General features: G+C 47.5%; 1 protein-coding gene across 2 annotated transcripts; it reads left to right on the forward strand.

The window, feature by feature from the left end:
* Positions 1-23,350: 23,350 nt before the first annotated feature.
* Positions 23,351-99,849, forward strand: LOC147097612 (adhesion G protein-coupled receptor E3-like). 2 transcript variants are annotated; one of them, XM_085971582.1, is made up of 16 exons: positions 23,353-23,603; positions 50,850-50,933; positions 61,032-61,175; positions 61,894-62,019; positions 65,214-65,284; positions 67,151-67,325; positions 68,834-68,938; positions 70,478-70,680; positions 73,381-73,542; positions 76,756-76,959; positions 79,260-79,480; positions 81,223-81,289; positions 84,400-84,491; positions 90,377-90,545; positions 93,373-93,468; positions 97,092-99,849. In XM_085971582.1, the coding sequence occupies exons 1-16, from the start codon at positions 23,450-23,452 to the stop codon at positions 97,143-97,145; spliced, it is 2,127 nt and encodes a 708-aa protein (XP_085827708.1). In that variant the 5' UTR covers positions 23,353-23,449; the 3' UTR covers positions 97,146-99,849. The 2 variants fall into 2 exon arrangements, with proteins under 2 accessions (XP_085827709.1, XP_085827708.1); XM_085971583.1 differs by lacking the exons at positions 90,377-90,545; positions 93,373-93,468; positions 97,092-99,849 and adding an exon at positions 83,399-83,483 and having other exon boundaries at positions 23,351-23,603.
* The last annotated feature ends 44,330 nt before the right edge of the window (positions 99,850-144,179 follow it).

A 144,179-nucleotide genomic window follows, 5' to 3' on the forward strand; every position in this document is an offset into this window, starting at 1 on the left:
GCAAGAGGGCCCAGGCACATCCTAACAGGGAGAAACAGAACGGCCCACAAGTGATGCAGTTACTGGGGTCTGAGACATGTTAACTCCCGAGAGTTTGGGTACATGTCTGCCAGAGAGAAAAAAAGAAAGACTTGCATTTATATAGCACCTTTCACAACATCCCACAGCACTTTACAGCCAATGAAGTACATTATGAGGAGTAGTCACTGTTGTAATGTAGGGAAGTGTGGCAGCCAATTTGCACACAGCAAGCTCCCACAAACAGCAAATCCAATAATGGCCAGAAATTCTGTTTTTTAGTGCTAAGCATTGGCCAGGACACTGCTCTTCTTCGAAATAGTGCCAGGGGATCCTTTACATCCGCCCAAGAGGGTAGACGGAGGCCTCAGTTTCACGTCTCATCCGAAAGACGGCACCTCTGACAGTGCGGCGCTCCCTCAGCACTGCGCTGGAGTGTCAGCCTAGATTCTGTGCTCAAGTCCCTGGAGTGGGGGCTTTTGAACCCACAACCTTCTGACTCAGAGGCGAGGGTGCTACCCACTGAGCCATGAGAAGATGATCTACTGTAGGCTTCCCCGCTATTCCTCTGATTGTGAGTTCTTCATGGGTACTTTCCAGTTGCACCATTTAGGACACGCCTAACTGCTGTGGGTGCCCACATTAGTTCCTTTGTTAGTTAAGCAGGTGGTAATTCCCGCCACCCATGATGAAACAATGCCTGAGCCTCGCTGTCTGCCTCCTGCCATTGATCTGACTAGCAAACCGCCTGGTTCTTTTTTTTACTTGAAGCACTTCCCTTCTCACAAGCCTAGACTGCTGTTATAGCATTTTTCAGAGCCGAGATCTTTCGACAGCGCTGTGGGCTCATGGCTCTGATCCCCTGTGACTCTTTGAAGTGCCCGGGACAGGACACCACACAAAGCATTTATTGTTTTACAGTAAACCTCTCGAGGCCCACACATACCACACCAGGGTTCACAAGCCTTGGAAGACTGATCTTGCTTCATGTCACCCATGTTTGGTTCCTCTGGTCAGCTACACTCTGTGGGGTTTGTCCTTTAGCTGAGGCACAGATGGAATTCTTTTTCTGCAGGACAGAATTTACTTCATTTCTGCTAAACCACCTGTGTTGGTAAAGACATTTGATTCCATTCCCCACTTTTGTGACTCTTGTTGAGTGACAGTGGTCACTGCCCAATAATCATCCTTCAAGTGGAAGGTTAGACGTGTGCTACTTTGAACCTATGGACAGGACTGCACTACTTGTTGGGCGTAGTGATACGCAGTACCACTCCTGGCCATAGGGGTATAAATAGTACTGTGGGTACTGATCTCCCCTCAGTTCCCGCCTGTGGGCATGAAGTAAAGACCTACGTATAGTCCCTACCTCCAACCAGTAAAGACCTGTTTTATTGTTACTGATTAAGTCTGAGTATTAATTACTTGAACAACTCACAGACTTAACACTGGCGACAAGTCAGGTTCTTACCCTGCGGCAGTTGAAGAGAGGTTTCAAACATCACCACCCCACTAGAAGCGACAGGCTTTAGGACTCTGAAGCCTCCATCAGCGACTGACAGCTTCCAGCGACTGACAGAAGTCTTTCTGCAGTTTCCTTGTTCAACCTAGGTGGTGGGGTAAGCCGTGCAGTGTTGGCTGCAAAGACAGGGCTGGGGAAGTTGGAGAAGATAAGGGCGATCGCAATCCCTGATAAGAGCCGCGGTGAAACGCGCGAGCGGGTAAGCCAGAGCCCGGGAGGGAGCGAGCAAGAGCCGCTTTGGTCGGGAGCCACTTCGCGATCCAGCGATCGCATCCGCTGATAAGGGCAGCACTCGGGCGATCGCGGCGAAGATAAGGGCCGCACTCGAGGGCTGAAGGGAGACGGCGTCGGGGGACGGGTGAAGACCGCCAAGCGCGGGAAAACCGCCATTTTGTGGGCGGAGGACGGCGGCAAGAGCGGGAAGCCGCCATCTTTGATAACAAGTAAAGAAAATAAAATCTGAGAAATTGCAAATCTACAATGCCTAAACACGGGAATATTAGCACCTTTGATAGTGACCGCGAAGATTGGGCCATATATGTTGAAAGAGTAAAAAATTATTGTAAGGCCAATAAAATTCGTGACCAAGATAAAGCTCTAACATTATTAAATTTAATGGGTGCGAAGACATACGGGCAATTGAAACACCTGTTATCACCAGATGAACCGGCGGATAAGACGTTCGATGAGATTGTTACTGTCCTGAAAGATCATCTAAACCCCACGCCGCTGATGCTAGCGGAACGATTTAAATTTTACGACAGAAGGCAGCTACAGCATGAAAGCAATGCTGAATATTTGCTGGAATTGCGTAAATTAGCGAAATATTGCCAGTTTGGAACGGGACTGACAGAGGCACTTCGAGACAAATTTGTGTGTGGTTTATTTAAACAGGATACACAAAAGCGACTGCTCGAGGAGAATGAGCTGACGCTTGAGAAGGCGGTCACTATGGCAGCAGCACACGAAGCCGCAGCGAGAGGCACGGCAGTAATGCAGCTACGGTCACCGGAGCTCAGTGCACACAAATTGGGTGTGAGTTCTGGCAAATGTTATCATTGTGGAAAGACAACGCATGATCAGAACCAGTGTTGGTTTAAAAACCAAGAATGTAGAACTTGTGGTAGGCTTGGACATATAGCTAGAGTATGCAGGTCAGCGAAGAAGACCAGCAACAAGAAGTCACCGCAAGGGAAATACGCAAAGGTACACAAGGTGACCGAACAGGAGTCCGATTCAGATGCTAGCAGTAATGAACTGGCTAGCTTAAGCTGTAATGAACTGGCTAGCTTAAGAGTACTCAATGCTGGTAAGGGTGCAGACCTCCAGACAATTTGGGTCACTCTTCAGATAGAAGGAGTCCAAGTAAAACTGGAATTGGACACTGGATCGGCATTGACGGTCATAAATAAGAAAGATTACGGAAAGTTATTCCAACATATTCCCCTACAGGATACGGGGATTATATTGAAAACATACACGGGGCAAAGAGTGTACCCCATCGGGAAAATAGAGGTTGCAGTGGTCCACAAGGGCGAAGACAGTCAAATAATGGACTTATATGTGATATCTGAAGGAGGTTCTCCACTACTAGGACGGGAGTGGATTAGGAAAATGAATATGGACTGGCATTTCCTACAAACAATAACGAGTGAGAACTCGGTGAAGATAGTCGGCCCAGACTCTGGAACGGATGATGGTAAGCCCAACTCAGGTGCAAAAGACAAAGTTTCAGCACAGAATTCCACTGAGCAACAACAACATAGTTTAACTGTGGATTCTGAGTCTGGCAAGTCTACTGATGTGCCCATTTCTGAGGGACACCGGGCTCGAACTCAACTCCATTTCAAACTACAACAGCAATTAGAACAAATGCTTCGCCGTTTTGAGCAAGAGTTGAATGCAACGAAAGAGTTCTTTGATATAGAGTTGGAGAATCTGGAAAGACAACAGAAGCAGCTGATGGAGAAAATGGAGCAGGAGCACACAAAACGTCTGATGTCAGAGGAGTTAACGGTCAGCCAACTCCTGCATATGCTGAAGGACAGGACTCTGAAATGGGAAAAACTTGAACACGAACTTCAATATTCAAACGAAAGGGGTTCGGAGCTCTCAAAGGTTATTGGAAGAGCTGAGGTGGCAACACAGACTGAGATGACTGCAACAGAGCAGCCCTTGGATGCCAAAAGTACGCTGACTCCCGTCAACGTAGAACAACAGACCGCTGAAACAGCTGCTCCGGTAGAGGGATTGAATAGTCCGATCAATCAATCTCCAAAAGAAGTTGAAGTAGTAAAATCTCAAATGAGGTCATTAGTAAACGACTTGCTGAAAGCCCAGAAAAAGCTGGATGAAGAGGTACGCATGAAGAAGTCTCTTCAGGAAAGATGTCTGGACTTGGAACAAAAGCTGGCTAACGCCCAGCTGGGTATGGAGGAAATAGAAGACCCTCTCGCTGGCCTAGATCAGGACGACACCGAATATTACTATGTCCTGTCCTGCCCAACTTGTAACTTCGACTCCCACCATACAGAAATCATGGAGGAGCACCGAAAGTCTACGGAACATCGGGAGAAGGTGGCTCTACTACGGAAAAAGGAGGGAGAGAAGGAGGAACTGCGCATGCAGCTGGCAGCTGACAGTGGAGCCCAGAGAGTCTCCAAGAAGCAGAAAAGGAAAAGTCGAAACAGAAGATGACCCATCTGAACCATTATTACCTCTACCAGATCACACACGTGGTCCCTCCGAACGGAGCCAATTCAGTTCGGAAGTTCAAACTGTTAAATCCATGGAAGGACTATTGAATGAGTCACTCCAGCAACGTGAACCGACTCCACCACAGAGATTGAATCTGTGAACTGTTTTCCGCAGAGACTGAATCTGTGATCTGTTTTGACATGAAGTTATCTATGTATCTATGTTATTCTGTTATGTAAACCTGAAGTTATATATGTATATATGTTATTACGTTATGTTAAATGGGGAGATGACTGTAAAGCTAGGAAGGGAGGAATGTTGTGTATGTAATATGTGTGCTACTTTGAACCTATGGACAGGACTGCACTACTTGTTGGGCGTAGTGATACGCAGTACCACTCCTGGCCATAGGGGTATAAATAGTACTGTGGGTACTGATCTCCCCTCAGTTCCCGCCTGTGGGCATGAAGTAAAGACCTACGTATAGTCCCTACCTCCAACCAGTAAAGACCTGTTTTATTGTTACTGATTAAGTCTGAGTATTAATTACTTGAACAACTCACAGACTTAACAACAGTGGTCACTGCCCAATAATCATCCTTCAAGTGGAAGGTTAGACATTGCACATTGGCCAGCTATTCAACCAGGGGGATAATCCTTATCTAGTATCTACACACTCACCCACTCACACACACTCACTCGCTCACACACGCACACACACACTCACACACACACTCTCACACTCACTCTCACACTCACTCACACACACACTCTCACACACTCACACACACACTCTCACACACACTCACACACACACACTTTCACACACACACAAACTCACACACACACACCACACACACACTCACACACAAACACACTCACGCACACACAAACACACACACTCTCACACACACACACAAACAGTTTCACACACACAGACATATACAGAGACAAACACACACACACACTTTCACACACACTCTCACACACACACACACTCACTCACACACACAAACACAGACACAGACACACCCACACACTCACACACAGAGCGGCTGGTGGTTTACAGAATATAAAATTGTTTGATGGCTTCATGCGTTACACACATTTTGACTCCCTCTGCCTGGCGTCAATGAGATGGTGAAGGCCTCAAAGTGGCGTCAGCAGCCTTCCCATCATGTTACCGCTGACGATGCGGCCGCCGCCCTTTTGAAAGGGGCCTGACGCCAGCTTGTCCAAAGCGCCCGCCTGATTCAGGCCATAAGCCTGTTGTGTATTTTGAATGTTGTATTAGAATTGTCCCACATAGCTTACCGTAGTTGTGATGTGCAATGCACTATGGGAAATAGAATGCATGAAGTGGAGAAGATTCTGGAAAGTCATGACGGAAGATAGTCAGGTTTTACGTGTTTAAAACTGTTATTTTTGCCGTGGACAGTTAATTAAAGTGAGGCTGGCTCGAGGATACAGGAGCTTGCAATAGTGGGAAGACGAGACGGCGTATAAGGTACTAACGACTTGAGGAAGGGGAGGAAAAACAGTGAGTAAATCGGGAAGGACATTTATTCAACTGTGAAACGATCTGTGAATTGAAGCACTTAACTGATAGTGATTTTAGTTGAGTTCAACATTGGAAGGTGTAAAGTCTGTGGGTTGTGCAGTTAATAAATACACAGACTTCAGAAGTAACAAACAAAACAGGTCTTTACTATTCGAAGGTCTGGGCGAATCTGCCCCAGCAATCCTGCCACAACACTTATATACTGGTGTGGTCACTATCAGTATTACAGTATACAGAAGCCAAACAAATAGTGCCACACCTAAAGTAGTTCTCTTAAAGGTGAACGGTTACATTCAATAGTTCCCTTAAAGGTAGACGGGTACATACACTACAATCCTCCCTTTTTAGCTTATTACTTACAGAGTCTCCGTTAAACATACATATCTTCAACTTCCTATAAACAATTACAGATATAATCTCGGTGGAGTCAATGTCATATAAAACAATTTACAGATATAATCTCGGTGGGAACAGTTCACAGGTTCAGTCTCTGCGGAAACAGTTCATAGATTCAGTCTCTGATCTTGACTCGTTCCGAACAACATTTCTTTGGTGTAGCCGGTTCACCTGGCTAGCGTGACTCCTCCATAGCCTTTTTCTTGACGTAACAGCTTGAACTTTCGTCCTGTTGAACCAGCAGTGCGGACTTTTACAACCAACTGGCTGTCTTGACATTTTCCAGTTTTTCAACGAATTTAGCTCCTTTCGTAGTGTTCCGCCTGAGATGGTAGAAGTGCTAATATTTTAGACAGTTATTATCTTCTGCTTCTTCTTTTTCTTTTCTGCCTTTTTGAAACTCTCGGAGCTCCTTTCTCAGCTGCCAGCTGTAGCGCCACCAACTCTCTATGTTCCTTAGACCTTAAGTGCTTCCTCCGGATTTCAGCACTTTGGGAGTTTTCATCACAAGCTGGGCAGACCACATCCTCGTAATATTCAGCGCCACTCAACAGGTCATGGTAATATTCGGGTTCGTCCTGAGTTAGGCCAGCGAGAGAGCCTTCTTCTTCCTCCTCACCCGTCTGGACGTTAGCTGACGGTGGTTCCTTCCCTAGACATCTTTCTTGAAAAGACTTCTTCATGCATTCATATTCATCCCGCTCTTCCTGGGTTGTCTGCCATTCCTTCACTACTGACCTCATTTGTGAGTTCAATACCTTCCCTTCCACCGGGGATTGCGGTATCAGGCTATTTAATCCTTCTACTGAAGCAGCTGTTTCAACATTCTTCTGTTCACATTGACGTGATTCAACGAACTCTTCATAGAGTAAACTGTAACACAAAATCTGTGTTGCCACCTCAGTTATTTCTGTAACTTTTGGGAGCTCCGAATTCCTTCCCTTTGCAGATTGAAGCTCGTGTTCCCATTGTGGAGTCTTGTCTCTCAGCATGTGAAGGAGTTGGCTGACCGTTAACTCTTCCGCGGGGACTCTGTGGATCAGAGTCTTCACCATTTCATCCACCTTTCCCTCCAATGCTTTCACCTTCCTTTCCTCTTGTACTTTGGTTTCAAGCGCTCGAAGAAGTTGCGCCTTGATGCTCCCAAGCTCATGTTCAGAGCCCATTCTTACAGTCTCTGTGTTGCTTACAGTTTCCTTCCCTTCCACTGAAAGGATTCCCAGTTGACTCTGCTCTTCAAGTCGTTGAACCTCGGTCATTGCCGCCTCATATTTGTCTTGGGTTTCCTCCAATATTTTTATGAGTTCTTGGGCATCTTGTCTTTCATGTTCTGCCATGTCTTTCACCGCTAAATTCTCATCATCAAGAATTTCCTGCAGCCTTTGGACTTCTTGCTCATGTTCAACCTTTAGTTGTTCATATGCTTCTACTGAAACTAGCTTTTCGGAGGTTGCCGAGTTAATCCCCTCCAGAACTGTAGCCTGGGCCTGTTCATACTGTTCTTTCCACTTCTCACACTCTGCTTGTAAGGAGTCGTAGAGAAGAACTGGAATAAAATCCCGGCTTCCTGAAGATTCCTCTTCATTTGCTTCTTTCGCAATTTCCTGTTGGAGTTCAGCCAAGGCTGCTATGCTATCTGCCTCTTGAAGTCTCACTGCCATCAAATCTTCTTTATTCTTGCAGTCTATCTCAGTCATTTTCCCTTTATTTTCATTTAACTGAGTGATAAGCTCCTCTTGCAACATGGCCACATTATTCACATCAGGTAAAGAAGCGTTTCTCTTTTCCATGTCCAAGATTTTTTTCTGCATCTCTTTAAGTGCACACTGCGATTCAGCTTCTCTTAACCTTGTCTGCACTAGCTCCGTCTCCAATTGCAGAACAAAATCCTCAGTGTAGCGTGGTTTGCCTTTATGCTGTATCTCTAGATCATGCAAATATTCTAACTCCTGAACATCATAAGGGAGGTGTGATCGGTAATTGGTCACGATGGCTCTATGGTCGCTCTCTGCTTGAGCCAGCAGGTTCTGTTGTCTTTCCAGACTCTCCCATTCGGTGTCATAGAACTTTTTCATTGTTTTCATCTCCTGTACGAGACGGTAACTTAATTGTTTGAATTGTTGTCGTACTTTGAAATAACGTTGAGTTCGAGCTCGGTGTTCCTCCGTAATGCATATGTCTGTGACTTGAACAGACTCAGAATTCTCTGTCTTTATGCACGCCATCGTTTTTCCAACTTTAGTCAGTGAGTTCATGTTAACCTTGTTTTTCATACGTGGGCTGGACTTATTGTCTTCCGGCTCAGAGTCTGAGCTGCTTGTCTGCACCGAGTCCTCACTTGTCATTGCTTGTAGGTAGTGCCATTCCGTGTCTATTTTCTTGATCCACTCCCATCCTAGAAGTGGTGGTCCTCCCTCATGTAGTACATACAAGTTCATTCTTGGGTGTTCTTTACCCCTATCTCTCACCTTGACTCTTATTTTTCCCATGGGGTATACTTTATGCCCCGTGTATGTCTGCAATATGAACTTGGTATCTCTTAAGGGTATGTGTGAGAATAGCCGGTGGTAATCCCCTCGATTTATGACTGATACAGCTGATCCAGTGTCCAACTCCATTTTCACTTGGACTCCAGCTATTTTTAGCATGACCCAGATAGTTTGTAGGTCAGCTTCCTTACTCACATGGTGGATACTCAGACTACCCAGCTCCTGGCCGTTTGGATCTGAGTCTGGGTTCTGTTCGTCTGAACTCTTCTCAGCCCCCTTGTATACCTTGTTGTACTTTTCTTGTGATGGCTTCCTTTGGTTGTTGGTCTTCTTCCCTGACCGGCATACCTTAGCGATGTGACCCAGTTTGCCACATTTCCTACATTCTTGGTTCTTAAACCAGCATTGATTCTGGTCGTGTGTTGTCTTCCCACAACGATAGCATTTTGTTGTACTCGAGGTAATTTGGTCCACCCCGAGCGCCGCCGCCTTTAGTTGCATTTCCGCCGTTCCTTTCGCTGCGGCTTCGTGTGATGCGGCTATAAGGACAGCCCTGTCAAGTGTAAGGTCGTTCTCTTCTAGTAGGCGCTTTTGCGTCCCTTCCTTGGACAATCCGCCTACGAACTTGTCTCGCAGTGCCTCTGTCAGATTCCCTCCGAACTGGCAGTATTTCGCTAGCCTACGCAGTTCGACCAAGTATTCTGCGTTGTTTTCGTCTTTCCGTTGCGTTCTTGCATAGAATTTGAATCGTTCAGCCAACATCAACGGTGTGGGGTTCAAGTGGTCCTTCAGAACAACCACAATCTCTTCGAAAGACTGATCCGCCGGTTTAGCTGGTGCTAGTAAATCCTTCAAGAGCCCGTATGTCTTTGCGCCCATCGAGTTTAACAATGTTATCGCCTTGTCGTCTTCCTCTATTTTGTTGGCTTCACAATAGATCTCGATGCGTTCCACGTACGTGGCCCAGTCTTCTATTTCAGAATTAAAGTTGTTAATATTCCCTCGCTTAGGCATTTTTCTTCCCTTGGGAGCAGCACCAGTATTTCTTTAAGTATTCTTATTTATTTGTTTGTTTCTAAGATGGCGGTTTTCCCGCGAAATCGGCGGTTTCCCGCTCTTTCCTTCTCTCCCCGCCCACTTCAATGGCGGTATGTCAATCAAGATGGCGATTTTCCCGCGAAAATGGCGGTTTCCCGCTCTTCCTTTCTCGCCCCGCCCACTTCAATGGCGGTTTCCCGCTTCTGGCGCCTTCTCCACCTAATGGCGGCTTCCCGCGTTTCTTCCCGGTGGAAGGGGTACGCTTCCCCCACAGCGGACAGGTTCAGCCGCTGGCTGGCTTCCGCACAGCTCCCCTTACTCGGCTATGTCTTTTCCTCCCGCCCGCACGGCTCTACCGGCGCTGGGTACACCCCGTTAACGGAGGACAGTTCAGCCGCTGGACTGGCTCTCGCGCAGTCTCTCTCTCCGTCCCCGGCTCTGTCGCTCTCTCACCCGCACGTTCGGTGCTACCGGCCCTGGGTACCCCGTTGGTGGAGAACAGTTCAGCCGCTGGACTGGCTCTCGCACAGTCTCTCACCCCATTTTCGGCTGTGTCTCTCACCCACTCCCGCACGTTCGGTTTTGCCGGCTCTGAGTACCCCGTTGGTGGAGAACAGCTCAGCCGCTGGACTGGCTCCTCACAGTCTCTCTCTCCGCACCCGGCTCTCACCCGCATGGTTCCCGTTCGCCTCCCCAGCCCTCTCGCAGACCGGTGTTTCCCTCCCCGGCTGCGGCTGGGTTTCTCTTCCCGCGCCTACTCGCAGGCTCAGCGCTTCGTGGCTGCGGTCGCTACCCGGATTTTTCCCGCCGATCGCGGTCCGGCTGTCACCCGACGCCGTTGGACCCGACTTTTGGCCGGCACAGCTCCCCCTCGACCGAGGTCGAGTGCTCTGCCCTTATCCTCCGGATACTTCTACACCTTCCCCTACTCACAGTCTCTTCGGCCGCCTTGTTCCCTGCTGATCGGCTCACTCCGCACTGTGGTAGAAGGGTAGTCAGTGCCTGTTGCTAATGGAAGCTTTTGTTGCTAAAGTCTTCCACCTTTCTCCTGCTGCAGCCTCGTGTTTTCTTCCAGCAGCACGACGAGGGCGGTTGCCTCTCTTCGACGCTCTTCTTGCTTTGGTAATCTTGCCGCAGGGTACGATCGGACTCGTCACCACTGTAAAGTCTGTGGGTTGTGCAGTTAATAAATACACAGACTTCAGAAGTAACAAACAAAACAGGTCTTTACTATTCGAAGGTCCGGGTGAATCTGCCCCAGCAATCCTGCCACAACACTTATATACTGGTGTGGTCACTATCGGTATTACAGTATACAGAAGCCAAACAAATAGTGCCACACCTAAAGTAGTTCTCTTAAAGGTGAACGGTTACATTCAATAGTTCCCTTAAAGGTAGACGGGTACATCCACTACAGAAGGGTCCTTAGTGAATGATAATTAGGAGTCTGAGAGAAGGAAAATGGCTGGAATTACCGGTAACATTGGACCGTTTGATGAGAAGGTCGAACAATGGAGCTCATACACAGAACGATTTGAATACTTCACACAAGCAAATGACATCGGAGGGAACAAAGTAGTACTTACATTGTTAAGTGTGATGGGACCAAAGACTTTCAATCTTTTGCGTACTTTAGTGCATCCAGATAAACCAGGGACTAAACAATATAGCGAAATTGTGGAGATACTAAAAGGGCATTTTTCACCCAAACCCCTAGTCATAGCTGAGAGGTTTCGGTTCCACAGGCGTAACCAGGAAGAAGGAGAAATAGTGACCATGTTTGTAGCTGCACTAAAAGGACTATCAGAGCACTGTGAGTTTAATGACGTGCTAAATGATACTATAAGAGACAGGCTAGTGTGTGGTATGAGAACTGAAGCCATACAGAAGAGACTATTAACGGAGAGTAATCTGACTCTACAAAAGGCCATTGAAATCAGTATTTCCATGGAATTGGCAGCTAAGGAAGCTCAACAGTTGGGTGCAACAGAAAAAGTGCACAAAGTAAGAACAGAGAGCCAAGGGCCATGCTTCCGGTGTGGCAAAACGGGGCATCTTGCGTCTGCATGCTGGTGTGTGGACATGGATTGCCACAGCTGTGGTAAAAAGGAACATATTCAGCGCGCATGCAGAAATAAAAAGGACACAGAGAAAATGTCAAAGACGGAAGGAAGAAAAAAATCATTCAGACAAAAAAGCATGTCCGCTCTGTAGAACAGGACAAAACAGAGGCAAGTGACACTTCAGAGGAGGAACTATTACTGAATGTGCTGACTGTAGCTGGGGATTCGCATGGCTACTGGGTCTCACCCTTGCTAGAAGGGGCAGCCTGTGCGAATGCAGATCGATACCGGGGCAGCAGTATCTCTTATGTCAGAGACAGTCTACAAAAAGACATTAAAGCACCTTCCACTTCAGCCAGCTAACATAGTGTTAAAGACATATACCGGTGAAAGAGTAGCCGTGAGAGGTATCACTGAGGTCACAGTTCAATTGAATGGACAAACTAGGAAGTTACTACTCTACGTAGTTAAAGGAGACTACCCCCTCCCTGCTGGGACGTTCGTGGATGGAGGGAATAAAATTAGACTGGTCATCAGTCTACATGATGTCACACAATGATCCAGGCTTACCCGCCATCTTAAAGAAACATGCAGAAGTCTTTAATGGAGAACTGGGTAGCATGAAAGATATTACTGTGAAGCTTCGTATTAAGCAGGGTAGCAAACCCAAGTTCATGAAGGCACGACCCGTGCCTTATGCCATCAGACCAAAAGTCGAGGCTGACTTAGAAGCCCTAGTTGAAAGCGGAGTACTAGAACCAGTCAGCGTGAGTGAATGGGCAACGCCCATCGTACCAGTGCTCAAGAAAGGGGGTGGAGTTAGGATATGTGGAGATTTTAAAGTAACTGTTAACCCTGTATTGTCAGTGGAGCAATATCCGCTTCCCCATATTGATGATTTGTTTGCGGGACTTGCTGGGGGCCAGAAGTTTAGCACAATCGACCTCTGTCAAGCCTACCTGCAAATGCATGTGGACGAACAGTCATGAGAAATGCTGACTATTGTGACGCACAAGGGCCTATTTAGGTATCGTTGACTTCCTTTCGGAATTACATCAGCTTCAGCGCTTTTCCAACGTGCTATGGACCAGATTCTTAGTGGATTGCCTGGAGTCCAGTGCTACTTAGATGATAGCTTAGTTACTGGGTGTGATGACCAAGACCATCTGCGTAACTTGGACGCAACGCTACAGAGACTGAGGGATTACGGACTCAGAGTTCGCAGGGATAAATGCGATTTTTTTCAAGCATCAGTTGAGTACCTCGGTCATGTGATCGACGCCACAGGCCTTCACAAGGCACTGTCCAAGACCAAGGCAATCGTGGATGCCCCAGCACCTGAAAATATCAGCCAGCTGCGTTCTTTTTTAGGGTTACTGAACTGCTATGGACGCTTCATACCGAACCTAGCCTCGATGCTGAGGCCGCTGCATTGGTTGTTATGTAAAGACAAGAAGTGGGAATGGACTATCAAGTGCCAGGAGGCGTTCATGACAGCAAAGGACACGCTACTGAAGTCAGCGGCTTTGACGCATTTTAACCCTTCATTACCAATACAGTTAGCTTGCGATGCATCGTCATATGGTGTGGGAGTGGTCATTTCTCATATCATGCCAAACGGAGAAGAGAAGCCGATAGCATTCGCATCTAGGACTTTGAACAGAGTTGAAACCAACTACGCCCAAATAGAATGAGAAGCACTGAGCATCGTTTTTTGCGTTCGCAAGTTTCACCAATATTTGTACAGGAGGTAGTTCACCCTACTAACAGATCACCGCCCTCTCACGACCATCTTCGGGCCACATACAGGGATTCTGTCACTTGCTGCGAGCAGAATGCAAAGGTGGGCGCTGCTGTTGTCTGCACACACATTTGACATTAGATATCATAAGTCTGACCTGCACAGCAACGCCGACGGTCTTTCCAGGGTGCTGCTGACTGTCACCAAGCCTATGACGCGTAGCATGTGTAATGATCAATAACATGTCATTCTATAGTGGACACTAGGTGGAGCCGTAGAGCTGTGTAGAGCTGTATATATATAAGACTACACTACCCAGCTGTATGTATATTAAGACTACATTACCCATGAGGCACTAGGCTACCCACAAGGCAGCAGTCAAGATGGATGCCTCTACAAATACTGTACCTAGTCCACATGTGCTCAATAAAAGTGTCTAGCAAAAGCTAGCTGTGTTCATAATAAGAATGTCTATTTATTAATGAACATAAGATGGTACCAGGATACCAAGAGTTGTAAATATCTGCTAAAGAATTGTGAAAAGCGACATGGAGAATTTGAAGCCACCAGAGCGTTTGAATCTCGAGGGAAATGTCGACTACAATTGGTGGATTTTTAAACAACAATTCAAACTCTACATTGCTGCCATCAGATTCGGTACGAAGCCAGACGCAAGAAAAATAGCGTTGCTGCTTACGGTTGCAGGCCCACAGGCGATAGAGGTATTCAATACATTTGTATTTAATCCAGAGGAGAACAGGGAAAAATTGGTAGATGTGCTAAAAAAATTTGATGCACATTGCTCTCCCAAAAAGAATGAGACCTATGAAAGATATATCTTCCGTTCTCGGACACAGCAACAAAATGAGACTTTTGATAGCTTTATAACTGATCTGAAACTGAAAGCACAGACATGTAATTTCTCTGAGCTGAAATCATCCATGATTCGTGACCAGATTGTGTTTGGTATTCATGATAAAAAAAGTCAGGGAACGTCTGTTGAGAGAAACCAAACTAAATTTGGAAAATGCAGTGAAAATGTGCCAAGCCAGCGAGCTAGCTCGAAAGCACGCGAAGACTTTCAGTGAAATCAATAATGATGCGATTGTAATGAGTGATAATGCTGCTGTCGGTGCTGCTGTCCTACAAGGGGAAGAAACGTGGGCAGAACAGAAATGAAAAGCAATCGGAGGATGAAATTTTTAATTGTAAACACTGTGGTTACAAACACCAGTTAAGACAATGCCCAGCGTTTGGAAAAATGTGCACAAAGTGTAATGGAAAGAATCACTTTGCCAAACAATGCTTTTCAAAAGTAAAAACAACGAAAGGGCAACAAGTTAATGTGATTGAGGACACTGATTTAAGTGAGACATTTTTTGTAGGAATGGTGTCATGTGACGATATCAAAAAAGATACAGAAAATGTGCAGCCCTCAGAAATGGACAATGCTGAACATAAAGTCAATGCAGTAAAAGTGGACAAATGGATGATCCCACTGCAGATACATGGAGCATTAGTTACATTGAAACTGGACACTGGGGCAAAAGCAAACTTAATCAGTATGAGTGACATAAAAAATATGAAAGAAAAGCCCAAAATACAGAAAAAGTCAGTACTACTGAAGAGCTATAATGGACAGAAAATAGATAGCTTAGGTGTATGCAGACTTAAAGTGACAGTCAAAGACAAAGTGCATCATCTCATGTTTTCTGTTGTGGCTGAAAGACTTGATTCGATACTAGGTGACAAAGCTTGTGAAGACTTAGAACTGGTCAAGAGAGTCTAGCGTATAAACTGTGCCATAAGCAGACCAGATGACTCAGGTGATGAAGCAGAGAGCCCATCAAGGATGAAAAGGCCAAAGGGTATCCATGTCTTCAAAAAGCCTAGTTTCTCCAAGAAGAAAGAAAAAGACTTTAAGGTCAAAGAGAAGCCAAAGGAAGAAAAGCACAAAGAGGAAAAACACAAGGAGAAAAAGTCCAAAGATATAACCGCAGCAGATGTTGTTAAGCAGTGGAAAGAGAAAAAGAAAAAGAAGAAGCCTGCACCAGAGCAGGAAGCAATTCCGGTGGATACTCCTTCTTCCCTCAGGCCAATCTTTGGTGTTCCATTAGCCGAGGCTGCTGAGAGGACTATGCTGTATGATGGGATCCAGCTGCCAGCAGTTTTTCGAGAGTGCATTGACTACATTGAGAGTTATGGCATGAAGAGTGAAGGAAACACTGAAACCCTCTCCAAGCAAAGATCGCAAGGAGACCTCGATCTATACAAGAGCAGATTGATGACAATGCCGCAACTGCATCTTGTCATTCACCGCCAGAACAATCTCATGAAGACACATCAGACTTACCCATGTTGAGAAGATCCACACGTGAAGTTAAAAAGCCTGATAGACTTAATCTTTGAGTACAATGTAAAGCTTTGAAAATGTGTTGACTGTTTTGAAAATGTTTATGTTTATAGAGCACTAACAAAAGTGTTACTGATACTATCTTTATTGTTTTCTTGAAAGTTGATTGATATTGATTTTGTTAAACCTCAAAGAAAGGGGGATGTAATGATCAATAACATGTCATTCTATAGTGGACACTAGGTGGAGCCGTAGAGCTGTGTAGAGCTGTATATATATAAGACTACACTACCCAGCTGTATGTATATTAAGACTACATTACCCATGAGGCACTAGACTACCCACAAGGCAGCAGTCAAGACTAAATTTCAGAAGTGCTTCATTGGCTTTGGGACATTCTGAGGTCAGGAAAGGCGCTGTAGAAATGCAAGTTCTTTCTTTTTCGTCAACTACCCAGGTTGAGATCAATTAACCCCACACAGAACAGAGAACAAACCTGGGTCCCTCCACTCAGTGTGGCTGAGCACCACACCAATCCGTGGTACCAACATGGCAGAGTCACATCTTTATGCTTATGTAAACTGATATTTTTTTTAGCAGTTTTAATGATTTTTCTTAACATTCTCCTTTGTCAATTTTGGCACGATTCATTGCTGTAAGGGATTTTCTCTTCCGAGATCGCAGAGGTTTCTCTCGCCAGAGGCCTCTCTCTCTCTTTTGCACAGTAAAACCTTGAGTGGTTCGACCCACTTGCCCCTTAGGTTCTAGACACTGGACTTAGGTGCAGGAACTACAATGTAGAGAATACTCTGATAGACCAAGTTTAATGAAACGAAATGAAATTTTATTGGATAAGGAAAAACAAATCAAATGCAAGCAAATAAGAGGGTACATGGGAGGGAAAAACAAATCATAACAATACAGTACTAACTAAAATAGATACAGGCATATTATACTTTACAAAAGTCATCATGAAATGGGGAAACACACGGAACATCGAGGGACAACAACTCATGTTAATTATACCCAAAATGACCACCCCATTAAACCTATCTAGATCCGATTATGAAGGGCCAGAAACATGTTCACCAATCCAACTAGGAATTACAAGGTTTTTAAACAGGTCTGCGTTTTGATCCTTTCAGGCGTCCTGTCTCCTTGTGGTCAGCACTGCGGGCTGTGAGCTGCGACACGCCTTCTCTTCCTCGAGGTGAAGGTCACGGACAGGCTGGATCTCAGCGGGCCTGGATGTCGATATGGAGGAAGAGACCATCTGCTTGACCATGGTTGGAAGCCCCTAGCCGGCTTTCATATAGGTTTCTTCTGTAGTTTTCTACCCTTTTGGTCTCATCAAACGGCCCGGGGTTTGTCGATGATCTCCCGATGGTTACCCCGGGGCGGGATGCGGACTCGAATCCCCTTCTTCTTCTTCTTCGAGATGATGCCACCACTACAATGGTAGCACCACGATGACTGTTTTTTTCTACCCCCGGGTTCCCCCAGATATACTTCTCAGGAGAAGCCTCTTTCTCCCGCCCAAATCAAGGTTAGTCTTTGTTTAACTTTTGGCGGGCTTATAGCACAGCGGGGTAGTTATTATATTTAAACTGCTTTCGGGATGGCCGGTGACGGGCATCTCTGGTCTGGAATGACCTGGTAATGTTTTAATGTCTTCTTGGTGTCTTTGATGCTCTTCTCATGAATATGAAATTGTTCCCCTTTGTCCGGGTAAACATTTTGATGGCCTTTATCTACAGGCCGATCTGACTGGATCTGCATCCAATCTATATGTATATGGCTGTGTCTGGTTTCGTTTTCTCAGAAACGGCTTCCAGAACTTACTGTGGGTTGAATCCACAAAGGCTGTCTGGGGACTGCAGGAACGATTTTAAAGTGTTCAAAAGCTAGTCACGGGGTCTGGCGGCCATTTTATGTGTCCCTTTTCCAGGGCTTCTTTTAAAACAGTCTTTAAATCCAGGGCCTCTTCTGCCAAAGGACTCCAATAATACAATATTAATTTTGCGAATTCTACAGTGCACATGTTACTTTGCTGTTATCAGGTTCCCCAAATTTGATTGTCAAATCTGGAACAGAGATGATTTTAAAGATTACATTTCCCATTTCATTGGAACACACAGAGTGGCTGGTGGTTTGCAGAATATAAAATTGTTTGATGGCTTCATGTGTTACACACATTTTGACTCCCTCTGCCTGGCGTCAATGAGGCGGTGAAGGCCTCAAAATGGCGTCAGCAGCCTTCCCATCCCGTTACCGCTGGCGATGCGGCCGCCGCCATTTTGAAAGGAGCCTGCCACCAGCTTATCCAAAGCGCCCACCTGATTCAGGCCATAAGCCGCCTTTTAACATGGAAATCATGCTCCTGTGACTCCGATTGCCATTTTAGGTAGAAACTGCTTGGGGCCTGCACCCTGCTCACTCCGATCAGTTCCGCGGGTGACGGAAGAGGAGAGGCCCAGCAAAGGGAAGTCTTGAGTTATTTTTTTTTGCTGGTGCTGGAGATCTGGGCTGCCGGCACCCCTGGATTCCACTCTCCGCGATCGCGACCCCTCCCCCCCCTCTCTGCTTACCTCAATGGTGGCAGCTCTGAGCCACGTTTCTGTACTGAATCTGGCAAGCTGTGTGGGGAGGCCTGTCTGGCTCCCTGCAGCTCGCCTGGTGAATATGAATAAGGCCAGAGCCTCAGAATGACGAGGGTCCCTTCACCGCCGGAATGGGAGGCTGACCAAAAGTCAAACTCTACCACAGCGATTTGTTTTTTTTAATTTCAATATTATTTCTGCCGGTTCCAGTGGCTCCGTGGGCAGCGCTTGTGCCTTCTGAGTCAGAAGGTTGTGGGTTCAAGGCCTACTTCAGCGAGACTTGACCGCAAAAATCCAGGCTGACGCTCCCAGTGCAGTGCTGAGGGAGTGCTGCACTGTCCAAGGTGCCGTCTTTCGGATGCGACGATAAACCGAGGCCCCGTCTGCTCTCTCAGGTGGATGTAAAAGATCCCACTGCACTGTGTCGAAGAAGAGCAGTGGGATGGGGTGTTCTCCCCGGTGTCCTGTGACCAACATTTATCCCTCAATCAACATCACTAAAAAAATGATCTGGTCATTATCGCATTGCTGTTTGTGGGATCTTGCTGTGCGCAATCTGACTGCTATGTTTCCTGCGTTTCATAGAACGAAAGAAAGACATTTATAAAGCGCCTGTCACAATCTCAGGATGTCCGAAATCACAACAATGACTGCACTTCAAAAGGACTTGATTGGCTGTAAGGCGCTTTGGGACGTCCTGAGGTCGTGAAAGGCGCTATAGAAATGCAAGCCTATCTTTCCTTCAAAGCGCTTTACAGCCAATTGGCGCACAGCAAGCTCCCACAAACATTTGATCTGTTTTTCAGACGTTTGAGCAGGAAGGGTAGGGGGCAATGGGGAGGGGGCCAGCGAAGGTCTCTGTGGGACTACTTCGAGTACTCATGCTCCTCTTGGCTCTACCTTCAGCTGTGCGTTCTTTAAAAACTTACTTTTTTGGTGGCGGCCTCCAGTGGTCCCTGTCTGTTCATTAGTTTTTGTGACGAGGCTTACCTTAAGCCTCCACGAATTCTCACTCCAGTCTTCAAAAGCAGTAGAACATCACATTAGATCTTGTTTTAAAATAGCCAGTATATTTAATTTACTACAAGCAAATAAGCAGGCGTTAGGCCGCCTGTTGACCCGGTTACCCTGAACATAGCAGGCCTAGCACCAGCGATCAGAACAGCCCAATTTCGGGAAGGGGGCTTGAAACAAGAATTAGGCCCCATATTTGCAAATACGGAGTCCCTGGGCCTGTTTCAGGGCTGGGCCCTGGACATCTTTACGACCAATACACAGGTGGCTGTTCGCACTTCAGCACGGGACGTGCGAGCAGCCACCAAATTGGACGTTCAGTCGCCTGCTTTGCCCCCTAAAACGGGCGCGGCGCCAATAAATTTCCAGGCCTCAGGATCTACATTATGCTTCAGGATCTTTTCTAACCTATTTCTGGATTATTTCAGCCATCTTACAGCACTCTCATGGGCAAGTCCGAACTCGCCATCCTTGCGAGAGAGTCGATCCTCGGGAGTCAGATAAGCAACGTGCTCTGAACACAAATAACAAACGCTGTCTGTTCATTATTTTTTGTGATTGGCTTACCTTAAGCCTCCATGAATTCTCACTCCAGTCTTCAAAAGCAATAGGGCATCACATTAGCTCTTGTTCTAAAATAGCCAGTATATTTATTTTACTATCGGCAAATAAGCAGCAGTTAAATAATATAGTTAACTATTTACAGGAGACAGCCTTGCACCTAATGCCACGACAGCACAAAATAATCACTACTCAAACAATTAAGCTCATTGTTAAGAGCTTCTAGCCACTCCTCAGTGGGTCTCCGTCTCGCCTATGAGTCAGAAGGTTGTAGGTTCAAGGCCATCTCCAATGACACTTGAGCACAAAATCTTCACAAAACGCTCCAGTGTAGTGCTGAGGGAGTGCTGCACTGTCGGAGGTGCCGTTTTTCAGATGAGACGTTAAAGAGAGGCCCCGTCTGCTCTCTCAGGTGGATGTAAAAGACCCCACGGCCACTATTTCGAAGAAGAGCAGGAGAGTTAGCCCCGATATCCTGGCCAAATCTTTTCCCTCAATCAACATCAGTAAAAAAAAAGATGCTCTGGTCATCATCACATTGCTGTTTGTGGGAGCTTGCTGTGCACAAATTGGCTGCCGCATTTCCCACATTACAACAGTGACCGTGCTTCAAAAGTACTTAATTGGCTGTAAAGCGTTTGGGACGTCCTGAGTTTGTGAAAGGCGCTACAGAAATGCAAGTCTGTTTTCATTACAGGGGATTCTTGGGAATTTTTTATGGTGTTTGGGGGGTCGACGTCCATCCATGAAATTGGTAATAACAACAGAAAATGCTGGAAAAACATCCATGGGGAGAGAAACAGCGTCAGCGTTTTCGGGTCGAAACCCTTCTACAGTACGTGAATTGGTAAGTTTACTGACGAGCCATTTCAAACTTATCGCACACGCTTTCCAGTCAAGCTATGCTTCGTAATCCTATTACCACCGGCTGATATATTCCTGGACCCTCTATTAATATCTAGGTGTACTAGTTTATTTATATTGCAGAGTCACTGCCAATGCAGTTGGCTCTAATCTGTGGTCTGGCTCCTCATGCTCTGAGTTCTTGTACCACCAACGCTGCCTCCACAAGATCCTGCAAATCCATTGGCAGGATAGGCGCACCAACGTCAGTGTTCTCGCTCAGGCCAACATCCCCAGCATCGAAGCTTTGACCACGCTCGATCAGCTCCGATGGACGGGTCACATCGTCCACATGCCCGATACGAGACTCCCAAAAGAAGCGCTCTACTCGGAGCTCCGGCACGGCAAGAGAGCCTCAGTTGGGCAGAGGAAATGCTTCAAGGACACCCTCAAAGCCTCCTTGGAAAAAGTGTAACATCCCCACCGACACCTGGGAATCCCTGGCCCAAGACCGCACAAAGTGGAGGAGAAGCATCCAGGAAGGCGCCAAACACCTCGAGTCTCTTCGCCGGGAGCAAGCGGAAGCCAAGCGCAGGCAGCGCAAGGAGCGCACGTCAACCCAAGCACCCCACCCACCCGCCCCTTCAACCACCGTCTGCCCCACCTGTGACAGAGACTGTAAGTCCTTCATTGGGCTCATCAGTCACCTGCGAACTAATTTTTAATGTGGAAGCAAGTCATCCTCGGTTCCCAGGGACTGCCTAAGAAGAAGAGATCATGTGACTTCGGCCGTGAGCACGTTTGGAAACCAGCAGCGGAAACGGAACGGCTGCACGTGTGCGACGCTGGTGTTTGTGGATTCACCCTTCTGGTTACAAAGATTCCTGGTGTCGGAGGGGTGAGGGGGGAATGGTGAGCCTAGGACGGCGAAGCAAAAAATCCTTCTGATGATCCACCTGGGTGGGCTGCACGTGTCTGCTTTCAAAGGTAGGGGATGAAACCAGCCAGCGCAGGCAGGTACTCCGCTACTTTCTGTATTCCAGGGTTGTCTCCGAAGGCTGGGTCCAGCTCAAGAACCTCTGCCGTGATAGAAATAAGATAGAAATCTCATGGGGGCGCCATTTTAACCTTGGGCAATTGTGTAAAATGGGCGCTAGCTGAACTGCTGTTCAAGTCAACGGACATGAAAATTGGGAGAGATGGTTAAGAACAGTAGAACATAATTAGCAGCAGGAGTCGGCCATTCGGCCCTTCGAGCCTGCTCCACCATTCAGTAAGATCATGGCTGATCTTCAACCTCAACTCCACTTTCCCGTCCAATCTCCATATCCCTTGATTCCCTTCGAGTCAAAAAATCTATCGATCTCAGCCTTGAATATACTCAACGACTGAGCCTCCACAGCCCTCTGGGGTAGAGAATTCCAATGATTCACCAGCCTCTGAGTGAAGAAATTTCTCCTCATCTCAGTTCTACAAAAATCCGTTCAATTTAAATGACACCAGCTTTTTATTTCAGATTTATTTTAAACTGAATTCAAATTCACAAACTGCCCCGGTGGGATTTGAACTCATGTCTCTGGCTCATTGGCAGCGTTGGCTGTGACTCAGTGGGTAGCACACTCGCCTCTGAGTCAGAAGGTTGTGGGTTCAAGTCCCACTCCAGAGACTGAAGCACATCAAGCTAGGCTGACACTCCAGTGCAGTGCTGAGGGAGTGCAGCACTGTCAGAAGTGCCGTCTTTTGGATGAGACGTTAAACCGAGGCCCCGCCTGCTCTCTCAGGTGGATGTAAAAGATCCCATGGCGCTATTTCGAAGAAGAGCAGGGTGAGTTATCCCTGGTGTCCTGGCTAATATTTAGCACATTGGCTGTTGCATTTCCCACATTACAACAGTGACTCCACTGAGGCCGACCCCTTATCCTGTGACTGTGACCCCCCTGGTTCTAGACTCTCCAGCCAGGGGAAAGCAGCCTCTCAGCATCTCCCCTGTCAAGCCCTCTCAGAATCTTATATGATTCAATGAGATCACCTTTCATTCTTCTAAACTGCAGCAAGCATAGGCCCATTCTATTCAATAACGAGCGCCCTCCCGTATTACATCATCCCCCAAATTCAAACTTACCCCCCACGCTGTGTGAGTGTGCCCCAATGCAATGTGCATTTACCGGGGACCCTTCAAGCACTGAGCCAAGGATCTGAAGGGACAACAGAGGAGTTGTAGGAACGATCGCCGTGTAGGTGGGAACTGGGTAAGGTGGGTGAATTTACATGAATTTATTACAAGCGCCTAAACGCTTCCCTTTTTAATTTGCTGAGGAAACCCCACTGCAGTATTGAAAAATTACAGCTTCCACCAAAATAAACGGTGACTCATTAATGATAATTAATGACTGCAAATGTCATCAAGGCACCCTCCCCTTTAGCTTAGTCATTGGCTGACATCGCCGAGATAGAGGGAGCTAGAGTCGGTCGGATTGGTAAGGCAACAAACCTGAAAGCATGATCTGTGCCCTTTCAGATAAGAGGGAAAGCAGTCAGTGACAGGAGAACTGCATGCAAGGGCAGGGAAGGACAGTTCAGGAGCAGTGTGTGACCATACAGTGTGAGAGGGCTGTGTTGCTGCTGTCTACCGGAGTTCTGCTGTTTAATATGAAGAGCAGGCAACAATCTGCATTCACGGAATCCAGTCCATTCTCTTTCTTGCTGGGTGAGTTTGACAAGCCCACTGTATACTCGATACAGAGTCAAAGATTGTGATAACCACTGCTTAGCCTCTCTGTCCTCTCTCTTCCTTTCTGCTTCTGTCTCTCTAATCCTATTTCCTTTAGGAATTATCCATTTCTAATAATTCTCAGCGTTATCCTAAGCTCTGGAATTCTCTCCCTAAACCTCTCTGCCTTTCTTTCCTCCTTTAAGATGCTCCTTAAAACCTACCTCTTTGACCAAGCTTTTGGTCACCTGCCCTAATATCTCCCTATGTGGCTCGGTGTCAAATTTTGTTTGATAATCGCTCCTGTGAAGCGTCCTGGGGGGCGTTTTACTATGTTAAAGGTGCTGCATAAATGCAAGTTGTTTTAACTATTTCGGTTGGTGTGACTATGAGACTCGGGAAAGAAAGTGTCTCCTTGTGTTAAATACACTGAGGGGGCCATGTCTGCTGTTTCGTTGTCAGTGCTAATACCTCTGTGTAGAGACACCCATCACCTCTGTTTGGGTAGAGCTGCTAGCGGGGATTTCCCCAGCGAATGGCAACACAGGGCATTAGAGAGGATGTTTGCGGGATTTCCAGCTAGTTTGGTAGAAGTTGGGTGGCACAGACATCAGGATTGCACATTTTTCTTGGGTGATCTCTGAAGCCTCGGCAATTATTTCGTTGCAGCGTGCGGGGGGCCAATGGATCTGGGAGTAAGAGACAGGAATGAAAATAATGAATGAAAACAAGGACGCAGCATTAAGGAAAATAAAGAATGAGGGAAAGAGCCGGGAGGAAAAGGAGGGAGTGAGGGGGGGAAAGCATATTAAAATGAAGCATTGCGGGAAATAGCAGAGGGAGAGGAAGGAACGAGGGGAAGAGCGGACAATGAGGAAGAGCAGAAGGAAAGGAAGGGAAAGAGAAGAAAGGAGGGAGAGAGCAAAAAAAGAAAGGAGAGAAAGGAGGGAAGCAGAGAGAGAGAAAAGAAAATCAGGATACACATAAAGACTTGCATTTCTATAGCGCCTTTCACGACCACCGCGCGTCTCAAAGCGCTTTACAGCCAATGAAGTACTTTTGGAGTGAAGTCACTGTTGTAATGTGGGAAACACGGCAGCCAATTTGCGCTCAGCAATGTGATAATGACCAGATAATCTGTTTTTGTTATGTTGGTTGAGGGATAAATATTGACCAGGACACCGGGGAGAACTCCCCCTGCTCTTCTTCGAAATAGAGGCCCTGGGATCTTTTACGTCCACCTGAGAGAGCAGAAAGGGCCTCGGTTTAACGTCTCATCTGAAAGACTGCACCTCCGACAGTGCGGCACTCCCTCAGCACTGCACTGGGAGTGTCAGCCTAGCTTGATGTGCTCAAGTCCCTGGAGTGAGACCTGAGCCCACAACCATTGAGGCTTGGAGACAAGTGCTACTTAATGAGCCACAGCTGACAATGATGAAAAACTGACTGAAAAAAGGTTAAATAAACAGCAGCAAGAAGATGTAAACAAATTAGGAGAAGCACTGTTACAGGGTTAACTATTAAAGCATAATTCTGGACCACGAAAGTGTAAGCATTCTTTTCTTGACATGAATTAGAGAAACTATTCCGGGAAATGATCAGGAAACACATGAATCGCACAGGAAGGGGAGTGTGGCAGGTCTGATATGGGAGCGCGGGGAAGGAGCAAGCTTTGCAGAATGCCATGATAAGCAAGAATATCATATTTGTGTTTCTTTTTGTTTGTTAATGATGCCTGGTTTAATCCACCCATACAACTATCGCTCTAACTCACCCGATAGACACACATGGGTACCTGAGTCACAACGTGAGGCACCAAACAATTTACTGAATGTGACCACATCAGAGTCTCACACTGCTTTTCCTTTATTTGATTTCTACTGTAAGTGCATGTTGTGTGAAAGCAGCCCCACACCGATAACCATCGGTGCAGCAGCAGTAGTTTTGACACCCTGTTACATACAGCATTACCTCTCCCCTTGAACACGTGTAGCATTCGGCCAGTTCCTTGCAATGGTATTTCACTCCATTCCACCAATTTAGAATTCTCTCCCCTCTTGCCCTGAAGCGGTTGGCTCCTTCCTTTGTAGTCACCCACCTCCACCTGGACCAACTGGGCATTTTTCATGTGTTGGCCCAGAGAGTGAGGTTTTTATTTTATTGGGATGTGGGCATCGCGGGCAAGTCCAGCATTTATTGCCCATCCCTAATTGCCCTTGAGAAGGTGGTGGTGAGCCGCCTTCTTGAACCGCTGCAGTCCGTGTGGTGAAGGTACTCCCACAGTGCTGTTAGGGAGGGAGTTCCAGGATTTTGACCCAGCGACGATGAAGGAACGGCGATATACTTCTAAGTCAGGATGGCTTGTTGGCGTGCAACTTGGAGGGAACTTAGTGGTAATGGTACTCCCATGCACCTGGGAGGTGCTGTCAAAGAAGCCTTGGCGAGTTGCTGCGGTGCAGCCTGTAGATGGTATGCACTGCTGCCACGATGCGCCGGTGGTGAAGGGAGTGGATGTGTAAGGTTGTGGATGGGCTGCTGATCAAGCGGGCTGCTTTGTCCTGGATGATGTCGAGCTTCTTGAGTGTTGTTGCAGCTGCACTCATCCAGGCAAATGGAGCGTATTCCATCACACTCTTGACTTGACGCATTGTGTATGGTGCAGATGCTTTGGGGAGTCAGGAGGTGAGCCACTCATCACAGAATACCCAGCCTCTGACCTGCTCTAGTAGCCATGGTATTTATGTGGACGGTGCTGTTGAGGTGCTGGTCAATGGTGACCCCCCAGGATGTTGATGGTGAAGGATTCAGTCTGGGTAAAATAAGATGGATAGAGGATTCAGTCTGGGTAAAATAAGATGGATAGAGGATTCAGTCTGGGTAAAATAAGATGGATAGAGGATTCAGTCAGAGTAAAATAAGATGGATAGAGGATTCAGTCAGTGTAAAATAAGATGGATAGAGGATTCAGTCAGAGTAAAATAAGATGGATAGAGGATTCAGTCAGGGTAAAGTAGGCTGGATAGAGGATTCAGTCAGAGTAAAATAAGATGGATAGAGGGTTCAGTCAGGGTAAAATAAGATGGATAGAGGATTCAGTCAGGGTGAAGTAGGCTGGATAGAGGATTCAGTCAGGGTAAAATAAGATGGATAGAGGATTCAGTCAGGGTAAAATAAGATGGATAGAGGATTCAGTCAGAGTAAAGTAGGCTGGATAAAGGATTCAGTCAGAGTAAAGTAGGCTGGTTAGAGGATTCAGTCAGGGTAAAATAAGATGGATAGAGGATTCAGTCAGGGTAAAATAAGATGGATAGAGGATTCAGTCAGAGTAAAGTAGGCTGGATAGAGGATTCAGTCAGTGTAAAATAAGATGGATAAAGGATTCAGTCCGTGAAAAATAGGATGGATAGAGGATTCAGTCAGAGTAAAGTAGGCTGGATAGAGGATTCAGTCAGAGTAAAGTAGGCTGGATAGAGGATTCAGTCAGAGTAAAGTAGGCTGGATAGAGGATTCAGTCGGGTTGCTGCAGGCCAAATTTAGGATTCCTTGGGAATGTAATGACAATTATTTCTCAAGAAGCCGGCAGTAATGAGATCATGACCATTGATCTGCTCTCATTTTGTGGTGGCGACAATCATTGATAGCCAGACTCGCAGAAAGAACTTTAGCACAGGACAAGGGGGCAGAATAATATGCCGAGTTTATAATCAAACAGTGAGCAGGGGCGGGTAGAGGCGGCCAGACTACAATATACTCTCTGTGACTGCGACATCATCCAACTCCCTTGATTGACTCGCTGCCAGGAATTCTATTGTCCTATTCGTCTCTCTGTAAAATTTTAATTGAGCTGTGTCACAGCTCGAGAAGTCACGCTTGAATTTGTCAGAGCTATTTGAAGCAAGGGAAAGAAGGCCAGTCTTTTCATGTTGCTCCTGTGTCCTCAGCTGAAACTGAAAAATTTACCGGCACCTCCGACTGCGATTTTCCTAACCAAACAAACAATTAATCCCTGATTGACCTCCGAATCTACCTAGGGCGCTCGGAGGGAGCAGCGGTTAGCAATAAAATATCGCAAGTGTTCCCTGCATCTCAGATTCCACATGAGCAGCACAGACCAGCTAGTCATACACACAAGAAAGAAAGACTTTCATTTCTATAGCGCCTTTCACGACCACCAGACATCTCAATGCGCTTTGCAGCCAATGAAGTGCTTTTGGAGTGTAGTCACTGTTGTAATGTGGGAAACACAGCAGCCAATTTGCACACAGCAAGCTCCCACAAACAGCAATGTGATAATGACCAGATAATCTGTGTTTTTGTTATGTTGATTGAGGGATGAATATTGGCCAGGACACCAGCCCCTGACTCTTCTTCGAAATAGTGGCCATGGGATCTTTTACATCCACCTGAGATCGCAGACGGGGCCTCAGTTTAACGTCTCATCTGAAAGAAGGCAACTCCGACAGTGCGACACTCTCTCAGCACTGCACCGGGAGTGTCAGCCTGGATTTATGTATGACAAGTCTTTGGCGAGGGACCTGAACCCACAAACCTTCTGACTCAGACGCAAGTGTGCTACCCACTGAGCCACAGCTGACAGACATCAAAAGGCAAGAAAAACAATCACTAGGGAGCGGAAATTAGAACAGAAAATGCTGGTAATTCACCGCAGGCCAGTCAGCATCTGAAAGAGAAAAGAAAGTTTAGTGTCAGCCGTGCCTCAGTGGGTAGCGCGCTCTCGCCTCTGAGTCGGAAAGTTGTGGGCTTTGAGTCCCACTCCAGCACAAAAGCTAGGCCGACACTCCCAGTGCTGTTCTGAGGGAGTGCTGCACTGTCGGAGGTGCCGTCTTTCACATGAGATGTTAAGCCGAGGCCCCGTCTGCTCTCTGTAAATGATCCCGTGGCACTATTTAGAAGAAAAGCAGGGGAGCCCTGGACAATGTTTATCCCTCAACCACGATCACTAAAACAGATGATGCCGTCGTTATCACATTGCTGTGTGTGGGGTCTTGCTGTGCGCAAATTGGATCCCCTTGCCATTGGACCAAGGCCTTGCTCTGTCAAGCCCGTGTGGTAGCTGGTGTGCAACGGCCACCCCACGTTAAAATAATTCACACACAGGCATCTTCCACCCTTTAAAATGAAATTCGGGACCTGGAACATCAGGACCCTCATGGACAACCTCAACAGCGACAGAGACTGTAGGTCCCGCATTGGACTCATCAGTCACCTGAGAACTCATTGTTAGTGTGGCATCAAGTCATCCTCGGTTCCGAGGGGCTGCCTAAGAAGAAGAGAAGAAGAAGAGGGTGCTGTCACTCTTGCAATGCCATTGGCGGTGAAGGGCTTTGGGACATCCTGAGGTCGTGGAAGGCGCTATAGAAATGCAAGTCCTTTCTTTAATGTTTCAGGTGGGATCCTGTCCTTGGGGTAAGCTGTGTTGCGGGTAGCAACTTTGTTTGCGTGCTCCTGCCGTTTGCTTCTGTTCCATATTTCGAGCCAAACTGGAAACAGGTAAGGAAGGTTATGCTGAGCGAAGGCAAAGCGCATACAGGTTGAGCAAGTCTTCCCCCTGAAACAGCGTCCCACCCAAAACCTTAACCAATCCTTTCACTTTCAGGCTGCGCACTTGCCCCTCCGGAGAAAGTTGCTGACTGGGATATTAAGCAAGACTGGGCGAGTTTAGCAAAGACCCGTTGAGCTAATTGTCACCTACAGCTGGCCTGAGATGTACAGTCGGCACGATGTCAGTTTCACTTTTACTGGCCCCGTCGGTTTCGTTCGCAGCGTTACACCATGACATCACCTCGGTCACGGTGGCGATACGGCCACGTACCGAAGGTGCCTGTAATCTGGTTGCTATGTAATGCAAGCTTGGATAGATAAACCAGTCAGCCATTAAATTGGGAATGGCAGGCGATGTTAGGGTCAAAGGTTTACAACGACTATTCCTTTATGTAGAATCATTGAATCGTAGATGGAGGCTGTGGTAAACCACTGTTTGTATTCCACTGTGTACATGCCTGGACTTGCCTCGGCTGACTCCTCCCACAAGTCCTAGTATAAAGGTGACTGCTCCCCAGCCCTTTGTATTCTGGACCGGTCGACCACTCGAGGCAGACCTTCATTCTTTTGTTAATAAAAGCCTTTAGTTACTCTCTTAACTCTCAGTCTTTTATGAGTAATTGATAGCGCATCAGAGGCCATTTGGCCCATCGTGCCTGTGCCGGCTCTTTGAAAGAGCCAATTAGTCCCACTCCCCTGCTCCTTCCCCACATCCCGGCAAATTTTTCTTTTTCAAGTATTTATCCAATTTCCTTTTGAAAGTTACTATTGAATCTGCTTCCACCACCCTTTCAGGCAGTGCATTCCAGATCCCAACAACTCACTGCATCAACAAATTTCTCATCTCCTCCCTTGCTGCTTTTGTTAATTATCTTAAATCTGCCGTCCTCTGGATCTGGCGTCCTCTGGTGTCCTCTGGATCTGGCGTCCTCTGGATCTGCCGCCCTCTGGATCTGGCGTCCTCTGGATCTGGCGTCCCCTGGATCTGGCGTCCTCTGGATCTGCCGTCCCCTGGATCTGGCGTCCTCTGGATCTGGCGTCCTCTGGATCTGGCGTCCCCTGGATCTGCCGTCCTCTGGATCTGCCGTCCTCTGGATCTGGCATCCTCTGGATCTGCCGTCCTCTGGATCTGCCGTCCTCTGGTTCTGCCGTCCTCTGGGTACCAACCCTCCTGTCAGTGAAAACAGCTTCTTCCAATCTGCCCTCTCAAATCTATATATACTCTATAAATCTATAAAAGTAGTTACTTATTTGCGATCTGTTCCATTCTCCATTGCGCTGTTGCTTTTTAAGGCTTCCCTCCCCCAGGCTGGAGCCCCAGAGTGATGGACTAACTACTATCAGCAGGGTTCAGAACATACCCCAGGGAGCTCCGAACCCCAGCCACCTCCACCCTTCCCCCACTGCTATGCTGTGCTGGACCCTATCAGGTCCAAAACTGACCCAGCATGAAGCACTGCGCTCCGCTGATAGAAGCCTGACATTCATGCCCCAGGCCCGCAGTGTCTCCGGGCTGATAAGAGAGGCAGTCTTCTGTTGCTCAATCACCTGCGCCTATCAGAAACTGGCAGCCCATTGCAAGGGCTCTCTCAACCCACAGCTGCTTCACTGTAGATGAGCATGGGCTGTCAAACACACGTCAAGCTCGACTCCTATCGGTACTGAACAAATGTGGCAATTCTAGGAAAAGGAAGGATTCTTAGTAAGAGTATCGCTCTGGGCTGTTTAATAGTTGAGTGGGCTGAGATCACAACTTGAGTTCTAGGGGGTCCATTTTAAACTAACGTGCCTACCGGGAAACTGACCTGATCGGGTGCAACGCTGTTTTTACACTTTGCCCGATTTTACTCACCATTGTAACTTAGAATCATAGAATGAAGGCACAAGTAAAGAGTGTGGTGGAATACTCTCCACTTGCCTGGATGAGTGCAGCTCCAACAACACTCAAGAAGCTCGACACCATCCAGGACAAAGCAGCCCGCTTGATTGGCACCCCATCCACCACCTTAAACATTCACTCCCTCCACCACCGGCGCACCGTGGCTGCAGTGTGTACCATCTACAAGATGCACTGCAGCAACTCGCCAAGGCTTCTTTGGCAGCACCTCCCAAACCCGCGACCTCTTCCACCTGGGAACACCACCACCTCCAAGTTCCCCTCCAAGGCACACATCATCCTGACTTAGAAGTATATTGGCATTCCTTCATCGTCGTTGGGTCAAAATCCTGGAACTCCCTCCCTAACAGCGCTGTGGGAGCACCTTCACCACATGGACTACAGCGGTTCAAGAAGGCGGCTCACCACCACCTTCTCAAGGGGCAATTAGGGGTGGGCAATAAATGCTGGCCTTGCCAGCGATGCCCACATCCCATAAAAACGAATACTTTTTTTTTAATCATACAGCACAGAGGGAGGCCATTCGGTTCTCCAATTAATCTCACTGCCCCCTGCTCTTTCCCCATAACATAGCATTTTGTTTTCCTTTTCAAGTACTTATCCAATTCCCTTTTGAAAGATTGTAGCCCTGAAATTAGGATCGGGAGCTCGCCGCGCGTGCAAGCCCCCGATCTGCACTCACCCTGCGCGCTGACATCTGAAGCCCGGGCCTGCTTGCATTTCCTGTCACTGGCCCGGCTCAGATGTCGGCGCGATGTGCTTACCTGATCCAGCGGCGTAGTTAGTGCGATGTGCCGGCTGGGATCAGGTGAGCACTCTGCAGCCAATCAGGGGAGGGGGAACTCATTCATGAGTTTGACAGAAAGAGCTGTCAAACTCATGAAAACTCCTGGCCCCAAAACACTACTTAAACCTGAAAGAAAATTTAAAAAAACATTGCACTACTTAAATGAACAATAAAGAACTCTGAAAAACTATTTTAAACAATAATTTTAAAATTTGAAAAACATTTTTTTTTTTTAAATCGGGCCTAAAACTAAACTTACCTTACTGTAAATTCTTTAAAAATAACAAATCTGTGGGAAAAAAATTCTCAATTGTACTAAAAGCCCACTTACCTGAAAAACTAAGTACTTACGTGTGGTTTTTCTATGCGTAAAGACCGGAGGCCTTTACACACGCGCAACTCTGAGGAAAAAAAAAGGAATTTCACTGCACACGCGCTGCCTGTGCAGTCGCACGCGTTCTGCCTCTTAACCCCTTGGGTCAGAGGACAGGAAATGCCGGTTTTCAGCGCATGCGCTGTGCATGCTGAAAACCGGCAATTCCTCCGGGCACACGCGTGAGTACCCCGTCCTTACTCACGCGTTGTGCCCGGAATTACTGGGCCATTATTGAATCTGCTTCCACCGCCCATTCCAGGTCATAACAACTCGCTGTGTTAAAAAAATGTTTCCTCATGTCGGCCCTGGTTGTTTTGCCAATCACCTTAAATCTGTGTCCTCTGGTCACTGACCCTTCTGCCACTGGAAACAGTCTCTCCTTCCTTACTCTATCAAAACCCTTTAGGATTTTGAACAGCTCAATCAAATCTTCCCTTAACCTTCTCTGCTCTCAGGAGAACAATCCCAGTTTCTCTAGTATCTCCACGTAACTGAAGTCTTTCACCCCTGGTACCATTCCGGTAGCACCCTCTCCCAGGCCTTGACAGCCTTTCCAAAGCGTGGTGCCCAGAATTGGCCATATTGGGCGGGGTGTAAACCCGCCGTTCCACCCAGTCCCACGGGATCCCCGCCCAGAGAGTTAGGTTATAATTAACCCCCCCAATGTTTGCTTTACTGCTGCGGAAAGTTTGCTGGAAACCGTAAAAGGGGAAGGCCAGACTGAAGGGGAAGTACTTATTCGAAGTACTTCTCTATTTTATACTGAAAACGCATGTGACCACAAAACTAGCCTGCAGCATTAAAAAATGTAAAGTATTGAAATAAGAAAGAAAGGACTTGCATTTATATAGCGCCTTTCACGACCACCAATGAGAAACAGGGTTAACGTTTCAGGTCGATGACCCTTCGTCAGAACTGGAAAAAGTTGGAGGTGGATCATCGACCTGAAACGTTAACTCTGTTTCTCTCTCCACAGATGCTGCCTGACCTGCTGAGTATTTCCAGCATTTTCGTTTTTTATTTAAAATTGGCCGTCGCTTATGTCGGACATAAAAACGATAAGCATTGACCATTAATGGCAATTTTAAAGCTACCGGTTATAGCGTCTTAAGAGCTCCTTTTATTCCAGGCAGAAACAGCTCACTAATTTGCTCACTAATTTGCTCACTAATTTGCTCATCAATTTGCAGCTCATTAAGGTGCACTGAATGCAAGAGCAAACATAAGTAAATAGCCTCTTGCATTGTTCCACGGAAGCTCAGCGTAAGCTCGAGGAACAGCACCTCATCTTCCGATTAGGCACTTTACAGCCTTCCGGACTCAATATCGAGTTCAACAACTTCAGATCATAACCTCGGCCCCTATTATATTTTTATATCTTTTATCCACACTTTTGGTTTGTGCCTTTTCCTTTTTTTCCTCTCTCTCCGACATGGCAGCTGTCTCTCACTCTGCCGGCGCATTTCACACTTCATTTAGAGCCATTGTTTGTTTCTTTACCTGTCCTATTACCATCTCGTCTCACCTTGAATATCTCTTAATGTCTCTTCTTTCAGCCCCTCCCCCATTTCCCAGCCTCCAAACTGCCTTTTGTTTCATTTCCTGCCTTTTCTCTCAGTTCTGACGAAGGGTTTCGACCCGAAACGTTGACTCTGTTTCCCTCTCCACGGATGTTGTCTGGCCTGCTGAGTGTTTCCAGCGTTTTCTGTTGTTGTTTCGGATTTGCAGCATCCGCAGTATTTTGCTATCGTATAAGTAAATAGCACCTCGTTAATGTCCCTTACAGCACTGAAGGAGGCCATTCAGCCCATCGTGCCACTGCCGGCCTCTTTGAACGAGCTATCCATTTTTTCCAACTCACCTGCTCTTTCCCCGTCGCCCTGCCAAACCTTTCATTATTAAATAGATAGTCAAGTCCCTTTTGAAAGTTACTGCCAAACAACCTCTGGCACTGAAAATTCACTTTTACAAGTGTGGAGTCTCATTCTTTCGGCTTCCAGGAGGCAGCCACTCAATCGGCCTTCTGGAAGGACGTTCCGTGACCGCCTCATCAGACTGCGGTTCGAATGAATTAAACCCCAGATCCCGTTGCTCACCACATCCCCATCATTTCATCCCTGTTACAGGCCACATCACAGCGCAAAGTGGAAATGAGACACACCACAAAAGAATCCAAACTGAATGAATAAATTTATAACTAATCAGTGAACACATATTTACAACTAAAATATTAACTATTCCCCCTTGTGCAATCCCTCAGTGCCTCTCGTTACGGTGCCTTTGCCTACTCTAGTGCTCCTAAGAAGTGTTGGCCCAGTGGCCGCAGCAGGGCTGGTGGAAGGCTGCTGAGTGTCCGTACGGGAGACTTCAGATGGCCTTGCAGGACGCCCTCGACCAGCTCTGGGACTGGAAGGCCTGGCTGTAGACTGCACCACCTCAGCATGGGTGGCAGCAGTCTGGGCTGGCTGGGTGACAGGCAGCGACAAGGGCAATGGCGGAGTGGCAGTGGTGGGAGCAGGAATGCTGTCATCCTGAGAGAGAAGAGCAGGTTCCTGCTCCACTGACCCACTGCCACTCCCCCAGGGCAGCACTTCAACATCCCTAGCACCCTGTTGGAGCACAGATTGCTGGCCTGCTGCGACACCGTGAAAGCCCCAGTCGACGGTGGTAGACCCAGCCATGATGGCAGCTGTCAGAGCTTGCATGACATCAAGCTGAGACTGCATGAGAGCAGTCCGAGATTGGATGCCACCAAGCATAGACTGCATTACAGCACTAAGATGTTGTGTTGCTTCTGCCTGTGCTGCAATGGAAGCTGCCAGATCGCCCATCACGCGCGGCATCAGGTTTGGGTCCCCATGGTCTCTCTGGGAGTCCACCATCCTTTGCAGATTGGAAATGATGGGCTCCATGGTATGCGCAGAGCTCTGTGCAATGTTGGAGGCGAACTCCTCCACACTCCTTATCATTGCCAAGAGGCTCTTGGGCACCCTTGCCATTGCACCTATCATCTCCACGTGCATGCCCATCACCCTTCTTCTAAATGCCTCCCCATCGAGGTCCTCATCTGAGTCCTGTGAAGCAGAACTCGCCCTCCGGGGAGCTACCCTTTCCCCCTGGCCTTGCTGTAGCCCACTCGTCCCCGGTGCCTCAGCCTATGCAGATCCCGCTACTATACTAGCCTCTAAGGAACGCGTAGTGCCAGTATCTGAGCTGGTGCCTGCGGGTGAGACAAGCAGTGACGTGGTATCTTCTTCCTCCTCCTCTTCTTCCTCCTCACTCTCTATGGGTGCCCTCAGGGACAGGCTGCTCAGGTGCTTGCTCATTATCTGAAAGCATAAAGGCACAAGAGATGGGTTAAGGTGAGGGGAGGGGGGCAGGAGGGGAGAAATGCATGCATATGATTAGCTGGGAAGTGCAAAATGCTTGTGGTGTGAGGGGGAAGTGGGATGTGAGAAGAAGGACTAGGGAAGAACATACCGTTGTTGTCCCCATGGGGGTCAATGTGGCCGGTTGACACGGCACCCAGCACCTGGCACCCAATAATCTGCAGCACTCTATTTTCCAGCGCAGACAGTGGTTGGATGTCAGCTTGTCCCCCGTCTGTGCGCTCCTACTCCCTCCTGCTGTGAGCCACCTTGGCCTGCAAGAGAAAGGAAAGTGTGTGAGTGAGTGCGGAGCAATGTGTTTGGGTGATATGCCTAACATAGTTGAATAGCTGTCATTGTGTGCAAGGTGAGATGTGGGTGTGAGTGTTCATAGGTAGAGATTGTTGGTGGGTGAGTGCTGGGGGGTGTGGTGCTTTGGGCAGTGTGTGGTTCAGACAGTGGTATGTAGCATTTGTTGAAGCATTCACTCACACTGACCACCCGAGTGAGGTTGTTAAATTGCTTCCTGTACTGTGTGTGGATCCTGGGGACCACAGTGCTGCCCGAGGCGTGCTGCCCTACCTCCCTCCACATGGTGCAGAAGACTTGCGGCGAGGGCCTCCTGCCACTTGCCGAGTAGAGCACCGCCCTCCGCCTCTCCACAGCGAACACCAAAGCCTCCAATGCTTGATCACAGAATCTGCGGGCTCTCTCCCTGGGACGTGGATCTGCCATGAGTACAGCTGCTTCAGTCCTCCAGCTCCTTCTCCTTGACCTGCTGCTGCTTGCTGAGGCAGCTGCACAGCCAGCAATGCTGAGAATGGGGTGCTGCAGCATCAATGAACCTCCCCTTTAAGAACTGGAAAAAGCCTGTGGCAATCATGATTTGCGATTAGACTGCACCTGATATTGGTCCACCCTTTAAGTGTAACGCCAATGAGCTTGGGCTTTAAGACTTGAATTAGCACTCCATTCATTTCTTTGAGCAGTGAGCATGAATTTTGCGTGCAGTCTAAAGCATTAGCGCCTGGCGCTAATTCTCCAACTTTGCTAATTATACTGCCCTATTCCTGGGCTATAATGAATTTCTTGCCGCATTTTTTAGTTTTTACTTTATCTTTCTGTCTCTTTTGTCTCTCTCTCTTAATCCAGTCTCTTTCCCTCTCTTTATTTGGCTTCCTACACCTGATTTGTCATTGAGTTCACTATTCTGACACTTCCTGCTTCAGACTCTGCGCTGCCCATTGACGATTGTTCGATCTGATTGGTTAAGGAGATACACAGTTGCTTGCCCTGTTCACTAAGGTCCCGGATGCCCTGTAAAGGGCGCTGTGCTGTTTGGATGTCTGGCTGACAGCAACTTGGTGTGCAGAAGCCCATCTATCTGATCATGCACATGGAAACATGCTTATGTCGTCAGTATGCAAAAGCTATATTCTGGTATTCACAGAAGAAGTGGTGACTTTATTTTTGGGAATTTGCTTTATCAGCACCTCCCAAGGTTATTTTAAGTTTCCATTCTTGTGAAGCTGATGCTGATATGAACCATATTGCTCAGATTATGTACAACATGTATTGTGCTGCTGGCAGATCTTGCAACAGTGCAGATCCATTATTATCCAACCGACAGACCCCTGAAAGGTCTCAGCCCATTGCTGAGCGACTGACTAATCCAACAGAATTGCAAACCCACTGTTGTACATCCCACTAAGCCCATGACAGTCACAATCCATTGCTGAGCAACTGACTGACTGAACAAGAAAGAAAGAGCGAGCCTTTAATCTCCATTTATCTCTCGCCTTGTTGCATGGTCCCAGAACATCCGAAACAATTCACAGCCAATCAAGTACTTTTTGACGTGTTGCCACCATTGTAATGTAGGAAACATTGCAATTTACGCACAGCAAGGTCCCACAAACAATAATGAGATCATCAAATTTTATTGATATCGGTCGAAGAAATAAATGTTCAAAAGAATGTTGGACACGACTCCCCTGCTCTTCTTCAAATAGAGCCATGGGGTCTTTTACATGCACCTGGGAGAGCAAACAGGGCCTCGGCTTAACGTCTCATCCAAAGGACGGCACCTCCGACAGTGCAGCGCTCCCTCAGCACTAAGGAATGCTGCACTGTCTGAGGTGTCTCCAACAATGCAGGCCCGTTGCTGAGATGCTGACTAACCTGTCAACAGTGGGACTTCATTGCTATGAGTCTTACTAACCCCATGGCTGTCTGAATCCACTGCCGAGTGAGTGATGAACCCAATAACCATGGAAACCTATTACTGTGGGACTGAGCACGCTACCAACAATGCCGATCCCATCACTAACTAACCCACCGGCAGAGTGGACTCCATACATCAAAGTTCAAACAGGGCACTGACAGAAACAGTGGTGGATTTAGGGGTGTCACCACGACCCCTTATTAACCCAACTCCTGCTGGTAGACCCATACATAGAAACATAGAAACATAGAAGATAGGAGCAGGAGTAGGCCATTCGGCCCCTCGAGCCTGCTCCGCCATTCAATGCGATCATGGCTGATCATCCAAATTCAGTACCCGGTCCCTGCTTTCTCCCCATACCCCTTGATCCCTTTAGCCTTACGAAATATATCCAACTCCTTCTTGAATATATTTAATGAATTGGCCTCTACTGCCTTCTGTGGTAGAGAATTCCACAGGTTCACCACTCTCTGGGTGAAGAAATTCCATCTCATTTCTGCCCTAAATGGCTTACCCCTTATCCTTAGACTGTGACCCCTGGTTCTGGACTCCCCGACCATCGGGAACATCCTTCCTGCATCTAGTCTGTCCAGTCCTGTCAGAATTTTATAAGTTTCAATGAGACCCCCTCTCATTCTTCTAAACTCCAGCGAGTATAAGCCCAATCGACCCAATCTCTCCTCATACGTCAACCCAATCCAACTCAATCTGGCACTATACGAACTCAAATAAATGGACTTACAGCTGACAAGGTAGCCACAAGCTGATTCATCTCGGTGTGTAAATATTTGAGTCATATCTTCAAAGAATTTATAGTTATGACCGCCTAACCAGACATGTTCGTCATTTTCTTATTTAGACTGGCTGTCTCGTGAGCTGTAAGTCATTTACTGTTGATGCCTACCAATTAACACCTTATAAACATTATAAACACTATGACCACACATTGTGCCCTTCATAGCTGTATGGGAGGTAAGTACTCCCGCCTCTGTCAGAGGGTTGTGGGTTCAAGCCCCTCTCCAGGGGCTTGAGCACAAAAATCTAGGCTGACGCTCCCGGCTGAGGGAGTGCCGCACTGTCGGAGGTGCCGTCTTTCAGATGAGACGTTAAACCCAGGCCCCGTCTGCAAGAAAAGCTTGCATTTCTATGGCGCCTTTCACAACCTCAGGATGCCCCAAAGCGCTTTCGAGAAAATTAAGCACTTTTGAAGTGTAGTCACTGTTGTAATGTAGGAAATGCGGCAGCCAATTTATGCACAGCAAGCTCCCACAAACAGCAATGTGATAATGACCAGATAATCTGTCTTTAGGTGTTGGTTGAAGGATAAATATTGGCCAGGACACCGGGGATAACTCCCCTACTCTTCTTCGAAATAGCGACAAGGCATCTTTTACGTCCACCTGAGAGAGTAGATGGGGCCTCGGTTTAACAGTTCATCTAAAAAACGGCACCTTCAACAGTGCAGCACTCCCTCAACACTGCACTGGCGTGTCAGCCTAGATTTTGTACTCAAGTCTCTGGAGTGGAACTTGAACTTATAACCTTCTGACAGACTACATGGCAAATGCAGTATAATGTGGATAAATGCGAGGTTATCCACTTTGGTGGCAAAAACAGGAAGGCAGATTATTATCTGAACGGCAATAGATTGGGAAAAGGGGAAGTGCAACAAGACCTGGGTGCCCTTGTGCACCAGTCGCTGAAGGTAAGCATGCAGGTGCAGCAGGCAGTTAAGAAGGCAAATGGTATGTTGGCCTTCATAGCGAGAGGACTCGAGTACAGGAGTAAGGATGTCTTGCTGCAGTTGTACAAGGCCTTGGTGAGGCCACACCTTGAGTATTGTGTGCAGTTTTGGTCGCCTTATCTGAGGAAGGATGCACTTGCCATGGAGGAAGTACAGCGAAGATTCACCAGACTGATACCTGGGATGGCAGGAATGACGTATGAAGAGAGATTGGGTCGATTGGGCTTGTATTCGCTAGAGTTTAGAAGAATGAGAGGGGATCTCATTAAAACTTATAAAATTCTAACAGGACTGGACAGACTAGATGCAGGAAGAATGTTTCTGATGGTAGGGGAGCCCAGAACCAGGGGTCACAGTCTAAGGATAAGGGGTAAGCCATTTAGGACAGAAATGAGGAGGAATTTCTTCACCCAGAGAGTGGTGAACCTGTGGAATTCTCTACCACAGAAGGCAGTTGAGGCCAATTCATTAAATATATTCAAGAAGGAGTTGGATATATTTCTTAAGGTTAAAGGGATCAAGGGATATGGGGAGAAGGCAGGGACAGGGTACTGAATTTGGATGATCAGCCATGATCTCATTAAATGGCGGAACAGGCTCGAGGGGCTGAATGGCCTACTCCTGCTCCTATCGTCTATGTTTCTATGACAGAGGTGAGAGTGCTTCTTCTTCTTCTTATCGTGTCCACGGACAGTCTATACATAGCCCAGCCAGAACTGGACACATTTTTGCGCCTTGTTGTTGGATTCAGCAAGATCTGCAACAGTGCAGGGTTCCTCTAATGATGGGCATTGCAGGAGATGTTGCATAGTCTGTGCCTCAGTTCCACATTCACAAGTTGTCGTGCTGGTTGAATATCCCCATTTGCTTAGTGACACCTTTGAGCAACCTACACCGGTCCTAAGTCTGTTAAGGCACTTCCAGATTGCTCAGTTGCAATTAGCTCCTGGGGGAAGGCTTTCATCAAGTAAAATTTCCATCACTGGGGGTTGTTCAAGACTGGCGAGCCGGTCTTTCCACAAGGTGATGTGGGCTTCAGATGAGGTTGATTGTAATGGAACAACACTGTTCATGAAGCTCTTCCTTGACTTTAGGTGGCTGGGTGTAGGTGTATGACAATGCAGAGGGTGCCTCTCATCTGATATTTGGCGGAGTCGCTCTTTCTTGCTGGCTACCGTTCTTCTTATATCAGGGGGAGCGATACCCGCCAGGATATATAGGCTGTTGGTGTTTGTTGGTTTTAAGCAACCTGTGATAAATCGACAGCTTGCATTCAGAACGGCATCCATCTTCTTGGCATGAGTAGACCTTTCCCATGCAGGGCAGGCGTATTCGGCAGTGGAATAGCAAAGAGCAAGTGCACTGGTTCGCAATGTTTTCGGGCTTGCTCCCCATCTTGTGTTAGTGAGCTTATTCAGGATGTTGTTTCGTGCGCTCACTTTTGCCTTTGTCTTCTCGATGTGGTTCTTGAAGGTGAGGCATCGGTCAAGGGTGACTCCTAAGTAGATAGGGTGCTCGCAATGTGTCAGTGTTGCTCCACACCAGGTTACTTTCAACTGGCGTTTGGTTTCACGGTTTCTGAGGTGGAATGCACAAACTTGCGTCTTTGTTGGGTTTGTGCGAAGGTGGTTTTCTTCATCGTAGGATTTTAGTCCCTCCAAGGCCTCAGAAAGCGTTTTCTCCACGGTGTTAAAATCAGTGCTTTGGGCAGTGGCACATAAGTCATCAGCATATATAAAACGGCGTGTGACACCGTCTATAGATTGGTCATTCATGTAGATGTTGTACAGCAGCGGTGCAAGCATGCTTCCCTGAGGAAGACCATTCTTCTGAATAAGCCACCTGCTGCGCTTCCCACCTAGTTCAACATAGAACCGGCGATTCTGAAGCATGCTTTCTAACAGCTCTGTTAAGTGAATGTCTTTTGTCATCTCTAGAACCTTGCAGAGGAGACGTCTATGGTTCACTGTATGGTATGCTGCTGACAGGTCTACAAAAACAGCACCTGTTACCATCTCTTGCTCAAAACCATCTTCGATGTGTTGTGTGAGGTTGAGCAGTTGGCTTGTTGTTGATTTGCCGGGGCGGAAACCTGCTTGCTCTGGAATGATCTTCTCATCTACAGTTGGTGCTATCCTATTGAGTATCAGGCGTTCAAACAGCTTATAGGTGTGGCAAAGCAGTGAAATTGGCCGAAAACTCTTAGGATCTGAGGGATCTTTTCCAGGCTTTAATAGTGCTATTACATGTGCCTTCTGCCAGATATTAGGTAGCATGTGTGTTGCCAGACAGTGGTTGAACAATTGTAGGAGCCACTTCTTTGCTTGCTGTCCAAAATGCTTTATCTGCTCCATTGCTATGTTGTCAAGACCAATTGCTTTCCCGTGTTTTAGACTAGATGTGCCAGTTTCCAGCTTTTCCATGGTGAATGGTCTAGTGAAGCCAGGATCATCGCTGTACTTCTTCCTATCTAGTTGTGCTCTTGGTTGTTTCTTGTTGATTTTTCCATTTAGGAGCAACTGGTGTGCAACTTGGTTAGCAGACACATTTGGATGTTGGGCAGCTTTCTTGGGATCACCTCCAAGTTTGCGTATGAGAGACCATGCCTTCTTGTTGTTTTTTGTAAGATCTGTTGTCTCTATCAAGGTGTTCCAGGTGTTTTGACGTTCTTGAGAGATACTTAACATCACCCTCTCACCGGTAGATATTGTTTCCTCTGAGAAGGGGTCAGATTCAAACATTGAGACATGCTCCCAGTAGAGTTCAGCATTCTCCTTGGTGAGACCAGGGACGTAGTGTACTCTGCAACCTCGGGGGATCGTCCTTCTAGCTGTTTTTTGGACAGCTTTTGCAAAGAGGTTGTAGTGCTCAGGTAGTGGTTTAATGCGTTTAACCTTGCGGTCAAGTGCTCGTGTGAAATCGTTCCAATCGGCCTTCTTGAAGTTGAAGCGCCTTTTGAATGGTACGACGGTTGGTAACACTGCTGCATTTACCTGGATGCCAATAGGACGGTGTTGTGTCTGTGGTATTGGGTCTGTGACAAGCTTCTTGCAGAGGCCAGCGATGTTGTTGCTGGCAATGGCAAGATCTGGATTATATCTACACTTCCAGTGGGCACTGTGGAAGGAGGCTGGCAGTTTAGGATCATGGATGAGACTAAGCTGGTTAGCATCCATCCATTCTTCGACTGCTTCTCCATCGTTGTTAGTCTCCTTGTACCCCCATTGGGTACTGTGGCTATTAAAGTCTCCAATGATGATCTGTGGTTTATTGTGCAGGTTGGGTACAGGGTTAGAGAAGCTGAAATCTGTGCCAGGTGGCTTGTACACTGAGGTCACTACTACTTTGCTCAGCTCTACGGTTAGAATTTCGATGTTGCCCTCCTCTGTTTTAGAAGTGGCTTCTACAACTGAACCAGCTCAAACAAATACAGCACTGCCATATTGTCGATGAGGTCTTTCAATAGCCAGGACCATTCCTGGTATTTTTGGGTGGTTGTTCTCACTTCCTCTATGTGTCTCCTGCAGGCAGAGGACATCACACTCCAACTCATTGCATAATGTAGCAAGGATGTTTTGTTTAGCTATAGAGAACCCTTCAACGTTAGCAGATATAACAGTCAATGCCGGTCTTGAAAAAGACCCGTGTTTCTGACATCGACGACCACTTCTGTCTTCAGGCATGATGTTGGTGCTTGATCAAATTAGCGGTACGAAATCGATGTATACACTACTTGCTGTGCGTGGTGGTGGTAGAATTGGTTGAAACAGGGCCGCGACGTGAACGTTTCTACCTTGACCCGAGAGTGCTGAATTAACTATATAGTTTTTATGTCCATTAAGTGCCGACCCAACTCTGAGAAGTGTGATAACTGATTCATCTGGTACACTTTTGTCGACACCAACAGATTCAGATTGAATGGGACCTTCCGAAGCTAAATATTTGAGCACCGTAGGAGTCTCCAGATTTGATTGAAGCCTGTGTCGAACTGGTTGATCTCAGTAGGGGAGTCCTACTCAAGGTCTTGTGAGCTTGTTGGAAAGTAGGTATGTGTCGATAATGGGTGAGGGCAGGACTGGCTTTGTTTGTGAGTCCCTACCCCCACTGCCGAGGTCAAGTGTCGCTCACCATCTATCACCAAATGGCAATCTAGGTGAGGGAGCAAGCACTTGTGGAACTGTTCTCCAACAAGAGTGACCACCTTCAGGAGAGGAAGGGAGGAGGCTGGAAAAAAGTGCATGTAAGCAAAGCGCTTTTAGCACGCCTTTTAGAATAAAGCTTCCTATTGTCTGATTAACAATCACACAGCTAAAGATTGAAACCGCGTCTAGCCGATCTGTCCTTTGGAACATTCCGCGTAAGGAGGTATCCATTCGTCCTTTTTATCTTATGTTTATTGGATGGTTTTAGGGTGGCTTGGAGGGTCAGAGGTCAGGCACTGTGTGTTATGAGGCAGCAAAAAACAGATGGGTGACTAGGCCAGAGACAAAGAACACGATGGATGCGAGGCCTCTAGAGACACAGGGACTGCTAATGAACGATTAATTTATTATTATTTATTACTGTTGTTTTATTTATTATTACTGTCTTTCTATTAGTATTTCTATTAGTATTTTTATCATTGTTATGCCATATTTATTCCAATGTTGGGAGGACTCGTAAAAATCAACATTTCATTGTGCAGTACACGCGTCTGCTGCACATATGACAAATAAAATTGAATTGAATTGAATTGAATTGCTAGGAGTAAGGGTGCATTTTTTAATGTGTATAAAGGGGGGGCGTGAAGCCTAGATTTTTAGAGTGTTCTCGGAGTGGAACTGGGCTCGCTCAAGTAAAGGCAAGTCAATCGGAGTCTGATCACCTCGGAACCTTGTAGATGTGAGCAGGTCATATCTCAATATCTTATTCACTGCGGTAACCTTTGTATTTTAACCTCATTACTTCTTGTATTACAGCTTCTTTTACAACTGTAATAAACATATATACTTTGGAACATATATACTCTCGTCTCTGAGTATGAAAGACCGAACCTAATATAACTTACTTACAGTAGCTGAATTATTCTTTAACGTTCCTTCTGAGCTTTAGTTGTTCATATTTAAAGGTTACATTTCTCACCATTAAAAATAAACCTGCCACTTTTTAAACTCTTGCCATTTTTGATCTGTCCGATACTGCACCTACAGCAGGACCTGATAAGATCTCAGCCAATTGCTTATCATTGCATTCACAGCTGGGTTCTGGTGCGATGACAGATAACCATTTACGATGCACCAACCGTATGATCTGAAGATCGGAGCTACATTGCTTACACTAAATAAACGCACAGCTGGGTTTTGTAAGGTCACAGGGAACCCTTCATTGCACATCGAAACAAAGACAAGTCTCAGAAATGCTCACATGTACAGTCGCGTTCTTTGACTAATACAAACGGCAGCACAGAAGAAGGCCCATCTGAATATACTTTGGAACAAGGCTCTCTCTAATAAGACATTAAGATACAACCTGAGCTGGTGCTAGGTCTTCAACTGAAGCTATCCATTCTAAATGTATTTGCCCCATCTTTTCCCGATTTCTTTCACATTTTTCCTTTACAAATATTTATCCGGTTCCCTTTTAAATGATTTACAGTCCGTACCTCAATGCTCACCAAGGCTTCTTTGACAGAACCTCCCAAACCCATAACCTCGACCATCGAGAAGGACAAAGGCAGTGGGTACATGGGAACCTCCAAGTTTCCCTCCAAGTTATTGCATGAGGCTCCATCTAGTGGCTTCAATTAGCCAAGACAAAGCAACCCACTTGATTGGCACCCCATCCACCACCTTAAACATTCACTCCCTCCACCACCGGCGCACCCTGGCTGCAGTGTGTACCATTTACAAGATGCACTGCAGCAACTCGCCAAGGCTTCTTCGGCAGCACCTCCCAAACCCGCGAGCTCTCCCACCTAGAAGGACAAGGGCAGCAGGTGCATGGGAGCACCACCACCTCCAAGTTCCCCTCCAAGTCACACATCATCCTGACTTGGAAGTATATCGCCGATCCTTCATCGTGGCTGGGTCAAAATCCTGGAACTCCCTCCCTAACAGCACTGTGGGAGTACCCTCACCACACGGACTGCAGCGGTTTAAGAAGGCGGCGGCTCACCACCACCTTCTCAAGGGCAATGGGGGATGGGCAATAAATGCCGGCCTTGCCAGGGATGCCCCTAACCCGAGAATAATTTTCTTTTAAACTCACTTGTTCAAGAATTCAACATTCCTATAACCCCTTGTGTGAAAAGAAATCTCTCAATATTCCCCTTTCTTCTAGTGGTAATTCTGAATCTATTGGTTATTACTGATTCAGTAATCAGTAAAAAAAATCCTTCACTATTTACCTTCTCAAAAACTTTCATTGTTTTGAAAACTTTTATTTGATCCTCACTCACCCTTCTCTATTCCAATGAGAAAGCTTCAATTTTATAAGCCATTCCTCAAAAATTGAAGTTTTTTTTTAGATGTACCAGCAGGTAATGTGATTTGGACTATGAGCACCAAACTAAAGGAAATAGGTTCACAGTTAACTAGCCTCAATGAGACTCGAACTTAGAAGAAACTCCCCCCTCCCCCCTCCCCCCAACATCCCCCCCTCCCCCCCACAACCTCAACACAATGGTGGATGCTAAGATGATTAACCTCTCTAAAAAAAGAGCTGTTTGGCAATGAGATTGGAGGCTACAATGATAGACATAGACTGAGATGGTCAGATACCTCACAGTTGCTATGCCACATTGCTGCTTGTGGGAGCTTGCTGTGCGCAAATTGGCTGGTGTATTTCCTACATTTCAACAGTGACTACACTTCAAAGGTATTTAATTGGCTGTAAAGCACTTTGGGACGTCCTGAGGTGGGGAAAGGCGCTATAGAAATGCAAGTTCTTTTTTCCTTTAACCGAGATTCATTAGGATTTCAAAATACATGGATTGAAATCATGCAGGGTGATAGTAGTTCAAATCCAAAACTCTGCTGCCCGTAACCTAACCTGCACCTAGTCCCGTTCACCCAGCACCCCTGTGTTAGCCGACCTACATTGACTCCCGGTCCAGCAATGCCTCAATTTTAAAATTCTCATCCTTGTGTTCAAATCCCTCCACGGCCTCGCCCCTCCCTATCTCTGTAACCACCTCCAGCCCTACCACCTATCCGAGACCTCTGTACTCCTCCAATTCTGGCCTCTTGTGCCATCCCTGATGTCCATTGTTCCACCATTGGCGGCCGTGCCAAGGCCCTAAGCTCTGGAATTCCCTCTCTAGACCTCTCCTCTCTCCTCCTTTAAGACGCTCCTTAAAACCTACCCCTTTGACCAAGCTTTTGCTCACCTGTCCTAATATCTCCTTATGTGGCTCGGTGTCATATTTTGTTTGGTAACGCTCCTGTGAAGCACCTTGGGTCGTTTTACTATGTTAAAGGCACTAGATCAATTCAAGTTGTTGTTGTTGTTCATTCAACACGGGGGATTTCACCTAGGACCTTCCTATAGTGCAGTCCCACACTGGGCAGTAAATTTAATAGCCGAACCATTAGGAGAGCTTGCTAAATAACAACAGAAAATGCTGGAAACACTCAGCAGGCCAGGCAACATCCGTGGAGAGAGAAATAGAGTCAACGTTTCAGGTCGAAACCTTTCGTCAGAACTGAAAAAGCAGGAAATGAAACAGATTAAAAGGCCAGTTTGGGGGCTGGGAAATGGGGATGAAAGAACAAAAGAGAAGTGAAGAGACATTAAGAGGTATTCAAAACCAGACGAGATGGTGATAGGACTAGTGGAGACAAAAGACGGCTCTAGATTAGATGTGAAATGCGCTGGCAGAATGGGAGACAGCTGCCATGTGGGAGAGAAAAAAAAGGGGGGGGGGAGGCCAAAACAAAGGTGTGGATAAAAAATATAAGTAAAAATGTAATGGGGGCCGAGGTTATGATCTGAAATTGTTGAACTCGATATGAGAGCTTGCTAGTTTCTTTTCATTGAGTTTATCGCTAGAGATTATGTGCAACAACAGCTGTTCAACACTGAGTCACAGACTGTCATTTAATCTTGGATACCCACCGGCTTTCCTGAAATGCTACCATACGGTGATATTGAAATGTAGATTATGACAGAGAATGTGGCGGTCAGATGAAGACAGCTCCTCGCCAATGCACCAGCTGATGGGTTTACATCATTCAGCTCAGGTGCTGCAAATTCTCAAAAGCCTTTTGCACTTTAACCTACCACAAAAACACACAGCGACAAAGAGCGGTCAATGGTACTCACCAAACATAGGCCTTCTGCAGCATAGGCATGTATTTCAGAGCCACAGACAGCGAGAGCACAATCTGAGAGACACAAACAGGAAATCGAACACAAACCCTCAACCTCCATCACCCAGAAGGACAAGGTCAAAAGGCACATGGGAACATCATCAGTTCCGAGTTCCCCTCCAAGTCACACACCATCCCGACTTGGACATATGTCAGCTGTTCCTTCAGTGTCACTGGGTCAAAATCCTGGAACTCTCTATCTAACAGCTTTGTGGACTGCAGCGGTTCAAGAAGGCGGCTCACCACCTTCTCACGGACAATGTAGAAAGGGAGTGGGGTGGGGTATTTGGTTTTGGGGTTATTGTCTGGCCAGTCAGGCGTATCTGAGCTGCTCCAGGCCCCATATGGTTTCGAATTGCTTCCCTTTCTGGTTCTGATCACCGGACTTATTTCAGTAGCGATATAGGTAAAACGAGACTCGTGGTTGGGTGCAAAGAAGACCAACGTTTATTAAAAATAAAGAATAAATTGCTATACAGTGAAAATAATTATGAATACAGCACACTTGCACACTTTACTTAACGGGGAGGAGCGAAAACAGACACATTGAGGGAAAATTGACTAAAAATGACAATTTAACAAAATTCCCCCTTAATTCCCACCCCTTATACCAATCTAGGTTGCCTTGTAATGGGCCAGAAAGTTTATGCTCATGAGTAAACGCCTGCTCCATGCCCCTGCGACCTGCCTTGAATTCTTCACCGCCCCGAAGTAGAGATACCCCAGTAATTCAAAAGTAACTGCTGGTATTCCACTTCTTTGGGTGGGCTGCTGAGCTGTTCCTCTGGTAAGCAGGGCACTGGAGGTGAGGTGGCAGAGAGAGAGAGAATGGCTTCCTGAGGGGCTATCTTTATACCCCATTTGGGAGCCCTTATCTTCGCGCCCAAATCTGGATGTATCCGGGGTACACAAAAGGGACCAATCTGTCCCCATTGACCGTAATGGGTTTGAATGCGTTTCCCATTCGTTTAATTGGTTTAAAATGTCCCACTGATTTCTCAAGTGCTGGACAAACAAATCCTTAAGTGTTCGGTAAACAGTACTCAAGTGTTTTGTAAACAATCCATTGTCCTGTGGCTGCAGTCCCACCGCAATTAATTGACAGCTTCAAGTGCTTAATCCCTTGAGTCAAAACTGCTGAGAGCTTGTAAACAAACAATCCTTTGTTCGATGTTGAACTTCCTAAACCGCAGTTGGTTGACAGTTTAAGTACCTCAAGTACTTCAGAAGCTGGTATTTTTTCAAAATCCTGTGTCAGCCAGTGATGGGAGATATTCAGACAGGCTGTCTTTCTCTTTTGCCATGAGGCCTGGCAGCCATCTTTGATGCCCTGGGTTTTTAAGGTACATTCCAACCAGGTTTTCTTTAATCAAATAACCTTCGGGGGCTGTCGAAATTTTCCGAAATTTTGCGAACCTTACAACGACAAGGGATGGGCAATAAATGCCAGCCTTGCCAGCGATGCCCACATCCCAAGATGAACATTAAAAAAAATAATGGGGCAGAAATTCCTCCCCAAACGCGTGAGTACGGAAGGGGTACTCACGCGTCTGGCCGGAGGAAATGCCAGTTTTCAGCATGCACAGCGCATGCGCTGAAAACCGGCATTTCCTCTCCTCTCACCCAAGAGTTGAAGAGGCTAGCACGTGCGCTGTAGGGGGCAGCGCGTGCGTCTTGGATTTCCTCTGTTTTGGGGGATTTGCACATGTGTAAAGGCCTCCGGTCTTTACGCTTGTAAAAAGCACACGTAAGTATTTATTTTTACAGGTAAGTGGTGTTTTAGTGCAATTTAGAAATTTTTTTTCCACAGGTTTATTATTTTAAAGAATCTACAATAAGGTTAAGTTTACTTTTAGACCCTTTTTACTAAAAATTTATTTTTTTCAAAAAAAAAATTATTGTTTAAATTATTTTTTAAAACTTATTTATACTTAATTTAATGATTGGGATGTTTTTTAAAATTTTATTTAAAGTTTAAGTAGTGTTTTGGGGTGCAGTACTTCTCATGAGTTTGACAGTTCTTACTCTCAAACTTATGAATGAAGTTTCCCCTCCCCTGATTGGCTGAACAGTGCTCACCTGATCCCAGCCGGCACATCGCACTAACTACGCCGCTGGGTCAGGTTAGCACAGCGCGCCGACATCAGAACCTGGCCACTGAAAGGAAATCCACTGCGGGCCAGGTTTCAGATGTCGGCGCGCAGGGTGAGCGCACATCGGGGGCTTGCACGCGCGGCAAGCCCCCGACACCAAGTTCTGGGCCAATATTACGAGTGAAACCAGGTTTGCCACTCTATTTACTTCATCGCACCTAATCAACATATCCTTCTATTCCTTTCTCCCTCATATGTTTATTTAGCTTCCCCTTAAATGCATCTCTGCTATTCACCTCAACCACTCCCTGTGGTAGCGAGTTCCACATTCTAACCACTCTCTGGGTAAAGAAGTTTCTCCTGAATTCCCTACTGGATTTATTGCTGACGATCTTCTGTTTAAGGGCCCTAGTTTTGGTCTCCCCCCGACGTTGGACCACCTTCTCTGTGTCTACCCTATTGAAACCCTTCATAATTTTAAAGCCCTCTATTAGGTCACCTCTCAGTCTTCTCTTTGCTCGAGGACAGAGCCCGGGGCCAATGCAGTTTGGCAATCTCACTCATTAGGGATACAGGAATGTTGATGCGGAGATTGGAAAGAAACATCACAATGGTACAACATTACATGCTTTTGGTGGGTGAGGGGGGTTGGTGCAGGGGGACAGAAGGAGCTTCCAATGCGGAGAAATACTCGGGAGCACTGACATGGCTTATCTTGATGAGCAGATACAATGTACAGTCAGCGGTGCAATTTGCCTCTCGGTGTCCTCAATGCAAAGTGAACTCTCCGATGTTGGATTACTCAGGTGGCGGATTCTAACTGAGCCTCTTCCTTTGCCTCCAGTGTTGTTGCTCTGCACACTTGTGGATCGGTGTTTGGCTGCCTCGATTCCCTGCTCACCTGGGGACAAAAATGGACACTGTGTAGGTAAGGTAACAATCATTGGTGCGCAATAGACTTTGGCAGATAAAACGTTTCAGTATGCCTTCCTTCCCTGTTTAACAGTGACTGGGGGAAGTGTAAGCGGTCAAATCATTCTGGAAGGGAAACGGGAAGCTTCCTCTGAGGGTCAGTTCCAAATATATAGCACACCTCTCATTTGGGTACAGTCCAGGGTGGCACTGTTGGACAATCCCGATTCTTTTAATAACAGATTTGTGGAAACTCGAGACAGTAATATGTCTGGCAATTAACTCCATTTTTATTGGTTCAAGGCATTCAGCTTAAGACCACACATAGAGCAGTGCACGCAGCCCAACGTTCACAAACTCACGCGTAAAGAACTCCCCGGGAGTCGCGAGCGTTTGCCTGTCCAGGTTCCTGGGGCTTCGCCTTGCAGGTAGCTTAAGTTCCTACCTGAGTGTTGCTTTGCAGCCCTCAGCTGTACTGTCTTAGCATAGAAACATAGAAACTAGGAGCAGGAGTAGGCCATTCGGCCCTTCGAGCCTGCTCCGCCATTCAACGAGATCATGGCTGATCATCCAAACCCTAGCACCCAGTCCCTACACCGACAGCCATCCCACCCAAGCCCTATCCCCGTAACCCCACATATTTAATCCCTCCTAACACTAAGGGCCAATTTTTATCATGGCCAATCAACCTAACCCGCACATCTTTGGACTGTGGGAGGAAACCGGAGCACCCGGAGGAAACCCACGCAAACACGGGGAGAATGTGCAAACTCCACACAGACAGTCACCCGAGGCAAACAAGCATCCTCATCATTAACTAGCATGTTAGCTTCTTCTTGCTGAGTAGTAATGCTACCTTCCAGCTCTAATGTTATCGCCCAATTCCAATGTAATCTCAGCAGCCTTTGTGGCTGATCTTCGCTCTTCCTGAACTATGGCTTTACTCATGAGAGTCATTGTGATCAGAGATAGGATCTGCAAGCGCACAGCTTAAATCAACTCTGATCTACTCATATTATTTAACCATAGAGAACTGCGTTCAGTTCTGGGCCCCGCACCTCGGGAAGGGTATATGGGCCTTGGGTGGAGTACAGCGTAGATTCACCAGAATGATACCGGGGCTAAAAAGGTTAGATTATGAGGGCAGGTTGCATAGACTAGCCTTGTATTCCCTTGAGTAAAAATGTTTACGGGGTGATCTAATTGAGGTGTTTAAGATGATTAAAGGATTTGATCAGGTAGAGAGAGAGAAACTATTTCCTCTGGTGGGGGGAGTCCAGAACAAGGGGGCATCACCTTAAAATTAGAGCCAGACCATTCAGGGGTGATGTCAGGAAGCACTTCTTCACACAAAGGGTAGTGGAAATCGGGAACTCTCTCCTCCAGAAAGCTGGGTATCAATTGAAACTTTCAAAATTGAGATTGATAGACTTTTGTTAGGTGGGGGTATCAAGGGTTATGGAGCCAAGACGGGTAAATGGAGTTAAGATACAGACCAGCCGTGATCTAATTGAATGGTGGAACAGGCTTGATGGGCTGAATGGCCTCCTCCTGTTCCTATAATTCCTCCATTTAGATGTTCTGTCTTTGCCCCGTATTAAAGGCAAAGTAAAAACATATCGATATTCTTGCACCCGTGGCTGAGGGAGTCTGAGTCGATAGCACAGTTCTGGTTCTGATGCCTTTGAACCACTGTTCGGGCCTCATTAATCAATAATGAGCTGGTAGACCCTGGCTACCACAATGGCGTCTCCACGGTCACAGGCTATCGGAAGAGACGTGCACTGTGGTAAATAGGGAATGCTGAAATGATGGTTTTATTTGCATATCAAATACACGTGTGGTGCAGGATATACACCACGATCTAAGTAGACTAGACTTTAGCTGAGAGTCAGGTTGAGTATCATATCTAGCCTACATTATGAGGTTGAACCGATACGTATTTATGATTTACAGGACAGATTGAAGCATCTGGTCTCGCAATGGAGTTCCAGGAAACTCTTGTTTAAACGGCACCTAAATATCCGGAATTCTCTATTAACTGGCAAAATTCATACTCCGAAAACACCTCAATAACCGGCAATGTTGCCGAGTCCGAGTCTCCCGCGGTGGCCGAGTTAGTCAGTGGGGGCAGTTCTCCAAACTGCCACTACTCGGCTTCTTGGCACTGTCAGAAGTCCGAACACCTCAATAACAGGAGTCTGACTTTTTGTTTGTTAAAAATAGCCTCGGTAGATAACCCTCTCCGTCATCCGGAATTTTTAATCAACCAGCAACACGCCGGTCCCGTCGGTGCCGGATACCAGAGAGTTTCCTGTATATATTTCCCCCCAAATTGTTTTCTTTTCCGATACTAAAGAGGTTGATTCTCGCTGGGGGGGCAACTCCAGAAACACTGGCAGCCTCCTGTTACCTGGTCAAGTGCCAACTCCTCATGTGCGAGTCCTGACTCCCATCACACACACACACACACATACACACACACACACACACACACACACACTCAACCAGGGGGTCACTGGGCAATAATCCAGAGCATGACTCCTGAAGGATGCTCTGTTGTCCTACTCCCGAGCTCAGTGGCACTGGCACCAGTCATAGCATGCCACTGCTAGCCACCTGTGATCAGATAACTTGGTGAAACAGACCAGATGTCATACTGTGTACTTACTGTGCGGTGCAGCTACCCAAATGAATCATTGGGGAATGTAGGAGGCATAAGTATGTTTTTATAAAGAATTCATCATGTACCCTCATCTATGTAAAGTAAATAGAACGCGTGAGATTAAATCTGCTGATGGAGCGTGCACTTCAAGCCTTGTTAAAAACTTTAGAGCTCTGAAATAAACTGGAGGTTCAACACTGAAACTAGCTCAGCTGTGGCTCAGTGGGCGGCACTCTCACCCTCGAAGGTTGTGGGTTCAAATCTCACTCCAGACACCTAAGCACAAAATCTATGCTGATGCTCCAGTGTAGTACTGAGGGAGTGCTGCACTGTTGGAAGTGCCAATTTTTGGAGGAGATGTTAAACCAAGGTCCTGTCTGCCCTCTTGGGTGGATGTAATCTATCCCATGGCACTATGTTGAAGAAGAGCAGGTGAGTTCTCCCCAGTGTCCTGGGCCAATATTTATCCCTCAACTAACATCACTATAACAGATGATCTGGTCATTATCACATTGCTGTTTATGAAACTTATAAAATTCTGACAGGACTGGACAGACTAGATGCAGGAAGAATGTTTCCGATGGTCGGGGAGTCCAGAACCAGGGGTCACAGTCTAAGGATAAGGGGTAAGCCATTTAGGGCAGAAATGAGGAGGAATTTCTTCACCCAGAGAGTGGTGAACCTGTGGAATTCTCTACCACAGAAGGCAGTAGAGGCCAATTCATTAAATATATTCAAGAAGGAGTTGGATATATTTCTCAAGGCTAGCGGGATCAAGAGGTATGGGGAGAAAGCAGGGACAGGGTACTGAATTTGGATGATCAGCCAGAGAGTTTCCTGTATATGTTTCCCCCCAAAATGTTTTCTTTTCTGATACTAAAGAGGCTGATTCTCTCTGGGGGGCAACTCCAGAAACACTGGCAGCCTCCTGTTACCTGGTCAAGTGCCAACTCCTCATGTGCGAGTCCTGACTCCCATCACACACACACACACACACATACACACACACACACACACACACACACACTCAACCAGGGGGCCACTGGGCAATAATCCAGAACATGACTCCTGAAGGATGCTCTGTTGTCCCACTCCCGAGCTCAGTGGCACTGGCACCAGTCATAGCATGCCACTGCTAGCCACCTGTGATCAGATAACTTGGTGAAACAGACCAGATGTCATACTGTGTACTTACTGTGCGGTGCAGCTACCCAAATGAATCATTGGGGAATGTAGGAGGCATAAGTATGTTTTTATAAAGAATTCATCATGTACCCTCATCTATGTAAAGTAAATAGAACGCGTGAGATTAAATCTGCTGATGGAGCGTGCACTTCAAGCCTTGTTAAAAACTTTAGAGCTCTGAAATAAACTGGAGGTTCAACACTGAAACTAGCTCAGCTGTGGCTCAGTGGGCGGCACTCTCACCCTCGAAGGTTGTGGGTTCAAATCCCACTCCAGACACCTAAGCACAAAATCTATGCTGATGCTCCAGTGTAGTACTGAGGGAGTGCTGCACTGTTGGAAGTGCCAATTTTTGGAGGAGATGTTAAACCAAGGTCCTGTCTGCCCTCTTGGGTGGATGTAATCTATCCCATGGCACTATGTTGAAGAAGAGCAGGTGAGTTCTCCCCAGTGTCCTGGGCCAATATTTATCCCTCAACTAACATCACTATAACAGATGATCTGGTCATTATCACATTGCTGTTTATGAAACTTATAAAATTCTGACAGGACTGGACAGACTAGATGCAGGAAGAATGTTTCCGATGGTCGGGGAGTCCAGAACCAGGGGTCACAGTCTAAGGATAAGGGGTAAGCCATTTAGGACAGAAATGAGGAGGAATTTCTTCACCCAGAGAGTGGTGAACCTGTGGAATTCTCTACCACAGAAGGCAGTAGAGGCCAATTCATTAAATATATTCAAGAAGGAGTTGGATATATTTCTCAAGGCTAGCGGGATCAAGAGGTATGGGGAGAAAGCAGGGACAGGGTACTGAATTTGGATGATCAGCCATGATCGTATTGAATGGCGGAGCAGGCTCGAGGGGCCGAATGGCCTACTCCTGCTCCTATCTTCTATGTTTCTATGCTGTGCGCAAATTGGCTGCCGTGTTGCCGACATTGCAACAGTGACTACACGTCAAAAAGTACTTCATTGGATCTAAATTGCTTTGGGACGTACTGAAGTTGTGAAAGGCGCTATATAAATGTCTTTCATTCCCAGATAGGGTGCCCTTTCGGCATTTAAGTTACAACTCAGACTGGTCCGAATCACAATAAACCAGATCGGAAAAAGTACTGGAAACATGTGGTGAGAGGCGTCTTCAGATCGTAGTGAAGTGCCGCCTTCTCCCTTCAAACATGCACATTACTGAGAGAGTGAATGAGAGCGCATGAGGCAGAGAGAGGAGAGGGACAAAGGGAATGTGCGAGACAGAGAATTTGAGAGCGTGTGTGTGAGAGACAGAGAGGCCAGGGTTTCCTACTGCTGTGACCTCAGCCCCCAATTTCCTGCCCATTCACTATAATGGTTGTGAAATTATGGGCTGGCAAGCACAAAAGTGGAAAACCCCTGCCAGTGTGCAAGAGAGACACAGAGAGTGTGCAGACACACATGTAGCAATGCTGCAGAACTGAATGTGCAAATAGAAATGTCCAAAATGTGATATTAATCAGTGTGGTTGGATAATTATATTAAACAGCGTGTAAGAATGAGCGCACATATGTACATGTTCATATTACAAAGACGGGGTAAGCGTGGAGATATACTCTTAAGATTACAGTAAGTAAAAATATATTAGGCGGTGTGCATGCAGGGTATTTGTATTACGTTGTGTGTGTGTTGGAGACAAAAAGAAAGACCTGCATTTATATAGCGCCTTTCACAACCACCAAAACACTTTACAGCCAATGAAGTATAGTCACTGTTCTAATGTAGGAAACGTGGCAGCCAATTTGCGCACAGCAAGCTCCCACAAACAGCAATGTCATAATGACCAGATAATGTGTTTTAGTGATGTTGATTGAAGGATAAATATTGGCCAGGACACTGGGGATAACTCTCCTCTTCTTTGAAATAGTGGCCGCGGGATCTTTTACATCCACCTGAGAGAGCAGGCGGGGCCTCGGTTTAACGTCTCATCCGAAAGACGGCACCTCTGACAGTGCGGCACTCCCTCAGTACTGCACTGGAAGCGTCAGCCTAGATTTTTGTGTTCAAGTCTCTGGAGTGGGGCTTGAATCCACAACTCGGAGGTGAGGGTGCTGCCCACTGAGCCACGGCTGACACATAATTAAGTATTATATAAGTTGGGGTGGTTATGGTAGACTCTTTTGTTCCCTCGGTGGTTGTTATTACTTCACTGCTCAATATAGAACAGAGCTAAACAGACCAGGTATTGTCCTGAACTCAACTGGGAGACGTTACAATTGTCTGAATTTAACCAAGGGTTCTCATTGTTATGCAGTGACACCTGCTGGAAAGAACATGTTTGAGGGCATTGGGTTGAAGGCAGAATTGGGCTGGTCTCCACAGTCAAACAGCCCAGTGACACTCACTATCTAGGGGGAGGTGCATAATGGAGAATAATGACCATTGAAACATAGAAACATAGAAAATAGGAGCAGGAGTAGGCCATTCGGCCCCTCGAGCCTGCTCCGCCATTCAATGCGATCATAGCTGATCATCCACATTCAGTACCCTGTCCCTGCTTTCTCCCCATACCCCTTGATCCCGCTAGCTTTAAGAAATATATCCAACTCCTTCTTGAATATATTTAATGAATTGGCCTCCACTGCCTTCTGTGGTAGAGAATTCCACAGGTTCACCAGTCTCTGGGTGAAGAAATTCCTCCTTATCTCAGTCCTAAATGGCTTACCCCTTATCCTTAGACTGTGACCCCTGGTTCTGGACTCCCCGGCCATCAGGAACATCCTTCCTGCATCTAGTCTGTCCAGTCCTAGTCTGGACCATGGAATGCTCCAGCAGAAGCCGGTACCGTCAGGAGAGGAGGCGGGTGGAGAGATCTGGTAAAAAGAAAAGACACTCGTGATCCTCTCAAACATGATCAGGTGTCACTGAGTTTAATGGGATGGAAGCTTTCCTCTGCATCTCACTGTTGTCACGCCTGAACCGGGAATTCTTGATGCTTACACTTGGTTGTTTGAAATGGAAACGGTTCCACTTTGGGCCCTAACCTTGGTGAACCTGAAACTATACTTTAAAGAACAGAACATCTAACACTATGGTTAATGGTTGGCCGAATTGTTGAGTCACTCGTAGCATCTCAGGTTGAAGTTATTGCATGAGGCTCCATCTAGTGGCTTCAATAAGCCAAGACAAAGCAGCCCGCTTGATTGGCACCCCGTCCACCACCTTAAACATTCACTCCCTCCACCACCGGCGTACTGTGGCTGCAGTGTGTACCATCTACAAGATGCACTGCAGCAACTCGCCAAGGCTTCTTCGACAGCATCTCCCAAACCCGCGACCTCTTCCACCTAGAAGGACAAGGGCAGCAGGTGCATGGGAACACCACCACCTCCAAGTTCCCCTCCAAGTCACACACACCATCCTGACTTGGAAGTATATCGCCGATCCTTCATCGTCACTTGGTACAGAATCCTGGAACTCCCTGCCTAACAGCACTGCAGTGGTTCAAGAAGACGGCTCACCACCACCTTCTCGAGGGCAACTAGGGATGGGCACTAAATGCTGGCCTTGCCAGCGCCGCCCACATCCCATGAACGAATAAAAAAAAATATAAGAGCCACTTCTATCAACTGCAATGAACCCAAAGCCATCGGGGAAATGTTGGTACAAGAGCACAGCCCTGCTCCTCTCACCACACGGTGACTCAGTGGCTCACTCACCCCACAAAAGCGGCTGTCATGGTGGTCGAGAATTTCAATACCCCCTCGGTGGCATCTGACCTTTGTCCTTTTCCTTAGGCTGACCTGGAGATGACGCTGGTAACAGTGTGGGGCAGAGTGGCCACACGACCAACGTCACAAACATGTTCCTTCCTTCACATCTACTAAATGGTACCTTACCCGCTCAGATACATTGAACAAAAAATCCCACAGGGGATTACAGGAACATAGAATGATACAGCACAGAAGGAGGCCATTCCGTCCATCCTGCCTGTGCCCGCTCTTTGAAAGAGCTCTCCAATTAGACCCACTCCCCCTGCTTTTCCCCATAGCCCTGCACATGTTTTCCCTTCAAGTATTTATCCAATTCTCTTTTGAATGTCACTATTGAAGGGTTATCCCTGCACATTTTTCCTTTTCAAGTAGAGATCCAATTCCTTTTTGAAACTTACTATTAAATCTGCTTCCACCACCCTTTCAGGCAGTGCATTCCAGATCGTACAAACACGTAAAACAAATTCTCCTCCTCTCACTCCTGATTCTTCTGCCAATTATTTTAAATCTGCGTCCTTATATGTTCATGATAGGGGAATTATTATATAAATTTAAGATGCTCCACCCATAATTCTAGTAAACATTGTTTTTTTTTACATTTATAGATCAGAGTTACAGTATCAACATGTTAACAAAATTCCCCTCTACTTCCCCGGCATTCCCTAGTGTGGAACGGAGCCCCATCAGAGCAGGAAAGACCCATCTTCAATTGTACTGAGCTAACTGATCGCAGCTGACTGACGACAGTTGACTCTTGGCCGAGGGATAGAACAATCAGCAAGGGTTCCCGCTCCTGATCATTCCTGCTGGTATAGTCCCGCCTTTGCTCACTCATGTCCAAGGGGTGCAGCTTTGAGCATACCTGGTGCAACTGGTTCAAATATCCAGATCTGGCTGGACCACATCAAGCACTATCGGGGCCCTGCCCTTCTCTACTGCAACCATTCACTAGTGCAGGATTATAAAGCAGAAGAAAGATCCTCCTGGATTCTTTTCTCCACAAACAACCATCTCCTTAAACCCCTCTGCCCCGCCCTCTCCACCCTCACCTTCGCCAACAAGCGCAAGGACCTCATGAACTTCTTTGTCACTAAGATTGAGACCATTCAGTCATCTCTCTCTGCTGCTTCCCCCTCTTCCCGTTGCCCAATGAGTCAAACTTCTCCAAAGATGCTCCCTGCCCTATCCCTAAACCCGGGTCTTTCTCTAGTTTCACTCCTATCTCCCCTCATTCCCTCTCCAAGCTCAACTTGTCCATGAGGCCCACCTCCTGCTTTCTCGACCCACTAAACTGCTGACCAGCGAGCTTCCCTTCCTGGCCCCCATGCTAGCTGATATTGTATAAGGCTCTCTCCGCTCAGGTGCTGTTCCCCTCCCTTTCAAATCTGCCGTCATCACCCCTCTCCTCAAAAAAAACCAGCCTTGATCCATCTGTCCTTGCAAACGTGCCCCATCTCCAGCTTGTCATTCCTCACCAATGCCTTGAACATGTTGTGTCTCTCATATCCATGCCCATCTGCCCTGCAACTCCATGTTTGAATCTCTTCAATCAGGTTTCAGCCTCATCACAGCACTAAAACAGCCCTAAGCAAAGTCACAAATTACATTCTCTATGACTGTGACCATGATGCACTATCCCTTCTCATCATTCTTGACCTCTTTGCAGTCTTTGGCACAGCCAACCACACCATCCTCCTCCAAAGTCTCTTCGCCGACGTCCAGCTCAGTGGGACTGTCTTCATCTGTTTCCACTGGAATGTCCTCCCTAAACCTCTTCACCTCCTTCTCCTCCTTTAAGACCCTACTTTTGACCCAAGTTTTGGTCACCCCGACTTCTTTGGCAAGATGTCCATTTTTGTCTGAATGAGCCTCTATGAAGTGCTTCGGGACATTTGTCCACATTTAAAATCCTATATACAGGAAACTCTCTGGTATCCGGCACCGACGGGACCGGGATGGTGCCGGTTGATTAAAAATTCTGGATGACGGAGAGGGTTATCTACCGAGGCTATTTTTAACAAACAGTCAGACCCCTGTTATTGAGGTGTTCGGACTTCCGACAGCGCCAAGAAGCGAGTAGTGGCAGTTTGGAGAACTACCCCCCTGACTAACTCGGCCACCGCGGGAGCCTCGGACTCAGCAACGTTGCCGGTTATTGAGGTGTTTTCGGAGTATGAATTTTGCCGGTTAATAGAGAATTCCTGATATTTAGGTGCCGTTTAAACGAGTTTCCTGTAAATGGAATTTGTTGTGGCTGTAGGTGGTGGTTTCCTCAACGTTGGCAGGAGATCGACACGAAGCCCTGGAGAAACGGCCATTTCGACCCTTTCCACATGGTTCCTGCCAATCCTCTGTCGAAGTTACAGCTCGAGATCAGGAGGGCTCCAGGGAAATTCTACCCCGCTTTGATTAACATTAGCATCAACAATAAATTAAACACGACTGAGCATATTTGCAACTCCCATCATGTTGGAGCACAGCATTCCAATGAGTTGATCACAATTGTTACATGTTTTTCAGATATCAACGCGTGTCTTGCAAACCCATGTCCGCATGGTTCAGTGTGCCGTACCTCCACCGGGAGCCAAGAATGCCACTGTCAGAAAGGGTTTCGTTTATGTCTGCCACAATTCAACTGTACAACTGGAAGACCATACTGTAAAGGTAAGATCTTCTGGTTCTATTAACTGCATTGATTATTTCCACTGTTTGATAATTGTTCTTGCAGTGTAATTAAAGCCAAGCCAGGGTTGGCGGCGCAGTGGTAGACAGTCGGGAAGGAGTGGCCCTGGGAGTTCTCAACATTGACTCCAGACCCCATGAAGTCTCATGGCTTCAGGTCAAGCGTGGGCAAGGAAACCTCCTGCTGATTACCACCTACCGCTCTTCCCTCAGCCGATGAATCAGTACTCCTCCATGTTGAACACCACTTGGAAGAAGCAGTGAGAGTAGCGAGGGCACAGAATGTACTCTGGGTGGGGGGGGGACTTCAGAGTGCCGACTTTCAGATGAGACTTTAAACCGAGGCCCCGTCTGCACTCTCAGGTGGACGTAAAAGATCCCAGGGCACTATTTCAAAGAAAAGCAGGAGAGTTCTCCCCGGTGTCCTGGCCAATATTTATCCCTCAATCAACATCACTAAAACAGATTATCTGGTCATTATCACATTGCTGTTTGTGGGAGCTTGCTGTGCACAAATTGGCAGCCGCGTTTCCCACATTACAACAGTGACTCCACTCCACAAAAGTACTTCATTGGCTGTAAAGTGCTTTGAGACATCCGGTGTTCGTGAAAGGCGCTATAGAAATGTAAGTCTTTCTTTCTTTCATGGACTGGACCATTGAACTAATCAAAAAGACTGTACTTCACCATTTATTTACAGATACGGACGAGTGCCATATTGCTCCAACAAAATGTGGCGCTGGTGCATCCTGTGTCAATACAATTGGAAACTTTTGCTGTGTATTCAAGTCGAAACCTGGGGAAGGCAGAAAAACCAGTTGTTCCGGTGAGTGATCATTGTAATCGTCATTGACACTTTAGGAAAAAAGCGCACTTTATCCTGGAACGTTGACAATAAATATTCCTCTTTTGAATGTTTGGGGGACAAAACCTTTCAGTTAATAAAGTATATGGGATCCTGAGCTTTATAAATAGTGGCATTGGGTACAGAAGCCAGCAGGTTATGCTAAACCTGTATAAAACACTAATTTGGAATCGAGTTCAACAATTTCAGACTATAACCTCGGCCCCTATCATTTTTTTTCTCTCTCCCACATGGCAGCTGTCGATCATTCTGCCATCGCCATTTACACTTCATCTAGAGTCATCTTTTGTTTCTTACCTTGTCCCATTACCTCTCCTTTTGCCTCGCACCATCATCCCTTTTATCTCTTAATCTCTCCTGCCTTCCACCCTATCACAGACCTTCCCTTTTGTTCTTTCCTCCCCTCCCCCCTTTCCCTGCCCCCGCACCTGCTTAAAAACCTGTTCCATCTCCAGCTTCTTCCAGTTCTGACGAAGGGTCATCGACCTGAAACGTTAACTCTGTTTCTCTCTCCACAGATGCTGCCTGACCTGCTGAGTATCTCCAGCATTTTCTGTTTTTATATAAAACACTAGTTCGGCCCCAGCTGGAGTATTGTGTCCAATTCTGGGCACCGCACTTTAGGAAGGACATGAAGGTTTTGGAGAGGGTACAGAAGGGATTTACTAGAATGGTTCCAGGGATGAGGTTTTACAGTTACACAGATAGACTGGAGAAGGTGGGGTTGTTCTCCTTGGAGCAGAGAAGGCTAAGAGGAGATTTGATGGAAGTGTTTAAAATCAGGAAGGGTTTAGATGAAGTAAATAAATAGAAACTGTTTCCAATGGCTGAAGGGTCGATAACCAGAGGGCACAGATTTAAGGTGATTGGCAAAAGGACCAGAGGCGACATGAGGGAAAACATTTTTACACAACGAGTGGTTAGGATTTGGAATGCGCTGCCTGATAGGGTGGTGGATACAGATTCAATAGTAGCCTTCAAAAGGGAATTGGATAAAGACTTGAAGGAGAAAAAATTGCAGGGATATGGGGATAGAGCGGGGGAGTGGGACTAACTGGATTGCTCTTCTGCTGTGGCTCAGTGGGTAGCACTCTCTCGCCTCTGAGTCAGAAGGTTGTTGGTTCAAGTCCCACTCCAGGGACTGGCGCACAAAAAGCTAGGCTAACACTCCCAGTGCAGTGCTGAGGGAGTGCTGCACTGTTGGAGGTGCCGTCTTTCAGATGGGACGTTAAACCGAGGCCCCGTCTGCCCTCTCAGGTGGACGTAAAAGATCCCATGGCACCATTTCGAAGAAGAGCAGGGGAGTTCTCCCCGGCGTCCTGGCCAATATTTATCCCTCAACCAACATCACTAAAACAGATTATCTGGGACATTATCACATTGCTGTTGGTGGGAGCTTGCTGTGCACAAATTGGCTGCTGCGTTTCCCACATTACAACAGTGGCTACACTTCAAAAAGTACTTCATTGGCTGTAAAGCACTTTGGGACTTCCGGTGGTCGTGGAAGGTGCTATATAAATGCAAGTCTTTCTTTTTTTCGAAAGAGCCAGCGCAGACTTGACGGGACGAATGGCCTCCTTCTGTGCTGTACTATTCAATGATTCTATGAAAATCAATGTCTTTAAGAACATTTAAAATCGTATTGACTGAACTATTTATGGAGACTGGCTGCTGACGGGCAGCACCATCGGGTCATAGTCCAACTAGTAATTCCGCCACGTGCTTTGAGCTCTTTCTGAACCTGTTTGGTAAAGAGACCCTTTTCTACAATACTGCATTCTTGGGATTAATGAATAACAAGCATTAGGGGTGAACAACTTAACCTCTGGCTGGTCAAAGCTGTGACTGAAATGTATTTTGATTTTCTATTTTAAATTGACGATGGTAAAAAATAAGAAAGGCAGACTTGCATTTCTATTGCGCCTTTCACGACCACCGGACATCCCAAAGCGCTTTACAGCCAATGAAGTACTTTGTTGAAATGTCGTCACTGTTGTAATGTGTGAAACACAACAGCCAATTTGCAAACAGCAAGCTCCCACAAACAGCAATGTGATAATGACCAGATAATCTGTTTTTTAGTGATGTTGGTTGAGGGATAAATATTGCCCAGGACACCGGGGATAACTCCCCTGCTCTTCTTCAAAATAGTGGCATGGGATCTTTTACATCCACCTGAGAGAGCAGGCGGGGCGTCGGTTTAACGTCTCATCCGAAAGACGGCACCTCCGACAGTGCAGCACTCCCTCAGCACTCCACTGGATTTTGGTGCTCAAGTCTCTGGAGTGGGACTTGAACCCACAACCAATTCATACACTCAGAGGCAAGAGAGTGCTACCCACTGGGCCACAGCAGTCACTAGTAGCATATTACTGTGCAAGTGTCGACAAAAGTATAGTTATTGTTCTCTGATTACATCCGGGAGCCGCGGGGACGGGGAACCGGGGGTTCCTTACATTCTTGGTTGGGCCTAGCAGGTGATCCCTGGGCCTGGTTTCACTCAGGGCAAACCAATGTTGGAGAGGGGGGCCTCAAACAGCCATTAGACCCCCCTTGCTTGCACATGCAAAGGGCCTAACGACAGCCTCAGATGCCCTTACCCAATATGGTGGACGGCGCAATTCTGGCCGGAAATGTGCGCACGCTTCCTGCCCGCCATGTTGGGGCCTTAGTAGTCCCAGTAGCTCCCGAAAAAAAAACATGCGCTGCACAGAACAATTTCCAGGCCTGTGATTTCTATGCTGAATATTTTGTTTTTGAACTCTGAAGTGCCTCAGATAGCGAATTCGACTTTTGGCTCTTTAACAACAATGTCAAGTTGCGGTTGGCACTCAGGCTGGAGTTCACTGTTTGTAGATGTCTCCGTCATCTAGCCTGATGTTAATACTCGTGTGTCCCGGAGTGCCCCCCTCAATCACCCAACAAGTGCTACAATGCTAAGTGTTCAAAAAAATTAAAACATGGTTTGAAATTCCCGGTAAAACCTGAGCTATTTGTCAACGTCAGGCTTCAAAATCTTCACGAAGTGAACCTGAGGCCACAGATCATGTAGCATGAAATGAGAGTTCCCAGTAAAAACACCATGGGGCAGATATGAGCTGTGAATAATTCTGGAATGTAGCGTGTGATACTAACCTGTGCCTTCATTCCCCCAGATTGTGAAATAGACTGTCATTTCAACAAGCACCCATCACGTGATGCCAACTCGGAAGTATCTGACCAAATGGTACGTGGCTCAAGTAATGAAAAATAAGGAATAAAGAACTTGGGGGTGAAATTGGGTATCGCCCATTTTGGGGCGCTAATATCGGCCGGGCGCACAGTTTAGTGCCCGGCGCTAATTATCGCCTCCGACTGCAAAATTCGCCTCTATCGCCCCTGGCGGTGATTTGAGCGCTAAATCAGGCGCTACACACCTCTCTTAAGGCGCTAACGTCGGGGAGCGAGGCGCTACCTCAGAACGCTACCGAAGCTCAGGCGATGTCCGTTACCATGGAAGCCAGACAGACTGGCGCCGGCCAGTTCTTAAAGGGGAGGGGCCATCTTTCTGGCCAGCCACCCCCTGCTCATTGCAGCCTTGAATTTCGGCCTGGAGAGACCTCGAAAGCAATTGTGTTGGAAGCACTAATGGATAGGCCCAGGGAAAGAGCTCGGCGCTTAGGAACCTCAAAAGTGGTTCTGAGGGCCAAAACTCCTTAGGACAGCGTTAAATCTCTCCAGACGTCTCTCTCCCTCTCAACCTGCGTGTACTAAAAATTTTGCCAAGAAGAAAAGGCAGGATGCGCCCGCCTTTAAATAGCGCTTGCCCAGCCCCTTCCCGACTGCAAAACATTCCCCTCTACCTGTTGTTGCTAGCAGCAGGCAGAAAGGCAGGGGGCGCCACTCAATATCCGGTCCGGGACGCTACCGGGACGTCACGACCTGTGGGCGCAGGAGTTCTTGGCGGTAGTGTTTAGCACTGGTCAATTTCGCGAGCGGCGCTAAAATCGCCACGCTCGGGTGCTAACTTCCTAGTGCCCCGTTAGCGCCCCCCGGAGGCAACCAACTTATTCCCCTCTTGCATTTCTATAGCGCCTTTCATGACCTCAAGATGTCCCAAAGCACTTCGCAGTCAATAAGGTATTTTTGAAGTGTAGTCGCTGTTGTACTGTGGGAAACGCAACAGCCAATTTGCACACAGCAAGCTCCCACAAACTGCAACATGACATAGCAACCATGAGATATCTGTCCATCTCGGTCTATTTCTATCCCTGTAGCCTCCAATCTCATTGCCAAACAGCTCTTTATTGAGAGGGGTTAATCGTTTTAGTATCAACCATTGTGTTGGTGGTGTGGGGTAGTTGGCGGGAGGGGGGAGTTTCTTCGAGCTTCGAGTCTCATTGAGGCTGGTTAACTGTGAACCTATTTCCTCCAGTTCGATGCTCACAGTCCAAGTCACGTTACCTGTTTACATCTTTCAAAAAAACTAATTTTTGAGGAAAGGCTTATAAATTTGAAGCTTTCCCGCTGGAATCGAGAAGTTTACGTGAGGATCCAATAAATTATGAAAGGTTTACAGCCAACATAGTACTTTTTGGAGTGTAGTCACTGATGTAATGTGGGAAACACGGCAGCCAATTTGCACACAGCAAGATCCCACAATCTGAAATGTGATAATGACCCAGATGATCTGTTTTAGTGAATGTTGCTTGTGGGATAGGTATTGGCCAGGACACCAGGACGAACTACACTTAAAATGTACCTCATTGGCTGTAAGATGCTGTGGGATGTCCTGAGGTTGTGAAAGGCGCTATAGAAATGCAAGTTCTTTTCTTTTTCCTATTGTAATGCAGCAGGAGCGATCTTTTTGCGCTGGTTCGGTCGATTCCGCCCAGACTGCGTTGACAGTGGAAGCTCGACCCCTATATTTTTAATAATCCACATCTTTTGTGAACAGGCTATTAATACAAATAGGAAATCTATCAATGAATGCGTTGAGGAGTGATAGTTGACATTTTATTGCCCGTTTGCGGTACTGTATCGCCAACATAACCATGTTTTTTTTGAAATGACCATTTGTTTTCTCGCTCTTTCACTCCTTATTTGCTTACAGTGTATGAGCACATGTCAAATACAGGCTCTCTACAAAAATATGTCAGAGATCGACAGACAATCAGACCAACCCAGCAAGGTCACGAGGCTCCTGGAGAATGCAGAAAGCACCCTGATATCTTTAGTCGAAGCTTCATTGAATCAAAGCGAAGAGCGAAAATCAACGGAAGACTTTGGTAATGCGCTAATGGTTTTCAAATATTTCAGTCGTGGTTGTACGACTCGAGTGGCCTCACTTCCCCCTTATCAGACACTAGAAACTCCACTCACTGTACCAGAAACTAGAAAGCCCAGATTTCTACCACCCTTCGTGTGAAACCGTGCTTCCTGACTTTTCTCCCGAAAGGCCCAGTTTTAATTTTAAGATGATGCCCCCCTTGCTCTTGATCCCTCCACCAGAGGAAATAGTTTCTCCGTATTTACCCTAGTGAATCTTTTTAACGTTTACATAGGATTACATCGGATATACGGCACAGAAACAGGCCATTCGGTCCAACCAGTCCATGCCGGCGTTTATGCTCCACTCGAGCCTCCTCCCGTCTTTCCTCATCTAACTCTATCAGCGTAACCCTCGATTCCCTTCCCCCTCATATGATTATCTAGCCTCCCCTTAAATGCATCTATACTATTCGCTTCAACCACTCCCTGTGGTAGCGAGTTCCACATTCTCACCACTCTCTGGGTAAAGAAGTTTCTCCTGAATTCCCTATTTGATTTCTTGGTGACTATCTTATATTGATGGCCTATAGTTATGTTCTTCCCCACAAGTGGAAACACTCTCTCTGTATCCACTCTATCAAAACCTTTCATGATTTTAAAGACCTCTATTGGGTCACCCCTCAGCCTTCTTTTTTCGAGAAAAAAGAGACCCAGCCTGTTCATCCTTTCCTGATAGGTACACCCTCGCATTTCTGGTATCATCCTTGTAAATCTTCACTGCACCCTCTCCAGTGCCTCTATATCCTTTTTATATGGCGACCAGAACTGTACGCAGTCCTCCAAGTGTGGTCTAACCAAGGTTCAATACAAGTTTGAAACATCTAGATCAGAAACTGGGTTAAGACCGGCCAAGATTTGATCCATGTCAGATAATTGAGGGTAAATTCCCCAATCCCACACTGTGAGTGGAGAAGCTGTGTTCAAAGAAACTTTAGTATTACAGGAAACTCTTTTTTATCCAGCACCGACGGGACCGGCGTGGTGCCGGTTGATCAAACAGTCCGGATTACAGAGAGGTATACTTACTAAGGTACGAGAGCCCCGTACACGGCCACAGATCCCGGCGTCCCTGTTGCATGGCAACAGGTGCAGGAACCCCGGTTACACGGCCACGGATCCAGGAACCCCGGTTACACGGCCACTAATATGAAGTGAAACTTACCTGAACCTACTCCTGAATTTTGCCGGTAAAGAGAGATTTCCGGTTATTTAGGTGCCGGTAAATCGAGAGTTTCCTGTATTACACTGGACCACACTCCCTTTGAGCATGGCTTTTTCGAGCTTTACAGGGTGGGGGAACTTCCATCTAGATTTGAAGGGAGGTCACGGAGATAAAAAAAAAAGTAGTAATTAAAAAGCACGCAAGCTGACGGCCTAATAGGAACTTGGATATGAATGATAATTTTAAAGAAGGAAAATATGAATCATAACAGCAGAATTTAACAGTCAACTCTTGCATTTTTAGAAATTTGTGTAAGGCGCCAAATAAACCCTGAAGAACCGTTAGTAGTATCGACACTGGGAAACACCGTGGAGGTCCAACCAGCTGTATTTGCTGAAACAGCATCTGGTAAAGTAGCACTGCTAACTGCTGATTATTATGGGTTACGAGGGGCGTTGCCCTGCATTACAAACAAACCCCAAGCCGTCTAGAACTCATAGGGGGTTAAATTGGGCCACATGGTGCCCGTTTCTCAGGCACTTACACAGCCTCCTAAGGCCCCAAAATGGTGGGCAGGGAGTATGCGCACACCTCCGACTGGAACTGCGCCGCCCGCCACATAAATACGGTGGCGACAAGAGCAGGTCAGAGGCTAGGTATTCTGCGGCGAGTGTCTCACCTCCTGACTCCCCAAAGCCTTTCCACCATCTACAAGGCACAAGTCCAGAGTATGATGCAATACTCTCCACTTGCCTGGATGAGTGCAGTGCCAACAACACTCAAGAAGCTCAACACCATCCAAGATAAAGCAGCCCACTTGATTGGCACCCCATCCACCACCTTAAACATTCACTCCCTCCACCACCGGCGCACCGTGGCTGCAGTGTGTGCCATCTACAAGATGCACTGCAGCAACTCGCCAAGGCTTCTTCGGCAGCACCTCCCAAACCCGCGACCTCTACCACCTACAGGGTCAGGTGCAGCAGGTGCATGGGAACACCACCACCTCCAAGTTCCCCTCCAAGTCACTCACCATCCTGACTTAGAAGTATATCAGTCGTTCCTTCATCGTCGCTGGGTCAAAATCCTGGAACTCCCTCCCTAACAGCACTGTGGGAGCACCTTCACCACACGGACTGCAGCGGTTCAAGAAGGCGGCTCACCACCACCTTCTCAAATGCAACTAGGGCAGGGCAATAAATGCTGGCCTTGCCAGCGATGCCCAGATCCCATAAACGAATAAAAAAAAAATTAGGAAAGGACAAACAAGAGGTGTCCGTTACTCGCACCTGAAGCTGGCGTTAGGTCCTTTACATATGCAAATAAGGGGCCTAACACCAGCTTCAGGTCCCCGCTGCTGCATTGGTTCGCCCGCGCTGGCTGCCTCAGAGAGAACCAACTCCAAACATCGCGTAAGTAACAAAAACAGGTAATTACTTACCACAATTGCCGCCACTCCCAGACCCAAGATCGCCGACCCCTGACCTCCAAACGTGACCGCTTCCGAATTTAACCCCCACTGTTCACAGCACACTTTTGACCATTTCTGTTCCCCTCTGGCTCTCAGAAGAGTTTGACGTTTTATGTCATCCAGGGCCTGGCTGGTTGTACCTTGCTGCCAATGCAGCTATGGCAGGTGTCAGTCGTGGCTCAATGGACAGCGCTCTCGCCTCTGAGTCAGAAGATTGAGGGTTCAAGTCCTAGTCCAGAGACTTGAGCACATAAAGCTAGGCTGACGCTACCAGTGCAGTGCCGAGGGAGTGCCATATTTTGGACATAGACGTCAAACCGAGGCCTTGTTGGTCCTCTCAGGTGGAATATAAAAGCTCCCAGGGTCACAAGTTTTTGAGCAGTAAATGTCAAGATAATAATCTGAGGGGTTGAAAATGGAGCTCAGTTGGTGTGATGACTGTGCTAGAACTTTGCTCTCTCACATTTCACGAACAGATCAAACAATTCCTGCCATTGCCTTACTTGTTCACAAAAACATGGAGGCCATTTTGGGCAATAGTTCTGAAGAGGTGGAGGACACAGCCAAATCTGATCAACCGAAGATGGTGTTGCACTCGCAAGTACTAACAGTGGTGATAAGCAGCAGGAAGAAAAACTTTCAGACCCATCCCATCATCATCACCTTCAACCACAGTAAGGTTTGTGAGACACCATTTCACAATCTTCATTTAGCAGTGGCATCATTGTCAGCTGTGGCTCAGTGGGTGGCACCCTCGCCTCTGAGTCAGTAGGTTGTGGGTTCAAGTCCCACTCTAGGAACTTGAGCACATAAAGCGAGGCTGACACTCCCAGTGCAGTGCTGAGGGAGTGCTGCACTGTCGGAGGTGCCGTCTTTAGGATGAGACGTTAAACCGAGGCCCCGTCTGCTCTCTCAGGTGGACGTAAAAGATCCCGTGGCACTATTTCGAAGAAGAGCAGAGGAGTTATCCCCGGTATCCTGGCCAATATTTATCCCTCAACCAACATCACTAAAAAAACAGATTATCTGGTCATTATCACATTGGCTGCCACGTTTCCCACATTACAACAGTGACTCCACTTCAAAAAAAGTACATCATTGGCTTTTAAGTGCTTTGAGACGTCCGGTGGCCGTGAAAGGCTTTATATAAATGCAAGCCTTTCTTTCTTTCATTGTTTGTTAAGCCCGTGGGAACCATTTCAATCCTGTGTAGTTGAAATAAAGGAGGCTAGAAGTTCTGCTTTGCTTTCACCACAGAACTACCGTAACCTTGAGTGGGGGAATTTGGGGAGAGCCTGGTTTCTGCTCCCATTGATAAATTCCGATGGAGGGGAGCATGGCACTTCCTCTGCCCACGCCCCTCCCCCCCGATTGTGACATCACACCAGGAGGCGGAGACTCCAGGTTGCCCCGGAAACGCTCAGCTTAAGGCCAGCGGGTAAGTGCGGCTGCTTGAAGCAGGCTTGCTCGCTGTGCGATGGCCATAAGTGGGCCTGGCCAATGCCACGTCCCAAAGGCAATCGATCTCGGGCAAATGGTTATAGCGGCAGAGGAACTAAGCGAGAACTGTGGACACACGGGTGCGGGGCACCATCTCCTGTTCTGCAAATGCCCAGGATTTGATACGGGGTCTACTTTAATAGCCCCGATTTTAAGCTGGTCCTTTCACCTGCTGGAAGCAGGGATAACCCTGCCCCCTCCATGACCTGTTTTTTGTCTGGCGAGCAAGAAAAGGAGAACAAACTTGAAGCACCTCATTCGACATTCCACTCTAGGCCCAGAGAACATTGGAACATAACAACATAAGAAACAGGAGCAGGAGTAGGCCACTCGGCCCTTCGAGCCTGCTCCGCCATTCTATAAGATCATGGCTGATCCTCTACCTCATCTCCACTTTCCTGCACTATCCCCATATCCCTTGATTCCCTTAATATCCAAAAATCTATCGATCTCTGTCTTGAATATACACAACGACTGAGCATCCACAGCCCTCTGGGGTAGAGGATTCCAAAGATTCGCCACCCTCCTCATCTCAGTCCTAAATGGCCGACCGCTTAATTTGAGATTGTGACCCCCTCTGGTTCTAGACTCCCCAGCCAGGGGGCACATCCTCCCTGCATCTACCCTGTAAGAATTGTATATGTTTTAATGAGATCACCTCTCATTCTTCTAAACTCTAGAGAATACAGGCCTAGAGCAGAGCCACACATAGCAGCAAGTTTAGTGGGAGCCACAGGAGAAGGAGAATCCCCAGCACTTACTCCGTTGCCGCGGATCACGGGCAGCCGCCTATATTGGGTAAATGGCGCTACCCACTCGCCAACACCATAGGCGTCGATTAAACCGTATTAAGCGGGCTGGCTATTTTGGGCAGTTCAAGGATCACCTTCCACCTCACTCTCCACCCCACCCCCCCACCTGATTCGTATTGCAGTCCTAGTTTATTGTATTTGAATCACCCCCCCTTTATTAAATGTTAATTCCTGAAAGAAGACAAAAGACTTGCTTTTATACATCACCTTTCCTGAACTCTTGACATCTCAAAGCGCTTTACAGCCAATTAAGTACTTTTTTTTGGAAGTATTGTCACTGTTGTAATGTAGGAAACACAGCAGCCAATTTTTGCGCACAACAAGCTCCCACAAATAGCAACGTGATAACGACCAGGTCAACTATTTTTTTTAGTGATGTTGGTTGAGGGATAAATATTGGCCAGGACACCGGGGTTAACTCCCCCTGCTCTTCTTCGAAATAGTGGCCATGGGATCTTTTATGTCCGCCTGAGAGAGCAGACGGGGCCTCGGTTTAACGTCTCATCCGAAAGACGGCACCTCCGACACTGCGGCATTCCCTCGGTACTGCACTGCGAGTGTCAGCCTGGCTTATGTGCTCAAGTCTCCGGAGTGGGACTATGAACCCACAACCCTGTGACTCCGAGGCGAGAGTGATATTCACTGAGCCACGGACGACATCGACAAGCGCGGCGGCAAGGAATTTTGAAATTGACCAGGGCAGTGCGTAGAGCGTTCCCCTCGTAAAGGACGTTGCTGGGGAGTCCGATGGGATTAGCGTTCACCGCGTATAGAGGCAAATCGCCTCTGCACTGACGTGCCGGCTACGTGCGCTGGGGACTGGACCGCTGCTTCACATTCTCCCGACAAATTAAAGTTTTCAATTAAATATCCTGCTGAAAAGCTTCCTAAAGAGGGGGTTTGGGGGGGGTGCGGGTGTGGGAAGATACTACAGCTGCACTGTGATATGGAAAAATACACCCCATCATAGACAGTAAGTACAAGCATGGCGAGTATCTATCCTTGGGAACTGAAGAGGTGCTCAAAATGTTCTGTGTTTCCTGAAAGGTTCCTTGTCTTTCCTACAGGTCAATAAAAACAAGTCAAAGATGAGCTGTGTCTACTGGAATCCCACAGCAACAGGAAGCCTCTGGTCTACCGAGGGCTGTGAATTGATGGAGTCCAACACAACACACACTGTGTGCAAAGCGTTTCACCTCTCCAGCTTCGCTGTACTGATGGCGCTAAAGGTACAAATGTTCGGAATAATCCGCTACATAAATCAACAGGTCGGGGGGGGGGGGGTCTGCTGAGGGAGGCAGTAAGGAAGGGCGCTAAACGTGATTATAAAGCAGAAGGCAAAGAGAGACTGAGAAGCTGTGAAGCAGAGAGAAACAGGCAAAGGTAGCGAGGAAGAGGAAGCACAGCGGGAGACAGATATCGAAAGGGAGGCACAGAGAGGGAGTGAGGGTCAATAAATAATAGGTTATTGTTGCCATGAAAATAGCAGACAGGACTCTCAGATAAAGGAAATAAAAGACTTGGGGGGAAAAATTCGGTTGCTTTGCGCCTCCCGTTCACGCTAGCAAAGCAACTAGCGCACGGGCGCGGCACCGCCAACGCCTCCCGCAAAATTCAGCAGGAGGTTAGCGGCGGCGGTAACCGTTAGAGCCCCGCGGCGCCCTGCTAGCACCCCGGCCGCAGTCTTCGGTAGCGCCCCCTGTTTACCGCCGGACGCTATGTCCAACAGGGTCACGGGGGGCCAACCTGTGGCAGGGGCGGCGCTAATTAAAGGCGAGGTGCCGGGCGGCCATTTTTGTTGCTGGCCGCCTGCCAGCACCCGCCCTGTCTGCCGTCCCCGGCCTCCTCTGCAGCCCCCCCACCACCCCGCCGTGGAGTGCCGGCTTCGCACCGTGAGCCTGTCACTTCTCTTGAGTGCCGGGCTCTTTTGTCGGCATTCCGATCCCTGGTGGCCCAGCTGGGCCCCGGGTTGCACTGCGCAAGGCCCCTCCCCTTTAAGAAGGGGAGGAAGGCCTGCAGTACGCACTGCAACACGTAGCGCCGCGATATTCCCTCACAGCACCCCAAGAGTGAGGTGGGGCGCTTCCAGTAGTGCCCTGTTTCCCTCTTGGGGCGCTACTGATGAATTTCGGCCGCGGGGGGTGCTAATTTTTCTGGGGCGCTACCCGGCGAAGTTAGCACCCCAAGGGAGGCATGAATCAATTTTTCCCCCTTGCATTTATATAGCGCCTTTCACAACCTCAGGCAATGTTCCCTTTAAGCCGCGCAGCACTCCAGGGGGCCCACGCAGCCGGTGAGCTGGTTTTTAAGTTGAAACAAAACCACGCATAGGCCGAATTTTGAATGGGTCATGCCATCCCTTTAAGGGGCCGCGCGGCCCCCCAAAAATTAATTACAGGGAGCATTGACCTCAGGATGTCAATCTCAGGGTGTTACAGCCAATGAAGTACTTTATTGAAGCATAGTCACTGTTGTGATGTAGGAAACGCGGCAGCCATATTGCGCACAGCAAGCTCCCCCAATCAGCAATGTGATAATGACCAGATCGTCCGTTTTAGTAATGCTGGTTGAGGGATAAATATTGGCCAGGACGCTGGGGAGAACTCCCCCTGCTCTTCTTCGAAATGAATGGAACAAGTGTTCAGCAGCTAATATTAGGAACAGGGAGTTCCAGCTGAAGCGTTCCCTCGCGGGAGCGTTCCTTCGACAGGCCATGTGTAACCAAATCCTGAACCTATTTTTATAAAACTATTGCATTGATGAATGATAGCCAAGCTCTTCGTGATGCTGCAGCCAGGCTTGTCAAAATACGTAGCAACATTGTTAAATGTAATCGAAATTGTTTTTAGTTTTTTAATAAATTGTATTCTGAAAATTTAAATGACTGTACACTGTGTTAGAATTATTCATAGCCTGCTATAATATATATTTATATATACAACATAGAACCCGGCCCATTAAACGACTGACCAAGTACAAATCACGTGATCGTAGATTCTGTACCAGCCACTTAATCTGAATTAAAGTTCAAATCGTTGAAGGTGGCAGGGCAGGTTGAGATAGCGGTTAAAAAAAAGCATACGGGATCCTGGGCTTCATACATAGAGGCATCGAGTTCAAAAGCAAGGAAGTTATGCTAAACCTTTCTAAAACACTGGCCCGGCCTCAACTGGAGTACTGTGTCCAATTCTGGGCACCGCACTTTAGGAAGGATGTGAAGGCCTTAGAGAGGGTGCAGAAAACATTTACAAGAATGGTTCCAGGGATGAGGGGCTTCGGTTATGTGGATAGACTGGAGAAGCTGGGGTTGTTCTCCTTAGAGCAGAGAAGGTTGAGAGGAGATTTGATAGAGGTGTTCAAAATCGTGAGGGGTCTAGACAGAGTAGATAGAGAGAAACTGTTCGCATTGGTGGAAGGGTCGAGAACCAGAGGACACAGATTTAAGGTGATTGTCAGAAGAACCAAGGGCGACATTTTTCACGCAGCGAGTGGTTAAGATCTGGAATGCATTGCCTGAAAGGGTGGTGGAGGCAGATTCAATCGTGGCTTTCAAAAGGAAAAGAATTGCAGGGTCTACGGGGAAAGGGCGGGGGGGTGGGACTAGCTGAAGTGCTCTTGCAGAGAGCCGGCATGGGCTCGACGGGCCGAATGGCCTCCTTCTGTGCTGTAACCATCCTATGATTCTATGACTGTAGAAATATTTCATCATCTCCAATAATAATAAGTACAAAACTCCGGAACGTCCATCTCTCTCTGCATCACTATTCATCCTGGAGGGTAATTTTGACTTTGGTCGATAATGTAAAATAGGAGCTATCGATTCATTGGAATGTAGGAACAGGAGTCATTCAACCCCTCGAGCCTGTTCCACCATTCAATCAGATCATGGCTGATCTGTATCTAAACTCCATCTACTCACCTTGGTTCCTTAACCCTTAATACCCTTACCCAACAAATATCTATCAATCTCGGTTTTGAATTTTTCAATTGACCCCCCAGCCTCAACAGCTTTTTGGGGGAGAGAGTTCTAGGTTTCCACTGCCCTTTGTGTGAAGAAGTGCTTCCTGACATCACCCCCGCGAACAGCCTAGCTCTAATTGTTAGGTTATCGCTCATTATGCATCTGCCCTGATGTTCAATGCAAATCCCACCCAAAACATGGGTGGACATGAAGCTGCAGAGAATGTAACTCTGACAGCATATCCAGGAGGGTGTGGAGACTGTGTTATCTGAGGTGTCAGCCACTATGTTGAGCGCAACTGTGATGCCGTAATGACACGCTTCAATCGGACGCTATTCACTATCCAACAACTCATTGTTACATTTTATCAAGATTTCCCTGTGAAGTCGCTAATACTCCTGTTAGGGCTTCCCCAGATATAAAGGAGAATGTAATTGTTAAATAATCCTGGATGACTGATCTTCCTGTATTGTCTTCACAGGATCTCCCAGTTGTGTTTGCACTTAATGTCATCACTTACATTGGATTAAGCATCTCACTGGTGTGTCTGTTCCTGGCGATTGTCACTTTTGTCACTTGCTATCCCCTTAAAGACACAAGGTGCACCATCCACAAGAACCTGTGCCTGAGTTTGTTCGTTGCTGATTTGGTCTTCCTTTTTGGAATTTCGCAAACGGGAAATCGGGTAAGAAAGCCCAATGATCGTTCATTAAAGTGACGACATGCTGAAGGGAAGCAGCGTGGCGAACCACAATATCTTCTGCTGTCCCCTGTTTTCCTATCTTCCAGTCAGCCCCACAGTCTCGTCAGACATTTGATGGAAAAAAGGGTTCACGTCCCACTAAGGCCAGTCACTTACCCCTCTCTGAACCGCTGCCTTCCCGCCTTGTCCCAATCTTAAACTGCTCTTTCGTGCAGGCGAGCGGGACACCTGCAGAAAGGAAGCAGGGTCCTGCGCGTTGTACCTGCCCCGCCCTTTAAAATCGGGAGACTGAATTTCTTATTTAAAAGGTTGAATTGTTCTGGTTTTATTCCTTGAAATTCTTTTCCAATTTCCTTGGCTGTGGATATCTCCCTCAATCTTCGCTCTTCCTCGCTCCTTTCCTGAAGATTGGGCTCCAGGCGTTCACAAGCCTTGACTCCTCACCCAGCCGGCCATTTTTTTTTCATTGTGAGGCAGGATAGTGATGACGGGGTCATCATAGCCAAGCCCAATCCTGTCTTCAGCGGATACCCACGCTCTCGAACAGCGATGAAGAACCCTGGCTGATTTCACGGGGACTCACTTGTGAGATTGTAAGGCATCTCAGATTTCAGCTTTGCAAACATTCAAAATATAGGCCCCGGATTTTCCGGGGCCTACGACTGCGTACTATGTGGTCGTAAGTGCCCCGCACTGTAAGAATTGGATCACAGGTCACACACAGATTACCCAAAGGGTCTTAGGAGTTGTAAGGCATTTTATTAAAGAGCGGCAGTTTCAGTTTAATCCAACACACAATCAAAATAGACAGAGTTGACATATGACTGTGACAAGCAGCTGGTATCGGTCTCGATCAGACAGACGGCTGGCGTGCGCCAACATCTCTTCCCTCCCCTTCACCGTCTCTGCTAGAAGCTCTTTAGATATCTCTTTTACTCTCTTTTTAGGGGTGGGTAAGTGGGTAAGGTGTTCAGTTCCCTTGTGCCTTACAAGGATTCTTGGACTCTGGATTTACAGGAACAAGATATACACGACACAAAGGTTTAGGCTCAACCCAAAACTGTTAGTTTATTAAAACCAACAAACCACAGACAAAAACCCCTTGGAGATTTGGCTGAAACTTACAATCGCCCACGCGGCTGGTCGTTACCGATATTGATCGCAGGCCCTGGATCTGGAGGTGACCGGTCCCCCCGTCCTTCTTCACCTGACTGCAGCAGTGTCCACAAGTCGATGTCGCTCCTTCTTATAGTTCTTTTAGTCGCCTGGCCCCACGGCTGGGCCTCCCCCAGCCAGTTTCGGTTGCCGGTTTGCTGAACTGCCCGATATTCACACCTCGTTGACCTGTAATTCAATCACCGGAGGTGTACAGAGCTGTGAGATCGAAGATAACTCCGTATCTCCTTACCCGCTCCCTGTAACGCATACACAATGTGATTTCTATTACTGTTGATGGCCGGTTAGCTGACGGTCTGCTCAGGACTAGTGTGTCTTCCATTCATGTCAGGAAGTCGATCGTGACCCCCATTGTTTCAGTTAAACTCAGAGCATTGTCCAGATGTTAATTTTTCCCATCGAATCCAATCATGGTTCAAGGCCTCACAGTTCCATGTCCGTGTCCTTTTCAGAGTTAATCATGAGTCAAAGCTTTCATTGTCCAATATCAATGTGTTCTCCAAGAACTGCAGACTTAGATGACTGGCACCTTTTTCTGTGCCTCGTAGTTTAACCGCTTCATGCCCTACAGTGCTGGGGTCGAACTGTTCCATTGAACTTGCAGGTGAGCCCAAGGTAGATTATCAAAGATACGGTCAGCAACCCAACTAGCACACATACAGCAGACAGCGAGTCTGGGAACAAGGTCACCACCACGGTGCAGAATGTTACAACGTCCGCAGGGAACCAAGAACACCAGCAAATTCTAAGCTTCCCTCCAGTTATTCTAACACCGGTCTGAAGAGACTTTGTTGTCTCAAGTTATTTCTTCCAATTTCATGATTTCTTGCAGCACGTTCTGGGTTTCCGCGTGCGAGGCGTGAAAACCCGGAACATGCGATCCGCCAAGTTTCAGCTCGACAGATCGTATGAATCCGAAGGAAATAGTCATTCGCAGGTGGCGAGTCGGGCTGTTTGCCCAACTACTGCCCAGCGAATGCCCACAAAACTGTTACGCCTGATAAAAGTGAGTGTAAGGCCTTTTATCAGCGTAATGGTTTAAATAAATATTAAAATAAAATTTTTGAACATTTAAAATGAGTTATTTTTGACTATTTTGTTTATAGATACTTTGTGGAATCATTGCAGGGGTTCTCCACTACTCCTTTCTGTCAGTCTTTGCCTGGATGTTCCTAGAGGGTGTCCAGCTCTACCTGATGGTGGAGGTAGTTTTTGCCCCAAGGATTCCCCTCAAGCGGTACATGTACTGCATCGGCTATGGAGTTCCGGCTCTGATAGTGGCGGTTTCAGCAGCAGTTTATCACGATGGATATGGTACCCAATCTCAGTGAGTTTCCATTTTTAAGTGTCTTCTTGTGAACGATGAAACTTGTTTGTGTCTCTTATTCTGATTTGGGAGGAAAGTTGGACTGTTACGTCCCCTGGTTTTTTTTTAATGACGCTCTTTTGCTTCCACTTGTCTCCTGGAGGTATTGAATCCTCGCTGGGGATCAGGCCCCCAGGCTCCAGTCAATCTCTGGTGGATTACCCAAGTGACTACTCTTCACGTAGGAGCCCAGACACAGGCCGCGATTTCGCCAACTGTGGCGAGTCCGGTGCGGCCGGAGTAGGTGGCGTCTTCAAACCCTGCTCCCGTCTTCATCCCGCCTCCTCCAAGTGATTTTGCCCTGATTGGGCTTGTTAAGCCCGTCCTGCGAGGTTCCTGGCCAATTAAAAGGAAGCGGGTCTGATGACATCATCTGATGACTGGTTTCCTTAAAGGGACCATGTCCACATTCATTTTGACAGTTGTGCTGTCAATGTTCTACAGCATTGAGGTGCTGCAAACACTGACAAGCACTGCACAAAGGTGCAAGGCTGCATCTGCTTATGGAGGGAGTCACAGCACACAGGGAGGTTCTCTTCCCTTCCAAGGGGTGAAAGAGACCTCCCCAGGACAGCTGCAGAGGCGCAAACATTTCAATGATCTCAGTAGATCACGAAACGTTACTGCAAAGCCACACTCAACCCCATCATGCTGTGCCACTCATCACATCCCTATCACTCTGCCTTCCCTGCCCTACTCCTGCACAGCCTTACTCACACCAACTTACCTTGCACCTCCACCCATCCCTCTCTATCTACATTATCACTTCCCCTCTCACTAGCCACCCCTCACACTCGCCCTCATCCTTGTCCAATCATAACAACACACAAGGGTAGGCACTTGGGTGTTTCATGCAATGTTCATGTAAAGTTTCTGTTAATGTGGTGTCAAACATTGAAACCTTTATTTTCAACACTTTGCCTTCTTGGACAGAATTGTGTGCACCTTTGGAAGTGGCTTAGTGAGTTGCAGTGAATGGTGAGACATAACGTTACCCCCCGCAATGGTGATGAGTGTGAAAGGGCTGGTCAGATTCAATAAAACAATAGGATATTTGGTCTGGGAAATTTGATTGGATTGCTCAGATTTACATAGTTAATCAGGTGTCTAGCGTCAGATATCGCCACACACAACACAGAGTTCTTTTCGAATTCACCTTCAATTGAGTAGATGGCATTAGAAAATATTGAATGGAATGATCAACAAGTGTTAACACTAATCTAGTGCTGCGCCTGTAAATGCCTTTACAAAGGGAAGAAGTGGATTTTGACTGGGAGACCCAAATTTTGGTAAAAGAGGTCAGCTTTTAAGAGGCGTTTGAAAGCAGGGAGTGAGTTAATAAAGCAGTGCAGCCTTGAGGGTGAGGTTTAATGGTGGAAAGATCGAACTACAATGGAGGGGGGCGGAGAATAAACAATAATCCATATTCAGAGGAATGGCAGATCCAGGCTGGGTCATGTGGCTGGAGAAGATTTCCCAAATAGGATGGGGCTGAGGCAACGAAGGATTTGAAAAGAAGGTTAAAGCCCTTGAAGTCACTCCTCTGGAACCCAGGGAACCAGTAGTGCTGGTGAGTGGGAAGCTGTGCAAGATCACAGAGGCTGCAATTAGCTGACGATTGCGACAATGTAATCGAACCTTACAGGAACCAGGTGCGTTACATAGCATTGAGGTTCTAACCATCTTTTATCTTTTTATCGCAGTTGCTGGCTCAATACGGAGGAATACTTTGCTTGCAGCTTTTTTGTGCCTGTGATCATAATCAGTATTGTAAGTTTGATCAAAATACGCAGCGTACAAATATTTCAGATATTTTATGGTGTCAAGCTGAAGGTTCAATTTGTGCCCTTGAAACTTACTGCAATATGGAGATTGGGAGGGAGGGGGGAGTCGGCGGAGGGGGGGTTCGGTGGAGGGGGGTCGGCGGAGGGGGGGTCGGCGGAGGGGGTGGGTGGAGGGGGGTGGGTGGAGGGGAGTGGGCGGAGGGGGGTCAGCGGAGGGGAGTTGGCGGATGGGGGTGGGTGGAGGGGGTGGGTGGAGGGGTTCGGTGGAGGGGGGTTCGTTGCAGGGGGGGTGGGCGGAGGAGGGTGGGCGGAGGGGGGTGGGTGGAGGGGGGTCGGTAGAGGGGGGTGGGTGGAGGGGGGTGGGCGGAGGGGGGTGGGCGGAGGCGGGTGGGTGGAGGGGGGTCGGCGGAGGGGGGTGGGTGGAGGGGAGTCGGCGGAGGGGGGCGGGTGGAGGGGGTGGGTGGAGGGGTTCGGTGGAGGGGGGTTCGGTGCAGGGGGGGTGGGCGGAGGAGGGTGGGTGGAGGGGGGTCGGTAGAGGGGGGTGGGTGGAGGGGGGTGGGCGGAGGGGGGTGCGTGGAGGGGGGGTCCGTGGAGGGGGTCGGTGGAGGGGGGTGGGTGAAGGGGGGTCGGTGGAGGGGTGTGGGTGGAGGGGTTCGGTGGAGGGGGGTTCGGTGCAGGGGGGGTGGGCGGAGGAGGGTGGGCGGAGGGGGGTCGGTGGAGGGGGGTCGGTGGAGGGGGGGTCCGTGGAGGGGGGTGCGTGGAGGGGGGGGTTGGTGGAGGGGGGGTCGGTCGAGGGGGTTTGATGGAGTGGGGGTCGGTGGAGGGGGTTTGATGGAATGGGGGTGTGGTGGAGGGGGGTGGATGGAGGAGGGTGTGCGTGGAGGGGGGTCCGTGGAGGGGGGTCGGTGGAGGGGGTTTGGTGGAGGGGGGTCGGTGGAGGGGGGTCGGTGGAGGGGGGTTGGTGGAGGGGGGGTCAGTGGAGGGGGGTCGGTGGAGGTGGAGGGGGGTCGGCGGAGGGGGTGTCGGTGGAGGGAGGGCGTAAAGTGGGGTTGAGAGAAATTTGTTTGATACTGGGATTTAATGTTTGAGCTTCTAATACGTGCCCAGTTATATATGAGACAAAAGTTACATGGACAGCATGATGATGCAACCAACTAGTATAGTCCATTACAATCTGGGAGAACTGGGTTTGAGCCTTACCAGAGTTAACATTTACATTGGAGCTTGACTTCTTGTCAAATTACTGATGCGGGCAAGGTCTTAAGATAAATTAGGAAACAAAACTAAATATATAACAATAGGAGGGGAAAAGTGGGGGTGGAGTGGAGGGTGGATGGGGGAGGTGGTGTGGAGCCTCCCTCCAAGATTCTTCGGTCGTGAAGTTCTGAGCAAAGTTTATTTACAGGCAGTGCAGACAATATCCTCGGTAAATAACATCAGCCCAGGTACCAGAACCGTGTTGCACTCACCTGCAAAAGTGAAGTGAGGTAAGCGGGAAAGCTTTGTTTACAGGGGGCCCAGTTATTAGTCATTCACCAGGATGTTACTTGGGCTGGAGCACTTCAGCTATGAGGAGAGACTGGGCAGGCTGGGGTTGTTTTCCTTAGAGCAGAGAAGGCTGAGGGGGGACCTGATTGAGGTGTACAAAATTATGAGGGGCATAGATAGGGTAGATAGAAAGGAACTTTTCCCCTTAGTAGAGGGGTCAATAACCAGGGGGCATAGTTTCAAGGTAAGGGGCAGGAGGTTAAGAGGGGATTTGAGGAAAAACTTTTTCACCCAGAGAGTGGTTGGAATCTGGAACTCACTGCCTGAAAGGGTGGTAGAGGCAGGAACCCTCACAACATTCAAGAAGCATTTAGATGAGCACTTGAAACACCATAGCATACAAGGCTACGGACCAAGTGCTGGAAAATGGGATTAGAATAGACAGGGCTTGATGGCCAGCGTGGGCACGATGGGCCGAAGGGCCTCTTTCTGTGCTGTAGAACTCTATGACTCTATGATATAAAACTTCTATGAGGAAGACATATATAGCAGCCCAATTGTCCCTAAACACATGTGGATCATTTTTTTATACCTATTGTATCAGTAGGTTCCTGACGTGAGGTCACGCCTGACTTCGTCAGCTGGCTGAGTTTGCTTCCCCTACTTTGGTGGTAGATGATCCTCTGTTTCAGGTACATCTATTAAGTCTGGGTTGCCAAAAGGAATGGCATATTTTTGGTTATGCGTTCTGTACCTGGATACTACTAACAGCTGTCCTGAATTACTTCTGAATTTCATGGGGCCATAGGCATGCACCAGCAGGTCTTGAATATCAGACAATAATTCTGGGCCTTGCATCTCTCATTGCAATACCCCACATCTGATCACTGTCCAGTGAGCTCTGCTGGACAATGTGTAGGTGGACATGTTGATTAAACAGCTTGCTGAAACTCACTGTCCATGCTAATTCAAGAAGAACGGATACTTAGATGAAAGATTAATGGGCTTCCAGTATCTAAAGAACTGTATCCGACTATTGTTATTGCCTTTCAAGAAAAACAAATCTCCTCGTATGGGTTGGATGACTCGATGCAATGTTCCACTCCATGACCCACAGCATCAGTGCACCAAAAGGAGTTTTTAGAGTAAAGTTTTATTTTGTTTTCCTCCCTCTTGAAGAAAGCAGCCCTCGCTGAAGTAGCATTCCATAGACATTGTTTGTTCTCTGGCATGTCGGCCAATTGGCAGCTCTCCTTGTATGAGTGTTGGTAGATGGTTCAATTGCACACCCAACCCCAGTCTTATCCTCACTCCATGTCCTTACACACTCGCTTCTGGCCGGGTTTGCTGGATAGCAATCAGGGGGTCCCTGGCTGATGTAGCCCTCCCTAACACGGGGATGCTAAGACCCAATTGAAATGCCCTTACCATCTCTCAGCATGTATGGGGGACTGAAACTGGGATCTTCTGGTCTGTATAGATTCACAATTCACTGGATAAAGTCACTGACCCACCAAGGGAGCTATGACAAATGCCTGTTAACCTTTTGAGTACTGCATCACTTTTAGGATGCTTAACATTAAATTTTAACTTTAACTTTGATTGCAGGTCAATTTAATCACCCTTTGCAACACGTTGATGAGGTTGAAAGAGCAAATGTCAAATATCAGTTCTGACCAGAGGAAACTGGAAAAGTACAGGTAAATGATTTACAACCTGACGCTGCTTGACTTAGCTTGGTCCTTCTCCAATTCAATGGCACTTCCCAAAATTTCCAAAATCTCTTACGACCTTCTACCTATTCACTGTTCTGTGAGCGCCTCATACATGTAAAGTTGGTCTCCCTTAATGGGTTAGTGCAAATGTCAAATGGCCACATGTCCGCAGCATAACCAAGACTGCCTATTTCCACTTCCGTAACACCACTGTATACCTTCCTCCAGTCCGAAAAACAACCGTTCACCACGACTCTCTGTTTCCTGTCACTCAGCCAATTCTGTATCCATGCTGCCACTGTCCCTTTCATTCCATGAGACTCGCCAGCAAAGTCGAAGCCCATGGAATAAAAGGGACAGTGGCAGCATTGATACGGAATTGGCTGAGTGACAGGAAACAGAGAGTAGTGGTGAACGGTTGTTTATCGGACTGGAGGAAGGGGTTCCCCAGGGGTCAGTTCTAGGACCACTGCTTTTCTTGATATATATTAATGACTTGGACGTGGGTGTACAGGGCACAATTTCAAAATTTGCAGATGACACAAAACTTGGAAGTATAGTGAACAGTGAGGAGGATAGTGATAGACTTCAAGAAGACATGGACAGGCTGGTGAAATGGGCGGACACGTGGCAGATGAAATTTAATGCAGAAAAGTGCGAAGTAATACATTTTGGTAGAAAGAATGAGGAGAGGCTAAATGGTACAATCCTATAGTGGGTGCACAAACAGAGAAACCTAGGGGTATATGTGCACAAATCGTTGAAGGTGGCAGGGCAGATTGCGAAAGCAGTTAAAAAGGCTTATGGGATCCTGGGCTTCATAAACAGAGGTATAGAGTACAAATGTGTGGAAATTATGGTGAACCTGTATAAAACACTGGTCCGGCCCCAACAGGAGTACTGTGTCCAATTCTGGGCACCACACTTCAGGAAGGATGTGAAGGCCTTAGAGAGGGTGCAGAAAAGTTTTATGAGGATGATTCCAGGGATGAGGGACTTCAGTTATGTTAATAGACTAGAAAAAAAAAAAAAAAAATCAAATCAACTTTTATTGTCATTGTTAGTGCACAAGTGCAGTACAACGAAATGTAGGCTTGCGGCTCCCGAGAGTGTACATTTAGATTAAGACATTTAAGCATTCAACATACATTTGGCTTGTAATACATTAACATAAACATAACCATAATGGCCCAGTAATTCCTGTCGGGGGCTTGCCGCGCGTGCAAGCCCCCGATGTGCACTTACCCGGCGCGCCGACATCTGAAACCTGGCCCGCAGTGGATTTCCTTTCAGTGGCCAGGTTCTGATATCGGCGCGCTGTGCTAACCTGACCCAGCGGCGTAGTTAGTGCGATGTGCCGGCTGGGATCAGGTGAGCACTGTTCAGCCAATCAGGGGAGGGGAAACTTCATTCATAAGTTTGATAGTAAAGACTGTCAAACTCATGAAAAGTACGGCACCCCAAAACACTACTTAAACTTTAAATAAAATTTTAAAAAGCATCCCAATAATTAAATTAACTATGAATAACTTTAAAAAACTATTTTAAACAATTAATCAAACTTTTGAGAAAAATAAATTAAAAAAAAATAGGGTCTAAAACTAAACTTACCTTACTGTAGATTCTTTAAAAATAATAAACCTGTGGAAAAAAAAAATCTAAATTGTACTAAAAGACCACTTACCTGTAAAACGAAGTACTTACGTGTGGTTTTTCAATGTGTAAAAACCGGAGGCCTTTACACATGCGCAAATCTGTAAAAATACAGGAAATCCAAGTCGCACGCGCTGCCCAATACCGCGCATGCGTTCAGCCTCTTAACCCCTTGGGTCAGAGGACAGGAAATGCCGGTTTTCAGCGCATGCGCTGTGCATGCTGAAAACCGGCAATTCCTCCTGGCACACGCGTGAGTACCCTGTCCGTACGCTGATTTCAGGTCAGTGGTCGAGAAGACGCGGTACTGCGCGATCTGGTTGACCATATCAGCTATGCGGGGGAGTGGGTAGGCGTCCAGCAGGGTGTAGCGATTTATTGTCTGGCTGTAGTCGATGACCAGGCGCTGCTTCTCGCCGGTCTTAACGACCGCAACCTGGGCTCGCCAGGGGCTGGTGCTGCCCTCAATAATCCCTTCCTTCAGGAGCCGCTCCACTTCGGTTTTAATGAAAACCCTGTCCCCGGCACTGTATCGCCTGCTCTTTGTGGCGATGGGCTTACAGTCGGGGGTGAGGTTAGCAAACAGTGGGGGGGGGGTGACTCTGAGTGTGGAGAGGTTGCACCTGGTGCGCGGCGGGCAATTTGGGAGCTGCTGGCTGCGGACTGTGAGTGGGGGTAGGGGTCCACCGTACGCCATCGTAACACTTTTAAGGTGGCACTGAAAATCTAACCCCAGCAGGACGGCAGCGCAGAGGTCGGGCAGGACCAGAAGTTTAAAATGATCGTACACGGTCCCGTCTACTACGAGTGTCACTACGCAGTAGCCGCCGATGTCCGTCGACTGGGACTCGGAGGCCATAGAAATCCGCTGGTGCGCAGGCAGGACTGGGAGAGAGCAGCGCCGCACCGTGTCGGGGTGGATGAAGCTCTCCATGCTCCCAGAGTCAAAAAGGCAGATTGTATCATGGCCATTTACCTTAATGTCCATTGTGGAGCTGGCCAGCTGGTGCGGTCTTGCTTGGTCCAGTGTAACGGATGCCAGCGTAGGGGTCGGTGTGTCGCTGCGGGTATCAGATGAGGCGGTGTTGGGGGCCTGCTGCATTCCGGCTGTCGTCCAAGATGGCGGCGTCCATGATCCCCATGTGGCTGGAGGCGTCCAAAATGGCTGCTGTACCGGTGGTTCGCACATGGCCGGGGAGGCCCAAGATGGCGGCCCGCATGGCCCACACGCGGCGCTGCTGGGGTTCGGGGTGGCTTTGGCCCTGCAGACGTTAGCGTAGTGTCCCTTCTTCCCGCAGCCCGAGCAGATCGCGTTTTTCGCCGGGCAGCGCGCTCTGGGGTGTTTTGCCTGGCCACAGAAGTAGCATTTCTGGCCTTGGGGCACTGCTGTCTGGCCTTGGGACACTGCTGCGGTAGTTGGGCCGTTGCTGGGGTGTGGCTGGGGTGGCACGGCGCTATGAGGCGGTCCTACCGTGTCCCAGGCTGTCATTCCCCGCGGCGTCCACGGTGCAGAGGAGTAGGCATCCATGCCCCGGTAGGCTGCATCCAGTGATAGTGCGAGTTCAGAGGCCTTGTTGAGGTCGAGGTCACTCTGCTCCAACAGTCGCTGTCGGGTGTAATTGGATCTGTGGCCCGCTACAAAAGCGTCCCGGGTAAGTTCCTCTGTGTACACGGCGGCCTTTACATCCTTACAACCACAGGCCCGGCCAAGCACAGACAGTGCCTGAAGGTATTCCACGGTCGATTCCCCAGGTTGTTGTTTACGACTCCCCAGAAGGTGCCTGGCGTACACTTCGTTCACTGGGCGCGTGTACTGGTCCTTGAGGAGCTTGATAGCGTCCGCGTACGAGGTCGCGTCTTGGATGACCGAGTACACTCGGTGGTTCACTTTGGAGGTCAGGACATCCAGTTTGTCCTCGTCCGATTTGATTGCTGCGGAGGCGGTCAGGAATTTTTCGAAACACTTAAGCCAGTGAGTAAACTTGGTGGATGAGTCCGCCTCCCGATGATCTAAGTCCAGGCATGCTGGTGTGAGGATCTTCTCCATTATAAAAATTTGCACGGTGGCATAGTGGTTAGCACTGTTGCCTCACAGCACCAGGGACCCGGGTTCAAATCCGGCCTCGCGTGACTGTCTGTGTGGAGTTTGCACATTCTCCCCGTGTTTGCGTGGGTTTCCTCCGGGTGCTCCGGTTTCCTCCCACAGTCCAAAGATGTGCGGGTTAGGTTGATTGGCTATGATAAATTGACCCTTAGTGTTAGGGGGATTAAATACGCGGGGTTACGGGGATAAGGTGGGATATGTGTTGGTGTAGGGGTTACGGGGATCGGGTGGGATATGTGTCGGTGCAGGCTCGATGGGCCGAAATGGCCTCTATCTGCATTGTGGGGTTTCTGTGATTCTGTGATTCTGTGAATTACTGGGCCAATAAAGTGCATTGGCAGATGTGCAGGCTTTAGAGTTTATTTGTGGAGTTCAGTAGAAGCTGGGGTCGTTCTCCTTGGAGCAGAGAAGGTTGAGAGGAGATTTGATAGAGGTGTTCAAAATCATGAGGGTTCTGGACAGAGTAGATAGAGAGAAACTGTTCCCATTGGCAGAAGGGTCGAGAACCAGTGGACACAGATTTAAGGTGATTGGCAAAAGAACCAAAGGCGATGTATGAAAAACTTTTTTAAGCAACGAGTGGTAAAAATCTGGAATGCACTGACTGAAAGGGTGGTGGAGGCAGACTCAATCTAATCTTTCAAAAGGGAGTTGGATAAGTATCTGAAGGAAAAGAAATTGCAGAGCTACGGGGAAAGGGCGGGGGAGTGAGACTAGCTGAGAGTCGGCACGGGCCGAATGGGCCGAATGGCCTTCTTCCGTGCTGTAACCATTCTATGATTCTATTGCCCGTCTCCGCCCTTGCCTCAGCTCATCTGCTGCTGAAACCCTCATCCATGCCTTTGTTACTTCTAGACTTGACTATTCCAACGCACTCCCACATTCCACCCTACGTAAACTTCAGGTCATCCAAAACTCGGCTGCCCGTGTCCTAACTCGCACTAAGTCCCGTTCACCCATCACCCCTGTGCTCGCTGACCTACATTGGCTCACGGTTAAGCAACGCCTCAATTTCAAAATCCTCATCCTTGCTTTCTAATCCTTCCATGGCCTCGCCCATCCCTATCTCTGTAATCTCCTCCAGCCCCACAACCCCCCGAGATATCTGCGCTCCTTTAATTCTACCTGCTTGAGCATCCCTGATTATAATTGCTCAACCAGTGGTGGCCAGGCCTTCTGTTGCCTGGGCCCTAAGCTCTGGAATTCCCTGCCTAAACCTCTCCGCCTCTCTACCTCTCTTTCCTCCTTTAAGATGCTCCTTAAAACCTACCTCTTTGACCAAGCTTTTGGTCACCTGCCCTAATTTCTCCTTATGTGGCTTAGTGTCAATTTTTTTTTTTGGTCGTATGTAGCACCTTGGGATGTTTCACTACATTAAAGGCACTATATAAACACAAGTTGTTGTTGTGGTGGGCAGATGCAGTGTTCTTGACATGTACGAGACCTGGAGGTCCAAAGTTCTACTCCTTGTCTGTGTTTAGTTAAGTCTGATCTCAGTTACTCCTCGACTTGAGCGCAGAATCCAGGCTGACACCTCAGTGCAGTGCTGAGAGAGTGCTGCGTTGTTGGAGGAGCCGTCTTTCAGATGAGATGTTAAACCGAGGCCCCATCTGCTCTCTCAGGTGGATGTAAAAGTTCCCATGGTGCTGTTTCGAAGAAGAGCAGGGTGGAGTTATCCCCGATGTCCTGGCCAATATTTATCCCTCAATCAATCTCACTAAAAACACAGATTACCTGGTCATTATCACATTGCTGTTTATGGGAGCTTGCTGCGCGCAAATTGGCTGCTGCGTTTCCCATATTACGACAGTGACCACACTTCAAAAAGTACTTCATTGGCTGTAAAGCGATTTGGGACGTCCTGTTCCTAATTCTTCTGTTCTTCTGTTCTTATCCCAGAAATTATCATGAAACGTAATATTTTAGCAAACAGCTAAAAGTTCACAATTTAATCCAGTCATGCATGAGTCAGTAAACTTTCCACTGTAAAATTAATTTCATTATAATAAGGATCACCATATTATAAATATTACTATCAAAGACTACTGCTGTTATTGATTCTATAGCTGTATTTGGACGCTGAATAATTCGATAAATGATTGTTTTTACACAGATTATTCACAATGACAGCCATTTGTCAGTTGGTCATCTTGGGCTGTACCTGGATATTGGGAGCGTTTTATATCCAAGAGGCGACCATTCCGATGATGTTCATCTTCACCATATTTAACTGTTTCCAGGGAATGTTCATTTTCATCATGCACTGCCTGATGTATAAGAAGGTAAGTCTCCATTCCTTTATTTAATGTGTTCTTCACACGCTCTGGTGTCTTGTGCACCCATGTAGTCATACGATAAGGTATCTTATGCTCTTCCCTCCTCTCCTGAAAACGCTGGCTTCTCTTGAGCGCCCTGACTCTAATTTTAAGATTAGTCCGCCTCGTTCTTGACTCCCCATCTGATGCTTTTAACATTTTTAACACCTCCATCAGATCATCCCTCGAACTTCCGCGCTCAAAGGGAATACAAGCCAAGTTCATGCAACATGTCCTCATAATTTTATTTTTTTATTTGGTTATGGGATCTGGGCGTCACTGGCAAGGCCAGCATTTATTGCCCATCCCTAATTGCCCTTGAGAAGGTGGTGGTGAGCTGCCTCCTTGAACCGCTGCAGTCCGTGTGGTGAAGGTACTCCCACAGTGCTGTTAGGGAGGGAGTTCCATGATTTTGACCCAGCGACGATGAAGGAACGGCTAATATACTTCCAAGTCAGGTGTGTGACTTGGAGAGGAACTTGGAGGTGGTGGTGTTCCCATGCGCCTGCTGCCCTTGTCCTTCTAGGTGGTAGAGGTCTCGTGTTTGGGAGGTGCTGCCGAAGAAGCCTTAGCGAGTTGCTGCAGTGCATCTTGTAGATGGTACACACTGCAGCCATGGTACGCCGATGGTGGAGGGAGTGAATGTTTAAGGTGGTGGATGGGGTGCCAATCAAACAGGCTGCTTTGGTGTCCAGCTTCTTGAGTGTTGTTGGAGCTGCACTCATCCAGGCAAGTGGAGAGTATTCCATCACGTTCCTTACTTCTGCCATGTACATGTTGGAAAGGCTTTGGGGAGTCAGGAGGTGAGACACTCGTCACAGAATACCCAGCCTCTGACCTGCTCTTGTTGCCACAGCATTTACGTGGCTGGTCCAGTTAAGTTTCTGGTCAATGGTGACCCCCAGGATGTTGATGGTGGGGGAATCGGTGATGGTAATGTCGTTGAATGTCAAGGGGAGATGGTTAGACTCTCGCTTGTTGGAGATAGTCATTGCCAGGCAATTCTGTGGCGGTGAAGTCCCGTTCTCCCATCACCCCTGTGTTCACTGATCTGCATTGGTTCCCGGTTAAGCAATGCCTCAATTTTAAATTCACCCCTCTGGTGTCTTGTGCATCAATGTCCTCTCCTGAAGGCGTTGACTTTTCTTGGGATAAGGTTCAGTGCATTCCAATTGCCCAAATAGCCACCTTCCTGTCTGAGTATTGACCATGACTGTTGGAGCCATCGTTATAAGATAGTCACTCATAAATCCAGCAAGAAACTCAGGAGAAACTTCTTCACAAGAGAGTGGTGAGAATGTGGAACTTGCCGCCACAGGGGGCGGTTGAGGCGAATAGCAGAGAGGCATTTAAGGGGAAGCTGGATTAGTACATGAGGGAGAAAGGAAAAAATGGATATGTTGATAGGGTTAGCAGGGTGGGAGGAGGCTTGTGTGGAGCAAAAACACCGGCATGGACCAGTAGGGCCGAATGGCTGTACAATTCTATGTTGGGAGGCTTTCTTGTCTTCAGCTGATATGCACTCTTCCAGCAGAGGGCGCTAGATCAAAGCAGGAGCCCTGTAGACCTTCCCTTCCTGAACAGTCAACAGAGACCAATTGTAGCCCCTTTAGGCTTCCGCCATCACTCAGATCAGTTAACTCAGCACAGACTGGGAGCCAAAAATGGGACTGTGCTGATCTGTATAGCTCAATGATTCACTGAATAAACACACTGGGAACCTAGGAAGAAATGTCTTTGAAAGGAGTTTGAGGTCATCCAAAACTCGGCTGCCTGTGTCCTAGTCCCAAGTCCCGTTCACCCATCAACCCCATGCTCGCTGACCTACATTGGTTCCCCATTGAGCAACGCCTCAATTTTAAAATTCTCATCCTTGTTTTCAAATCCCTCCATGGCCTCGCCCCTCCCTATCTCTGTAAGCTCCTTCAGCCCCACAACCCCCCGAGATATCTGCGCTCCTCTAATTCTGCCCTCTTGAGCATCCCTGATTTTATTCACTCCACCATTGACGGCCGTGCCTTCAGCTGCCGAGGACCTAAACACTGGAATTCCTTCCCTAAATCTCTCCGCTTCTGTTCCTCGCTCTCTTCCTTAAAATCTACCTCTTTGGCCAAGCTTTTGGTCATCTGCCCTAATAACAACAACAACTTGTATTTATATAGCGCCTTTAACATAGTAAAACGTCCCAAGGCGCTTCACAGGAGTGTTATCAGACAAAAATTTTGACAGCCAGCAACATAAGGAGAAATTAGGGCAGGTGACCTAATAGGCTTGGTCGAAGAGGTCGGTTTTAAGGAGCGTCTTAAAGGAGGAAAGAGAGGTAGAGAGGCGGAGAGTTTTAGGGAGGGAATTCCAGAGCTTACGGCCCAGGCAACAGAAGGCGCGGCCACCAATGGTTGAGCGATTATAATCAGGGATGCTCAAGAGGGCAGAATTAGAGGAGCGCAGATACCTCGGAGTGGGGGGGTTGTGGGGCTGAAGGAGATTAATGTCTTCTTATGTGGCTCGGTGTCAAATTCTGTTTGGTAACGCTCCTGTGAAGCACCTTGGGACGTTCTACTATATTGAAGGCGCTATGTAAAGGCAAGTCGTTGTTGTTTGTCAAGGTGATTGGCTGGGTGACTGAGCCACACAGACAAGATTCAATTCCAGGGAAACCCCGAGGTAGACTAGTTCAGCACAGACCAGGAATAGAACTCAGATCTTTCCTATTTTCTCTGGCTCCGTAGCCTACTCGGCCTTATATTTATATATAGTTCAAACTACAAATGCTGTTTCTCTTTGCTTTTAATAGGTGAGAGACGCCTATACTCGGTGTCTCAGAACGTGCTGGACATCATCAAGTTGGACACCAGTTTCCACCTCCAGCACACGGTCAGCAACAAGCCAGGTAAAATCTCCAAACTCTTTGCTAGAACATTGAGAATCCCTTCCTCCACATTACAATAACTTTTTTTTTTATTCGCTTGTGGGATCTGGGCATCGCTGGCAATGCCAGCATTTATTGCCCATCCCTGGTTGTCCTTGAGAAGGTGGTGGTGCGCCGCCTTCTTGAACCGCTGCAGTCCGTGTGGTGAAGGTACTCCCACAGTGCTGTTAGGGAGGGAGTTCCAGGATTTTGACCCAGCGATGATGAAGGATCGGCCGATATATTTCCAAGTCAGGATGGTGTGTGATTGGAGGGGAACTTGGGGGTGATGGTGTTCCCATGCGCCTACTGCCCTTGTCCTTCTAGGTGGAAGAGGTCGCGGGTTTCGGAGGTGCTGCCGAAGAAGCCTTGGCGAGTTGCTGCAGTGCATCTTGTAGATGGTACACACTGCAGCCACGGCACGTCGGTGGTGGAGGGAGCGAATGTTTAAGGTGGTGGATGGGGTGCTAATCAAGCGGACTGCTTTGTCCTGGATGGTGTCGAGCTTCTTGAGTGTTGTTGGAGTTGCACTCATTCAGGCAAGTGGAGAGTGTTCCATCACACTCCTTAATTGTGCCTCGTAGATGGTGGAAAGGCTTTGGGGAGGCAGGAGGTGAGACACTCATCACAGAATACCCAGCCTCTAACCTGCTCTTGTTGCCACAGTATTTATGTGGCTGGTCCAGTTAAGTTTCTGGTCAATAGTGACCCCCAGGATGTTGATGGTGGGGGATTCGGCGATGGTAATGCCATTGAATGTCAAGGGGCGGTGGTTAGATTCTCGCTTGTTGGAGATAGTCATTGCCTGGCACTATTGAACCGTTCAACTGAACTTGTGTGAAACACCAGGACAACCTGCCTTCACATTTCATTAACTTTGGGCAATGTTTGCAAGTAACTAATCTAAGATAGGGATGGAATTAGACTCTGATAAACCACATTTGGCAGCAGGATTCCAACCTTTCTGAAAATATCACTCCCATCAAAAGTACACATTGCTCGCAAAAGGTTCTAGAAGTTCTGAGTTGCTGTTTTATTTAGCTGTCAGCTGTGGCTCAGTGGGTAGCACCCTCACCTCTGAGTCAGAAGGTTGTGGGATCAAGCTGTAGGGGGGTTTTTGGTGGTGTTTTGGGGTTTTTACCTGGTCAGTCAGCCGCGTGTCTGAGCTGTTCCAGCCCCGTGCGGTTCGAATCGCTTCCCCTTTGGTTCTGACCGCCGGACTTATTTCAGTAGCGATATAGACAAAACGAGACCAGTGATTTGGTGCAAAGAAAACCAATGTTTTATTGAAATAAAGAATAAAATTGCTATACAGTGAGAATAATTATGAATACAGCACACCTTTATTTAACGGGGAGGAGAAAGAAGACGGACACATCGAGGGAAAATTGACTAAAATTACAATTTAACAAAATTCCCCTTTAGTTTCCACCCCTTATACCTATCTAGGTTGCCTTGTAATGGGCCAGAAAGTTTATGCTCACCAGTCTATGATGTTGAAATGCCTGCTCCATGCCCTGCAGATTGCCTTAGATTTTTCACCGCCCGAAGTAGAGATACCCCAGTAATTCAAAAGTAACTGCTGGTACTCCACTTCTTTGGGCAGGCTGTTACGGTCCTCTTGAAGGCAGGGCACCGGAGATGAGGTGGTAGAGAGAGAGAGAATGGCTTCCTGAGGGGCTACCTTTATACCCCATTGGGAGTCCTTATCTTAGTGCCCAAATCTGGACGTATCTGGGTTACACAAAAGGGACCAATTTGTCCCTATTCACCATAATGGGTTTGAATGTGTTTCCCATTCATTTGACTGGTTTGTGAATAGAGCTGTCCCAGTTTAAAAATGTCCCGCTGGTTTCTTCAGTGCTTGATAAACAAACCTTAAGTGTTAGTGTAAACAATCCTTTGTCCTGTGGTTACATTTCAACAGCAACTAGATTGACAGCAATCACTTAAGCCCTTGAGTCAAAACTGCTAAGAGTTTGTGTAAACAAACAATCCTTTGTTCCTTGTTGAAACTTCCTAACTGCAGTTGATTGACAGTTTCAAGTACTTCAGTATATCAGAAGCTGGTATTTTTTTCAATCCTTTGTCATCCAGTGCTGGGAGATATTCAGACAGGCTGTTTTTCTCTTTTGCCATGAGGCTTGCTGCAGCCATCTTTGATGTAAAGTACATTCCAACCAGGTTTTCTTTTAATGAAATAATCTTTGGGGGCTGCCGAAATTTTGCGAACCATACAAAGCCCCACTCCAGAGACTTGAGCACAAAAATCTAGGCTGGCAATACTGAGGGAGTGCTGCACTGTCGGAGGTGCCGTCTTTCGATTGAGACATCAAACCAAGGCCCCATTTGCTCTCTCAGGTGGATGTAAAAGATCCCACGGCACTTTTTGAAGATCAGGAGCATTCTCCTGGTATTCTGGCCAAAATTTATCCTTTAACCAACACCAGTAAAAAAACAGATGATCGGGGTCATCTATCTCGTTGCTGTTTGTGGGACCTTGCTGTGCACAAATTGGCTGCTGTTTTGCCTACATTTCAACAAAAAAAGTGAACTCATGTTCCCTGCATTACTAGTCCAGTAATATCACCACTACACCACTTTACCCCTTTCAATCCAATGACCAAATGGTCCTCGGGCCTTGTTTGAATAGTGGCTCCTGATATTTCTCGCCCTACTCGCCTCATCTCTCCCACTCAGTGCCCCCACAGGCTGGGTAACAGAAGACATTCCAGACAACGTCGAGGCCCGTGAGTTTGCCAGTTGTGGAGGTGGGAAATGGAAATGAATTTCCAGGAGATTTGAAGGAAGGTTTCAATGTTTCACATTGATACATATTTAGCATGGGCTACAATTCAACGTTAGAAATCACTGTCTCTAAATTTCAGAGAAAATGGCTTTTCTATTGCGTCTTTTATGACCTCAGCACATCGCAAAGAGCTTTACAGCCAATGAAGTACTGTAGAAGTGGAGTCACTGTTGTAATGTAGAAAACGCAGCAGCCAATTTGTGCACAGCAAGCTCCCACAAACAGCAATGTGATCATGGCCACAAACAGCAATGTGATCATGGCCACAAACTGTTCTGATGAAGGGTCATCGACCTGAAACGTTAACTCTGATTCTCTCTCCATGGATACTGCCTGGCCTGCTGAGTTTTGCCAGCGTTTTCTGTTGTTATTTCGGATTTCCAGCATCCACAGTATTTTGCTATTGTGTTGTTCAGTGATAAATATTGGCCAGGTACCAGGGAGAACTCCCCCTGCTCCTCTTCGAAATGGTGCCATGGGATCGTTTATGTCCACCTGAGAGAGCAGACGGGGCCTCGGTTTAACATCTTATCTGAAAGACGGCACCTCTGACAGCACAGCACTCCCTCAGCACTGCACTGGGAGTGTCAGCCTGGATTTTGTGCTCAAGTCTCTGGAGTGGGACTCAAACTCACAACCTTCCTGATCCAGAGGCGAGTGTGCTGATCACTGAGGTACAGCCGGCACCTCTAGCTGCGGCTGACTTTAGAGAGGTTAAAAAAAAAAGGCATTTACTTTGAAAAGTCGCGACTGATTTTCTTCATCTAACTCAGTGTCTGTCCTTTTTTTTCCTAAGGGGAGGAGAAGTGTCCAAGAAACAGAGTCGACGATATCCGGTGCCGTTCAGTGACGCAATGGAGGGCTTGTTGGACTACCAACTTCTCATCATACCTCAGTCAAGGTCTACGCAACCTCGGGTTTTATCACACGGTGCCACACACTCGCTGGGCAGCAGATGTTCTGGCCTGCACCAGCTCAGGGTACACAGGGTTGCTTCTTGCCATTGTTATATAGCACTGCTTATTTTCAAGCACCGGCAAGGCCCATAGAAACTTGGAGCATAGAAACATAGAAAAATTGGAGCAGGAGTCGGCCATTTGGCCCTTCGAGCCTGCTCCGCTGTTCAATATGATCATGGCTCATCCTCTATCTCAATACCATATTCCCGCTCTCTCCCCCAGAGACAGGTAACAGTACGGTGGACGTAGAATGGAACTAGCCACCTCACCGATCACAGAGAGTTCGCCCCGGTGTCCTGGCCAACATTTATCCCTCAACCGATCCCTAAAGACAGATTTATTTAATTGCTGTTCATGGGACCGTGCTGTGCACAAATTGGCTGCTGCATTTCCTGCAGTGACTGCACTTCAAAAGTATTTCATTGGCTGTGAAGCGCTTTGAGACATCCTGAGGTTGTGGAAGGCACTATATAAACGCAAGTTCTTTCTTTGAATGAATTTTAAAGTTTGTCAACATCTATATCGTGCTAAAATCTGTAACAAAGAATTATGATTTTACATTTTTTTTGGTCCTTTTTTAAAAATGATGTTTTTACAGTGATGTGAAAGCCAAGGGGTCGTTCTGAGTTCAGTAGTAGCAGGAGGTCCATCAAGAGGAAGAGTTTAAATGGTACATGTTATTCCGCGGGTTAATGTCTTGCCTCTCTGTTGATGTTAATTCAGATTCCTGGGATTGTGGGACTCAGTAAAAGACACGCGCCAATTCCTCACTCTGCTGCTACACTCGCTGGCTTACTCCTGGACTAATAATCCAGAGAACCGTGAGTTCAAATCCCACCATGGCAGTTTGAGAATTTCAACTCCGTTTAAAAGCCTGGAAATAAAAAAGTTGGCATCGGTAAAAGCTGCCGGATTGTCGTAGAAACCCAGCCGGTTCACTGACGTCCTTTAGGGAAGGAAACCTGCCGTCCTTCCCCCGTCTGGTCTATATGTGACTCCAGAAGAATGACGTGCGGACTGCAGCGGTTCAAGAAGAAGGCCTACCACCACCTTCTCAGGCCAACTAGAGATGGGCTAAAAATACTGATGGCCTTGCCAGCGATGCCCACATCCCGAGAATTAATAAAAAAGTTTTTCATTTTCGCCCATCCCTTCCTGAAGATACAGGCTCAAGTGGGGGATGAGAACCCCAGGCAGTAGTAGCCCCCTGTAAATCACCCAAACAACCAGTGTAAGCCCAAACAGTGGAACATAGGAACAGGAGTAGGCCATTTAGCCTCTTGAGCCTGCTTCGTCATTGAGTATGAGGAGAGATTGTGTCGATTGGGCTTATACTCGCTGGAGTTTAGAAGATTGAGAGGGGATCTCATCGAAACCTATAAAATTCTGTCAGGCCTGGACAGACTAGATGCAGGAAGGATGTTCCCGATGGCCGGGGAGTCCAGAACCAGGGGTCATTGTCTAAGGATAAGGGGTAAACCATTTAGGACTGAGATGAGGAGGAATTTCTTCACCCAGAGAGTGGTGAACCTGTGGAATTCTCTGCCACAGAGGGCGGTGGAGGCCAGTTCATTAAATATATTCAAGAAGGAGTTGGATATATTTCTTAAGGCTAAAGGGATCAAGGGATATGGGGAGAAGGCAGGGACAGGGTACTGAATTTGGATGATCAGCCATGATCGCATTGAATGGCGGAGCAGGCTCGAGGGGCCGAATGGCCTACTCCTGCTCCTATCTTCTATGTTTCTATGTTTCTATGAGTTAGATCATGGCTGATCTGCATCTCAACTCCACTTACCCGCCTTGGTTCCATTAGTGGAAGCCTTAGTGCCCTTACCCAACAAAGGGTGCCCGTCAGGAGGCTGTTCAACAGCAGTGTGCATCACAGTTGGTGCCTGATCCATTCTTCATTTGATGCCCACTCTTCTAACACTTCAATAAATGATGGCCTTTACCAGCGATGCCCACATCGAACACTGGTCACTGGATCGTGACAAGGATTGGGAATCCAACCAAAGCGCCATTCAGTAGCCTGAGCTGAGATAACTCGGCACAGGCCGAGGTTTGGTCCAGAGAAACTGTTGGTCGTCATGGCCAGTCCACGGAAGACGGAATGTTACCCGAGAGGAAAAAAGGCAGAAAGGATGCAGTTATAAAATGAATCACAGTTGTTTGTAGCCAGTTGATATGTTCAAGCTTAATATGAAAACGTGAGCGAGAGAGCAAGAGAGAGAACAAGAGAGAGAGAGAGAGCGCAGATTGACTCAGAGGCAGACCGAGGGAGGAAAAAAAGAGTGAAAGATAAAAAGAGAGGAAGGCGGGATGAATTTGAGAGGTACGGGGAATCAGAGACACAGTTACAAGAAGAGATTAAAATGATATTTGCCCATGGGAAGACTAAAAGGAAATGTGAGTAAACAGATTGTGTGAATATGGAAGAATCTGGTACTGGTAGAATAAGAGTAAATATTGGTAATGATGTATATTTGTATGATAAGAGATTCTCTATTAAAGTATTGGTTGTTATATTCCACTGAAATGCTTATGATGTAAAATCTGCTTGGGGAATGGAATAAATATAAATTTCAATGTAAACTTTGTGTAATTATTATAATATATAATACACAACTATTACACCTTCATCGCACAAACTGTGTGACTATATAATATGCAGGGATATTATTTGACCATCGTACATTGTGTTATTATCTGATGCACTGGGATATTACAGCTCCATCACACAGTGATTATATATACACAAGATGACTACACTTCCACCATACAAGCTTATTAGAAACATAGAAAAATAGGAGCAGGAGTCGGCCATTCGGCCCTTCGAGCCTGCTCCACCATTCAATATGATCATGGCTGATCCTCTATCTCAATACCATATTCCTGCTCTCTCCCCACACCCCTTGATGCCTTTTGTGTCTAGAATTGTATTATATAATACACATGGATATTACAACACCAATTTAACGTTGTTATTATGTAATATACACAAGAATATTACATCTCAACAACAACATATACCATAGAGCACATATACCAGAAATGCTGTTTACGGAGGTCACGGTCCATCATCAAAGACCCTACCCACCCCAGCCACAGTCTGTTCGCCCTCCTGCCATCTGGGAGACGCTACAGATGCATTCGCACCCGTACGGCCAGATTTAGGAACAGCTTCTTTCCCAGGGCTGTCATCCTACTGAACTCCACAAATAAACTCTAAAGCCTGCACATCTGCCAATGCACTTTATTATGGTTATGTTTATGTTAATGTATTACAAGCCAAATGAATGTTGAATGTTTAAATGTCTTAATCTAAATGTACACTCTCGGGAGCCGCAAGCCTACATTTCGTTGGACTGCACTTGTGCACTAACAATGACAATAAAAGTTGATTTGATTTGATTTAATTTGATTTATATAGCGCCTTTAACATAGTAAAACGTCCCAAGGCGCTGCACAGAAGCGATTATCAATCAAAATTTGACACCGAGCCACATAAGGACATATTAGGACAGATGTTTGATGTTTTCTATACTGATCGATTCATTAATTCGATAGTTTCTCGATGGAGTATGTGTCAATGCTTTAAAAGTTGTCTTCCTCTCCTGAGCCACATTAACCATTTCACGCCTTGCTGGTGACAGCATGTCTGAGACCCGTTCTTCAGGTGCAAATTCAACATTACATGCTAATTGCTTCATACGTAACACATCACATTTGCACGCCCACTATCTCAATATCAGGCCACACGTGACATCTGATCCCAGCCATTCTCGGGCTTTCAGGCGATCTCATCGAAAGATAGACTGGAGATCTTTGCTCACCTTCCACCGCATGGTCCCGATGTCTCGGGTAGTGGCCTGACTATGAATTTTCAGTTTCCTTAAAAAGTTCTTAGGCAGGGACACAAGGCTGCAAGGGAAAATTTACTATTCTCAAGTGCACTTTTCTGACTTTCACTAGAATGGTGTAATTTTCCTTTTTCTGTCTTACATCTTAAATGGGGCATTCCTTTAATTATTATTCATATCTCATGCATGAGCCCTGGAGGTACTTTACTGTCCAATACTATATTAAAGATAGAAAACATAGATCAAAGTTGTTTGATGAAACAATTTTTAAAAAAACAGTTGCCAGCGGTAAAGGGTTAACTCCTCTGTAGGTTTATAAGAAGGCGGAACAACTATTGTCAGACGGAATTGCGTCACTTTACGTAAACTTTCTTTTAAAAAAACTTTCCCAATCATAAAAAAACAGTTGGGTTTTAACAATTTAATAGGTTAGTTAACTTTAATAATTCTAATTTAATTCAGACCAATATCTTATTAACTAACCACAATACAGGACAGATAAAACAAAGCAGAATAGCACATGCTTGCAGACAACAGTAAGTTACTTCATATTTCTTATTGCCCATTCTTCAGATGCCTTTTCAAATGACTGTAAAAATATTGAATATAACTGGAGAAAAATCAGTTTCCACATTTAAACAAATCAAATCAAACTGCTTTGGAAAATTCACCATAGCAACCGCGACTCCAAGGTTAAATCTTAGACTGAAATGTAATCTTTTGTTAAACAAAGTTTTTTTGGCGGGAGGCGGGGGGAGTGCGGTTTCAGCTTTTCCACACCACCTTAACTTAAATTGTAGTTCAAAGTTGTTTTCCCAATTCTGGGTGCACAATGTTAATGAATTGAAATGAACGCACTCAACATATTCACACATTCTTAAAACTTCCAAAATTCAAGACAAGACTACAAAGGGTTAAATGGCTTTTAGCTCGCTGCACAGAGAAGTGGGTGGAGCTAAAACAAACATAACAGACACTTTCTTTTAAAGACAGACTTTCAGACAAAAGGATTACTGTAACTCCTTAAACATTCGTAGATGCTTTGTAAAAAGACATTAACATTCACACTGAACACAAAACAAAACCTGTGGAACAGCAGAAAAGAGTCATGTGGTCTTCCCTTTTCTCCTTTATTCCATCATAGCTCTTTTATCCTTTTTCCCATAAGCCAGTTTCCAAATTCTGATGTTTTCTACTGAATTGCATTCTGTACTGATTACTGCCACTGGGAATCTGGGAGAGTAGGGTGGGTGTCTCCCGAACCACCGGGGCACACGCGGGGGTGACTGAGCTGAGTTAGCGATAGTCAATAGTCAGTCGCCAGCTGTCATCTGGTTTTCTCACCGGCCAAACTGGGGAGTTAGTCGTGAACGTGCCTCTGCGAAGAACACCCTGCTTTAACAATCACTCGATGGTGGCTCGCATATAGGGTATACTCTCGGCTGGGTAAGAACAGCTGCACGGGAGCACGTCCCGGTCCATTAATTTCTTCGGGTCCGGCCATGCTTCCGCAATCATGTTTATGGGTTGTGAATGCACCCGGCACCGACTCTAGGGTCGTCTGTACCTCTGGGTCATCAGAGGTGGCTGGCCCGTACTCCTCCGATTTTTTAAATCGGGAATATCGAGTGCACGCTAGACATCGGAGGGGGGCCGTTTTTAAGGTTCCACCAGATTCAATTGTTGGCATAATCAATCACTGCTCGATAACTTTTGAGCACATCACTGCCCAATAGTCCCTGCCCATTATGCATGGCCATATAGATGGGAGCCAGGAGTGTGACTCGAACCCCATCTGTGTCTAGCTCCAAGGGAAGGGATCCTTGTATAGTTGTCTGGGTTGAATTGCCAAAGTCTGATAAAACTTGGGGCACGCCCTTTGTAGGGTCAGGGTGGGGATCGTGAATGATGGTGGTGGAGGAGCTGGAATCGACGAACATTTAATTGTCGACAGTCTCTTGAACTCAGAAGAATGAGAGGGGATCTCATTGAAGCATACAAAATTATTACAGGGCTTGATAGGGTGGATGCTGGTAGAATATTTCGCTTGCTTGGAGAGTCTAGAACCAGGGGCCACAGCCTCAGGATAAAGGGTAGGCCATTCAGGACTGAGATGAGAAGAAATTTCTTCACACAGAGGGTGGTGAATCTTTGGAATTCTCTACCCCAGAGGGCTGTGGAGGCTCAGTCATTGGGTATATTCAAAACAGAAGTCGATAGATTTCTGACTAGTAAGGGCATCAAGGGATATGGCGATAGGGCCGGTGAATGGAGTTGAGGCAGAAGATCAGCCATGATCTCATTGAATGGTGGCGCAGGCTCGAAGAGCCGGATGGCCTACTCCTGCTCCTATTTCTTATGTTCTTATGTAAGCCCAGGGAGTTGAAGTAGTTCCCTGGTCCATATTCCCTAGTCATGAAAGATGTCATGGAGCATAGGTGCAAAGGCATTCGGGCTTTCAGTAGGGCCCTGCTTGGTATTAGCTAAGAGCTGGTGGAAGTCGATGCCCTTCTCCCCTGGTGTTGTACATCGGTCCATCTCACTATCCTGTATCGTGCCCTCGCTCAGGATTCCCTGATCCATTTCTTGTTTTAAATTCTGAGGAACACGCAGCCAGGAGCATCTGTTTAAGGTCGTCCCTTTCTAGTTCGGGATGGGTGACCTTGAAAAACCCTTTACCACTGCCTGAGGGCGAGGGGGCTGGTGTTCATGTCCACTGTCCCTGGGTCATCCTTTAGTGCCCTGACCTCAATGGCGGTAAGGGGCCTATGCGTGCTGGTGGTGGTGGTTTCCCCCTCACCATTAGCGGTTGTGGTCGAGCAGGGTTAGCTGCTGCCCGGCTCTTGGTCAGCCTGGCGCTTATAGGCTGGCGTGCAGCATTGGCTCGGGTAACCACACGCACTGGCATCGTCTCACTTGCCTTGCCCTCCTTGTACGGTGGAGCTGAAGCAGAGGGGGTAGGGTCCTCAACTACGCTGTTCCAACAAGGGCCGGGATCTCTCGGTTTTGTTCTGGAGACAGCAGCCCGTGGTTGGTCCGATCTGTGCCCGCAGCTGTCGAATCTTTGTTAAACATGGGGTGCGGTCTGCTTCGGGGGAGGCGATGGTTTGGCGTTGGTCCAACTCCCTCAGAGCCCCCCCCCCCCCCTTGCATCTGCCAACTCCTCATCGAGTCTGGTATTCTCTGCCTGTAACTCGATACGTCATTCAATAGTTGTTCCAGCTTTCCCTGTGTGTAACCCGCCTCGTTACGGCCCCCTTTCTGTTCCCACCACGACTGATTGTGCCAGATGGTGATGCTTTCCTGCCAACCTTCGCTTTCTTTCTGCTGCTTATCTGCCCGTTTCTTTTAACTCTTTGTATTTTTTTTATTTAACAGCAAGGTGCACAAGGGTGCTCCGTAGGCTAACTTATCCCGACCATTTTTCAGCTTCAGCTTGCGTTTCTGGACGTCCTCAGAGTCTGTCAAGAATGCGATCTTCGTTCCCGCCACACTCCGCTAGGATTTTTAGAATGTCCGTCACCCCAGCCACGCTCTGTCAGGCTATCTATCAACTGTTCCCAGTGATATGCCAACTCCTTTGTCTCTTTGGTTTTACTTATTTGACACGCTGCCTCTAACTCTCTCAGCGAGTTCCCTACCCAGGTCTGTATGACTCCCACTCTGCGATCCCACTTCTGACACCACTGTAAGAATTGGATCACAGGTCGCACACGTGGATTACCCAAAGGGTCTTAGGAGTCATCGGTCCTTTTATTAAGGAGCCGCAGTTCAAATATAGCTAAATCAGGACAGACACAGTAGACATACAACCCGTAACAGATGAGAACGGTTTACCGGCCCGCGGAACAGACGAGCGGGGGTTGAGGCAGAACGGTGGTTCTCGGATCCCTTGCAGCCTGCGGCAGCGGTCTCTTCCTCTTTGGTCACCTCCTGAGGCTGGCGGAGGTGTTAGGCCGAAGCCAGCGTGAGATCCACCTCAGAGGAAGCTCTCCCCTCTCTCTGCCTGTTTTTCCCTTTCGGCTGCCCGCTTGTATACCTTATTTCGGTGGGCCTTACGTCAATCATTTGTTACCCATTCAATTGTCCAATTGCAGGGGAATAGACAAACCCCGCCTGTCCCCAAGAGGTCATCCCTCTGCTTATCTCCTGTTTGGACATCTTGCACTTCCTCCTAGACAGTTTGTTTATCAGAAGGCTCCTTACTCAAGCTTCTGTCAGCCCTAGTTATGGCCACTCAAAGGCTTGTTTTGTGTTATGACCTTGCAACGACCTCAGCTCTTTGTGCAACTCCCTCTCTGGTGTGATTGGAAATTTTCCGTATCAGCAGCTTATCCTGGCTGCTCAGCTCGGATGAACTTATGCGTGTTAGAAAGCCATTATTTCTTATAATTCACAATTTCTTCCAAGTCACGATTTCTTACCTGGTGAGCACACTGGATCTTTCACAGTTGACCTAATTACATCCTCAAGGCCAGCCCCTAGTCTGGATTTAATCGCTCCAACATTGGCAGCCGTGCCTTCAGCTGCCTGGGCCCTAAGCTCTGGAATTCCCTCCCTAAACCTCTCTGCCTCTCCCTCCTCCTTTAAGATGCTGCTTAAAACCTATCTCTTTGACCAAGATTTAGGTCACCTGTCCTGCTATCTCCGTCGGTGCTTCGGTGTCAAAAAATGTTTTACTGATATCACTCTTATTAAACGCCTTGCTACGTTAATTGCGCTATATAAATGTAAGTTGTTGTTGGATTGGGCCTGATGCTAAGAGCTCACTGAATGTGAGAGGGCAGGAAATCCACCGTGTCATCTGTCCTTAAAGAGCCGGGGACCAGAATTTAAAGGGATGTGTAAGGTTCGCAAAAATTGAACATTGTCCTATAAGGGTCTATTGGCAGAAAAGGTCTTAATTTTGAAGACTGTTTTAAAAGAAGCCCAGGAAAAAGGGGCATACAAAATGGCCACCAGACCTCGTGACCAGCTTTTTGGGACACTTTAAAATGGTTCCTGCAGTCCCCAGACAGCCTTTGTGGATTCAGCCCACAGTAACTTCTGGAAGGCCGTTTCGGAGAACACAAAACCAGACAGAACCACATACATATGGATTGGATGCAGATCCAGTCAGATCGGCCTGTAGATAAAGGCCATCTAAATGTTTACCCAGACAAAGGAAAACAGTTTCAAATTCATAGGGGGATCATCAAGAACTGTTAAAGACATCAAGAGGACATTAAAAACAATACAGCACGGTGGTATAGTGGTTAGCACGGTTGCCTCACAGCGCCAGGGACCCGAGTTCGAATCCAGCCTCGGGCGACTGTCTGTGTGGAGTTTGCACATTCTCCCCGTGTTTGCGTGGGTTTCCTCCGGGTGCTCCGGTTTCCTCCCACAGTCCAAAGATGTGCGGGTTAGGTTGATTGGCTATGATAATTTGACCCTTAGTGTTAGGGGGATTAAATACGTGGGGTTACGGGGATAGGGTGGGATATGTGTTGGTGTAGGGGTTACGGGGATCGGGTGGGATATGTGTCGGTGCAGGCTCGATGGGCCGAAATGGCTTCTATCTGCACTGTGGGGTTTCTGTGATTCTGTGATTCCAGACCAGAGATGGCCGTTACCGGCCATCCCAAAGTAGTTTAAAACATAATAACTACCCCGCTGTGCTACAAGCCCGCCAAAAGTTAAACAAAGACTAACCTTGATCTGGTGGGAGATAAGGGCCTCTTTTGAGAAGTATATCTGGGGACCCGGGGTAGCTATCGAGGTGTGTGGTCTTCTGCTTCTTTACATCGCCAGCCATCGAAAAACGCAGCCCTTTTCGGTATCGGTGCAGAGTTCAAGTGGAGACGACGGAGGATCGAGGTTCGAGATGGGAGATCAAGTCAGCATCTAGCCCCGGGGTAACTGTCAGGAGATCATCGACCAACCCTGGGACGCTGACAATGATAGGTAGAAACCTATATGAAAACGGTAAACCAACTGGGCTGTGCGACGAAACCCATGCGAAAATGGTAAAACAGTTGGGCCTAGAAATTGGGTTCTGGTCTTGCCAGGGCTGTAGCGCCAGAAAGTTTGCGCCAGCGGTAATCCGGCAGCGCCCGACGAAAATTCGGGTGCGCCGGGCCCAGACGGCGGCGGGTGCTAAAACCCTCCTTTAGCGCCTCAAAACGGGCGTAAACTTGGGTTTCCCGGCGCTAATCCCCCGCTGCGGCACCCGATGCGGTGCGGCAGGCGGGGGAACTGCAGGCCTCCTCCTCCTGTTAAGGAGGAGCTGCCTGCAGCCGACAACTGTCCGGCGGATTGACCCGACATCTGAGCCCGGCACCTCGGGGAAGTGCCGGGCTCGCATGAGACACTGATCAGGGCCGCGGGGGGGGAATGCAGGAGTCCGGGAAGGGAGGTGCGGGCAGGCGGCCGCCGGGAACGCGGGCAGGCGGCTGCCGGGTACGCGGCCGGCCGCCGCTCCACCTTTATGCGCCGGTGCACACTGGGGGAAGACTCTGTTGCCAGAGTCTTAGTTGCGCCTGCCACGGGCGAGGCGGGCACAACTGAATTTCGGCTTGGGGCCGGGTTACCACGGCAACCGGGACGCTGCGCACACCGATGACGTCATCGGTGCCGGCGCAGCGCTACCGGTCTACCGCCGCGGAAGGGTCCCAGGCAATTTAGGAACCGGCGCCAATTGCAGCGCTAGGCCCTCTAGCGCCGCAAAATCGGTGCTAAGGGCACTGAATTTCTAGGCCTTGGTTTCTCCCCGCACCGATGTCCAGGCCTGCTGACATCCAGCATGTCTGTGATCTTCACTTCGAGGGAGAAGAAGGTGTGTCGCAGCCCGCTGCGTTCCGCTGACCACGTGGAGACAGGACGCCTGAAAGGATCAAAATGCAGACCTTTTTCAAAACTCTATACTTTCCAACTGGATTGGTGAGCATGTTTCTGGCCCCTCACAATCTGATCTAGATAGGCTTAGGGGGTGGGCATTTAAGGGGTAATTTTAACAATGCGTTGTTGTCCCTCGATGTTCCGTGTGTTTCCCCATTTCGTGATGACTTTTGTAAAGTATAATATGCCTGTAGATATGTTGGTTAGTACTGTATTATGATTTGTTTTTCCCTCCCATGTACCTTATTGGCTCACATTCAATTTGTTTCTTTATGCAATAAAGTTTCATTTCATTTTCATTAAACCTGGTCTATAGAGTATTCTCTGCATTGTAGTTCCTGCCTCAAAGACCAGTGTATAGAATCTAAGGGGGAGTGGGTCGAACCACTCGAAAGTTTACTGTGCAAGAGAGAGAGGCCTCTGGAGAGAGAGAGAGACCTCTGTGATCTAAGAACCCCTTACAGATGCCACCACTCAAGGTAAGTAGCTGCACGTGATGGCATTGTATTTTTTTCTGTCTTTGCAGTAAGGATTTGAATTTTTTTTAAATTTCCTTTCCAAAGGTAGTAAACCTTCAAAATTTAAGGAAGTGGTTGTGGGAAAAAACTATGGATGGAAAGATAAAGATAGAGGTGGAAACAAAGTCCACGATCAAGTGATGGAGGAGAACAGCACTCGAACCTTTTGTCTGATGGCTGGTGAAAGGGAGGTGCTGAATTAGGTAAAAGAATGTTTGCCCTTTTTAAGCCCTTCAGAGCAATTTCATCAGAGGGCAGCAGTTCTGTATTCCTGACAGAAGATCCAGCTAGGGTCAATACCGTACAGAGTAACCGCAGGACGTGGTAGACAATCGTACACTTGATAGTCCAGTGCTATCCTCTGGTGGGGGGTAAGCACAAACTTCTAATGCACTGATGGTCAGGAAAGCCTGAGTAAGGCCTTCTTGGTCTGTACAGCCTGGTGAGGGGCTATGAGATGCTTCCTGTGATTCCTCACTCTAAGGGCCTCCAGTCCGGCCTCTACCGTGTCCACAGCATAAGAATAAAGGGATTCCTATTGGGAAATCCATGACCCCAGTGCAAAGCATCAACTTGAGCAGAACTGAGTGAGACTGGTGGAAAAATGTGCGGAATGAACCTCGAAAACACTCAAGAGATTGATGCAGGCACAATAACACCAAAATTCAGTAGCTGCAGGCAAAATAACTTCCTCAAATGTGGTATCTGCCACAGGACAACCTTCCCAAGAGCTCATCCCTCCGCTTATAAGGTCATTATTTGGGAAGGGCTTGGGTGAATGAGTTGGAAGGTGAGCCATGTCCCTTTCAGAAAATAACATTTTGGGACACAGTATAAGAGTAATTGGAGACAGGACGTGTGGTGAGTGAGGCCTTGCTCAGGAGGAACAGGTGACTTTGGACCTCTGGTTCTCAAAGCTCTCCACCACTGGGGGGTTTTCCTCGCCTCGTGTCTGGGTCTGTTGAAGACTAGTTGATGAGAAATTGACCGCTGTGATTAGTCAATAACTCCATTATCGTTGTACCATGTGACTAGCAGGATGTAGAAGGCGAACTAGATCAACCCAGGTTTTTTACCGTCCAGCAGTTCCTACATTCTTGCATCATTTGCATGCGGCAGATGAAGTTCCCAGGGGTCCTTGAAAGGAACTGGGAATTTTTTGGGAAGATTATTCTGGTGCAGTTTCTTAGGGGGAAAATTTGGTTGCTTTGCGCCTCCCGTTAGCGGAGCGGGATGTCATCGCCGTGCGCAGTGCCCCATCCGCAAGCTTGGCTTGTGCCCCCTGACCTGCCACTGGATAGGGTCAGGGTGCCGTGCTTGCGGTCATGCAAACTAAAAGGGCAGTTGCTCTCGAGTGCCGGGCTCTTTTGCCAGCACCCCGCTCCCCGGTGGTCCAGCTGGGCCCCGGTGCGTGCTGCGCTAGGCCCCTCCCCTTTAATCAGGGGAGTGTGGCCTGCAGTACCGTGGCGCGACGTGATGCACGTGGCGCTGCTGCACGTAGCACCGCGATATTCAATGGGAGCGCCCCAAGAGGGAGGGGGAGCACTTACAGTAGCATCGCGCCTCCTGCTTGGGGCGCTACCATTGAATTTTGGGCGCAGGGGTGCTAACTTTTTCGGGGCGCTAAAAGCAGCGCCCCGGCGAAGTTATCACCCCAAAGGCCGTGCGAGACAATTTTTCCCCACTTAGTTTCTTAGGTTTGAGAGGGTGACCTTAAAAGAAAGTAACCATTTTGCTCCATTTTGCACTCCAAATCTGACTCAAAACGAGAAGTAATTCAGAGCATAATCCAGCCCAATGTGTTTGATTGAGGTACAGTATTACTGCGTATTATGTAATATAATTATTGCAATGACTCGTCATAACAATGCATTTATTTCTTTTAAGCCAAAAAAATGTGTTATGTCACAAACATTTCAGTACAAGGGTCAGCTGTGGCTCAGTGGGTAGCACACTCGCCTCTGAGTCAGAAGGTTGTGGGTTCAAGTCCCACTCCATGAGACTTGAGCGCAAAAATCTAGGCTGACAGTCCAGTGGAGTGCTGCACTGTCGGAGGTGCCGTCTTTTGGATGAGATGTTAAACCGAGGCCCCACGTCTGCTCTCTCAGGTGGATGTAAAAGATCCACGGCACTCTTTCGAAGAAGAGTAGGGGAGTTATCCCCGGTGTCCTGGCCAATATTTATCCCTCAACCAACCTCACTAAAACAGATTATCTGGCCATTATCACATTGCTGTTTGTGGGAGCTTGCTGTGCGCAAGTTGGCTGCCGCGTTTCCTACATTACAACAGTGACTACACTCCAAAAAGTACTTCATTGGTTGTAAAGCGCTTTGAGACGTCCGGTGGTCGTGAAAGGCGCAATAGAAATGTAAGTCTTTTCTTTCTTACAACAACAACTTGTATTTATATAGTGCCTTTAACGTAGGAAAACGTCCCAAGGTGCTGCACAGGAGTATTTTAAGGCAACAAATTTGACACCAAGCCACATAAGGATAAATTAGGGCAGGCGACCAAAAGCTTACATAGATACATAGATACATAGAAGATAGGAGCAGGAGTAGGCCATTCGGCCCTTCGAGCCTGCTCCGCCATTCAATGAGATCATGGCTGATCATCCAAATTCAGTACCCGGTCCCTGCCTTCTCCCCATATCCCTTGATCCCTTTAGCCTTAAGAAATATATCCAACTCTTTCTTGAATATACTTAATGAACTGGCCTCCACCGCCCTCTGTGGCAGAGAATTCCACAGGTTCACCACTCTCTGGGTGAAGAAATTCCTCCTCATTTCAGTCCTAAATGGCTTACCCCTTATCCTTAGACTATGACCCCTGGTTCTGGACTCCCCGGCCATCAGAAACATCCTTCCTGCATCTAGTCTGTCCAGGCCTGACAGAATTTTATAGGTTTCGATGAAATCCCCTCTCAATCTTCTAAACTCCAGTGAGTATAAGCCCAATCGACACAATCTCTCCTCATACGTCATTCCTGCCATCCCAGGTATCAGCCTGGTGAATCTTCGCTGCACTCCTTCCATGGCAAGAACATCCTTCCTCAGGTAAGGCGACCAAAACTGCACACAATACTCAAGGTGTGGTCTCACCAAGGCCCTGTACAACTGCAGCAAGACATCCTTGTTCTTGTACTCGAACCCTCTTGCTATGAAGGCCAACATACCATTTGCCTTCTTAACCGCCTGCTGCACCTGCATGCTTACCTTCAGCGACTGGTGTACAAGGACACCCAGGTCTCTTTGCACTTCCCCTTCTCCCAATCTATTACCATTCAACTAATAATCTGCCTTCCTGTTTTTGCCACCAAAGTGGATAACCTCACATTTATCCACATTATAGTGCATTTGCCATGTTTCTGCCCAATCACCCAACCTGTCCAAATCGTGCTGGAGTTTCACGACATACTCCTCACAGCATACCCTCCCCCCCAGCTTTGTGTCGTCTGCAAATTTGGAGATATTACATCCAATTCCCTCGTCCAGATCATTAATATGTAACCCCTTCACGGTTCTCTAGATATATGTGAGATGTGGTCTCTGTTGTAGACAGTATTCTATAGTCCAGTAAGGAGATCACTACTACAATGGCTTAATTCTAATTATCTTACTTTATAGTTTTAACGTCAGACAGTATAAGAAGATTACGGGTCAATTACCTAAATTAGACATTTGCATACATTAGAATGAATCTAGACATAATAAACATACATTCTCCATTTATATGGATTCAAAGGAGAATCTGTCCCTGTGTCCAAATTCGAGTGCACTCTTTCGTTGGCGCGCTTAAGTTGGAGCTCGTGGTATGTATAATGTCTGCAAGACTTACGACCCCGAACCCCTTCGTTGAATTCTCTTCACGATCACTGAATCCCACTTTGAGTTCTGGATGCAGAGTTACTAATACGAAGGGCGGCGGCCGAGTTTGGAAGCCCGGGACGGGCTGCGGCAGCCATTTGCCTCCTGAGCCCTCTTTTAAGAGCTCCTGCCCTCTTTTCTTCCAGTCGCTCCCTCTTCCCGCTCGAAAACCCGACTCCACCCCTTCCGCCTGGGGTTTCTGCCTGGAGACTGCGCAGCCTCACTGTCTGCAACAGTTGATACTGGTGCAGAATTATGGAAAGTCTGCTCTTAGTCACATTGTGTCCTTAAAAGTTCTTGCCGTACCTTCACATGGGCAACTTTAACCCAGGGATTTATAACAATGATAATACAGTGTCTAAGTTAAAGATTGATAACCATACTTAGCGTACATAACATTTCCAGTGGGTATTACACTCCCCCCCTACCAAATATAGGCATGTCCCCATGACTAATGAACTTTACACACAAGTGGTTGCATGCTTCCCAACCATGTATAAAGGGCGGTAACATATCGAACCGTAGGGGCTGTCATTACACTTGGCACTCCTAGTGTACTGTATGTCAATCTTTCAGGAACCTTCTTAACTCGCTGTGAGCTCCTTATTTCGGATACCCGGTCTTCAGTTCCTTGAACTACGTTGGAGGCGTTGGTTCCTTTGTTATCATGCCTTTCACTCTCTTTTATCTCCTTCTTGGAAGCATCTGGTCCTTCCCAGGCCATGTCCAAGTCTGAGCTAAATGGTTCAGGCAATTCATCCAGATTCTGTCTTATGCGTCTTTCTGGGAGGTCGAACCATAGATCCCATTCTTCATCTTCCGACTCATCAGGTTCCTCATGATCCACACACTGTGTCATGGGTTTTCTGTCTTCTGGAACAAAGTTTTCCTGGTTTCTCGTTTTTTTCCTTCTTCTTCTCTGCAGGGTTCTCCTACTAGGTGTCGGCTCATTATCCGCTGGCGGATCCAGACGCACTTGCTGTCCCAATGGCAGGATATGATTCCTGTGCAGTATTTTTATGGGTCCATTCCCACCTGCAGGTTTTAGCCGAAACACAGGTAGTTGTGACATTTGACTTTCAACAATGTAAGGTGTAGAAGCCCAGCGGTCTGCTAACTTATGTTTCCCTTGAAGTCCTAGGTTCCGTATGAGAACTCGGTCACCAGGCATGAGTTGGGAAAACCGGATCTTCTGGTCATACCTCTGCTTATTTCCTTTATTCTGTTTGGCAGAAACAGACTCAGCAAGTTCATAAGCAGCTTGCAATTCCTTTCTCATGTCAGATACATACTTGAGGTAAGTTCTCTGTGATGTGCCATCACTGGATACTCCGAAACACAAATCCACCGGCATCCTCGCTTCACGTCCAAACATGAGGTAGTACGGTGAAAAACCAGTAGCGTCATTCCGGGTACAATTATAAGAATGAACAAGATGTCCAATGTGCCGACTCCACTTGTTCTTTCGCTTTGAATCCAGCATTCCAAGCATGTCTAACAAAGTACGGTTAAACCGCTCAGGTTGAGGATCTCCCTGAGGATGGTATGGAGTTGTTCTTGACTTCTCAATCCCGAGCATGGACAACAACTCATGTATAAGTCTACTTTCAAAGTCTCTACCTTGATCACTGTGTATTCACTTTGGCAGTCCATAGTGGATGAAGTATTTCTCCCACAACACTTTGGCAACGGTGGATGCTTTCTGATCCTTTGTGGGAAAAGCTTGGGCATAGCTAGTATAATGATCTGTAATGACCAAGACATTTGCGGTATTGCTGGAATCGGGTTCGATGGACAGAAAATCCATACAGACAAGGTCTAGAGGTCCATCACTTTGCATGTGAAACAGAGGAGCAACTCTTTTAGGTAAAGTCTTTCTCTGGACACAGCGTGCACAGGACTTGCAGAACTCCTCAACCGCAGACTTCATACGCGGCCAATAGAATCTGTCCTTGACCAACCCATAGGTCTTATCTACTCCCAGATGACCTGCGTCATCATGCAAAGACTTCATCACTATTTCCCTGTACTTTTCAGGCAGGACCAACTGTGAATGACATGGTTTAGTGGGTGGGTGAGTGATTCTACACAACATTCCCTCTTTAATTTCCAAGTGGTCCCATTCTCTTAGGAGCAGACGACAGTCAGGATGTTTTGATTTGTCGATCTGTGTAATATCACCCAGACGGAGAGCTGAAAATACCTCATGAATACAGGGATCCTCCTGTTGTGCTTTGGATATTTCAGATGAACACAACATGGGTAAGTTTTGTACATCCAAACTGGAAAGGTTGCAAAATGCCTGGGGAACAGCATGCATTGACGCTCCCAAGTGGTCAATCTCTCGGGCATGAAATTAATTCTTTAGTCCAGATACCACGGACATCTGACACATTACTTTCACATCTGCTGAAGCAACATCTTTCCACTCTGGTTTCTGGTAGTGTGGGCGATGAGACAGAACATCTGCGTCAATGTTCTGGTTCCCAGGTCTGTACCTGAGACTAAAGTCGTAAGCAGATAGTGCAGCAAGCCAGCGGTGGCCGGTGGCATCAAGTTTTGCCGAAGTCAACACATAGGTTAATGGATTATTGTCTGTCCTCACTTCAAACTTCGCTCCATACAGATAATCCTGCAGCTTATCCACCACCCCCCACTTCAACGCCAAGAATTCTAGCTTATGAGCTGGGTAGTTACGCTCTGATGGCGTAAGACTGCGACTGATGAATGCTACGGGTCTCAGCCCTGCTCCTTGGTCCTGATACAACACACCACCCAACCCTTCTTGACTGGCATCCACGTGTAGCACATATGGCAGCTGTGGGTTTGCAAAAGCCAACACGGGGGCTTGAGTAAGACTTTGCTTTAAGGTGTGGAAGGCCTCTTCGCATTTCTCATCCCATCTAACACCAAAAGGCTCAGAGGGTTTGAAGTAGTCCTTGTTCTCTTTACCTTTAGCCTTTTTCTTCCTCTCGGCTGGTGGGAGGTAACCAGCCAGCAGCTGATTCAGAGGATGGGCCACTTTGGAGTAATCCTGCACAAAGCGCCTGTAATATCCGCAGAACCCAAGAAATGACCGCAAGGCAGTCACTGTGTTCGGTTTGGGCCATGTGGTAACAGCTTCGATCTTGGATGGATCTGTGGCTACTCCATCCTGTGATACAATATGCCCCACATAGGACACGGATGTTTGGCAAAACTGACACTTGTCCAATGATAGCTTGAGACCTTCATCCTCCAGGCGACCAAGCACTTTCAGCAACCGAGCTTCGTGTTCTTCAAGGGTTGTCCCAAACACAATGATATCATTCAAGTACACCAATACTTCGAGCAAGTTCATGTCCCCAACTGTTTATTCCATTATTCTTTGAAAAGTTGCTGGAGCGCCTGAAACTCCCTGTGGCATCCTTTCAAATTGGTAGAACCCAACTGGACATATAAAGGCTGCCTTTTCTTTGTCCGATTCACTCATTGGTATTTGGTAGTATCCACTTCTGAGATCCAACACACTGAACCACTTGCTTCCATTAAGACAAGCCAGTGCATCCTCAATTCTTGGAACGGTGTATTGGTCGGGAATAGTACGTCTGTTAAGCGTCCTAAAGTCCACACACATCCGAATCTTTCCGTTCTTTTTCCTCACCACCACTATAGGAGATGCATAAGGACTCCTGGACTCGGTAATGATCTCAGCTTCTTTTAACTGCGACAGGTGCTGTCTCACTGCTTCGATGTCAGCTGGTGCCAGCCGTCGAGACCTCTCCCGAAAGGGTTTACCTCGGTAATTCTGATAGAATGGCGAGTACTCTTACTACAACAAACATCAAACTCATGAGTAGAGAAAACTCCTCTCCGCTCCATCATCTTCCTGACTAATCGATCCTTCCATTCTTTAGGAACGAATGAATCTCCAAAGTTGAAGGAGGAGGGTGTCAGATCTCCGGTTGAGTTAACTTTGGACTCTTCCTTCACATGTGACGACAGTACATTTACAGGAAACAGATGCGCAATCGGCATTCCTTTCCTCAATGTGATTCCTTTGCCTGACATATTCCTCATGGTCACTGTAACTCCCCTTGACATCACAGCTGTCGGGGTCTGCAACTCTGGTCTCACCAGAAGCTCATTTGGAACCGTGACTCTTCTGCACGATCATCAGGTGACTCTATCAGAATGGCTTCAGTACCTGGCGTTCCAGGGAATTTTGGTATCCCAGGGATTCTAGCCACTCCTCCAGGACGCAGGGTGATAGGTTTGGCTCGAACGTACCACACAGTTCCTCTTTTGCTATCACCTACGTCGGAAGAAAGTTCAGGCAGTTTCTCAAAAGCCTTTTTGAAAACAGGGTGAATGTGTCTGGTGCTCAAGAAGTTTTCACCTCCCTGCTCTTTGCAGCTTGTCAGGAGTCGTCTCACTATGGGTGTATTACTGCCAACCAGTATGGAAGCCTCACCTTTCACCATGGGGTCAGGGCAAACCAACACAAGTGCATCAATGGTCTCAGTGGTCCCTACATCAGCTTCCAAGAACTCCAACCTCAGCGACAAATAGCCATCATATGGGTAATCAGCAGGACTAAGGCCCCAGACCTGCAGAAGACTGATTGGGGTTAACGGCAAATGCGTCAGGTATCGGTCATAGAAGGATCTGTACAGTATGGTAACCTGAGAACCCGTGTTGAGGATAGCTTTAGTATAAATGCCTTCAATCTGTATTGATACAGCAGAACTCGGCCCTACTAAACCTTCAGGTATGATGTCTTTCATATCCCCTCGTCTATTATTGCACTTAGCGGAACGTGTCTTAACTACAGGGACAGCAGGCCGTTCCATTACTGTGCCCCTTTGTAGTTTCCCGACTTCTTGGTAAGTTTTATGAGACGGTCATTTACTTTTTTTAGATTTTCCTCACCTCTACATTCTCGCTTGAAATGTCCATCCTTTCCACAGTTATAACAAAAGACTCCAGGTCTATCTCCTTCATGGGGATACCCTTTAGAGGAATCATTCATTTTGCTGTTAGACTTCGCAGGGTGTTCAACCTTTTGCACCCGTGCGTCATCCCTTTCTGTGTTGGGCTTAGACCGAAAATATGCCATCTCGGCTCTCATGACATTTATTTCCTTCTTCAGCTGTTCCATCTCAGGGTTGACATCACCCTTAGGAGTGGGAACTGTAACAGGAGTCACAAGCTTGGACATCACAGCACTCTTTGCTACATTCCGGGCCTGAAGCATATCCTCCTCCTCTCTGACTTCCCTTAGCAGCTCAGTGAAGGTAGGTGGATCTCGCAACTTATGGGTCATGCGTATGCGAAGAGCAGTCACGTCTTTGAGCAATGCACCTCGCACAACCTGTTCAATGCGGAACCGATTCATTTCAGGCAACTCAATCCCTCTTTTCCGTAACATACAATGCAGCAGTTTGTCTATTCTCAGCAGATAACTGGACAGCTTCTCTCCCTCACATTGGAATGTGCTTCTGAATCTGACCATCAAATCTGAAATGGTTTTAGTAGTTCCAAAGGCAGTTTCTAGAGCCTGCATGTAATCAAAGGAAGTAGCAGAGGTGTTCTGCGCCTTTAAGAATCTTACAATGTCAGCAGCAGGACCCTTAAGGCTTTCTACTATTCTCTGCCTCTTCATATTGTCACTGCACTGCCATTCCTCTAGCAGAGGCAGGGTCTGCTCAGTCCAGGCGTCATACTCCTCTTCCCCACTGGGAGTTGGTCTCACTCCTGAGAACATACGGAGCTTACGGTATCCCTGAGCCTCGAAGGGCAGATTGGTGCATTTATCCACCAGAGAACTAATGGCACTGACCAACTGAGTGTTCATATCCAGGGCCGAAGGACCTATCAGACCTTTGACATCAGCAACAGTCTTTCCTTCTTGTCTCAAGAATGACAACAACTTGGTCTGAAACCCTTCATCTTCCTTAGTAGTAATAGGGACAAACTGAACTGGCCAGGGACCAGCCTCTTCAGAAAGCCCAACTGCCTCAGGTAAACCATGACCTCTCAGGTTCTCTGATGTCTGGATCAACACAAACTGCTCCTTGGTAGCTGTATCCAAGCAGCACTCAACTATCCTAGCCTTTCCAAAGGCTTTGACACAATTCAGAGCCCTTAGCAAGACATCATCAGGGTCATCGTTAGCAACACCATTCAGCATAATGGCATGGGTAGTAGCTATCTGCTTCTGTTTGCACCAAGCTTCAACCTCAATAACATCCATCATTTATGCTCAAACAGCCCAGTAGAAACCACAAACCACTCTCTTAGCAATGAGCATTCAATACTGTTAGTTTACTGACATAAATAGACCACAATCCCGGACGAGACCCCAAAATGTAACCCCTTCACGGTTCTCTAGATATATGTGAGATGTGGTCTCTGTTGTAGACAGTATTCTATAGTCCAGTAAGGAGATCACTACTACAATGGCTTAATTCTAATTATCTTACTTTATAGTTTTAACGTCAGACAGTATAAGAAGATTACGGGTCAATGACCTAAATTCGACATTTGCATACATTAGAATGAATCTAGACATAATAAACATACATTCTCCATTTATATGGATTCAAAGGAGAATCTGTCCCTGTGTCCAAATTCGAGTGCACTCTTTCGTTGGCGCGCTTAAGTTGGAGCTCATGGTATGTATAATGTCTGCAAGACTTACGACTCCGAACCCCTTCGTTGAATTCTCTTCACGATCACTGAATCCCACTTTGAGTTCTGGATGCAGAGCTACTAATACGAAGGGCGGCGGCCGAGTTTGGAAGCCCGGGACGGGATGCGGCAGCCATTTGCCTCCTGAGCCCTCTTTTAAGAGCTCCTGCCCTCTTTTCTTCCAGTCGCTCCCTCTTCCCACTCGAAAACCCGACTCCACCCCTTCCTCCTGGGGTTTCTGCCTGGAGACTGCCCAGCCTCACTGTCTGCAACAATTGATACTGGTGCAGAATTATGGAAAGTATGCTCTTAGTCACATTGTGTCCTTAAAAGTTCTTGCCGTACCTTCACATGGGCAACTTTAACCCAGGGATTTATAACAATGATAATACAGTGTCTAAGTTAAAGATTGATAACCATACTTAGCGTACATAACATTTCCAGTGGGTATTACAAATATATATTGTGAACAGCTGGGGTCCTAGGACTGCCACCCGGAAAATGACCCGTTTATTCCAACTCTTTGCTTTCTGTCCGCCAACCAGTTCTCTATCCAAGTTAATACCTTGCTCCCAATCCCATGTGCCTTAATTTTGCACGCTAATCTCTTATGCGGGACCTTATCGAAAGCCTGCTGAAAGTCCAAATTCACCACATCCACTGGTTCTCCCTTATCTATTTTACCAGTTACATCCTCAAAAAATTCCAGTAGATTAGTCAAGCATGATTTACCTTTTGTAAATCCATGTTGACTTTGTCCGATCCAGTCACTGCTTTCCAAGTGCTCTGCTATTACATCTTTTATAATGGGCTCTAGCATTTTCCCCACGACCGATGTCAAGCTTACCGGTCTATAATTCCCCGCCTTTTCTGTACCACCTTTTTTGAATAGTGGGGTAACATTAGCTACCCGCCAATCCATGGGTGCCGTTCCAGAGTCTATCGAGTTCTGGAAGATGACCAGCAATGCATCTACTATTTCTAGTGCCACTTCCTTAAGTACCCTGGGATGTAGATTATCAGGCCCTGGGGATTTATCGGCCTTCAGTCCCATCAATTTTCCTAACACCATTTCCCTACAAATACTGATTTCTTTCAGTTCCACCCTTTCTTCAGACCCTATGTTCCCCGGCATAGAGCTTGATCAAAAAGGTAGGTTTTAAGGAGCGTCTTAAAGGAGGAAAGAGAGGTAGCGAGGCGGAGAGGGTTAGGCAGGGAATTCCAGAGCTTAGGGCCTAGGCAACAGAAGGCACAGCCACCAATGGTGGAGCGATTATAATCGGGGATGCTCAAGAGGGCAGAATTAGAGGAGCGCAGATACCTCGGAGGTTGTGGGGCTGGAGGAGATTACAGAGATAGGAAGAGGCGAGGCCAAGGAGTGATTTAAAAACAAGGATGAGAATTTTGAAATCGAGGCGCTGATTAACCGGGAGCCAATGTAGGTCAGCGATGGGTGAACGGGATTTGGTGCGAGTTAGGACACGGGCAGCCGAGTTTTGGATGACCTCAAATTTACATGGGATAGAATGTGGGAGGCCAGCCAGGAGTGCGTTGGAATAGTCAAGTCTAGAGGTAACAAAGGCATGGATGAGGGTTTCAGCAGCAGATGGGCTGAGGCAAGGGTGGAGACGGGCGATGTTGTGGAGGTGGAAGTAGGCGGTCTTTCTTGTGCCGCGGATATGTGGTCAGAAGCTCATTTCCGGGTCAAATATGACACCAAGGTTGTGAACAGTGTGGTTCAGCCTCAGACAGATGTTCGGGAGAGGGATGGAGTCAGTGACTAGGGAACGGAGTTTGTGGCGGGGACCGAAAACAACGGCTTCCGTCTTCCTGATATTTAATTGGAGAAAATTTTGGCTCATCCAGAACTGGATGTCGGACAAGCAGTCTGACAATTTAGAGACCGTGGAGGGGTCGAGAGAAGAAGTAATGAGGTAGAGCTGGGTGTCGTCAGTGTACATGTGGAAACTGACACTGTGTTTTCAGATGATGTAGCCAAGGGGCAACATGTAGATGAGAAATAGGAGGGGGCCAAGGATAGATCCTTGGGGGACACCAGAGGTAATGATGTGGGAGCGGGAAGAGAAGCCATTGAAGGTGATTCTCTGGATATGATTAAGTAGCTAAGAATGGATCCAGGTGCGTGCAGTCCCACCCAGCTGGACGACGGTGGAGAGGCGTTGGAGAAGGAAATCTGCCATCCTTACCTGGATTGTCCTATTGGTGACTCCAGACCAACAGCAATGTGGTTGACTCTTAACTGCCCTCTGAAATGGCCTAGCAAGCCACTCAGTTGTATAAGGTGGCTCACCACCACCTTCTCAAGGGCAATTAGGGATGGGCAATAAATGCTGGCCTATCCGACGATGCCCACATCCCGTGAAGGAATAAATAAAAACATCAGAATTAGGAGCAGGAGTCGGCCATACGGCCCTTCGAGCCTGCTCCAGCATTCAATAAGATCATGGCTGATCATCGACCTCAACTCCACTTTCCCGCCCGATCCCTAATTACTTGCTGCCCATTCCGAACATTTCACCGGCTCCAGTATGTTCTCTCTCAATAGACGGTCAAGCTCAGCCTCTACCTTTGGCTTCATGGCATAAGGCACAGGTCGTTGTTTAAAAAACCTTGGCGGTGCCTCCTTGTCTCCATAAATCTTAGCTGGGGGGCCATTAAATGTGCCAAGTTCCTCCTTGAACACACTCTCATGTTCACTCAACACTTCTTGCAAAGTCAAATGTTTGCCCGCATCTATTTGATGTACTGCTCCCCAGTCTAATTTAAGTTCTTTTATCCAGCCCCGACCTAACAGGTTTGGTCCGGTACCCGATACTGTAACTACAGGTAGCTGTTCCACTGTGTCCCTGTGTTTCACAGTTACCTTAGCTGTACCTAATGTCGCTACTCGTTCACCTGTATATGTTTTAAGCTGCAGGGAGCAACGCTTTAACTCTGGAACTTTTGCACGGTTCCACAATTTTGAGTACTCTACCTTGTTCATTATGGTCACGCCGCACCCTGTATCCACTTCAAAGTTCACCTTAGAGTCAATTACTGTCAGTTGCAATGTGATAGGAGCCACTTTTGGAATGTTCTCTAACATGCTATACATTATGAATATGTCCTCTTCTTCCTCAGCTTCCCGGCTGATGTGGTGTGCTCCATGTTTTTTCACTTCTCTCCCTTGGTTTTGCTGTCCTCCCCCTTTTGGTTTGGATTCCTCCACAGGTGATTTCACCCTGAAAGCTCATTTTATGTGTCCTTGTTTCCCACACTTGTTGCACTTTTCCTCCAGAAACCGGCATTCACTCACCAGGTGATCGCCCTTGCATCTATAACATGCCTTCACATGCTCACGTTGTGGTTTCTGATGCATGTTCAACTTGTGCACAACAACCTGACCTGCAACTTGCATAGCATTAGCCCTGTCTGAACCCTGTATTTCTTTTACATCTCGGTTCGCTGTCTCTATGGCTTGAGCAAGTTCCAATGCTTTTTCATAAGTAAGCCCAGTCTCGGATAATAACCTACGCAGCATTTGGTCGTCCATAATTCCGCAAACTAGCCTATCTCGCAGCATTTCCTTCAGGTTGTTCCCATAATTGCAATCTTTTGCTAATTTACGCAACACCGCTACATAGTCCATTACGCTCTCTTCCTCTTTCCTGTTCCTTGAATTAAACTTGAACCGCTGTCCAATCTCAGTAGGCTTAGGGTTGAAATGTTCTTTTAGCAAAGCCACTAATTCAACAAATGATTTGTCTCCAGGCTTTTCAGGACTGAGCAGATTTTTCATCAAACTGTAGGTATGGCTTCCCACTGAACTAAGCAGAATGGCTTTCCTTTTTCCGGTGTCATTTATTTCATTTGCTTCGAAAAAATAACCCAACACTTCACAGTATTCCTCCCAGGTTTGTGCTTGACTATCAAAAGCGGAAACCGTTCCTACCATGGCAGCCATGCTCTCTTCCAGCTTGTAGCTAACTTTAGCTCGTGATTTTGTTGTTTAAACATCCCAGAAGACTTTTCTTCTTTATGCAGGTTCCTTAAGTATCCTCGTCGCCAAATGTGATAAATCCATTAAGTGGAACAAGGACTCAAAGAGGCGATATCGTAGAAGTAACACAAGTACTTTATTAACAACTGGGAAACACGTTTACAGACAGCCTGCATCAGCATCCTGGCATTCCACCTTGTGCTGACCTATCCAGGAAGCAAACCTCTGACCTTAACAGGAAGCAAACCTCTGACCTTAGTAGCAGCATTGGCTACAGCACCACCTGGTGGATAACCTTAATCATAACATCCCAGATTACTATAGTAGCCATCCTCTCCTCTACCATAGCCATCCTTTCCACGGAGGTTGCCATCCTTTCCGTGGTGATGCGTTCATGCACCAATGACTCCACAAAGGCTCTGCTCATGTTTGCGATGGACTCCTCCATTCACTTCACACTCGTAGTGACCCTGGAGACAAAACCTGCCAGAGACTCCTGTACCTGTTCCTGGAGTTCCAGCACCGCTCTCCTTCTGGGTGGACTCGGAGGCACAGGGTCAACATGCAGCTGAGCCGAGCTGGCAGAGTCCTGCGGCCTCCAACGAGGACTCTTCACTGCTGTCCCTGTCTCCACCATCTACTGATGCTCACTTGTGAGCTGTGATACACCAGGTGACAACACTACTCTATCTCGCGAAGTTCCACAGAGGTGTGAGTGTCTGCACTGGTGCTGGGTGCACTGAATTCTGCTGACGCTGTGCCCTCAGAAGTTGTAGCTTCCTCTGAGGAGTCTTGAAGCTCAGGCTGTTCCTCCTGGGCAGTGGGGACGGAGGCTGTTGATGGTCCTGTGGGGGAGTAAAGGAAAGAATTTGAGATGTGAGGCCAAGGCTGCATGCACATTGAATTGTGCAGATGATCATAAGTCAATCTGTTAGAGCATCAGAATCATTATCAGTGACTCATGCAATGTCAATGAGAGAGCTTGCTGTGATTCGCCCGTGTGTCCATCCCCCACAGGAAATCAAGTGCCCAATTAGGGCAAAATTGCACTTTTTTCCCACTTCACATCGGAGTCGGGGTCCTGACATGAAAACCACCTGACACACCCCAGCCCGCCCCCAATGGCAAAATCCAGCCCATCATGTCTGCAAAACTAAGGGGGTTTGTTTATCCCTGTTGCCTCTGACTAGCCCCTACAGTCACAACAGCGTTTCCGGCCCATCAGTGAAAGACTGCTTGTTACACTCATCAACTTTATTTCACTTTGTAAAACCTTTTAGCCTGGCAAAGTATTTCAAGAAATATTAAAAATTAAGGGTCTGTCTACACTTGTCAGGTCAGGTCAGGTACTTGGCACCCTCAGCATCTCCAGGTTCTCCTCTAGTAACAAGTAAGTGACACTTCTATCATTTTGTGTTCAAAATTATGAAGGGTTTTGAAAGAGTAAATAAGGAGAAACTTGTTTCCACTGGCTGGGAGGGTCAGTAACCAGAGGACACAGATTTAAGATAATTGGCAAATGGACCACAGGGGGAGATGAGAGATTTATTTAACGCGGCGAGTCGTGATCAGTAACTAGTGGTGTTCCGCAGGGGTCAGTGCTGGGACCCCAAGTCTTTACAATCTATATTAACGATTTGGAGGAGGGGACCAAGTGCAACGTATCCAAGTTTGCCGACGATACAAAGATGGGAGGGAAAGCAGTGAGTGAGGAGGACATAAAAAACCTGCAAAAGGACATAGACAGGCTAAGTGAGTGGACAGAGATTTGGCAGATGCAATATAATGTTGGAAAGTGTGAGGTTATGCACTTTGGCAGAAAACATCAAAGAGCAAGTTATTATCTAAATGGAGAGAAACTGCAAAGTGCTACAGTACAAAGGGATCTGGGGGTCCTGGTGCATGAAACACAAAAAGTTAGTATGCAGGTGCAGCAGGTGATCAGGAAGGCCAATGGAATCTTGGCTTTTATTGCAAGGGGGATGGAGTATAAAAACAGGGAAGTCTTGCTGCAGGTATACAGGGTATTGGTGAGGCCACACCTGGAATACTGCGTGCAGTTTTGGTTTCCATATTTAAGAAAAGATATACTTGCTCTCAAGGCGGTTCAGAGAAGGTTCACTCGGTTGATTCCAGAGATGAGGGGGTTGACGTATGAGGAAAGGTTGAGTAGGTTGGGCCTCTACTCATTGGAGTTCAGAAGAATGAGAGGCGATCTTATCGAAACATATAAGATTGTGAGGGGGCTTGATCAGGTGGATGCGGTGAGGATGTTTCCACTGATGGGTGAGACTAGAACTAGGGGGCATAATCTTAGAATAAGGGGCTGCTCTTTCAAAACTGAGATGAGGAGAAACTTCTTCACTCAGAGGGTAGTAAATCTATGGAATTTGCTACCCCAGAGAGCTGTGGAAGCTGCAACATTAAATAAATTTAAAATGGAGATAGACATTTTCCTAGCAGATAAGGGAATTAGGGGTTACGGGGAGAGGGCAGGGAAGTGGACGTGAGTCTAGATTCAGATCAGCCATGATCCTATTGAATGGCGGAGCAGGCCTGAGGGGCCGTATGGCCTACTCCTGCTCCTATTTCTTATGTTCTTATGGAACGCCCTGCCCGAAAGTAGATTCAATAGTAACTTTCCAAAGGGAACTGGATGAAAAGCTAAAGGGGAAAAATTTTGAGGGTTGTGGGGAAAGAGCAGGGGGGGAAGTGGGACTAAACGGAGAGCTCTTTCAAAGGCACAAGGCACGATGGGCCGAGTGGTCTCCTTCTGTGCGGTGTGAATCTGTGATTCGAAGTATCGCCTCCAGTCAAGTCATTTTTTGGGCTTGCCCGTTTTCACAGGCAAACATCACCAGTTATATCGATGGGCTCTGGCCATGCGGGCGCTGGTTTTGAAGTTTCTGTATTTAAAATCCACTTTGCATACCCTGATTTGTTAGAAGGCAGCAAGCACAAAACTACTAATCATTTCCTGCTCACGGTTCCTGTGTGGGAGATAACTGAGCAGATTGAATGATCTCCTCTGCCAGGGAACTCATTTTGCTCTCAGATAAGAGATCGGTAATCTTGCCTTCCTCTAGACCAGTAACGATAAGCTGCGCAGTTTCCTCTCCACCCAGACAGGACTTGAGCTTCTTTAGTTATCTCTGCTACATAATCTACTTCTCTACACGATACCACCACCATATCAGCCTATAACTGCTTAAAGAAAGAAAGTCTTGCAATGATATAATGCCTTTCGCAAGCTCAGGACGTCCCAAAGTGTTTTACATCAATGAAGTACTTTTTGACGTGTAGTCACTGTTGTAATGTAGGAAACACGGCAGCCAAACCGCGCACAGCAAGCTCCCGCAAACAGCAATGTGATAATGACCAGATTATCTGCTTTAGTGATGTTGGTTGAGGGACCAGCGTGAGTGCAGTTTGTCACGGATTGCAGCTTGGAACAGAGTGTTACGCTGCGAGTTTGGTGAGTGAGGGAGTGAGGGGAGGGAGGTGTTCCTTTCTTTTTCTATCTTTGTCAGCTTCCAGGAGAGCAGGAGCTAAAAAGCTGCACAAGAGGGGACAGAGAACCAGAGGGAGTTCGGCTCTGTGACACCCCCCAATCGCATCTGGAGAAAAATAAAAGGTGACATCACAGGGAAAAGGGTAAGTGATTGGTTGGTGAGTATTTTGCTCACTTCCCTTATCTTTTAAAGCCCAGGAAATATATTAGGTGTAGTAGGGTTTGTTAATTATTAATTAATAAAAATTAATTAATTAAGACTCAATAAAGATGGCAGGGCAGGTGATGTGTTGCGACTGCAGTATGTGGGAGCTCCTGGATGCCAGTGTGAACCAGGATGAACACTTCTGCGGTAAGTGTCTCCGGCTTGAGTTGCTTTGGCTCAGAGTTGATGAGCTGGAGGCCGAGCTGCGGACTCTGCGATGCATCAGGGAGGGGGAAAGTTACCTGGACACTTTATACCAGGAGGCAGTCACACCCCTTAGGATCGGGTCTTCTGATTTGGTCAGTGGTCAGTGTGGTAAACCACTGTATTGTATATTGCCACCTCTGGGTGGCGCTGTGTATGGAGGCATGCCTCAGCTGACTCCACCCACCACTGTGTGGGTTTCGTTCAGACTTGTTCAGTCACTCACGAAGAAGCATGGTCTCTTCTTAGCTAATAAAAGCCTTATTCATCTCTTCTTTCGACTCATCATCTCTTCTTCGACTCATCACCTTTTATGAAGTAATTGATAAGCGTATCAATTTTATTAGCTAAAAGTTAAATGGCGACACCTGAGGAGCAACAACAGCAACGGATACAGCAGACATTGCTGAGAGCCCTCAGACCACCACGCCTGGACCTCGACCCTCAAGATGTGGGTGCATCAGCCAAGTTTGAACACTGGCTGAGCTGCTTTGAATCCTTCCTCGCAATCTCACAGGTTACAGAGGAGGATCACAAACTGAAAATTTTGACCGCCCAGGTGAGCCATCAAGTATATATGCTAATCCGGGACTCTAATACGTACGTGGCGGCCCTCGAGCTACTAAAAGAGCAATATACGCGCCCAGTGAACACAATTTACGCCCGACACCTCTTGGGATCCCGCAGGCAGCAACCAGGAGAATCGGTAGGGGCATTTGCACGGGCGCTACTGGCACTCTGCAGAGACAGCGATTGTAAAGCGGTAACGGCTGTGGAGCACGCGCAGGGACTCGCCTGTGATGCCTTCGTCAGGGGCCTCCAGTCAGACCACACCCGGCAGAGACTGCTAGAAAGCAAGGAACCCGACCTTGGGTGGAGTCAGCTGAGGCATGCCTCCATACACAGCGCCGAGACATGGCAATCGAAACCGTGGGACACGGGACCGCCGCCCCCGGCACCAACCGCTGCAGCGACCCAACCGAGACAGCAGCCTCCGGTAAGAACTGCTTCGATGCCCAGTAACCAGGCCCAAAAATGCTATTTCTGTGGCCAGTTAAAACATCCCAGAGCGCACTGCCCAGCTAAGACAGCTACCTGCTCGGGCTGCGGGAAGAAAGGCCATTACGCTAACGCCTGCAAGGGGAAGCCAGCCAGCAGCGCAGCGTGCGGGCCGTGGGAGCAGCCATCTTATCTGCCATTTTGTGTACCCCCGGCCGCATGGCATCCGCCGCCATCGTATCCAACGCACTCAACCGCCATTTCGTCACCGGAACCGACCACCGTCTCGGCGGATGACTATAGTGACTCACTAAGCCACATACTGGCCTCCGTGACGCTGGATCAAGCCCTCCCTCACCATCTATCCAGCTCCATGATGGATATCGCGGTAAACGGCCGCGCCACCAGTTGCCTGATCGACAGCGGGAGCACAGAGAGTTTCGTCCACCCCGACACGGTACGTAGCCACTCCCTCACGATTCTGCCAACGCACCATCGCATTTCTATGGCGTCCAAGTCCCAGTCAATGGACATCAGCGGCTACTGTGTGGTGACCCTGTCAGTAGGGGGCACTGAATATCAAAAATTTAAACTGCTAGTCCTGCCCCGTCTTTGCGCTGCCGTCCTGCTAGGGTTGGATTTTCAGTGCCACCTTAAGAGTGTCACACTAGCATACGGTGGACCCCTCCCCCCACTCACAGTCTGCAACCAACAACTTTTAAATCGCCCGCTGCAAACCACCTGCAGCCTTTCCACATTAAAAGTCCCCCCCCCTCCCCTGTTCGCTAACCTCACCCGCGACTGTAAACCCATCGCTACCAAAAGCAGGCGGTACAGTGCCGGGGACAGAGCTTTTATCAGCTCTGAGGTGGAGCGGCTCTTGAAGGAGGGCATTATCGAAGGTAGCACTAGCCCCTGGCGAGCCCAGGTTGTAGTCGTTAAAACCACTGCAAAACGCCGCATGGTAATCGACTACAGCCAAACCATAAACCGGTACACCCAGCTGGACGCGTACCCCCTCCCTCGCATATCTGATATGGTCAATCAGATTGCGCAATACAAAGTATTCTCCACCATCGACCTTAAGTCAGCGTACCACCAGCTGCCCATCCGCCATGAGGACCGCCAGTATACTGCCTTCGAGGCAAACGGCCGCCTCTACCACTTCCTTAGGGTCCCCTTCGGCGTCACCAACGGGGTTTCGGTCTTCCAAAGGGAGATGGACCGAATGGTTGACCAGAACGCGCTGCGGGCAACCTTCCCCTATTTGGATAACGTCACCATCTGCGGCCACGACCAGCAGGACCACGACGTTAATCTAGCAAATTTCCTCCGTACGGCCCAACGGCTGAACCTAACGTACAATAAGGAAAAATGTATGTTTCACACCAAGCGCCTGGCCATCCTCGGCTGCGTGGTGGAGAACGGAGTCATCGGGCCCGACCCCGACAGAATGCGCCCCCTAATGGAGCTACCCCTTCCCCACTGCCAAAAAGCACTGAAGAGATGCCTGGGGTTTTTCTCCTACTACGCCCAGTGGGTGCCCCTCTATGCAGACAAAGCCAGGCCCCTCATCAAAGCCACCTCCTTCCCCCTGACACCAGAGGCGTGTGCAGCCTTCACTCTTATCAAGAACGATATCGCGAAGGCCGCAATGCACGCGGTGGATGAGTCCATCCCCTTCCAAGTGGAGAGCGATGCCTCCGACTTCGCCCTAGCCGCGACCCTTAACCAGGCGGGCAGACCCGTGGCCTTTTTCTCAAGGACCCTCCAGGGCCCCGAGACGAGACACTCCTCTGTCGAAAAGGAGGCCCAGGCTATTGTAGAAGCGGTGCGTCACTGGAGGCATTACCTGGCCGGGAAACGATTTACCCTGCTCACTGACCAGCGTTCAGTAGCTTTTATGTTTAATAATAAGCAGAGGGGTAAAATCAAGAACGACAAGATCTTGAGGTGGAGAATCGAACTCTCCACCTACAATTATGATATCTTGTATCGGCCAGGGAAACTCAATGAGCCCCCAGATGCCCTATCACGTGGTACATGCGCCAACGCGCAGAGTGATAGGCTGCAGTCCCTCCACAATGACCTCTGCCACCCGGGGGTCACCAGGTTTTTCCATTTTATCAAATCCCGTAACCTGCCCTACTCCATCGAGGAGGTCAGGACCATGACCAAGAGCTGCCAAATCTGCGCCGAGTGCAAACCGCACTTCTATAGGCCGGACAGAGCAAGCCTGATCAAGGCCACCCGCCCCTTCGAACGCCTGAGCGTCGATTTTAAAGGGCCCCTCCCCTCCGCTGACCGCAATGTGTACTTCCTCAACATAGTTGATGAGTACTCCCGTTTCCCCTTTGCCATCCCTTGCCCAGACATGACCAGTACCACGGTCATCAAGTGTCTGAATGACATCTTCGCTCTGTTCGGGTTCCCCAGCTATATACATAGCGACAGGGGCTCATCGTTCATGAGCGACGAACTTCGGCAGTACCTGCTAACAAGAGGTATCGCCACGAGCAGGACCACCAGTTACAACCCCCGGGGGAACGGCCAGGTGGAAAGGGAGAACGCGACGGTTTGGAAGGCAGTCCTCTTAGCACTAAAATCTAAGGGCCTTCCGACCTCCCGCTGGCAGGAGGTCCTCCCTGCAGCGCTTCACTCCATTCGGTCACTGCTTTGTACTGCCACTAATGCGACCCCTCATGAGAAAATGTTCATTTTCCCCCGGAAGTCTACATCGGGAACCTCGCTACCGGCATGGTTGACTTCTCCTGGGCCCGTCCTACTGCGGAGGCACGTGAGGACGCATAAAACGGACCCCCTGGTCGAGCGGGTGCACCTCCTACACGCCAACCCCCAGTATGCCTGGGTGACATACCCAGACGGGCGGGAGGACACGGTCTCCATACGAGATCTCGCACCCTCGGGTACCCCTGAATTACCACCGTTATCCCCCTTACCACCGTTATCCCCCTTACCACTGTTATCCCCCACCACCCCTCCCAACCCAACCCTTGCAGACGGCATGCCAAAGCCCCAGGAATCTTCGCCAACCACCCAGACACCAGACCCGACGTCAGATGCTGTAACACCACCGCCGCCACCACGACGATCAGGACGTCAGACAAGGCCTCCTGATAGACTTAACTTGTAGTACCCTTCACCCCGCCGGACTTCACATTAAACAAGGGGTGAATGTGGTAAACCACTGTATTGTATATTGCCACCTCTGGGTGGCGCTGTGTATGGAGGCATGCCTCAGCTGACTCCACCCACCACTGTGTGGGTTTCGTTCAGACTTGTTCAGTCACTCACGAAGAAGCATGGTCTCTTCTTAGCTAATAAAAGCCTTATTCATCTCTTCTTTCGACTCATCATCTCTTCTTCGACTCATCACCTTTTATGAAGTAATTGATAAGCGTATCAGTCAGGGACAGGAGGATGTGACTGCGAGTGAGGCAGGTATGGGGACCCAGGAGGTGGAGGAGCCTCAGCCTTTGCAATTGCCCAACAGGTTTGAGGTTCTTGTGGCCTGTGTGGATGAAAGCGGTGGCTGCAGGGCGGATGAGCAAACTGACCATGGCACCGAGGTATAGGAAGCCATTCAAGCAGGGGGAGTTAATAGGAATGTAGTGGTAATTGGGGACAGCATAGTCAGGGGGATAAATACAGTTCTCTGCGGCCAAGAGCGAGAGTCCAGACGGCTGTGTTGCCTGCCCGGTGCCAGGATTCGGGACATCTGCTCTAGGCTGGAGAGGAACTTGCAGTGGGAGGGGGAGGAGCCAGTAGTCGTAGTCCATGTAGGTACCAATGACATAGGTAGAACTAGGAAAGAGGTTCTGCTGAGAGAGTATGAGCAGCTAGGGGCTAAATTAAAAAGTAGAACCTCAAGGGTAATAATGTTTGCATTATTACCTGAGCCATGAGCAAATTGGCATAGGGTAAATAAAATTAGAGAGATGAATGTGTGGCTCCAAGACTGGTGTGGGACTCGCTACCACAGGAGTGGTTGAAGCAAATAGTTTAAGGGGCGGTTAGACAAGCATATGAGGGAGAAGGGAATCGAGGGTTATGCTGATAGATTTAGATGAGGAAAGACAGGAGGAGGCTCGAGTGGAGCATAAACGCCGGCATGGACTGGTTGGGCCGAATGGCCTGTTTCTGTGCCACATATCCTGGTACGGTCTCCACATGGACCATGCTGGGACCAGTGTTCTGGCGAGTCGTATAACCAGGGCAGTAGAGAGAGCTTTAAACTAAATATTGGGGGCATAGGGTCAAATTTGGGAAGATGTGGTAATTTAAAAGCTTAGAGACAAGGCAATAGAGAAAAGTATTAATATGGGAAATGATAAACAGACCGTGACAGGAAGGGATAGAGAGTACAAATCTAAGAGTAAATCAACAGATAAGGCTAGAGGTTACAAAAATAATAAAAGGACAAAACTAAAGGCTCTGCATCTGAATGAACGTAGCATTCGAAACAAAACAGATGAACTGATAGCGCAAATAGAAATAAGTAAGTACGATCTGATAGCCATTACAGAAACATGGCTGCAGGATGACATAGATTGGGACCTAAATATTGAAGGGCACATGACATTTAGGAAGGTCAGGAAGGTGGGAAAAGGTGGAGGGGTGGCTCTGTTAATTAATGATGGTATTAGCACAATAGAGAGGGATGACCTAAGTTCAGGAAACCAGGATGTAGAAGCGGTTTGGGTAGAGATGAGAAATAATAAAGGCAAGAAGCCACTTGTGGGAGTGGTGTACAGGCCCCCTAACAGTAACCACATGGTAGGATGCAGTATAAAGGAAGAAATAATGGGAGCTTGTCAGAAGGGTACGGCAATAATCATGGAGGATTTTAATCTGCATATAGACTGAAAAAATCAGATGGGCAAAGGTAGAATAGATGAGTTCATGGAATGTTTACGGGATAGTTTCTTACAACAGCACGTTCTGGAGCCAACCGGAGAGCAGGCTATACTAGACCTGGTATTGTGCAACGAGATAGGATTAATTAATGACCTCATAGTGAAGGCGCCCCTAGGTAGCAGCAATCATAATATGATTGAATTTTACATTCAGTTTGAGGGAGAGAAGAGTGGGTCCAAGACTAGTATTTTAAACTTAAATAAGGGCAATTATGAGGGCATGAAAGCAGAGCTAGCTAAAGTGAACTGGCAAATTAGGTTAAGGGATTGGTCAATAGAGTTGCAGTGGCAGACATTTAAGGGGATATTTCAAAACACACAGAGTATATACATTCCAACAAGAAAGAAAAATTCCAAGGGGAGGACCCACCATCCGTGGTTAAATAAAAAAGTTAAAGATAGTATTAAACTTAAAGAAAAAGTATATAATTGCACAAAGATGGGTGGCAGGTCAGAAGATTGGACAGAATATAAAAAACAGCAAAGAATGACTAAAAGATTAATAAGAAGAGAAAAATAAGAGTACGAGAGAAAGCTAGCTAGAAATATAAAAACAAATAGTAAGAGTTTCTATAGATATTTAAAAAAGGAAAGGTTTAACAAAGTGAGCGTTGGTCCTATAAAAAGTGAGTCTGGGGAATTAATGGAAAATAAGGAGATGGCAGTTGAATTGAACAGGTATTTTGCATCGGTCTTCATTATAGAGGATACAAGTAACATCCCAGAAATAGCTGTAAATCAGGGAATGGAAGGGAGGGAGGAACTCAAGAAAATTATAATCACCAGGGAAGTGGTACTGAGCAAATTGTTGGAGCTGCAGGCTGACAAGTCCTCAGGTCATAGAAACATAGAAGATAGGAGCAGGAGTAGGCCATTCGGCCCTTCGAGCCTGCTCCGCCATTCAATGAGATCATGGCTGATAATCCAAACTCAGTACCCTGTTCCTGCCTTCTCCCCATATCCCTTGATCCCTTTAGCCTCAAGAAATATATCCAACTCCTTCTTGAATATATTTAATGAACTGGCCTCCACCGCCCTCTGTGGCAGAGAATTCCACAGGTTCACCACTCTCTGGGTGAAGAAGTTCCTCCTCATTTCAGTCCTAAATGGCTTACCCCTTATCCTTAGACTATGACCCCTGGTTCTGGACTCCCCGGCCATCCGAAACATCCTTCCTGCATCTAGTCTGTCCAGACCTGACAGAATTTTATAAGTTTCGATGAGATCCCCTCTCAATCTTCTAAACTCCAGTGAGTATAAGCCCAATCGACACAATCTCTCCTCATACATCATTCCTACCATCCCAGGTATCAGCCTGGTGAATCTTCGCTGCACTCCCTCCATGGCAAGAATGTCCTTCCTCAGGTAAGGTGACCAAAACTGCACACAATACTCAAGGTGCGGTCTCACCAAGGCCCTGTACAACTGTAGCAAGACATCCTTGTTCCTGTACTCGAACCCTCTTGCTACGAAGGCCAGGATACCATTTGCCTTCTTAACCGCCTGCTGCACCTGCATGCTTACCTTCAGCGACTGGTGCACAATAACTCCCAGGTCTCTTTGCACTTCCCCTTCTCCCAATCTATTGCCATTCAAATAATAATCTGCCTTCCTGTTTTTGCCACCAAAGTGGATAGCCTCACATTTATCCACATTATAGTGCATTTGCCATGTTTCTGCCTAATCACCCAACCTGTCCAAATCATACTGGAGTTTCACGACATCCTCCTCACAGCTTACCCTCCCACCCAGCTTTGTGTCATCTGCAAATTTGGAGATATTACATCCAATTCCCTCATCCAGATCATTAATATATATTGTGAACAGCTGGGGTCCTAGGACCGATCCTTGCGGTACCCCACTAGTCACTGCCTGCCAGTCGGAAAACAACCCGTTTATTCCAACTCTTTGCTTTCTGTCCGCCAACCAGTTCTCTATCCAAGTCAACACCTTGCCCCCAATCCCATGTGCCTTAATTTTGCACGCTAATCTCTTATGTGGGACCTTATTGAAAGCCTTCTGAAAGTCCAAATACACCACATCCACTGGTTCTCCCTTATCTATTTTACCAGTTACATCCTCAAAAAATTCCAGTAGATTAGTCAAGCATGATTTACCTTTTGTAAATCCATGTTGACTTTGCCCGATCCTGTCACTGCTTTCCAAGTGCTCTGCTATTACATCTTTTATAATAGACTCCAGCATTTTCCCGACTACCGATGTCAGGCTTACCAGTCTATAATTCCCCGCTTTCTCCCTACCACCCTTTTTGAATAGTGGGGTAACATTAGCCATCCTCCAATCCATGGGTACCGTTCCAGAGTCTATTGAGTTCTGGAAGATGACCAGCAATGCATCTACTATCTCTCGGGCCACTTCCTTAAGTACCCTGGGATGTAGACCATCAGGCCCTGGGGATTTATCAGCCTTCAGTCCCATCAATTTTCCTAACACCATTTCCCTACAAATACTGATTTCTTTCAGTTCCTCCCTTTCATCAGACCCTATGTTCCCCGACATCTCTGGGAGGTTATTTGTGTCCTCCTTTGTGAAGACAGAACCAAAGTATGTATTTAGTTGGTCTGCCATTTCCTTGTTTCCCATTATAAATTCCCCTGATTCTGATTGTAAGGGACCTACGCTTGACTTCACTAATCTTTTTCTCTTCACATATCTACAAAAGCTTTTACAGTCAGTTTTTATGTTACCTGCTAGCTTACTCTCATATTCTATTTTCCCTTTCTTAATTAATCCCTTTGTCCTCCTTTGTTAACTCCTAAACTGCTCCCAATCCTCAGGATTATTGCTTTTTCTAGCCAATTTATATATCCTCTCCTTGGATCTTATGCTATCCCTAATTTCCCTTGTTAGCCACGGTTGAGTCACCTTTTTTGTTTTAATTTTATGCCAAACTGGGATGAACAAATTCTGTAGCTCATCCATTCGGTCTTTGAATGTTTGCCATTGCCTATCCACTGTCAACCCTTTGAGTGCCATTCCCCAATCAATCCTACCCAACTCGCTCCTCAGACCATCGTAGTTTCCTTTATTTAAATTGAGGACCCTTGTCTCTGAGTCAACTACTTCATTCTCCATCTTAATGAAGAATTCGATCATATTATGATCGCTCCGACCCAAGGGGCCTCGTACAACAAGATTGCTAATTAATCCTTTCTCGTTACATAATACCCAGTCTAAGATGGCCTGATCTCTGGTTGGTTCCTCGACATATTGGTCCAGGAAACCATCCCATAAACACTCCAGGAATTCCTCCTCCACAGTATTTTTACTAATTTGGTTGGCCCAATCTATATGTAGATTAAAGTCACCCATGATGACTGCTGTGCCCTTATTTCACGCTTCTTTAATTTCCCTTTTAATGCCATCCCCAACCTCCGCCTTACTGTTTGGAGGTCTATATACCACTCCCACTAATGTTTTTTTTCCCCTTAGTATTTCTCAATTCTACCCATACAGATTCCACATCATCAGAGCTAATATCCTTCATTACAATTGTATTAATCTCTTCTTTAACCTGATGGACTTCATCCTAGGATCTTAAAAGAAGTGGCTAGTGATAGTTTATGCGTTGGTTTTAATTTTCCAAAATTCCCTAGATTCGGTGAAAGTTCCATTAGATTGGAAAATAGCGAATGTAACTCCTTTATTCAAAAAGGGAGGGAGACAGAAAGCAGGAAACTACAGGCCAGTTAGCTTAACATCTGTCATAGGGAAGATGTTATAGCAGGGCATTTAGAAAAGTTCAAAGTAATCAGGCAGAGTCAACATGGTTTCGTGAAAGGGAAATCATGTTTAACCAATTTATTGGAGTGCTTTGAAGAAGTAACATGTGCTGTGGATAAAGGGGAACCAGTGGATGTACTGTACTTTGATTTCCAGAAGGCATTTGATAAGGTGCCACATCAAAGGTTATTGTGGAAAATAAAAGCTCATTGTGTAGGGGGTAACATATTGGCATGGATAGAAGATTGGCTAGCTAACAGGAAGCAGGGAGTAGGCATAAATGAGTCATTTTCTGATTTGCAAGATGTAATAAGTGGTGTGCCACAGGGATCAGTGCTGGGGCCTCAACTTTTTACAATTTATACAACTAACTTGGATGAAGGGACCGAAGGTATGGTTGCTAAATTTGATGATGACACAAAATAGGTAGGAAAGTAAATTGTGAAGAGGACATAAGGAGGCTACAAAGGGATATAGATAAGTTAAGTGAGTGGGCAAAGATCTGGCAAATGGAGTATAATGTGGGAAAATGTGAAGTTGTCCATTTTGGCAGGAAGAATAAAAAGAAGCATATTATCTAAATGGTGAGAGATTGCAGAGCTCTGAGATGCAGAGGGACCTGGGTATCCTAGTGCATGAATCACAAAAGGTTACTATGCAGGTACAGCAAGTAATTAGGAAAGCTAATAGAATGTTATCGTTTATTGCGAGGGGAATTGAATACAAAAGCAGGGAGGTTATGTTTCAGTTATACAGGGCATTGGTGAGACCACATCTGGAGTACTGTGTACAGTATTGGCCTCCTTATTTAAGGAAGGATGTAAATGCATTGGAAGCTGTTGTGTATGTAATATGTGTGCTACTTTGAACCTATGGACAGGACTGCACTACTTGTTGGGCGTAGTGATACGCAGTACCACTCCTGGCCATAGGGGTATAAATAGTACTGTGGGTACTGATCCCCCTCAGTTCCCGCCTGTGGGCATGAAGTAAAGACCTACGTGTAGTCCCTACCTCCAACCAGTAAAGACCTGTTTTATTGTTACTGATTAAGTCTGAGTATTAATTACTTGAACAACTCACAGATTTAACACTGGCGACGAGTCTGATTCGGACCCTGCGGCAGTCACTCCACAGCAGCTTCGTCCACAGCCAGGACGTTGCAGAGAGGTTTCCACCCTCTCCACCCCACTGGAAGACATCCTGACCTCGGAGCCTCCATCGGCGACCGTCAGCTTCTTCTCCAGCTTGGTGGTGGGTAAGCCGTTGTCTGAGCCGGGCAGCGACGCGACAGGCAGTCGACCGCGTTGGCCGCATGAACGGGGCTGGGGGAGCTGGAGGAATAGGGCGCGAGAGCCGCTTTGAGCGGGAGGCGTTTCAACGGAGCGATCGCATCTCCTGATAAGAGCCGAGAGCCGCTTTGCGATCCAGCGATCGCATCCGCTGATAAGAGCCGCACTCGGGCGATCGCGGCGAAGATAAGGGCCGCACTCGGGGGCTGAAGGGAGACGGTGTTGGGGGACAGGTGAAGACCGCCAAGCGCGGGAAAACCGCCATTTTGTGGGCGGAGGATGACGGCAAGAGCGGGAAGCCGCCATCTTGGATAGCAGCAAAAAAAAAAAATCTGAGAAATTGCAAATCTACAATGCCTAAACACGGGAATATTAGCACCTTTGATAGTGACCTCGAAGATTGGGCCATATATGTTGAAAGAGTAAAAAATTATTGTAAGGCCAATAAAATTCGTGACCAAGATAAAGCTCTAACATTATTAAATTTAATGGGTGCAAAGACATACGGGCAATTGAAACACCTGTTATCACCAGATGAACCGACGGATAAGACGTTCGATGAGATTGTTACTGTCCTGAAAGATCATCTAAACCCCACGCCGCTGATGCTAGCGGAATGATTTAAATTTTACGACAGAAGGCAGCTACAGCATGAAAGCAATGCTGAATATTTGCTGGAATTGCGTAAATTAGCGAAATATTGCCAGTTTGGAACGGGACTGACAGAGGCACTTCGAGACAAATTTGTGTGTGGTTTATTTAAACAGGATACACAAAAGCGACTGCTCGAGGAGAATGAGCTGACGCTTGAGAAGGCGGTCACTATGGCAGCAGCACACGAAGCCGCAGCGAGAGGCACGGCAGTAATGCAGCTACGGTCACCGGAGCTCAGTGCACACAAATTGGGTGTGAGTTCTGGCAAATGTTATTGTTGTGGAAAGACAACGCATGATCAGAACCAGTGTTGGTTTAAAAACCAAGAATGTAGAACTTGTGGTAGGCTTGGACATATAGCTAGAGTATGCAGGTCAGCGAAGAAGACCAGCAACAAGAAGTCACCGCAAGGGAAATACGCAAAGGTACACAAGGTGGCCGAACAGGAGTCCGATTCAGACGCAAGCAGTATTGAACTGGCTAGCTTAAGGGTACTCAACGTTGGTAAGGGTGCAGACCTCCAGACAATTTGGGTTACTCTTCAGATAGAAGGAGTCCAAGTAAAACTGGAATTGGACACTGGATCGGCATTGACGGTCATAAATAAGAAAGATTACGGAAAGTTATTCCAACATATTCCCCTACAGGATACGGGGATTATATTGAAAACATACACGGGGCAAAGAGTGTACCCCATCGGGAAAATAGAGGTTGCAGTGGTCCACAAGGGCGAAGACAGTCAAATAATGGACTTATATGTGATATCTGAAGGAGGTCCTCCACTACTAGGACGGGAGTGGATTAGGAAAATGAATATGGACTGGCATTTCCTACAAACAATAACGAGTGAGAACTCGGTGAAGATAGTCGGCCCAGACTCTGGAACGGATGATGGTAAGCCCAACTCAGGTGCAAAAGACAAAGTTTCAGCACAGAATTCCACTGAGCAACAACAACATAGTTTAACTGTGGATTCTGAGTCTGGCAAGTCTACTGATGTGCCCATTTCTGAGGGACACCGGGCTCGAACTCAACTCCATTTCAAACTACAACAGCAATTAGAACAAATGCTTCGCCGTTTTGAGCAAGAGTTGAATGCAACGAAAGAGTTCTTTGATATAGAGTTGGAGAATCTGGAAAGACAACAGAAGCAGCTGATGGAGAAAATGGAGCAGGAGCACACAAAACGTCTGATGTCAGAGGAGTTAACGGTCAGCCAACTCCTGCATATGCTGAAGGACAGGACTCTGAAATGGGAAAAACTTGAACACGAACTTCAATATTCAAACGAAAGGGGTTCGGAGCTCTCAAAGGTTATTGGAAGAGCTGAGGTGGCAACACAGACTGAGATGACTGCAACAGAGCAGCCCTTGGATGCCAAAAGTACGCTGACTCACGTCAACGTAGAACAACAGACCGCTGAGACAGCTGCTCCGGTAGAGGGATTGAATAGTCCGATCAATCAATCTCCAAAAGAAGTTGAAGTAGTAAAATCTCAAATGAGGTCATTAGTAAACGACTTGCTGAAAGCCCAGAAAAAGCTGGATGAAGAGGTACGCATGAAGAAGTCTCTTCAGGAAAGATGTCTGGACTTGGAACAAAAGCTGGCTAACGCCCAGCTGGGTATGGAGGAAATAGAAGACCCTCTCGCTGGCCTAGATCAGGACGACACCGAATATTACTATGTCCTGTCCTGCCCAACTTGTAACTTCGACTCCCACCATACAGAAATCATGGAGGAGCACCGAAAGTCTACGGAACATCGGGAGAAGGTGGCTCTACTACGGAAAAAGGAGGGAGAGAAGGAGGAACTGCGCATGCAGCTGGCAGCTGACAGTGGAGCCCAGAGAGTCTCCAAGAAGCAGAAAAGGAAAAGTCGAAACAGAAGATGACCCATCTGAACCATTATTACCTCTACCAGATCACACACGTGGTCCCTCCGAACGGAGCCAATTCAGTTCGGAAGTTCAAACTGTTAAATCCATGGAAGGACTATTGAATGAGTCACTCCAGCAACGTGAACCGACTCCACCACAGAGATTGAATCTGTGAACTGTTTTCCGCAGAGACTGAATCTGTGATCTGTTTTGACATGAAGTTATCTATGTATCTATGTTATTCTGTTATGTAAACCTGAAGTTATATATGTATATATGTTATTACGTTATGTTAAATGGGGAGATGACTGTAAAGCTAGGAAGGGAGGAATGTTGTGTATGTAATATGTGTGCTACTTTGAACCTATGGACAGGACTGCACTACTTGTTGGGCGTAGTGATACGCAGTACCACTCCTGGCCATAGGGGTATAAATAGTACTGTGGGTACTGATCCCCCTCAGTTCCCGCCTGTGGGCATGAAGTAAAGACCTACGTGTAGTCCCTACCTCCAACCAGTAAAGACCTGTTTTATTGTTACTGATTAAGTCTGAGTATTAATTACTTGAACAACTCACAGATTTAACAGAAGCAGTTCAGAGAAGGTTTACTAGACTAATACCTGGAATGGGCGGGTTGTCTTATGAGGAAAAGTTGGACAGGCTGGGCTTGTATCCGCTGGAGTTTAGAAGAGTAAGAGGTGACTTGATTGAAACATGTAAGATCCTGAGAGGTCTGGGCAGGGTGGATGTGGAGAGGATGTTGCCTCTTGTGGGAGAATCTAGAACTAGGGGTCACTGTTTAAAAATAAGGGGTCGCCCATTTAAGACAGAGATGAGGAGAATTTTTTTCTCACAGATGTTTGTGATTCTTTGGAACTCTCTTCCTCAGAGGGCGGTGGAAGCAGAGTCTTTGAATATTTTTAAGGCAGAGGTAGATAGATTCTTGGTAAGCAAGGGGGTGAAAAGTTATCGGGGGTAGGCGGGAATGTGAAGTAATCAGATCAGCCATGATCTTATTGAATGGCGGAGGAGGCTCGAGGGGCCGAGTGGCCTACTCCTGCTCCTAGTTCGTATGTTCGTATGACAACCATTGGCCAGGACACCGGGGAGAATTCCACCTGCTCTTCTTCGAAATAGTTCAATCGGGTGTTTCACCTAAGAGAGCAGACGGGGCCTCGGCTTAACATTGTATCTGAAGGACAGCATCTCCGACAGTGCAGCGATCCCTCAGCACTGCCTTGGAGCATCAGGCTACACTTAGGCGTTCTAGTCTCCTGGAGTGGGACTTGAACCCACGACCTTCTGAGCCAGAGGCAAGAGTACACTGAGCCACGGCTGACACTGCTTTACTGACAGCAGCACCAACGCACTCTGGCTTCTTCTGATACTCTTTGCGCCCATTCCAGGTTCTCTTGTTCAGCCGACCGAGATAGGTCATCCCATAATTCAGGCGCATGCTCTCACTATGGTTCTGCTTGCATTGCTGGGCGACAGGCCCTGGGTCACTGCATTATCTGGGGGCAAATGTTTGCGGCCTGAGACCTGAGGCTTGAGGCCTTCTGTGCTTCGATTGAATGGAAAGCAGCAGAAAGCGATGGGGAACTACCTGTGGCACTGAAGGCTTGTGCACCAGGTATGAGAAACTTATTAAGCCCCGATTCCATGCAGAGATTTTTAAAAGAGCACATCGTGGTATAATGTGGTACTAATGTCAGCTGTGCTCCATTTTTCATTCAGTGGCCTTCAGGAATGGGAACAAAAGAAGCTCCCTTCAAGGGTACGGGGTTTTCAAAGATGTAAAAGCTTTTTCTTGACCTTGACATCTCTCGTGGCCTCGCTACTCCCACCGTGTCACTCGCAGATAAGGCCATCTCTGATCACTTCCTCGCATCGCTCTCCATCCACATCCCCCTTCCCCCACCCAACCCTGCTTCCTTCTGTGTCCGCCCCTGGAAATAGCTCTCTCCCAACTCTCTTACAACTGCACTTACAAAATCCCAACTGTCCAGCCTTTGGCCCTCCATTCACTACAACATTTCTGCAGCTACCGATCTGCTCAACCACACCCTCACCACCACCTTTGATGCCCTATCTAGTCCCTATTAAAACCATTACTCTCGTTCACCCCAGCCGTTCCCACTGGTATGGCCCTCATCTTCGGTCCCTCAAGTCCAAGGGACGCAGACTTGAACGGATACGGCGGACAACTGGTTTAGTCATTCACCGCCAGATCTGGCTGGACCACATAAAGCATTATCGGGCCCTACTCTTGTCTGCCAAAACTGCTCGCTATTCCAGGATCATTCTGGAAAGCAAAGATAACCGCCGGCTACTATTTTCTAATTCTACTGTCTTCTTAAACCCCTCTCCACTGTCTCCTCTGCACCCACCTCCAACAACACGTGTGAGGAGCTCATGGACTTATTTGTCTCTAAGATTGAGACCATCCAATCAGCTGCCTCTGCCACTTCCCTTCCTTCCCCTAGCTCACCAGGCCAAACTTCCTATATGGATCCCCACTGCCCTAGCCCTGAACTCGCATCTTTCTCCAGTTTCTCTCTGATCTCCTCTCATGACCTCTCCATGCTCATCTTGTCCATGAGACCCACTTCCTGCTCCCACAACGCTATTCCCACCAAACTGCTGACCACCTGTAGTGTCCGGGTATCAATAATACTCGGACTGCAGGAGAACAATAAAACAGGTATTTACTGAACAGAGGGTACTCTTTTATTTGGACCCAAAAAAAACCCCAATTCAACTGTAAATAAACAAAAGTTCAACTAAAGCTTAACAAATCAAATTAAAATTTGGTTTTCTGTGCTGATGATGCACTCCAGTCCCCGCGGCGCCCATCGGTCGCGGAAATACTCAAGCGCACCGGCGGACACCGCGTGCTCCATCTCCAGGGCCACCCGGGCGCGAACATGGCCGCGGAAGAGATGCAGGCAATCCGGCTGGACGACCCCCTCGACCGCCCGCTGCCTGGACCAATTGATGGCTCTTTTAGCCAGGCCCAGGAGCAGGCCCACAAGGAGGTCCTCCAACCTGTCCGCTCCCCTCCGCACCGGGTGACCGTAGATCAAGAGCGTGGGACTGAAGTGCAACCAAAAATCGAGGAGCAGCCCCTTCAAGTAGTGAAAGAGGGGCTGCAACCTCTCACAATCCATATAAACGTGAAACACGGACTCCTCCAGGCCGCAAAAAATGCAGGCGGCCTGGGAGTCCGTGAACCTACTTAAAACCTTATTGCACGGGACCGCTCCATGCAACACCCTCCAGGCCAAGTCCCCGATGGAACAAGGGAGGACTCCCGCATAGAGAGCCCTCCATTGGGGACCTCCGCTACCGCCGGTCGGCAAAACGCCACGCCAAGGCGTGTCCGGACGGTAGACGAAGATGGCAAAGTGGAGAGTGTGCAGGAGCAGCCCGTACAGGAAACCCCTCCGCGCGGAATGAAAAGGCACGGAGGGTATTTCCTCGAGACGGCTCAAGTTGTGAGGCGCCGGTTCCCGAGGGGAGTTTCGGGGCCGGGCGCCGATGAGGAATTCCGTCCGAACGGGGGTAAGCTCGGACGGGATCGCCCCACGTGCTTGAGCCGCCTCGATACACCTAGTGGAGTCGGGGCCCAGTGCCGCTTTTACCGATTCGATGGTTTCGACCGCGAGCCGGACGTTGGCCCAGGACAGGCGCCGCGCCAGCTCC

This window comes from Somniosus microcephalus, chromosome 31 (assembly GCF_052327205.1).
Source record: "Somniosus microcephalus isolate GS21.2 chromosome 31, FLI_Smic_1.0, whole genome shotgun sequence".
Lineage (NCBI taxonomy): Eukaryota > Metazoa > Chordata > Chondrichthyes > Squaliformes > Somniosidae > Somniosus > Somniosus microcephalus.

Bases quoted from the DNA above. Each gene is read 5' to 3' on its own strand.
- LOC147097612 (XM_085971582.1), top strand. From the start codon at position 23,450: ATGCAAGGGCAGGGAAGGACAGTTCAGGAGCAGTGTGTGACCATACAG. The intron at 61,176-61,893 runs GTAAGATCTTCT...ATTTATTTACAG, and splicing joins TGGAAGACCATACTGTAAAG to ATACGGACGAGTGCCATATT. The intron at 79,481-81,222 runs GTGAGTTTCCAT...TTTTTATCGCAG, and splicing joins GGATATGGTACCCAATCTCA to TTGCTGGCTCAATACGGAGG.